This window comes from Mus caroli, unplaced genomic scaffold (genome assembly GCF_978045245.1).
Source record: "Mus caroli unplaced genomic scaffold, Mus_caroli_1 scaffold_9, whole genome shotgun sequence".
NCBI lineage: Eukaryota > Metazoa > Chordata > Mammalia > Rodentia > Muridae > Mus > Mus caroli.
Genome location: NW_028227264.1, coordinates 69,558,288 through 69,702,466, shown reverse-complemented (window position 1 = coordinate 69,702,466; position 144,179 = coordinate 69,558,288). Strand labels below are relative to the sequence as shown.

Here is a 144,179-nt window from a genome sequence, read left to right as displayed (position 1 = left end):
TCATCCATACTGAAGACTCTAGCTCCACCCCAGCATGCTGACTTGCCCTGACAGTGTGACATCAGAGTTTTCCCTGGAGAGTCGGATTAGCACACCCCCCCACCCCCCCACCCCCGCTGCCTAACAGTAAAGAATGAAAATCAATGGTACTCCATTTAAATTTAAACCAGAAAGCTGGCTGCACTCAATCTTATAAACACCCACCTCTGGACCTGTAGTATGAATGCTCCCAACCTCTGGCTCCTGAAAGCCTGGCTCACTGCCGTGGCCAGAGCAAAACCACGAAACCATCTCAGGACTACCACCAGCCTGGGCCGGGCTAGAACAGCTGCCACGTCTCTGGCAGCCTGGGCTGTACTGCCACAACTCTGTCGGTAACCAGATAGTCTGGATAGGGACCACAGTGTGCGAGAGAGCACATCCGGATGCTGGCCCCCACAGCTACACTGTAATGGGTCGAGTGATTTAGGATGAGTTTACCCCCTCCTCACCTCACGTTTGCGGTCGCTGCTTCTGCTCCGATCCCATTTCTCCCTGGACTACACCTGTCATCACCAACTGACCACCCACAGTGGCACTTCCCCTTCTTGGCTTGCAGAGACTCCGCTCTCCCTCTTCCACAGCTACTTTATTATCTGAACTGGTAACAATTTTCCTCCAGCTTTCATCCTTGTACTGTTTTGTTTTTGTTGTTGTTTAATCTCGTGGGTTCAACTGCGTTCTCCCTATAGACAGCACTTTGGTACCAGGTGTAGGCAGTGCAAAACCTCTGGGGAGACAACTCCAGGAGTCAGGCAAGTTGTTCTCAGATTAACTCTGCCAACTTCCAGTTTTAAAAGCACAGGCTTTGGGGCTGGCGAGATGGCTCAGCAGTTAAGAGCACTGACTGCTGTTCTGAAGGTCCTGAGTTCAAATCCCAGCAACCACATGGTGGCTCACAACCATCCATGATGAGATCTGACACCCTTCTGGTGTGTCTGAAGTCAGCTACAGTGTACTTATGTATAATAATAAATAAATCTGTTTGCCAGACGGAGTGAGCAGAGGTCCTAAAAATTCAATTCCCAACAACCACATAAAGGCTCACAATTATCTGTGCAGCTACAGTACATAAACTTTTAAAAAATAAAAATATGTTGCTTCTGTAGCCTACTTATTTTTTATTTTTTAAAAGTTCACTGATAAGTGGATATTGGCCCAGACTTAGAACACCCAAGATACAATTTGCAAAACACATGAAAATTGAGAAGAAGGAAGACCAAAGTGTGGATACTGAAGAAGTATAGCAAAATTCGAGGCTGTTAGGCCCAGGCTTGGGAGTGTGGTCTTTGGGGCTTAGTGCTCCAGGTGCTGGTCATAAAACAGATAGCGACATTCCTTCCTCTACCCACCCACTTCCTGGGTTCAAAAAGTGTTCATTCAAAGAAAGTCACCCTGACCCACCCTGACCATTGCTGGAACCTGCAATGCAAATGTGCTATCCTTAGGGGCTCTTAGAAACTGTCTTGAGAAATAACCCTCACAATTACCAGGTATTCCTTGTGACATTTGTGACTTTACACTTCCTTGTGACTCTTAACTGGTATTTTTGGTATTTTCCAACAACGCCCTCCCCACCTCCTTGAGTTGTGGTTTCTTCCTTTAAATACCCCCTTACTCAGCTACTGGGGCGCCACGGTCCTCTACCCCTGTGTGGTGTATGACCATGGACCCGAGAGTGCTCTTGAATAAAAATCCTCTTGCAGTTGCAGCAAGACCGTTTCTTGTGTGATTTGGGGTGTCACCTCTCCTGAGTCAGAATGTGGGGGAGTCCTCACGTTGTGGGTCTTTCATTTGGTGCATTGGCCGGGAAGCGCGACCACCCCTCACACCCGAGGACCAACTTGGAGGTATGGGGATCCCCTCTTGTGTGTGTGCCGGCCGGTGTCTCTGTTTTGAGTGTCTGTTTTCTGAAACGAACATTGGAACATGTGCTTGTTGTGTTGGGTTGTTTGTGTCTTGTCCTATGTTTCTGAAGCATGGCGAAGTCTGAGTTTGGATCCATCTGAGTTTATTGAATTTGTGTCTTGGTTTTCGGGTTGCGAGATCATGGGTTCGAGTCCCACCTCGTGCCTTGGTTTTACACCTGGCAGAGTGAGGAACAAGTGTGCTTCTCTGGTTTTGGTCGTCTAAGTAGAAGTGGATGATGGTGTTTGTAGACGATGGGGTGATGGGGTCTGAAATGCGCGCGCGGTCAGTATTTGCAGCTGTCCTTTTGGGCCGTAAGGACTGGAGGACTGTGCTCGGCAGACGTGCTAGGAGGACCACAGGCTGTGGCCCTGGGGGACGCCCTGGGAGGTAAGGAGAGCCAGGGATGCCTGGCCGTCTCCGGATCGGTCAGAGGGACTGAGTTCTGTTGAAGCGGAAGCTTCCCCCTCCAAAATCGTCTAATTCTTTTGCCTGCTTGTGGAGGACAAGAAAGGGTCGAATGTGTCTGGATCTGTTGGTTTCTGTTTTATGTGTTTTTGTGTATGTATTTAGAGCTATGTGAAAATCTAGAAAAGCAAAGGTAATTCTCATAGGTGCTTTATACCCTGACTAGAGATAGTTTACACCTGAGATGTGAGAGAATGGGTTTTGAGAAAAGCAGTACTCTCCGACTATCTGGGGATAATTTGGTAAAATAAAATAAAATAAAATAAACAGTATCAATTGGTCTTTGGAGCCCTACATCTGTAGTTAGGAATCTAGTGTGGCTGGAGAAGCCCTACTAGGAGCTGATTATAAACGCTGCTCTTATAGGGACCAATGAAAGACTCCAAAACTCCCAAAGGGAGGCACTTACTCAAGCCTCGGGACAGCCGCGCACCCAAGAAGACACTGAGACCGAACTTAAGATGTATAGAGAGTAAGATTTAATACAGCAACGACAAGAAAGCACATAAAAAAAGCACATATACCAGATATCTGGGGTCGAAACTCATGCAGCCAGCAAGGTGCAGAGGAGATTCGGCAACTAGCCCAAATTTTCACAGGCTTTTATAGGAAAAGGGTAAGGGGAAAAGTACAAGTTTTACGTCACCAAGGTGTTCTGCCAAGGGGCTTTACATAACCAAGGGGTCGTGTCCTATATTTTGGCAATGTACTCGATCTATTGGAACATTCTGGGGTAGTACCAGGAGGCCCCTATCTCAAAAATGTTCTTGGCATAGTCTTCAGTTAGGAGGGGTAGGACTAGGTTTTTTCCAGGAGACCCCTTATCTAAAAAATGTTCTTGGAGCAGTTTCCAATTGGGAGGGGGTACCTTGGGGTAAAAAGTTCAGGAGTGCTCCGGGAACAGTCTCTGGATGGGAGGGGTAAGAGAGTTCAGGAAAAGTTCAGGTGTTCAGTAATTTTCCTCTTTCATTCCCCCCTTCTTTTAGTAAATAATTCTAATCTTAGAATTTCAGAAGTCTATATTTTTATGCGGAGAATACTGCATTTACTCTATTTTAACATGGGAACAAAAACGGAACAAGAAGCATTAGTAAACAGAACTAGGCAGGGGCCCTTTTAGCGAGGCTTGAGGGTCTGGGCATGATGCAGGTGCACGTAGATCAGATCTCTGGCTGGAACTGGTGAGATGTCCTTGGGGTACCCAGCTCACTCACTGTCTCGGCTGTTGGGATCCCTGGCGCGATGTCGTCCGCGTACTCAGTCCGATCCTTTCCAGTTGTGACCAGACCACCTGCAAGCCTTTTAACTTAGCATACAGAGCATTATTAACAACATAGGTTTAAACACATCATTTGAGACTATGATGGGCATAGAAGTCTCATAAAGGATCTTAAACAGAGTAAAACTGAATCAAGAAATAGGGCATAGGGAAGGAACACCAAGTCCATGCCAGTCTCCACGATTAATTTTGTCAAGGTCTGTCTTAGAGTTTTAAACTAATTTTTATCTATCCTGAGCTCTGAGGTCTATACACACAATGTAATTTTTATTTGACCTCTAAATGCTTGGCCACACCCTGACTTACCTGGGCAACTATTGCTTTTGGCACTCTGAACCTTGGAAAAATTTTCTTTAATAATCTTCTTGATGACTATGTGAGCAGTCTCACTTATCCATATTGAGAACGTCTTTTTCTGCAGATGTCAACAGCTTTCTTTGTTTGTATTGTTAGTGGCAAAAGCATACCTGCTGTCAGTGTCATTTATAAAGCTTGTATCAAAACCACAAGTTCAGCTTTTTGGGCTGAAGTCTCTTTAGGGAGGCTGCTGGCCTAGATCACCTGCTTTTTGTCCACTGCTGCACTGCTGTCCCCGCCTTCCGCTTACCTTTAACCATGAGGCTACTGCCATCCGTGTACCAGTTTAAACTTTCAGGCCAAGGCTGATTTGATCTTTACCTGCTGAGGTAAGTAGCCCCCTCTGTTGGTAGATGGTCCCATGGATATGAGCTGCTTTCCATCTACTACTGCTGCTCCTGTGACAAAGCTGCTGCCATCTGTGTACCAGGCAGGCACACCTGGCAGGCTGATCAGTCAGATCTCTCCTTGTTCCAATTTTATCAGCACATTGATGTACAGGAGTGGAGTCATCCACCAACGGGAGGTGGCAGGATTGAGGATGGCAGGTGGAGCAAAAGTTACTCAATCATTCAGCAACAAATTCTGGTAGTGGGTATAGTCACATGCTGACCCAGAGTAAGCTTGTCAGGGCCCCAGAGTCTGAGTCAAAACTCCGCGGGCTACTCCAGCCCGCTCATCAACATATAGGGTAAAAGGCTCAGTCAAATCTGGCAAAGCCAGGGCGGGGGCTGCAAGCAGGGCTGCCTTTATGCTGTCAAAGGCTTTTTGGTGTTCCTCAGTCCAGGTGAATGGGACTTCTTCTTTTCAGAGCCTGCAAAAGCCCACCGTCCCCAGAAACTCACGTACTTGGCGCGGGGTGGTGGGGGTTGGGATCAGCATCACAGTCTTTTTCTTGGCTTCGGTGAGCCACCGCTTTCCTTCCCGGAGGGTGTACCCTAGGTAGGTCACCTCGGTACGACATAACTGAGCTTTCTTAGCCGATACCCGATACCCCAACTCACCCAGTTCATTCAGGAGCTTCTAGGAGGGCCAGAATTTTTCTTTGTCTTTGATGTCTCTGCCTTCAGCCAACCGCAGGGCTTGGGTTAGCGCCAGGAGTTCAGCCTTCTGAGCCAAAGTTCCTTCTGCCAGAATGTCAAAGCAGTGATGAGTAGGTGAAGACTCAGCAGGTTAGCAGGGGAAGCGAAGGTCACTTGTTCTGTCAACAAAAACTCTGATAATGTGTCCATCAGTCAGGGAAACAATTGAATCATGTGTCCTTGACCAAAAGCCATCATGTGCAGACAAGCAGGCCATCCCTCAGTCACCAGGTCTAATTTTTCAAGTGCCACTGGTCTTTTAGGGTCCCAATTTCTGAGTAAGAACCTCTTTGGCAATACTTTTGTTCTCGGTTACATTTAGGAGTCCCAAAGTTGGGGACAACATTAGGGCAGTCTCAATAGCATCTAAGGCCATCCAAGGTTGTTCTTTATTTCTTATACGAAGGGCTGTTTATCTTTTTAATTCAGCAAAACCTGGAATCCACAGTTTGCAAAGACCTGTAGTGTCCAGGGACCTTTTAAACTTGCTTTGCACTGGTCAGTGGAGGAATATGAAAACACAGTCTCTTTTTAGCTGCATCAACAGGTAAACCACCAGTCTCTTTTAAGGACTCAGCTTCTGTGTTAGCACCCCTTCTGCTATCTCTTTATTTTTAGCCACGAACAGGTGAAGGGTTTTGTCTTGAGGGGGGGGGCTCCTCTTCTTTTTGTTAGGACAGTCTCTCACCCAGTGCTCTTCTTTTTCAACAGCAAACACTCTGATCTTTAGCCAAAAGCTTTCTTTTTTTGTTGCCAGGTACTAAGTTTTCTAGTCTCCCTGACTTTTGTGACCAGCATTTCATTTCTCTTATCTTTTTTAGAAAATTTTCTGGCTCCTTATTTCTTACAGATCATCTCTAAGTGCTAGTATTATTAGCAAGTGTCACTTTGCTAGGTTCTAGTCTTTGTCAGTTTTCTCTCTTTACTCCTGTTTTTTTTAACCACAATGGAGATCTCATATAATGTCTCTTTTTCTATCTATATATATATCTCTTTTTTGTCTTTGCTTACTTTGAATGTTATCTAATTATTACATCTATATTCTGTCACTTAACTTTTTTCATAGTTCACCTCTTTTTACTGTTAGGTCAGATTGTCGGGGCATTAGTCCCACAGAGACGAGACCTCATCAGAGCCTGGCAGTTAGACCCGTAGGTGCTCCTTACCTTGTATATCTCCCTCACCGGAGCTTAAAACAGACTTACTGCCAGCAACTCAGGGCAGTGCCTGAGAAGAGAAAACACATGAGGCAGAGAAGGGAGTGCAGTTCTCACATCTAGCTATACCAAACCACTGATATTTCAAAATGAACACAATTTTTTCTGTTAACAGTTAGCAAGAGACAGGATACAGGGGACAGGAGAATGAGCCTTTCTCCCACCCAGGAGGCAGGCAAAGGCTGAAAACAGATCCTTTGATGTGAAGAGCCCAGCGCCGAGTCTCCGCTGCGCGCCGGAATGCGGTGTAAACTCCTGGGAGTGGCAAACAAACGCTGGCAGGCAGAGGCAGCAATTTAACTATTTAACTACCTGATAGACACCTGGTGCTCTCTGCACTGCACTGTCTTTGGGGAGGGAGCACGCAGCCGGCCGGCACAAGGGAGTGCGGGTAGACTCTGGGGGGGGGACCAAAAGAGGGACGCTGTAGTCGGCCCCTCCCCAGCTGTGGCAGGCTTCACGGCCACTCCGGGACCGGCAGGCGGCCGCACTCACCACCAGCATAACTGCGCCGCCAAAGCCGGCTCTGCATCTAGGTTCTCTTTTGAACAGCCTGGGGCTCCCCAGCCGAGTGCGGACCTTGCGCTGCCTTTGTCGGCCGGTGGCAGCTGGTCTCGCCCCACGATGGCCCCGCAGCAAGGCCGGCCGGCGCTGCCCGCCCGCTGCGAGCCGCTGGCACTGCCTCGCCGAGAGCGCGGTGGGCAGGACCGGCCTGGTGGTTCTTTTTTTCTTTTTTTTCCTTTTTAAAACCATTGCTGACAAATTCTGTCCTGACATCAGTCCAAGTCTACAGTCGACAAAAGGTTAACACACACACACACACACACACACACACACACACACACACAGTCTGTCATGTGGCCACAAACAAGCACACTCATCCACGCCTGGACTTACACAACCAGCCAAACGCTATTTTCTGACGGGGTCGGATTCTACATCGACTCCCTTTTTCTGACGGGGGTGGAACTCCGCATCCACCCCCGTCCTGGCAGAAAGAACACTCTCTCTCTCCTTACTCTGCCAGGCAACAGCCAGGTCTTTTTGACTGTTCTGTACCCTGGGCACTCTTTTCAGGGTCTCCTTTGGAACATCTTTTTGGGGTGCAGACTGTGAGGCCATAGACAGTCGTCCTCTCACAGCCACTAGGGTCCTTACGGTCCACAGTGGCAGCTGCCAGAATAAACCCACAATCTCAGAATACACAAATGCAGCAGTTCCACACCTACACACCCAGCAGATTGTCCCATTTCTAGAATAATAGCAAACACAACAAGAGCAGATACGAGACTTAGACAAAAGGAAAAACCAAAGCACGAGGTGGGACTCGAACCCACGATCTCGCAACCTGAAGCACGAGGTGGGACTCGAACCCACCCGGTCTCCAGAGGGGTCCACTAAGCGTCCTTAGTCCTCCCCTTGTCCTCCTGGGACGTCTCCCAGGGCGCACAGACGGTGGACACCTGGACACGTCTGTCTATCCACACCCTGCACTCCTACCCGGAGCGCGGTCTCACTGTGCACATTGCACACTGAGCGTCTGCAAAACCGAAACTGCGATCGCACCAGATACAGAATAGCCTACCTGGCCTCTCAGAAACTAACAGAACACAGACACCAGACCAAAGCAGAACAGTAAATCCTACTTCTGAGTGGGTCCAGGACTTCTGGGTGGACGCGCTGATTCCCGGCCAACGCACCAAATGAAAGACTCCAAAACTCCCAAAGGGAGGCACTTACTCAAGCCTCGGGACAGCCGCGCACCCAAGAAGACACTGAGACCGAACTTAAGATGTATAGAGAGTAAGATTTAATACAGCAACGACAAGAAAGCACATAAAAAAAAGCACATATACCAGATATCTGGGGTCGAAACTCATGCAGCCAGCAAGGTGCAGAGGAGATTCGGCAACTAGCCCAAATTTTCACAGGCTTTTATAGGAAAAGGGTAAGGGGAAAAGTACAAGTTTTACGTCACCAAGGTGTTCTGCCAAGGGGCTTTACATAACCAAGGGGTCGTGTCCTATATTTTGGCAATGTACTCGATCTATTGGAACATTCTGGGGTAGTACCAGGAGGCCCCTATCTCAAAAATGTTCTTGGCATAGTCTTCAGTTAGGAGGGGTAGGACTAGGTTTTTTCCAGGAGACCCCTTATCTAAAAAATGTTCTTGGAGCAGTTTCCAATTGGGAGGGGGTACCTTGGGGTAAAAAGTTCAGGAGTGCTCCGGGAACAGTCTCTGGATGGGAGGGGTAAGAGAGTTCAGGAAAAGTTCAGGTGTTCAGTAATTTTCCTCTTTCACCAGCAGCTTCTAAAGTTCTATGGTAAGGGAACAGATGGCTGTTTTTCCTACAAAAATCTCTGTGCTTGTGATTATTGGATTCATCAGGTGACAAGGTGCTCCTCTCTTGAAATTACAGCTAGAAAAATTAAGAAATTTGTTTGGTTTAAATGAGCAAATGTATGCAGCCATTTCATTTTTTTTTCTAAATAGTTTCAAAAGTATAAATATGTTTTATATGTCTTGGCTATAGATTAGTGGCTCATAAGTTATTGGTTATGATTAAAAATTTGTAACATTGGTAACAAAAAGTTGGCTTAAAACTGGTAACTCTGGGTTAGAGTAATTCAGAACATGTGGCATGAGCCAACCGATGGGAAAAGGTCTCTAAAGATACGCCTGAATTATTTTTGGAGTTCATTTTTAAAGAAAATAGATTGTTTTCACTGTTAAAATTGGGTTTGCTTCTCAAAATTGTGGTTGTATGAAGCCTCCTGAGTGGCCTAGTCCACAACCTTCCCTTTATCCACAGCCTCAACCCCAGCCGCCGAGGGAACCCCAAATCCCTCGGGGTGTCGAGAGGCGGACCGCTGCGGGTACATGGAGTGGCAGAGTACAGAGTCTGGGTGGACTCTGGTGGACCCGCCCAAACTTTAAACCCTTCAGTACTGGTCATTTTCCTCTGCTGGTATTTATAACTGGAAAACTAACCACCCCCTTTCTCAGGATCCCCAACGCCTCACAGGGTTGGTAGAGTCTCTTATGTTTTCTCATCAGCCTACTTGAGATGATTGTCAACAGCTGTTGCAAATACTCTTAACAACCAAAGAGCAAGAGAGAATTCTGTTAGAGGCTAGAAAAATAGCCTGGGAGCCAACGGGTGGTCTACACAACTACAAAATGAGATCAACATGGGATTCCTTTTGACTCGCCCCAGTTTCGACTGCAACATGGCTGAAGGTAAGGAGAGCTTGAAAATCTAATGCCAGGCTCTGGTCTCCAAGGTGCCTCTAGACGGGCCCACTAATTTGGCTAAGGTAAGATGTAATGCAGGGGCCAATCGAACCTCCCTCGATGTTCCTTGAAAGGCTTATGGAAGCCTTCAGGCGGTTCACTCCCTTTGATCTTACCTAGGAAGCCCAGAAGGCCTCAGTGGCCTGGCTGGCCTTCATAAGGCAGTTGGCCCCCGATATCAGAAAGAAACTTCAGAGATTAGAAGGTGTATTACAAGAGAGAGGGACAGTTATGTGATCTAGTGAAAGAGGCAGAGAAAGTGTGTGTGAGAGAGAGAGAGGCGGGAGGCAGAAGAAGGAGAAAACAGGAGGGATCTTAGACAAGAGAGAAATTTGACTAGAATCTTGGCCGCAGTGATAGGAGAGAAAGAAAAAGACAGGATCTAGACAGGAAACCTGGGCAACTGAAGACCGAGCCTCAGCTAAAAAGACTCAGCTGTGTCAGACTGAAGTTACTTATTTGAGATACACCCTTCGAGACGGGAAGTAGTGGCTAACTATGCCATGGCAAGTAAGAAAATTCTTGGGTACTGCTGGCTTCTACAGACTCTAGACACCTGGATTGGCGACCTTAGCTGCCCATTGTACCCCCTAACCAAGAAAGGAACAGTGTTTGTGTGGACCCCAGATCACCAGAAAGCCTTTAGAGAAATAAAAAAGGCCCTAGAGATCAGGGGTCGCCAGAGAAGCCTTACTCAGACTTGAGTAAGACCTTGAAAAAGGCCAGTGGCTTACCTATCCAAGAAGTTACACCCTGTTGCCAGTGGGTGGTTTTCTTGCCTGAAAGCTATTGCTGCCATAATCTGCTTGACAAGGATGCTGATAAGCTCACTCTGGGACAGCAACTAGCTGTAATGGCATCCCACACTCTTGAAAACATTATCCAAAAGCCCCCTGACTGGATGACTACCAACGCTCCTGTGACACATCAGAACTTTTTGTTGACTGAACGAGTGACCTTCGCTTCGTTCCACCTGTTGTCCCACTGCATGAGACTGCACCTACTCATCACTGTGCTGAGAAACTGGTACTTGAAATGATCTGAAGGATCAGATCAGCCTTGGCCTGAGGGTTCGAGCTGGTACACTGATGACAGCAGCCTCGTGGTTAAAGGTAAGCAGAAGGCGGGGACAGCAGTACGGTGGTGAACAGAAAGCAAGTGATCTAGGCCAGCAGCCTCCCTGAAGGGACGTTGGCCCAGAAAGCTGAACTTGTGACTTTGAGACAAGCTCTATAAATGGCAAAAGAAAAGTCTACACTGACAGCAGGTGTGCTTTTGCCACTGTACGGAGCAATATACAGACAGAGAGGGCTGTTGACATCTGCAGAGAAAGACCTAAGATGCTGTGGCTAAAGAAAATCAGATGGCAGATCTAACTGCCAAACAGGTGGCTCAAGGAGCAATGATCCTGGCAATCAAAGAGCCTAAAGATTATTATGACATCAGAGAGACCAGCTTTAGATACACCCCTGAGCACTATCAAGTTATGGACAGTAGTTGACTTGGCCTGGGGGCCAAAAAATTCAAAGGTGTGGTTAGGTCCTTTGACTACTATGATACAGGACTCTTTGACTTGGCAGAAGAAATAGCCAAAAGCTGCAAGGCCTGTGCTATGACGAGGTAAAATTTATAGAAATTAAGCCAGCTAGATATTGCAACAAGTATTTATTAGTGTTTATAGACACCGTTTCAAGATGGATAGAAGCTTTTTCTACCAGGACTGAAGATCCTAAAAGAAATCTTCCCAAGGTAGTGGACCTGCCTTTGTTGCCCAGGTAAATCAGGGACTGGCCAAGATATTAGAGATTGGTTAAAAGTTACATTGTGCATGCAGGCCCCAAAGCTCAGGACAGGTAGAGAGAATGAATAGAACCATTAAGAGACCCTTACCAAATTGACTGCGGAGACTGGCGCTAATGATTAGATAGCTCTCCTACCCTTTGTGCTCTTCAGGGATAGAAACACCCCTGGACAGTTTAGACTGACCCCCCCTATAAATTACTCTACAGGGGGCCCCCTCCACTGGTAAAAAATAGCCTTTATACATAGTGCTGACATGCTGCTTTCCCAGCCTTTGTTCTCTAGGCTCAAGGTGCTCCAGTGAGTGAGACAGCGAGCGAAAAAGCAGCTCCAGAAGGCCTACTCAAGAGAAGAAGACCTGCTACATTAGACGTCTCCACGCAGAAAACCTTGAGACTCGGGTGGAAAGGCCCTTATCTTGTACTCTTGACCACCCTACTTTCTACCTTTATGGGACCCCTTTTGATTTTGCTTCTGCTTTTAATTATAGGTCCATGTGTGTTAAATAGGCAAGTCACCTTTATTAGAACAAGAATTAGTGCAGTGCGGCTTTTAGTTTTGAGACAACAGTACCATGCCCTAAAGGATCAAGTATGTCAGGGAGAAGATAGTGTCTAGTTCTAAGATTAGAACTATTAACAAGTAGAAGGGGGGAATGAAGAAGTATAGCAAAATTCGAGGCTGTTAGGCCCAGGCTTGGGAGTGTGGTCTTTGGGGCTTAGTGTTCCAGGTGCTGGTCATAAAACAGATAGCGACATTCCTTCCTCTACCCACCCACTTCCTGGGTTCAAAAAGTGTTCATTCAAAGAAAGTCACCCTGACCCACCCTGACCATTGCTGGAACCTGCAATGCAAATGTGCTATCGTTAGGGGCTCTTAGAAACTGTCTTGAGAAATAACCCTCACAATTACCAGGTATTCCTTGTGACATTTGTGACTTTACACTTCCTTGTGACTCTTAACTGGTATTTTTAGTATTTTCCAACAACGCCCTCCCCACCTCCTTGAGTTGTGGTTTCTTCCTTTAAATACCCCCTTACTCAGCTACTCGGGGCGCCACGGTCCTCTACCCCTGTGTGGTGTATGACCATGGGCCCGAGAGTGCTCTTGAATAAAAATCCTCTTGCAGTTGCAGCAAGACCGTTTCTTGTGTGATTTGGGGTCACCTCTCCTGAGTCAGAATGTGGGGGAGTCCTCACGTTGTGGGTCTTTCAGATACTTTATTCCTCCTTAGAATAAGAACAAAATATCAATGAAAGGAGTTGCAGAGACAAAGTTTGGAGCTGAGACGAAAGAGACTCAGAGACTGCCCCACCTGGGGATCCATCCCATAATCAGCCACCAAACGCAGACATTATTGCATATGCCAGCAAGATTTTGCTGAAAGGACCCTGATATAGCTCTCTTGTGAGGCTATCCCAGTGCCTGGCAAATACAGAAATGGATGCTCACAGTCATCTATTGGATGGAACACAGGGCTCCTAATGAAGGAGCTAGAGAAAGTACCCAAGGAGCTGAAGGGGTCTGCAACCCTATAGAAGGAACAATATGAACTAACCAGTACCTCCAGAGCTCGTGTCTCTAGCTGCATATATAGTCGTTCATCATTGGGAAGAGAGGCCCCTTGGTCTTGTGAAGATTATGTGCCCCAGTACAGGGGAACGCCAGGGCCAGGAAGCAGGACTGAGTGGGTTGGGGAGCAGGGTGGGGTGGGGGGAGGGTATAGGGGACTTTTGGGATAGCATTTGAAATGTAAATGAAGAAAATATCTAATAAATTTTTTTTAAAAATAAAATAAAATAAAAAAAAGCACAGGCTTCGCCTTAACTCACCCCAGTCTGACTCTGGTGAGGCCCAAGAATTAGTATATATATATATATATATATATATATATATATATATATATTTACATATATGTTAAGTACACTGTAGCTGTCTTCACCACACACCAGAAGAAGGCATCAGATCCCATTACAGATGGTTGTGAGCCACAATGTGGTTGCTGGGATTTGAACTCAGGACCTCTGGCAGAGCAGTCAGTGCTCTTAACCCCTCTGGCTGCTTTTCCTTGCGGTGCTGGAGATTGATTGAACCTAGGGTCTCTTGCACGCTAGTAGAGTACTTCTCCACTGTGTTACAGCCAGAGTCTTCTAAAACTTTTATAAGACAATGTGTGTGGACTGGCAAGATGGTTCATCAGGTAAGAGCACTGACTGCATTTCCAGAGGTCCTGAGTTCAATTCCCAGCAACCACATGGTGGCTCACAACCACCCGTAATAAGATCTGACGCCCTCTTCTGGTGCGTCTGAAGACAGCTACAGTGTACTTATGTATAATAATAAGTAAATCTTTGGGTCTGAGCAAGTGGAGCTGACCAGAGCAAGCAGAGTCCTAAATTCCATTCCCAATAACCACATGAAGGTTCACAGTTGGCTAGTATTGTATGTCAACTTGACACAGGCTGGAGTTATCACAGAGAAAGGAGCTTCAGTTGAGGAAATGCCTCCATGAGATCCAACTGTAAGGCATTTTCTCAATTAGTGATCAAGGGTGGGAGGGCCTGTTGTGGGTGGTACCATCCCTGGGCTGGTAGTCCTGGCTTCTATAAGAAAGCAAGCTGAGCAAGCCAGTAAGAAACATCCCTCCATGGCCTCTGCATCAGCTCCTGCTTCCTGACCTGCTTGAGTTCCAGTCCTGACTTCCTTTGGTGATGAACAGCAACGTGGAAGTGGAAGCTGAATAAATCCTTTCCTCCCCAACTTGCTTCTTGGTCACGATGTTTGTGCAGGAATAGAAACCCTGACTAAGACAACAACCATCTGTACAGCTAAAGTGTACTCATATACATAAAATAAATAAATCTAAAAAAAGACAGTGTGTGAGTGTGTGTGTGTGTGTGTGTGTGTGTGCAAATGTACGTGTGAAGGAGTCAGTTTGCTCCCTCCACCAACTTGACTTAAGGGACTGGACTCAGGTCATTATGCTTGGAGCCAAGTGTTTTAGCCTAGGAGTCATCCCTCCAGTCTCACTGCTCCTTTGAGACAAAAACTTAATTTCTCATTAAGCTTCCCAAGCTGTACTTGAACTTTTCTGTAATATAACCCTGACAGGGCTTGAGTTTACCATCCTCCTGCCTCACCCTCCAGAGCAGCTGGATTACAAGCCTGCCACCAGGATTGTATAAACCATGGTTTTTGAAGGCCGTGAGCATTGGGCTGGATCAGGGTGCTCATGGGGCCTGCTAATTTTGCTGAGTGTCTTTTAACTTATTATTGTACAAAAGAGAAATAGTTCTTCCAAAAAGATGGCTATTTAAAAAAAAAATGCTCCAATTTCCAACCCCCAACCTGTGTTCCATATGCAAACCCCATTTCACTACAGGTAGAAATAGACAGGTAATTTTGATGTCATTTAAAGAAAACTGCCCAGCTCTTTCCATTTTAAAAGCACAGGTTCCTTTTCCACCTGTCTGAGCTATTCTCTGGGTCTTTCTCTCTTTGAAACGCCACCCTGTCGTATGTCCGAGTGTTTCCTACTGTTGTTATAGGGCAGGTGGGAGGAGGCTCTTTAAAGAGAACCTGGCCCCTGGAACCAAGCGAACAAGATTTCCCGGCATTTGCTCCCTCATTAAGTTGTCCAGGGCAATCATTTTATGAAAGCGCCCTGAACTCTAACTGTGGGTCTGATGATACCATCCAATATGCTGCAAGAACAGACTTCTGACCCTCATCCAGGTCGGAAGGGGTTGGGGCGTGCGGGAGGAGGAGGCAACCAGTTTAAACAGTGGTTCATCAACTGTGTGCTGCGCCTGCGCCATGCACAACTAACGTAGCACGTGAAAAGAGAGGAGCATGGTCTCTTAAGACTGAAAAGAGCCAATGGCTGTTTTAGGAAGACTTGGGTTTGAAAGCCAGAACTGACATCAGTCTTACAGGTTCCTGAAAGCACAACAGGAAGACACCGATTTCCTTAATTCTTGAATAAAATGAAAAGCCCTTGCCTGTCCGAGGTCTGAGGAAAAGAAAAGACACACAACCCTTATGTAACCAGACAGGGTTCCCAGAGAGAAGGAAATGTGTGTTTCGAAGCTCTGCAGCTAGGGCGGGGAATCTGGTTCAGTTTCGTCAGTGCTCGGCTAACATACATGAAGCCTGCATCCCATCACCGGCACCACATAAACCAGGGATTAGTGCCACAAAGCCATAATAACCCCAGCATTTTGTAAGTGGAGACAGGAGGATCTAAAGTGCAAAATTATCCCTGGCTGTATAGTGAGTTGGTTGAAGGACCAGTCTGAGATACATGAAACTATTTCAAGAAGGGGGTGTGGCTTCAGCCTAAATCATGGTTTTTTTGGTTTTTTGTTTTTTTTTAAGATAATCTTCAAAGAATATTAGAGGTGTAACCATGAGAGGGGAAAAAAACAAGTAAAACCAACTGAAGTGGAAATTTCTGGTTTCTTTGGAGACTCGGTTGTGTCATGTGATGTTTTTCTGGAAGTTGTCTTGTGAAAGGGCATGTGATGTTTTGTTGGAGCAGACACTTGAGAGGGTGTGTGATGTCTAAAAAGAATATGTGACAATGAGGTGACGCTCTTGCATTGATTTGCCTTACAAACACTCCCCTGATGATGCTTTTGCATTGGTATGCCAGGGCCAGGCCGTGTTTTGCTGGTTTTCACTTGTCTTGACTTGTAGAAAAGCACCAGAGAATTGGTATTCTGGCTGCTTCTTTCTTATTCATATTTGGCAGAGCCTTGTGGTTTCTTCTGGATCGAGCAGCTGCTCCTGATTCCTGTTGGCGTTTTGGACTGGACTGCTGATGTCCTGACAGCGATGACTGGGATCTCCCCAAAGAACTACTTCTAAACAGGTCCACCCCACCCCACCCCCATTTTCTATTAACCTTTCTTCTCCCCTACCTCTGGCAGGTGGGCTAGAAGAGAGATTGAAGTGTTTAAGAACCCTTAGAAAAATCTAAGCCTACAACCAACTATTATGTCAACAAATGACTTGGAAGCTGAAAGACAGAACTCACAGCCTCCTGAGCTGTAAATTCTCTTCCAGCATGCTTCACTCTGACAACCCAACCATTTACAATCCATATGGTGAATCTTTTTTTTTAATTTCATCAAAGAACAGGTATGAAGACAACCAGTGAATTAACACACCCAGGAGAGCAATCCTTTAAAAAAAAAATGTTCAAATGCTTTCTAGGGTTGTTTTGCAAGAAGCAATACTCATTTATAAAACAAACACAAGGCTGGGTACAGCCCAATGGATAGAGTGCTTGCCTAGTATGCACAGAGCCCTGGGACCAATCCCTAAGCCACGTAAACCCCACATGGCTGTGCACACTTGTAATCCAGGCAGGAAGACCGGCATTTTGAGGTCATCATTCACTATATAGAAGTTTGGGATTATCCCAGCATCCATGACACCATAACTCAAAACAGATATAATGGGGCTAGAGAGATGGCTCAGCAGATAAGAGTCCTGGCTGCCTTTCCCAGGGTCCCAGATCTGATTCCCAATATCTACATAGCAGCTCACAACCATCCACAACTCCAGTCTTAGGAATCTAGCATCCTCTTCTGGCCTTCTCAGGCACTGCTTGCATATGGTGCACAGATATACAAGCAGGCAAAAACACCCATCCAGATGAAATTAGCCCACTAAGATTTAATCCTGTCATTTTTTTTAATTCACCTTCTGTCAGATGCATTGATATCCTCACCCCCTGGGGTATTGATATTCTCAAGTAATCTGGAAAGTGGCAACTCAAAGAAGACTCAATTTAATGAAAGAGTTGGAAAACATTCAATTTCACATAAGAGCAAGGGAAAGAGAATACATTGGCAGCCAAAGAAAACGTATTTCCACCTATAAAAACATTGATTTGCCCACGCAAAAAGAAGGGTCTGATTTCCTGTGCCAGCAAGAACGTCACATTTCAGGACACTCTGATCCACTTTGTGCTGTAATTTCCGACATTTAAATGTTAAATCCCTCCAGCAAATTGCAAATGTATTCTTCTCCAATACCAGAAGCACCTTCCTCTGGGTGATATTTTTCCACTTTCACATGCATCATTTATTGCTGGGCACCTTTCTAAGACAGCAGGGAGCCTGCTCACTCCTGTGACAGCCTTAATCCAAAATGAGCTTGAATCCACGGAAAACAAATATCACATCCACAGGGAGGGGACGTTAGCTAACTTGCCATTTTCTTAGGAAGATGTTGAAGAATAAGCTGTGTTGGTTTGAGTAAGAATGTTCCTCCCCACCCCCAGGCTCAGACATTTGAACACTTGGTTTCCAGTTGTTGGCGCTGTCTAGGGACATTTATGAAGGATACCCTTGCTCAAGGAAATACCTTACTAGGGGGCAGCTTTGAGAGTGTGAAACTTTGTTTCAGTTCCAGTATTACTCTCTCTGCTTCGTGCTTGCCAGTCGAAAATATGAGTTCTCTCAGCTTCCTTCTTGTGTGGCTGCTGCCCTGCCTCCTACCATAATCGGCTGTCCAACTGTAAGCCAAATAAACACTTCCTTCTCTAATTGTCTTGCACGTGTGATCTTATCACAGCAAGAGAAAAGAAGCCAATATGTAAAACCCTGCCGAGTAACTTGTGCCCTGCGCTGTAGCAGGCTCCCAAGAGGGAAAGCTAGAAATTGACAAATAGCTGAGAAAAGTATGGCTTATCTTCAAGCTTTCTGCACAGCTGGTATAGAAGGGGAATGAGTGAAACCCCTCATTCCTTCACCAAAAGAAGACAGACAACCGCTGCTTAGAAGACAGCCACTGCTTACTTCTAAGCCACTGCTTAGGTGCCAACATCACCCAGAAGGAGTCTTTTGGAGGACATGAGTCAACACCTACGGTGCATCCGAGAAATCTTCCTTTGATTTCATGACTGAGACAGCACCATAGCATAGCATCAGTTGAGCTGTTTGAACCACAATGTATTTTAATATTCACAGAGTGTCTAACTAGCATTTGTCAAGTGGTAATTATGAACACAGAGAAGGAAACTTGTGTACCGGTTGTCGATTACGTAAGCCCCAGCTTACTTCGTTCAGCTCCCATTCTGCATTAAATGAATCCATTTTTCAGCTAGACAGTGGTAGCATATTCCTTTAATTCATACTCCCAGCACTTGGGAGGCAGAGGGAGGTGGGCCTCTGATTTTGAGGTCAGCCTCATCTACAATGTAAGTTCCAGGACAATCAGGGCTACACAGAGAGACCCTGTCTTGAGAAACAAAAACGAAATGAACAAACAAACAACAACAAAGGGGTCGATTTCTCTTTTGCAGTGAGCAATATCCCAAAAGGAAGAGATTCTCTTACTGTTTCCTGTGACTGCATGTTCAGTCATGGGCATGAGGGCACTGGGTGTTTGGCCAGGGCTGTGTGTTCTGAAGGCCCAGCCCTCCTCCTGGAAGCCTTGACTTTGTCTCACATAGTCATTTCCTGGGCATGACCTCCTGAACATAGATGCCAGCCACCGAATGCAGTTAACTGTGCACAGCTGGTCCTAAAGAGCTGCTTGCCCGGAAACTGCAGACTGTCTCTGACCCACTCAAACCAGTAAAAGTCTCTGCCACTCATTGCCTGTGACCCGTCCTTCTCCCAAAAGAGCTGATCCCAGCTGCTTCCCGACCTGTGTGTGTGAGATTTTTCTCAGCTCTATGGCACCTGTGAGGTTTGCTTATATAGTTACTCTTGGATGGCAGCATCTTAATTTTTACATCGTACATCCCCTGACCAAATGAATGTTCATGTAGTTTCCATTTCCTGATTGGGCTCAAACACCAGAGATGAAGCCATAGCCCAACCAAAGGACAAAGAGAAATTAAAAGTTTCATTTTTCCAAACACAGGGACATGAACCAAGTCACCTGAGCAATATGGCCCCTGTTTTCCTAACCCACAGGGCTCCCATTGCCCTAGACAGAGTACACAAGTTGAGCGCAAAATGAATTGTAAGCTGAGGACTTGCAAGAGAATTGGCAACCTGTGGGCTACATGAAAGGAGAGATGAAAGCAAAACAGGAGAAAAAGATAGGCATGGGTGTCTTAGTCAGGGTTACTACTGCTGTGATGAAACACCATGATCAAAAGCAAGTTGGGGAGGAAAGGGTTTATTGGGCTTACATTTCCACATCACGGTCCATCACTGAAGGAAGTCAGGACAGGAACTGAAGTAGAACTCGGAGCAGTAGGCAGGATCTGACACAGAGGCTACAGGGTGGTCCTGACTCCTGGCTTGTTTCTCATGACTTGCTCAACCTGCTTTTTATAGAACTCAGGATCACCTGCCCAGTAGTTGCACCACTAACAATGGGCTGAGCCCTCTCCCATCAACCACGAGTTAGTAAAATACCCTACAGGTTCGCCTACAGTGCATATACTTACGGAGGCATTTTCTCACTTGAGGCTCCCTCCTCTCTGGTGACTCTATCTAGCTTGGGTCAAGTTTGACCTAAAATTAACCAGCACCATCAGGCAGCTGGAAAAGTCAAGAGTAGAATTTCATATGCAGAATACATCTTTCATAGATGCTAGAATATTTGGCCTTGTTACAGGAGGAATCTGGGTACCTCCAAAAGTTGAGGGTGAGTTGAGATGATTCCAGCCTCAACGTAAACCCAGAGTACAGAAGACTCTGTCTGCAGGAGCCCAGACTGCATAATGGGAGGTTCCACTCCCTTTGCGTAGACCAGGTTGGGTGCTCCAAACGTCTTAGAAGGCAGGTAGGAAGTGCACTTGTCTAGTAAGGTGGCAGGAGAGAATTGAAAATAAAACTGAACTCTAAGATCCATGACCTCACTAGGACTCAGCTAGGTTTCTAGGGTCAGGCATGATTTCTCTCCTGTGGCGCCCGCCTTAGGTCCAACTGGAGAGCTGTTGGTTACTGCCAGCATACGAATGGCATTATTGCAGTTTTAGATGGTCGCGGTTGTGGTTCATTGTTGCGGGATTTTCCCTGTCCAATTACATTAGTGCAGAGGAGGTCTGTGATTGGACAGGGGAAAGGGGGCGGAACTAAGAGTTGCAGGGAGAGGGAGCATCCCAGAGGGTAGGAAGAAGAACCATAGCAACGTAGCAGCGGACATGAACCCGCGCGGCAATTACCAGCCACAAGTAGCTATGATTTTATAAGGTTAGAAATAGAGGGTTAAAGCTTTATCACTATCAATTGGCTCTGAAATGATTTATTGGCATCTTGTAAATTGTGAGTTTTATTGATACGTAAATCTAATTGGTTAACTATAAGCTTAAGAGTCTGATTTTACCGGGTTACTGGGTATTGTGGTATCAAACTGCGAGGATGACAGATCTATTTGGTCACTGGAGTATGGGGCCGCTGGTTACAGGGGATTATAGCAGAGAGGGAACTAGTGGCTCTCAGGACAATTGAGAGCCAGATGCTGGGGAATGGGGGCGGGGTAGTTGCAGAGCGGGCAGCCAGCAGAAGCTCAGAAGTGTGGTCTGGCATGGTGGAGAGTTGGTGGGTTTACTTTTTTTTAATATTTCCCGCAACAGTTCATAGACATCACAGCTAGGTAGGACTATTGACTGCTTCCTTCCCTTGGCAACTTGCATAGCACCTTCTGGTACGATGAAAGTTAGACTTTCAGAAACTTTAAGGTCAGATCCAGCTTGAATCCTCCAAGTCCTGTGTCGGATTGTGTCTTTAGCAATAGGAACTTATCTTAGACATCAGGGAAGCGACCAAGAGCAACAGCAAAAAAAAAAAAAAAAAAAAAACCTGTTATTTTGGGAGTCTCCTGGGTTCCCCTAACCAACAGTTGGAAAGGAGGTTTCTTATGCCTGGTCATTAGTTTTTATTAGATAGTCTCTAGCCCTTGGGGAATAGAAATCTTCACCACATGAATTTAAATAAATATGATGCAAGACAAGCCAGAAGGAAAATGGTGGGCTTGGCTTTATAGTTCCAGAACTGAAATAGAAATTTCTGGTTTCTTGGGAAAGTCGGTTCTGTCAAATGATGTTTTGCTGGGACACAGAGGTGAAAGGATGTTTTGCTAAAGCAGGTACATGAAAGAATGTTTGTGCTGAAGCAAACACAGGTGAAAGTTTCCTTTCTGAAAGCACCTTCACTCACACACATGAAGAAGAGTACATTGGTAAGGAATGTAAATATGACCCCACAGACAGTGGAAGCTGGAACATTTTTTTGCTCTTCCTCACCGCGCTAGTCTTTGCTGACATCTCGCATGTATTAGTTCACTTTACATTGTGTTGTTGAGCTGTGCTTGTGGTGGCTTCGTAGAGAGAAACTTGCCAAAGAACTTCTCATGAGGTTCCTGTGACTTCTTGCTACTTCCACGGACTCAGGCCAGGTAGAGAGCCTTGTGGTTTCTTCTGGATTGAACTGCCTTGATGGTTCATGTGTGGTGTCTGCCAAGTGGCCCGGACTGCAGTTGCTGATTCATGTGTGGTATCTGCTGAGTGGACTGGTCTAGTGATTCGTGTTAGGTGGATTGCTAGTAGACTGAACTGCTAATATCCTGACAACAAAGATTGGAATCATCCCAAAGAATTATTTCTAAACAGGTCTACTACCTCCATGTTCTAATAACTTTTCTTTTCCACTAGCTCTGGTATGTGGTAGACTAAAGGAGAGGTTGAACCCTTATTAAAGTAGGTTGTAAAGATTATAAGCCTACACAGAACACTGAGCAACTGTAATTCAAATTAGTTCTTATGATGGCAAAACCAATAGGGAATCAGGAATCCAGGAGAATAGCAAACAGTGGCCAAAGTAAAAGTGGAGCAGCCAGATGCTTCCAACATATCATCTGAGCATCCTTAAGACAATGTTAAATAATGATCAAAGTGGGAGCCAGGCAGCCAGAGATGTCAAACCCGTCACACGCATGGCTTTAGACACTCACCAGAGACATGTCTTGGAGAATAATAATGATGCTGGAAATGTATCGTTTCAGATCAGATCATGTCGCTATGGTAACTAGTAGTTTACATGACAAGGCTGAGAAGTTATTAAGCAACATGATCCCTGTGGTGTTGTTAAGGAATCAGCATCAAAGCTAAGATGACAACGTACTTACAAACTCTACCCAGTGGGCAGACTAAAAATGCAGATCTTTGTAGCTAAAACCCACAAGTACTGATCCTTTTCCAGGTCTCCTGAAACAATTTACAACCCTGTGTGGATACAGTGTGTATTTACTCTCTCTGCACAATCTCTAAGCTTCCCAGTAAAGCCTCAGGTATACATAGTGGCAAAACAACAGACTCCATCTTAAACAGGGTGAAAGTGAGGACAGACACCAAGCCTGTGCTCTCTGACCCCCACAAGTGACCAAGCCAGCTCAGTCAGCCAACAGGGTCTCAGCGGAGGGAGTGAGTGAGGGCTGGAAAGACAGAGATACTTACACAACACAATAACACGACTCCAGCCGGTGCTGAGGCTGAAGCACCTTTAGTTTTTTCCCAGTTTGCTTTTGTATCCATCTAGGTACATCCAAAAAAACATGGTCAGCTCTTAAATCAAAGACAAAGTAATCAGGCAAGGCGATAAACAAAAAGATCACTCCTGGTAGTCAAGCAAAGCGGTAAACAAAGCCCCATCGTCACTGTTTCTAATACTCTTATCTGAGCCTACTTCCTTGCCCGAGCCCAGTAACAGATGCTAAATTCCTAGAAGTGGCACCAGAAGCTCTCAACACACAAGCAAGCACCTTCACTCACACACATGAAGAAGAGTACATTGGTAAGGACATGGGAACCTAGCCCTTTAAAAGGCATGACCGGAATGATGACATCATCACCACTGCACAGACCCCACTGAGCAGAGCTCACCTTCCTGACCACCAAGCTGAGAATCTAGGAGGTGGACACCGTATAACGGGCCTCAAAGATTCATCGTGAAAGAGGGGCTTCCAGGGCTACAGAAGAGACTGAGAGTGGTCTGTGTCCTCTAGTGAAGGATAGACTGAAGTGATAAACCCCTTGCTCAGTTCTCAGAATCTGTGGAGGATTCGGTCCCTGTAAAATCCTCCAACACATCACTGGAGATAAAGAGTTTTCTACTGCTTAGAAGTCTGGACCTGAGGAATAGGTCAAAAGTAGCTTTAGATGGCTAAATAAACGCCAAAAAAGTATGATGCAAATCTTCCTTTATGAGATGCATGTTAACTATCTTTAGTCTATGTTCAATTACTCTGGGAGATATTAAGAGGCCTAGTGCTGGGGTTAAGGTTCTTGTACAAGACCAGAGAACTTACTCTATAGAAACCTCCATAATCCTGTACTGTCTCCATTGTGCTAAGGATACAAGGAGAGGCCATTTGCAATCCAGGAAGTAGGTCCTCACTAGAACCTGATCATGCTAACACCCTTGATCTCACACCTGCAGACTTCCGGACTCTGAGAAAATACCTACCTCTGGTTTCAGCCACCTCTCCTATGACTCTTCATAATGGCAGCCTGAGATGAGACATCAGTACTATACTCCATCCTCCCAGAGTGAGAGCAGCACACGACTGTCTGTCTGTCCCCGTCTTCAACAGCCTTGTTGCTTAGTCATGAGTACTAACTACTGAGTGATGTATACCACTGAGAGCTTAAAAGAACAAATATAAACTCCCTTCCCCCAATACACACATGTGTGCACACACATGCAGGCACATGCACACACACACTCATACGTGTGTACACTCAAGAATGCATGCACATGTGCACATATGCATCCACACCCTTAAGTACACACATAAACATACATGCACACACACATACACATGTGAACACATGCGTACATATACATCCACGCACTTAAGTACATGCACAAACATTCACATGCATGTGTGTGCAAACACAGAAAGCTCTGCTCCATGCCAGATGTGCATTTGAAAGCGATGTCAATGACTGTCCCAACTTCGTGCTTTCTAGCTTGTCAGGAATGGACTCACTGGCTCTCTTGTCCCTCCTTCCTTCCTCTACCTTCTCTCCTTGTGTGTGTTTGTGAGACTGCACATGCATGTGTGCATGCCTTCCGCTACTTCCAATTTCAGCAGCTAAGGTTTCCAACTGTCATTCCCTGATGGCCTCTGTGGTTTCAGAACCTTGGACAGCGCTTTATTCCGCTCTCCAGGAACCTGTCCTTTTTTGTTGTTATTTGGTCGGTTTGGGGCTTCAGATTAAAATATAATTACATAATTTTCCTCCCTCCAACACTTCCCACATACATTCTCACTCTCTCAAACTCATGGCTTGTATTTCTTTAATTGTTCTTTTTTATGTACACACACTCATATTCTGTGTGTATATATGTAAATCCCTAAACATAAATATAATGTTCTATTTCAGGGATGGCCACTTGATATTGAATAATTGTGAGGCTCTTCCCCACCCCTGCACGCTACATTACTTAGTTGCCTATAGTTCTTTGTTTAGGAAGGCCTATGAGATTCCTCCTACCATCTCAGAATATTTACTAGTGTTTTCTTTCATCCTTATGCAGCCATGTTGATGGGTCTTCATTGGTGTAGCTTCTCTGCCGTCTCCAGGAGATGCAATCTCACAGCAGACTTCCTATTAATCTGGCTCTTACACCCCCTCTTTGGTTATGACCAGTGATCTTTAGTTGTGCGGTGTGTGTGTGTGTGTGTGTGTGTGTGTGTGTGTGTGTGTTTGTATGTGTGTGTACATGTGTGTGTGTGTGTGTGTGTTTGTGTGTGTGCACTGGTTTGGATAGTCATTTGTTCTGTGCATTTTGATGAGTTGTGCTTTTCTGTAATGGTGGTCTCTGTTTATTATAAGCTTGTTTGATGAAGAGTGAGACCTAGAAGTATACATACTTAGAATTTGATGGATAACTATGTTGGCTTAGTAAGATGGTAGTTCTACGTTCTTCTCCAAGGTCCATGACATCATTAGCCCTGAATAGTTTGCTAAACTTCTGTAGCAGACATGATTTCCCTCGTGTGAAGCAGGTCTTAAGTCCACTTAGAGAGCTGTTGATTACTTCCAAGGTGTGCATGCCACCACTGCAGCCTTGGGACCATCATGCCACGCTGGTCATTATTTTAGTTCAAAGACATGGCTGGGTAGGACCATGGCTGGGTAGGACTATTGGCTGCATTCCTCACTTGGAAACTTGCATGGCATCTTCTGTTGTCAGAAAAGCTATTCTTTAGAGAGGAGACTTTCATGACAAAACCACATTGGATCCTCCAGGTCCTGTGTCTGAAGTATGTAACCAGAACCACAGAGAGCAACTGCTTGTAACTCCAGCTCTTGGAACTTCAGCGCCTCCTTCTGGCCACAGCAAGTACCGACACTCATGCACACATGCTCTCACGCAGACACATAACCGTATAAAACAAAAGGTAAAATAAACAAGTTCTTTAAAAAAAAATAGAGGCAGGACGGGGATCTAAATTGCGCTATTATGTATTATATGCGCTCCTATTTGCATGACTCCGATAAAATTGCTGTTTCTCTGAATGGTTTTTCCGCAATAAAACGCTGCTTTCTGAGAGTACTGTAAGTATAAAACTCACTCCATCCCACATGGATGAATCTTTGGTCTTGAACTCCACGAAGCCAGACAGCTTGCAGAGTCTCCTGCAGAGAGTCTCTCAAGGCTGAGGCCAGATAACCCGGTGCCCTGGACTTCGTCCTAGGCCTGCAGGAGTTACTGCCTGTGCTAAGAAGAGAACAAGAAAGGAAAACGGTTCTCATGGGAAGTCAGGGTTTTTTTCAAGCACGTTTTTACAGTATTTTGAAACTTTATGTTAACTTTTTGGTTTTTTTGTTTGTTTTTTGGTTTTTCGAGACAGGGTTTCTCTGTATAGCCCTGGCTGTCCTGGCACTCGCTTTGTAGACCAGGCTGGCCTCGAACTCAGAAATCCGCCAGTCTCTGCCTCCCGAGTGCTGGGATTAAAGGCGTGCGCCACCACACCCAGCTTTATGTTAACTTTTTAAAATTCAGTAAGTAAATGCACACACTCAAGAGAAAAGCTAACCTAAAAGGAAACCCCTCGTTGATTTTTCCAAAGATAGTCGGCGCTCTATTTTCATGTATTGCTCCGTTTTTAGTCTCTGAGTCACTAATCTGCTGTTTCCTCAACCCTTGTAAATCTGTAAATATAACTGGTGTCGTGAGTCGGGGGAGAGCTTTTCATTTCATGAAGGTAGACTAGACACCGAATTCTGGCACCAGCTAGGCGTACCTAAACATCCCGGGCTCCAAAGGAACTCTCCTGGAAAGGAAAAGCATCAAACACAGGGAGTCAGAGGCAGGAGGATCTCTGTGAGTTCCAAGCCAGCCTGGTCTACAAAGCGATTTCCGAGGCAGCAGGGGCTCTGGTACACAGAGAAACCCTGTCTCAAAAAATCAAACCAAAATTGATTGATTAAAATCTGGACATCTTATCTGAGAATATTTATATAGTAAGAACTTTATATGAGCTCGTGGTTAATATCTTAAGAGTGGCTTTTAATGATAGTCCACAAATATTAGAAGCTGGTTAGCATCCTTGTGGTAGAACTTTTCAATCTGAATGTCAGCAACACCTTATCAACTTTCAACTTGCAGTACACATAATCACCACTAGGTGTCACTAGGGTTTTTCCAGAGGAGGGAAGAGGGAGCCGCTGTTACATTCATTAAACAGGGCTTTACAAGGTTACATTAAATCGGAAATTTATGGGTGAAGGAAATCTTCTAAAACAAGACTTTGGAGCTTACATATTTAAATTTTAAAAATTTACTAAAAATATCTTGAATTAATCTTAGTAAAGCTATGGGGTTCCCACACACAGAGACACTTTCTATCCCTGGTGAGCCTTGAGAACTAACGTATGTGCGTAAGAAACGTCCTTACTTATGTGCAGGTTGACATTTTATATTTATATAATCTGGCCGCACTCCCAGCATTCCACTTTTTCTCCTCTCAGAGCTGCCTGGCAACATCAGAAAACCATCGTTGTGTCACAAATATAACTAATTAGCCAGTATAATTCGGCGCACATTTAAAACATCTGTTCCTGGGTATGCAGTACTCCCCAGTGGGAACAAGGCAACCCTCATTTTTTCACCTCTGCCATGCAGGGTACCTCCATGGGTTCCAGGAGCCAAGAAACCCGTACTTTTCATTTATGTGTTATTTTCTGCATTTAATTCTATTATAGATTTTTCCAGCCACAACAGCACGTTGGACAGTGTTTGTTTGTTTGTTTATCCATTTTAGAAATCTATCAAATATCCTAGAGAGCTGAAATGAGCAAATTTTAAATCTAGTTTAAACTCCTTTGTAGAAATGACCTGTTTGGCAGCTATATAAACTGAGATGTATAAATAATAATAATAATAATAGTAATAGTAATAAAAACAAATGCCTAACTTAGATTCTCATCCTGGCTGATTCTTTGTTTGTTTGTTTTTCAAGACAGGGTTTCTCTGTGCAACCCTGGCTATCCTGGAACTCACTTTGTAGACCAGGCTGCCCTCGAACTCAGAAATCCACCTGCCTCTGCCTCCCAAGTGCTGGGATTAAAGGCATGCGCCACCACGCCCAGCATCCTGGCTGATTCTTAACTATTAACAGGACCTTAAACAAACCATGATGGCCTTTTCCTGAAATCCTTTCTCCATTGTTGAAAGGAATTGTTCAAAACTGGGCTTGGTTTCGATTGGTGAAGCATGGTCAGCACTTGGACGGTAGAGGCAGGAGAATTAAAAGTTCAAGGTCATCCTTGCCTTGAGTACAGGGTAAGTTTGAAACCAGCCTCAAAAAGGCAAACCTACCTTAGGATAGCTGTGACGACAACTAGAAACAACACATTCGTATTGTTTTGACTCCGACCTCTGTCCCCAGCTTTGTGGTGCTAGTCTGAGGGCTGTGCAGCCTTAGGGGGCGAGGCTTAGATGAACACCAGGGGCATCATGGGAAGGGACATGCACAGTAGGGAAGGGGTTCTGTAACTTGAAAACTACCAATCAAGACAGAGAGCCATCCAAACTATATCCCCAGTAACCTAATTCTCCCTTCTCTTGAACCCCACCCACCCAAAACAAAGCCCCAAAGACGGCAAAGAGAAAGGTGCTTGCCACTAAGCCTCAGGCATACAAGTTCAACATTGGTTCTCAACCTTCCTTTTTTTGTTTTCTTCAAAGACTTATTTATTATTATACATAAGTACACTGTAGCTGACTTCAGACACACCAGAAGAGGGCGTCAGATCTCATTACAGGTGGTTGTGAGCCACCATGTGGTTGCTGGGATTTGAACTCAGGACCTTGGGAAGAGCAGTCAGTGCTCTTACCCGCTGAGCCATTTCGCCAGCCCAGGTTTTCAACCTTCCTAATGTTGTGACCCTTAACACAGTTCCTCATGTTGTGGTGATTTCCCCACCCCCACCCCCGCAAAAAAGCATTTCATTGCTACTCCATTAAAGTGATTTTGCTACTGTTTCAAATTGTAATGTGAACATCTGATATGTGGCACATCTGATGTGCAATCGCTGTGAAACCCCAAGGGGCTCACAACCCACAGGTTGAGAAACACTGCAATAGTAGCCAATTATCCTCTGAATTTTACATTCCAGCCATTACATATGTACCTACACTCGCATACACCCATCTTACACACATACACACTGGGACTTGGATCATAGTTTAATGGTGGAGTGTGTGCTTAATGTGTGTGTAAGGATTTGAGTTCAATCAAAGAAGGAAAAAAAGAGAGGAAAGGGGTTTGGAGGAAAGGAGAGGAGGGGGAGGGGAGGAGGAGGGGGAGAGGGAGAGCTAAAGCAAAACAGTAAACTAACCCATCTGCGGTCAGGCTTGCATCCCTCCAGTGCCCTGAAGTTAATGTGAGTTCTCATTTCCTGAATTTTGATGATGAAAAGACATCCTGGTTGTACTAGTCAGGGTTCTCTCTAGAGTAATAGAACTTATAGAATGAATATATCTATATCTATGTCTATACCTGTATCTGTATCTATATATGGGATGTATATGTGGCATAGATATATATGGGGTTTATTAGAATGACTTACAGCTGTGGGCCAGCTAATCCAACAATGGCTGGCTATAACCAGAAAGTTCAAGAGTCCAGTAGTTGTTCAATCCATGAGGCTGGATGCCTCAGCCCATCTTCAGCAGACATTTGTACTGGCTTGTTTTACACCAACTTGACACAAGTTAAAGTTATCTGAGAGGAGGGAATCCCGATGAAGATAATGTCCCCGTTCCGTCAGGCTGTAGGGCCAGGTGTGGTCTGTAGGCACAGGCCTTTAATTCCAGCATTCTGGAGGCAGAGGTAGGCAGATCTCTGTAAGTGTGACTCACACGGGGTCTACAGAGTGAGTTTCCAAAACAGCCAAGGGTACACAGAGAAACCCCACAAACAAACAAACAACAAAATCAAACTAGAGGTAAGCCTCTAGGGCATTTTCTTAATTAGTGATTGAGGGTGGGATAAGCCCATTGTGGGTGGAGCTGGTCCTGGGTTCCAAGCAGGCTGAGCAGGCATGAGCTGCAGTCCCTAAGCAGCATCCTCCAAGGCCTCTGCACCAGCTCCTGCCTCCAGGTTCCTGTCCTGACTTTCTTGATGGTGAGCAATGATATGGAAGCGCAAGTGCAATAAACTCTTCCTCCCCAAGCTGCTTTGGTGTCTTCCTGAGTCAGGATCGGGATGAAAGACATGTTTTCTGACCTCAAAGATCCAGAGTCGAAGTAGAACTTCCTACTTCAAATTAAGCAAACAAACAAACAAACAAAAACAAAAAACAACAACAACCCTGAAACAAACAAACAAACAAAAACCCTCACAGGTGTGTCCTCCTCTTGGGGGTTTTAGTTCCAGATGTAGTCAAGTTGACAATCAGGAATAGCTGTCAGGAACCTTTATCCTTTTTCCTCGCATTGAGCAGACACAGGAGCCAAGCCTAGTTACAGACATCATCAGGGTGGAGGAGTAACATCGTACCTCCCCCACCACCACAAAGCCCACAGCCACCAATTCTGTAACAAGGGACAGGTGAAGAGAAACACAGAAGCAAAAAGTTCTACATGACATGGGAGTCTGTATACACATATGTATATAGCTAGTCACAGCATGTCAAAAATTAACTGGTGTTAATTAACTGGATTTGCAAATCCAGAGGACTCTGGTGGGTGGCTAGGAGTGCGACCCAGGGGAAGCACAGAGCCGTTTAACTAAATTCACTGTTACACACTCTTGTAGACCAGATCACAGATGTCTTCCTGCCTCTGTCTCCTAAGATTAAATGGGATTTAAGACATATGCCATCACCACCTGGCTAGTCACAATTTTCTTCCTTCCTTTCTTCCTTTCTCCCTTTCTTTTCTTTTCCTTTCTTCCCTTCCCTCTTCTCTTCTCTTCTCTTCTCTTCTCTTCTCTTCTCTTCTCTTCTCTTCTCTTCTCTTCTCTTCTCTTCTCTTCTCTTCTCTTCTCTTCTCTTTTCTTTTTTAAATGAGTCCTAGGCATAAAACACCCTTGGCCACCACACCAGGCATCAAGCTAGGATGAACAAAGGACTGCCATCTGCTCCGCCCCTGACTGATACAAGAACACCACCATCACCGAGATGTCTCTGCCCATTGCTGGGGTGGGGGTGGGAGTGCTCACAGAATTTCGGGGACCGCCATGATACCACTTTTAGTTTTATGACTGCCTTTGGAGAAGTTCCAGTTGTTTCATAAAGAAAAGAGAAGAACCAGGGCCAAGAAGAGCAGTAGAACACAAGGGGAGTGCCTCCCCACCCCCACCCCCACCCCCACCCCAGCTTCGATTCTTCAGAACTTAGCATGAAGCAGGCCGGAACTTCGAGATACTATTTTTTGACCCTCAGTAAAGGTCTAAAGCAACCATGAACAGCAATATGGCGGCGTCCTGATTTACACCCAAGAGAAAGCTGCTTGCGGGGGAGGGGGGGTACTGCAGGGGAAACTGAGACAGCGGGAATCCAAAGCAGTTCGTCACATCCCATCCAAGAGCAGCCAAGAGTAGAGAGAACAGGATGGCGAGCACCTTTGACATTCACCTAGCACTCTCCTACACAGTCCTCCAAATGGAGGAATGGTGCCACAGAGTTTCAGGCTGAATGCCCCGCAGACATTTCCACAAGCCAACCCATTCCAAACAATTCCTCATAGGGATTCTCTTCCCAGATAATCCTAGGTTAGAGGACAATGTTGACTATTAGAGCTAGCAGTCACTTCCAGTTCCTGAGGCCATAAGTCAGAGCCATTCCCTGTATAAGGAGGCACCGGATGATTTTTGTCCAGGGAAAAACATTCCTGATTGTGACACACTTGGAGCTTACAGAACTCTGAGGGTGTGTGACAGTCAGGCGTCAGGCAGGTCCCGGTCGTGTCCCCCGCCCTCCACCCCCTCCCCAAGGCTGAGTGCAAATGACTAACAGAAGTGTGGTTGCTGTGTTTGTCAGATAGGCACCTTATCTGATAAGAGCGGCTGGAAATGATATAAGAGAACAAAGTCACAGATAAGGGAATGCAAGATTCTGGAAGAGATAGTGAACACTTCAGATCCCACCCAAGTGAGAGAAGAAATTACTGCAGGATTCTGATCCTGGTGGAACCACTTGATTTGCATTTTAGTGACTCTTCTTGCTGCTACACGGCGGCGGATGGGCTAAGCTAGGGCAATGGAGAACTCTGGAGTCCTCTGGGTTCTGCTGAGCAGCCTGGGGTAAAGCTGAGGAGGCAAGCTAGGGTGGGAGTCACGAGAGAGGAAGGCAAGAGCTGGATGTGTGTGGAAGGTCAAATGCACCCAGATCTGCTAGCAGTGGTGCACAAAAAAAGAAAAAAAAAAAAAAAAAACAGAAGTTGGCTTTCAAATTATATGCAAAACCAGATGGGAAATGGTGTTAACATGATCGAGTTAGGGATCACCAGGGATGAATCTGAATATTTTTTCTGAGTATTTTTGAAGTGCTTGGTTCTTACATTGTGAGTATACTCATCTAAAGCTTGGCACTTCTCCCGTGCTGGAGCTGAGTACAGACTCGGGAACAATCTGCTAATATTTAGCTACCGCTAGCTAATTTCTCAGTTTAACTTCTGAACCAAGTGAACTGTTTTCTAAAAGAACCAGAGCCAGCAAACTAAAAATAAGGACAGCCCTTATTTTAACAAGCAAGTTACCTTACTTGGTTTACTGACTTGTGTCTGTCTAGGAAAAGGGTGCTCAAGTGTGTGAGTAGCTCCATAGAAACTTTCCTTTGCAATAATAAATGCAGTGAGCTGCAGGCACGAAGGCTGGGGAAGGATCTTTAACCCTCATAGAGAAGAAAACACTTCCCTCTCCAGCCACTCTTATCTGTCCTGTGAACCTAGGATAGACCAGTTTGTTTCCTTGGAAACAGGATTGTGTATCTTACAAACAGATAACCCGCCTAGCACGAGCAGTCCTCTTAAGGTGAATCACTGTGCTTGTGATTTGCCAGCATGCAGGTTCCATCCTGGGAAGGGCAGTATCAATCCGGTCTGAAGTCTGATTGGAGAACTGACTGGCCGGGAGGAGCTCTGACAGGCTGCCTTCACTCACAGGGATCCTGTCCTAGTGGTTTGGTGGGAATGGAGCTGTGATGTTATGGAGATGTTTTTACACACGCACACACTTGCGGCCAGTTTCAGGTCTGGCCTCTGAATCACAGCCTAACCTTTCACTCCCAAGAAGAATGATCAACCTCTTTGGAAATCCAAACCTTGATCATCTCCAGCTTCCCACCGACTTCATAGCTATGCCTTACGGCTGAACTTGTTTGGAGGGAACACAGCAAACACGGCTGTCCAGGAGCAGCACTGGACATTCACGGCTTCAAACATCGGTGGTACCCACCCAGTACCCGGGTACTGTAAAGGAGGCCACAGGAGCCATTGTTCCTCCACAGAACCATACCACCAGGCCCCTCCTTCCTCTCTTAATTTCCCCCCACTAAGAAAATAGCAATAAGATTGGAGAGGTGGCTCAGGTGTTAAGAGCACTGATTGCCCCAATGGAGGAGCTAGAGAAAGTACCCAAGGAGCTAAAGGGACCTGCAACCCTATAGGTGGAACAACAATATGAACTAACCAGTACCCCGGAGCTCTTGTCTCTAGCTGCATATGTATCAAAAGATGGTCTAGTCGGCCATCACTGCAAAGAGAGGCCCATTGGACTTGCAAACTTTATATGCCCCAGTACAGGGGAATGCCAGGGCCAAGAAGTGGGAGTGGGTGGGTAGGGTATGGGGGACTTTTGGGATAGCATTGGAAATGTAAATGAGGAAAATACCTAAAAAAAAAAAAAAGAGCACTGATTGCTCCAGAAGTCCTGAGTTCAACTCCCGGCAACCACATAGTGACTCACAACCATCTGCCATGGGATCTGATGCCCTCTTCTGGTGTGTCTGAAGACAGAGACAGTGTACTCACATACATGAAATAAATAAATCTTAAAAGGAAGGAAGGAAGGAAATAGCAATAATCAAAAGGGATTCTCCATGGGAATATGAAGGAGAGAACGATGAACAGCTTGGCTGTATGGGGTGGGTGTGGGGTGGACGTGGCTATCCAGCTGCTGAGGTCCAGCCAGCTGTGCCTTGGGGTTTTGCCCTTTCTGCTCATCTTGCCTGTGGGTGGAAGTTCCCTATAAGGAAGACGGAGCAGGGAGTACAGCACATATAGTGGGGGAGTCAGTAGTCTTATAGCCTATAGGGTCTCCCCATCCAGATGAGAGGCTGAAGTGGGTACAAGAGCACAGAGGTTGGAGCTGAGTGCATGAGAGACTGTGTGGTTTGGGTGCTCTGAAAAGAACACTTCCGTACATGGAGCTCGCCAAGAGCACCGCTGGAAAAGGAAGTGCTCCAGGTACCAGAATGGGCACGGGGGGGGGGGGGGGAGGCCCGCAGTTAAGTACATCACTACAGCAGGGATTACCCACCTCTGCAGACACCCTGTTCTTTGAAAGAAAGGAACCCAGGAGTCAAGTGAGCCTAAGCTATTTGAGCTATTCACCTATGGAGTGAGCAGCCACGGCTTACCCTTAGCATATCCTCAGCAATGTCTTTCGGAAGGACTCATTTAAACAAGGGAAAGACACGCTGATACTTAAAATATAGCCTTTGCTTTTTAAAGATGAAGTAGAGTGTCTTAGTTAGGGTTTTAGTGCTGTGAGCAGACACCATGACCAAAGCAACTCTTATAAGGACAGCATTTAATTGGGGCTGGCTTACAGGTGCAGAGGTTCAGTCCATTCTCATCAGGGTTGGGGAGCATGGTCTACATCCTGTTCCAAGGGTAGGGAGGAGAAGACTGGCTTCCAGGCAGCTAGGGTAAGGATCTTAAAACCCACGCCCCACAGTGACACACCTACTCCAACACGGCCACACCTCCTAAAAGTGCAATTCCCTGGGCCAAGCATATACAAACCATCACATAAAGAAAGGGGCTTCCACTGTTATGGTACTTGTGGGGTTGCTTTGAAAAGATGACACTGCATTACAAAGAAGCAACCCACAGCCCTTTTGTAGAAGAAAGGTCTTTGTAAAAAAAAAAAAAAAAAAAAAAAAGAAAACAATGAAGTAGAATTTATCCCAGAGAAAGCACATGGTTCAACTGCAGGTCCTGAGCACCTTCCCTTCCTGTCCACCCATCACCCTCAGATAAGGCAGACTATGGAAGGAAGGGCTACAATCTAGAAACCAACACGAAGCCCCAGGACTGGATGAGTTAAGTCCAGAGTGCTACACATTGTCTGAATGAGAGAAAGAGAGAAAGAGAGAAAGAGAGAAAGAGAGAAAGAGAGAAAGAGAGAAAGAGAGAAAGAAAGAAAGAAAGAAAGAAAGAAAGAAAGAAAGAAAGAAAGAAAGAAAGAAAGAAAGTAGTATGACTGCTCCTAGGTTTGGTGGAGGAGAAAGTTTATTACAGATATCTGGGAGAGCAGAGCTAGAGGCAGGGACATGTGGGAGAGCCCAGAGTAGCTGTGACCCTGAGCCATGTGGGGGGAGGGGAATAGAGAGGGGAGAGGAGAACCAGTTGCAGCACCCAGGAGGTCAAAGGTAAAAAAGGGGGAGGTGACCAAAGTGTGTGGATTATATAGGGAAGGGCCTCTGGGGGAAGAGCAGCCTAGCAACTGGGCTGGAGAGTTCAGGGTGAAGGGCGGGATATGCCAGCCATACCCAGTAACAGGACTGGGGGATAATGGGAGACCCTGGAGGCCAGTCTGCTTTGATAATTTATTAAACAGGCACTCAGCCACTTGTCCTGGGTTTAAAGCTTAACATTGTCATGTGTTCTAGTTTGCTTTCTATTGTGATAAATACCATGGGCAAAGGTGTGGTGGTTTGAACATGCTTGGCCCAGGGAGTGGCACTATTAAGAGCGGTGGTCTTGTTAGAGGAAGTGTGTCACTGTTGGTGTGGTCTTTAAAACCCTCTTTCTAGCCACATGGGAGCCAATCTTCTCCTAGCAGCCTTCAGATGAAGATGTAGAACTCTCAGCTCCTCCTGCACCACGCCTGCCAGGATGCTGCCATGCTTCCTGCCTTGATGATAATGGACTGAACCTCTGAACCTGTAAGCCAGCCCCAATTAAATATTGTCCTTACAAGAGTTGCTTTGGTGCCTGACAAATACAGAAGTGGATGTTCACAGCCATCCATTGGACAGAGCACAGGGTCCCTAATGAAGGAACTAGAGAAAGTATCCAAGGAGTTGAAGGGGTTTGCAGCCCCATAGGAGGAACAACAATATGAACTAACCAGTAACCCCAGAGCTCCCTGGGACTAAACCACCAATCAAAGAAAACACATGGAGGGACTCATGGCTCTAGGTGCATATGTAGCAGAGAATGGCCTAGTTGGTCATCAATGGGAGGAGAGGCCTTTGGTCCTGTGAAGGCTCTATGCCCCAGTAGAGGGAAATGCCAGGGCGAGGAAGTAGGAGTGGGTGGGATGGTGAGCAGGGGGAAGGAAGAGGGGATAGGGGATTTTTGGAGGGGAAACTAGGAAAGGGGATAACATTTGAAATGTAAACAAAGAAAATATCTAATAAAAAGGAAAAAAGGAAAACAAAAACAAAAGTTGCTTTGGTCATGGTGTCTCTTTACAGCAATGGAAACCCTAAGACAAAAGGCAACCTGCGAAGGGGAAAGGGCTTATTTCAGCTCACATCATAGTCTATCATTGAGAGAAGTCAGGGCAGGAACTCAAGACAGGCACCTTGAGACAGGAACTGATATAGAGGGGAAAAAAAAAAAAACAAAAAACAAAAAACTGGCTTGCTCCTGCAGCTTTCTCAGTCTTTATTATACTGCCCAGGGATGGCACCCCCCCCCCCAGTGAGCTGGGCCCTCCCACATCAATCAAGAAAATGCCCCCACAGACTTGCCTGAGGACCAATCTCTTGGTGGCATTTTTCTCAACTGAGGTTCCTCCTCTCAGATGACTCTAACCTGTGTCACCTTGACAGAACACTAGCCAGCACATCATTCTTCCAAGAAGATGGATGCACGGCCATTCCTATTTCAGCAAAACTTACTCAAACACACGAGGCACATTGTGGAGGTGGTTTGGGTGCTAGAAGCCCAGCCCCCATGCAACCATAATGACAGATGGTAGGACCTTTCACAAGTGGGACCTAGAGGGAACTGCTTAGGTCATGGGAACCCCTCTCTTGGAACAGACTAATTCTGATCTCCTGGGAGTGGATTGGTTCAGGGCAGAGGGGGTTATTATAGTGACTGAGCAAGACACCTGAATTCTCTTTTGCTTCCCATGTTTGACAAGGGACCGAGGTCAAACACATTTTACATATCAAAGCAGACCAGGCCTCCAGGTTCTCCCAGCATCCCTCAGTCCCTGCCTGGCATACACTGCACCCAACCCTGAGCTTTCTAGCCCAGAGCTTGGCTGCTCTTCCCTCAGAGGCTCTCCCTATATAATCAAGACATTTTGGTCTCCCTCCTCTTCTCCTTCTCTTTTCCTTCAGAGCATCTGCCCTTTCTCCCCACCCTCCCCCCAACGCCTGTCCCTGCAGTGATTCTCCTGGCCTCAATGCTTAAGGCAAGTGAACTCACCCAAAAGCAGCTTCCCAACAAACCTTTAGTATATTCTAATCTGGCTTGAATGGGTTTATTTCACCAGTGGAGAAATAACCTATCACCAACCACAAGCCCAGGCCCCATGCCGATGGAGGCAGAACACCTCTCCCTAAAGATAAGCAATCACCTTATCTGCATCCTAACTGAAAGCTTAATGAAAAGTTTATACAGTTCCTATACAAGATGTTAGTACTTGCAATGCAAAACAGTAATTGCTTGCTTAAAAACAAACATCTCCTCTGAGGGAAAAGCATGAGAAACATGGGGTAGAATAATTGTAACTATTGGGCATCCTTCCCAATGCTTACAATTTTACCTTCTGTGGTGGTTTGAATATGCTTGGCCCACCGGGAAGTGACTCTATAAGGAGGAGGTGTCGACTTGTTGGAATAGGTGTGGCCTTGTTGGAGGAAGTGTGTCACTATGTAGGCAGGCTTTGAGGTCTCCTAGTGCTCAAGCTCAGACCAGTGTGGCTTCGAAGAGAGTCTTCTTGGCCAGCTTTGGATCAAGGTGTAGAATTCTCTGATCCTCTAGCGCCATATCTGCCTGTACCACTGCCATGCTTCCAGCCATGATGACAATGGACTGAACCTCTGAAACTTTAAGCCAGCCTCAATTAAATGTTTTCCTTTATAACAGTTGCCTTGGTCATGGTGTCTCTTCACAGCCATAAAACTCAAACTAAGATACCTTCCCTCATATAGATAGCAAAAGCAGAGAGAACATGGTAAAGGATTAACATGAAATGCTGAGTTAGAGGAAGGGAATCTAGGGAAACTAACAAGAAACATGTTGGAGCCAAATACTACATTACAGCCAAGCAGCTCTGACACTAAAACTAAACCTGGTGGATCAGAAAAGCAGCTCAACAGCCACTTTGAGAGACTCTCCAACAGTTTCTCAACATGTAGAAAACAGCATGAGCCAGAACTTGTCATCACTGAGGGATTCGTGAGTAGGATAACAAACATGCTAAGCTTAAAACTGAGGAGGATGGGAAATGAGGAGAAATCTGGGTAGAAGGCAAAAGAAAGGTTTTAAAGGTATTTATGGTAAGTAGCCAGGTTTATGATAACAGCTGCCCAATGAAACCAAGGATCTCGGGAAGGCCACGAGTCTGGCCTCGGTCAGTGTATATAAATGTAATTATTATTCACCAGATGTAATTTTTCTCTCAGAGGTTTATTGCTGAATAAACCTTTCTAGTTCTTTCTGAACTCTGGCTGGCTGGTTTAATTCAGCTGTTCTGACTCATAGTTCCCTTCAAGCTGACTGATTCAATCTGCCTTCTCTCAGCTTCTCACTGGATTGCTCTGCTTGGCCTCAAACTAACTCTGGCAATGTGTTCTAATTGGTAAGGTCAAGATAAAATGTGAAGGCCTAGGCAACGGTTACCTGGCTAGTCTGCCATTTTGTGATGGTGCTAATGTCATAAGGAAACTTTTCTCATATGTTGTTATTGCTGTTACTAAGAAACTTTCTCACACCCAAGTTGATTGCATAGTCTGTGCTCTTGGAAACCAACCACAACAGAAGTCAGAACTGCTTTGTATAGTCACAATAAATACAGATCCAGTAGCACTTCCTGCACCTATATATTTGCCTATATTAGCTGCCCCTGGGATGGACCCCAACATAAGAGAGACACCTGCACCTATTTAGAATAAGACTTCCATTTTGACTAGGGGTAGAGTAAAGTTTAAGTTCCCAAGACCTCCCTGGAAACTGACATCATACTTGGCAGAAATAGAGATGAATGTGGGTAACTGATATCCTGGTTGGCAAGTTAAGACATGAATGGTAGACAAAGCAAGATACCTGTCACAGTTGACTACCCCAACCAATGGCAACAAGATTAATGTGCAACAAAGACGTGTTCCTAAGGAAATCCCTACCCATAAATCCTGATTGGTGGAATAACTTGGCACAGATGTTTGTAGATCTCAGGTTTAAAAAGCCCCATAAGATCTTAACCCAATGTCATGGGTTCAGTTCCCGAGTCTGGAACATGGCCCTGATTGACCAGTCTTGGAGTGTAGCATTCAATAAACCATCCCTATTTGACTGAAATAAAATAAACTGCACTCCCAACGGAATGACTCTCTCCCTGAGCTGCTCTTAAATAGCTGCTCTTTTCTGTGCTCTGCTTCCGAGAATTAGGTATATACACTGTAAGCTTCAATCCATCAGATCTTTCTCTGACTCGTCACTTTGTCTGCCCCTCAACTAGACCTCACTTTCAAACATGGCTGCTTCTTTCTACAAACTAATTTTGCCTTTAAGACATGCACTAAAGGCGTGTCTGTATTCCAGTTGGATCACACAGACCTAGGTCTTTAGACGTGATCCCTTGCTGGAGAAGCCATGTTCTTGGATCAAATTTCCCCTACAAGTGTATGTGATCTGCAACATGGAGCATGGAGCTGATTGCTCTGTTGTCTCCAACATCAGATCCCCTCTCCTGTGCCATCCCACAGGGACTGACTTGACAACTCAAACAGAACCTTGCAACTTGTTTGTACGCTTCAGTTTCACTTGGGGCCTAGGCTAATCTCTCCAGAGGATGCCCTGAATTCACTGCCCTACACTCCAAAATGCAATGTTAGCTGTCCATCTCCTACTGGAGAGATTTAAGAGGGGCTCACAGGAGCAGACCCACCCACTCAGCTTGAGCCATGCTACAGAATTAAGTTTGGTGGGATGCAGTTACACTTGTGTGGGACGCAGGGTAATTGCTGCTTGAGTGGCCAGGCCTATCCAGTACCTAAACACTTCTGACTTAACCTCAATGACTTAGGAACAATTACTTAGAGAGAGTGAAATGCAAATTAAGACTGATAAGCCACAGGTTACTTTAGCAGTTTTTCTTTTTTTTTAAGATTTATTTATTTATTATATGTAAGTACACTGTAGCTGTCTTCAGGAACCCCAGAAGAGGGGATTAGATCTCATTATGAATGGTTGTGAGCCACCTTCTCATTATGGATGGCCACTGGCCACTTCTCCAATTGGGTCTGGAGTAGCAAGGGAAGGTTCAGGAGGGCCCAACCTTTGAGGTGGCCAAGGCATTTAAAAATTAATTAGCCCTGGGCAGTGGTGGCACACACCTTTAATCCCAGCACTTGGGAGGCAGAGGCAGGCAGATTTCTGAGTTCCAGGCCAGCCTGGTCTACAAAGTGAGTTCCAGGACAGCCAGGGCTACACAGAGAAGCCCTGTCTCGAAAAACAAAACAAAAAATTAATTAGGGTGTGTGTGTGTGTGTGTCTTCCTTCCATTTGATGGATGGGATTTGAGCTCATGACTTCTGGAAGAACAGTCAGTGCTCTTAACCGCTGAGCCATCTCTCCAGTCTACTGTAACAGTTTCTTTATAGACGGGAAGGTTTTTCTCTGTAAGGCATCCAAACCTGAGTTGTGCACCTGTTCTAGCTAAGTTTAAGGGCCTCGTCCCAAATGGAGAGCCTCTCAGACTTCACACCTCTCTCGTGCCTATCCTGCGAATGCACAGCAACAGCTAAAGAGAAAGCCATAGAAAGCTCCAGATCAGCCGGGTGTGGTGGTGCACGCCTTTAATCCCAGCACTCGGGAGGCAGAGGCAGGCGGATTTCTGAGTTCGAGGCCAGCCTGGTCTACAGAGTGAGTTCCAGGACAGCCAAGGCTACACAGAGAAACCCTGTCTCAAAAAAAAAAAAAAAAAAAAAGCTCCAGATCTGGATAGACAACTGAAGCCAGTAACTGCCTACCTTTAACATGGCTAACCAGGGAGAACAGACTTTCTGCCCAGCCAATTATCTGCCTCTCCAAATGGTGTGCCTGTCTGTGTGTGTAAGTCTGTATGTGTACGTTTGTGTGCACACATGTGCATGTGTGTGAGTCTCCATAGAAACTCTGGCCCACATTGTCCTATCTGACACTGTTTAGAGCTGACATGGCGCTGGGCACACACACTACAACGGTTTCCAAAATATTTTTTTTTTCAATTTTTGTTGACATCCCAGGGGCAATAGGGGTTGTTGCTGACTGGTTCTAATACTTTGATTTAATTGGGAATCTTCATGTCACAAACGCTGAAGGTCCTTGTCCCCCATTGGTTTTTGATGAATCAATAAAGATGCCAGTGGCCAAAGGCTGGGCAAATGGAGACAGGGCAGGACCTTTAGATTTGCTCAGGCTAGGAACTAAGAAAAAGGAGACAGAGAATCAGCATGACTCAGGGTAGAAGGATGGGATGCAGGAGCTGCAGAAGGGAAGCCAACCAGCCATGGGAGAATTTGGGTGGACGGCCACTGGGTACTTCTCCGATTGGGTCTGGGGTAGCAAGGGAAGGTTTAGGAGGGCCCAACCTTTGAGGCAGCCAAGGCGTTTTAAAAATTAATTAGGGGGTGTGTGTGTGTGTGTGTGTGTGTTTGTGTGTGTTCCTTCCATTCAAGAATCCAGATAGCTCTCCTGGGCAGGCGGCTGGAAGCACTCAACTGGCTGGAAGTCAAAGCAGTGTAGCTAAACTCTATAAGGGCTCGAGTGAGGAGACTCAGTTCAACTCTCAAAACTACAGGAGAAAAAAAAAAACTTTGTCAGTTTTGTTAGCATGTAATAACTAACAAAACTCTGTGTGTGTGTGTGTGTGTGTGTGGGTGTGGGTGTGTGGGTGGTGGGGCTCAGTTTGGTATGCCTGTATGCAGGTATGCTTGCTCCTTCAGGGCTAGAGCCGAGAACTGGGTGTCTCTATAGCTCTCTGACACATTGCCTTGACCTGGGGTCTCTTGGTGGCCTGAAAGTTCACTTTTTCAAGGAGGCATGCTGACGAGAGACAGGGTCTGCCCCTCTGCCCTGCAATGCAATCATTACCAGTGCCTGGATCATGGCTGACTTCTATTTTTACACTGGTGCTGGGAATTCATTGCTTTATTGCTTACATAGCGAGCACTCTTATCCACTCAGGGTTAGGAGTTCTCAAAATCCATTATCCACCCCCTCCCCACCAAGCCCTTAAGCAGTAACTATAAGGGTGTAGCTCAGTGGTAGAGCATTTGCATAAGTCTTGTTTTGATCCTTAATGCCACATACACACACGGAAAAAAAAAAAAAAAAAAAAAAAAAAACCACCACCGACGACGTTGGAACACTTTCGACATCAAATGAGCAGAATGTCAGAGCCAAACTCCAAATACCACAGTAATTTACAACGAAAACACCTGTGCCATGTTTAAATGTCAAGGTGCATTTATACAGAGCTTGCTCCTGAACTGCAACCTGCCATCAATCACCAAGCGCATAGGCCAAGGACCAGGAAACAGAAAATGAATCCTCACAGGACGCCAAACCTGGAGCAGAGCCGAGGTCTGGACATACCTAACAATCCTTCCTTTCAACTAAGAAGGGTTGGCTGCCCTTGAGCCATGTGAGAGCTGCCTCTTCTCACATCTCTTGTTAATTTTTGTTTTCGATGGGGACACGGTTGTTACCCTGTAGCCCTGGCTAGCCTCAAACCTGTTGCAATCCTACTACTTCAATGCCCCTAGTTCTCTCTCTTGCCCGTTTCCTTTCCCAACTCTGCTTATGCAGTCCACCTGGTATTGCAATTTCCATACCCAGGCGCATTTCTTAAGTTTTGTTTTTGGTTTTTGAAGACAGGGTTTCTCTGTGTATCCCTGGATGTCCTGGAACTCACTCTGTAGACCAGGCTGGCCTCGAACTCAGAAATCCACCTGCCTCTGCCTCCCAAGTGCTGGGATTAAAGGCGTGCGCCACCACTGCCCAGGGCTAATTAATTTTTAAATGCCTTGGCCACAAGGTTGGGCCCTCCTAAACCTTCCCAGCTACAGGTGCATTTCTTTTTTTTTTTTTTTTAAGATTTATTTATTATATGTAAGTACACTGTAGCTGTCTTCACACACTCCAGAAGATGGAGTCAGATCTCGTTACGGATGGTTGTGAGCCATCATGTGGTTGCTGGGATTTGAACTCCAGACCTCCGGAAGAGCAGTCGGGGGCTGCTCTTATCCACTGAGCCATCTCACCAGCTCCCAGGAGTATTTCTTAAGTTTCGATACTTACAAGCGCAATCTCGAAGCCGGTGGCACCACCAGATGCCAACAAAGGCTAGACTCAGAATTTCCTCAGCAGCTCAGTACCTCCATTCTCAGTTCACGTTGGCATTTAGTCTCCATACTTAGTTATGATGCAGGGACTACGTAGCAGTGACACTGCTATCTTCGGGACCTAGGCAGCCAGTTTTAACCAGTTAAAACAAAAATCTCACCAAGCACTGACCGGCTCTCCTTTCAGTCCTGTGGAGCAGCTTAGTCTGACCACCTGGCGCTTCCTCAGTACCAGAGAGCACCAGTCTTGAGAAAGACTTGCTGAACTGTTAGAAACTCTCACACCCGTAATCTCAGCCCTGTGGAAGTGAAGGCAGGGAGATCAAAAATGTAAGGCCAGCCTCTTCTATATACAAAGTTCGAGGCCAGCTTCATTTAAAAACCAAGTATGGGTGGTCAAGATAGCTTGACAGGCAAAAGTGTTTGCCATAAAAGCCTCCCAGATGTCATCATGGGAAAAGCTGACGCTCCCAAGTTGTCCTCTGGTGTCCAAGTATATCACAGCACGTGCAGTTCATAACGTACTGTTTGGTTTCAGACCCCAAGACAAGGGACTAAGGAGTATATTTTATATACTAAACAGACTAAACCTCCCAGGTTCTCCCAGCATCCCTCAGTCCTACCTAGCATACATACCCTGACCAACTTTCCAGCCTAGGGGCTGGGCTGCCCTTTCGCAGAGACTCTTCCCTACATAATCCAGACACTTTATTCATTCATTCATTCATTCTCTCTCTCCTTGAGTACCCCTTTCTCTTTCTCTCTCCCCAACTCCTCCCCATGGTGACTCCCCTAGCCTTGGAGCCAGGGAGCTCTCCCAAGAGCAACTTCCCAATAAACCTGCCTTTAATATACCCTGACATGGCTTGACTTGGCTTGTTCCACCACTGGAGAAGTAACCTATCAGTATGCACTGCAGAGGTTGGGCCCTAGTTTAATCCCTAGCACACAAATGGATCTGTTCACAGCGGCCTTGACTCTGCTCCAGCGGGATCTGAGATGCCTCTGGCCTCCAAGGGCACCTGCACTACTGTGCACACAGACACACACATCATTTTCCTAAGTTAAAAACTCAAGCAGATAAATATCTCTAATCCCTCTTACCTTGGCCACCCAGCAGGAGACTAATCCACAAGTATCTACAAATACACAAGCCTTTCCAAGTTAGCTTTAAAAATCACAGCACGTTAAAGTTGGGCATGGTGCCTACCTCGTTAATCCCAGGACTCTGAAGGCAGAGGCAGGGCCATCTCTATGAACTTGAGGCTAGCTTGGTTTACATAATGAGTCCATCGATCAAAACAAAAGCCACTTTTTCACAGCAGCACTGACTCCTTCACAATTTTAGTTTCTAGGATAGAAAACAAGCCCTGATACAAACTGCTTCTGCCTCCTCTCATTCGGTGTTCGAGAGCTCCCTCCACATCTTCAAATCCCTCCTGATCACGCCGCTTATGCCACAGCACCCAGAGAGTTGTTGAGTGTCTTTTTTGGTGTTAATGATTTATTTTTATCTTATGTGCCCTGGTGTTCTGGTTGCATGTCTGTGTATGTAAGGGGTGCGGGATCTCTTGGAGATGGAGTTACAAGGGACTAGTAGGGGGAATTGTCTTCTAAGGCAACTATGTAGCCTACACGAGCAACTGTGTAGGTGCTGGGAATTGAACCTGGTTCATTTGGAAGAGGAGCCGGTGTTCTTAACTTCTGAGGTATCTATCTCTCCAGTCCCGTGAGTGTCTTTTACATCATTCTTAACTTGTTCAGATGTGCTAATCAACGGAAGACACTCCAATGCAAAACATTTTAATAAGTTGTTGAATGTACAGTTATTAGAGTTATCTAAATATCACTTATAAAAATTGGTATATCACATTAGATGATTCTAGAAACACAGTGATGAACCTTGCACTCCAAGAATATCCCATCAATAGTACAAATTACAAACACTGAGAAAAAGAAAGCTAGAGACATTTCCACCAACGTAGAGTGATACATTCATCCATCAAGTAACAGGGGGCGGGGACTGGCACTGCTGCCTGGATGTTACTGAGAACACAACTGGGTGTGATTTCCCATCTTCCACCACAGATCCCATAGCCAAGTGTCTATGTGTGCCTTTCGCTACAGGGGACCAGAAACCCTACCTTCAATAACTAACCTTTTAATCTTTTAAGCGGACACCAGGCCAAAGTTTCACCACACCACATGTTTCTACTGGTTTTGGTTTTGTATTTTTTAAAAATTTGACTGTCTGGTTTACTGGCACAAATCATGGTGGTTTTTGATAGAAGCTATCGAAGCAAGTGGGAAGAGACACACTGTTGACAGCAAAGAGGCTGAATCTGTCTCAAGATATCAGTATTGGATGTTATAACAGAGCTGCTCTGAAGTCAAGAAATACCTTCACCTCTGCTGACAAGTCTGAAAGCCCAGTAATTTGAAAATTTGAGGTTTAAAAGGTTTGCACCGGCGAGGAGCAACCATAGTCACACTGTGCTATTTATTATTCCAAAGGTGAAGGCTGAATGTACCTTTACGAGCATGTCTTAAGAGCGTTCTTTTTCAGGCTGATTTAGGCTGTCTGTAACTGCCACCCAGCTGGAGAGTCAACGGTTCCCTTGATCTCAGCCCCCAAATCATCTGCCTCTGTTGTAGCTCAATGCTTAGCATTTCATCTTTACCCAAACACTATCTTTAACAGCTTGAAATACAGGTGTTGGTGTATCTCTGTTTTAAAGTCGTCCCCGTGAACCTCTCCACCTAGAAAGGGTGCCGGAGTCCTGACTGGTTTACCAATGCACATGTCAGGGAGAGGGGTTGAAAATACTTGGTGAGGTGCAGACTTGAGTCTGGGTGAACTGAGGGGCCAGGCCCCAGACACCACCCTGAGAGTAACCAAACGGACCATTCTTAAAAGGGACTTGATGTTTCTGGGTAACTGAACCATTGTAGGGGGCAAGACAAAGGGCAACGGAAGCTATGGATACACAAAAACCATGGTCGGTTGAGGGTCTGCAAGAGAAGGACAGCTGTGTAAACGGCTGGTTCAACCAAGCAAGTCTGGACATCAGACCTCAAGGGGAGTGGGATTAACAGTCAGAGCCAGTCAGTTCCCAGTTCAGCCCTTCCTCCTGCCTACACATTCCAAATCCTAACATCAATAAAAAGATTGCAACGGAGGTAATTATAGAAATTCATTTCCCCCCAAATGTTATAAATTCGACAGTTCATAGGCCTGACAGCAAAGGCAACGCTGTGGAGATCTCGGGCAACTGCATCACAGGACGCCAGCATTCAGGAATCAGTTCTCACTCGGCCCACAGTAGCTGTCTGTGTGTAGTGTGGACAGGTAGAGTGCCCAGGCCCCCTCCAAACACACAGAACAAAGCATCCCGTACTAATTTAACACCACGGCCATCAAAGCCACTTACAGACATTTTTCAAAACTCTCTTGAAAGACTATTTAAATAGTTCACAATTATAATTTATGCAACTTCCATCCATATTAAAATAATTAATGTAAATACTTTATTATAAAACTATTTTACAATTTAAACTTTTATTTGAGAAATGTATTCACACCCACAAGTCCTTTCCATGAGTGCATCCCATACGGAACAAACTCAAATCATGTTGGGGGGCGGGGCTAAGAGGGGGCAGCTAGCATCACCACCAGTTCAAACCACCTCCTCATTTGCTAATTTCTTAAATATCTGTATGTTCACATATGCGTGGTTAGTGACAGATGCCTCTTCCCCAAAGTGGCAAATCTCAGCATCATTTTTAAAGACAGGACAGACTGGGAAACACCCACCACAGGTTGCTTACATCATGAACATGTTGATCATGGCATCAAGGAGCACAAGGTAACACAAAGTGGCCAGCAGTTGGTAAACTGTAAACGAGAAGAACTGAATGCTAACCCCTTCCCTGAGAAGCAGGGGGAAGAATCACTTCCTGTTTTATTCAGACAAAACCTACTTGTCGGAAAGGCAGGATGCTGGCTTCCGAAATGTTTGAAACAGCTGTAGATCAGAGACTTTACTGAGCTGAAGTGTGCCCAAAGCTTCGAATACTCAAGTTTCCCAATTCCTCATATATAGGCTGATACCATCTCAAACTGCCTCTTAAGAGTCAAAATAGTGTTCACCAGATGGGCTTGAGAGTTCTTGAATCACACCCAGATAACAAGTCAATATTGTAAGAAAAACGGTCAAACTGAAAGTTTTCTAATAATTATCACTTAAAATTCACTCCCACAAAATGAGAAACAAAAATAGGTATAGTCAGTCCACACCTGGGCAGAGAATGTGTCGTTCTTGCCGAGAACACCTGCAGCCTCCCAGAGAAAACCCCTAAAAGGCACGGCACGTTAACCAGACCCACTCTGGTTAATGACCCATTCCTTTCCGGCTCACATTTGAGTGTGGGCATTTGCAGACTACATTTGGACTGTAAAAGTTCCTCCACGTTACAGAAAATGGTTCCTGGATTTAGCAGTTTGATTTGTAAATCTCAAGGAAAAAAGAGGTTAAAAGGAAAAAGAGGTCAGGTCATGACTCAAAGCTTGTCTAAAAAGGACAAGCTGTTCAGTTATTTTATCACATCAGTGGGTAAAAGGGCAAGCAAGCACAGCAAAAAGATTTGCAAATTTAATTTCAGTTTTGAAAACACTTTAACGACAGTTAGCTTTGAAAAAGGTGGTAGTGGTAAAATAAACATGACACTTATAAATCTATTTTTTTCAAGGAAAAGGTGCCTACCTGTTGCTCCGAGTGAAATTAACTAGGATCTCTCTGTTAGACACCATGGGAGTGAGACCTAAGCAGGATTTCTCCGGTGCACTGGGCAAGGCGTTCTGTTTATGCTTAACCGAATTCGGAGAAATGTTTATGCTAAGGCTTAAAAAGTCAATGGGGATACATTTTAAAGAATGGATTTTCTAAAATGGAAAAGACTCTCAAAAATTAAGAGATAAAACAAAGTTTCCACCATTCACCTCTTGGGAACCTCAGACTGGTAATAAAAAGAGGGTGCTTTATGACAGCTTTCACAACATAGTAAATGAAGACTTTTCCATAAATGAAATTCTTTAAAACAAAAGAAAGAAAATGGTAATATGTTCTTTACAAATAATCTCTCTTCTCTTGACCCTAGGGAGGAAAATTTGTGCCATTAGCTGCTGCCGGCCACCTGACACTCCCCTTCCCATGATGCTCAGCACAGAGCACAGACAGGACCTGGAGGGAGTCCTGCTGGTTTAAGCACCTTTCTTTCATTCGCTGCACTGCGCTGCACTCTGCCTTTAATATAGAACCCACAGAGCCTCGTTTCCATGTAAAATCTTCTCCAGTTTTAGGGACCTTTCTAGATCTTAGGATGATCTGATAAAGTTATAGTTTAGGGTCGGCTCACTGGCAAGGTTGGGTGGACAGATTTCATGGTGACTGGCTACAGAAAGCTATGTGACCTCTAAGTGACTGCGTAATGATTTGCGAGTGTTACAGCTGTTTGCTCCGTGTCCCACACATTCCCTGCTCGACATTCCTTTTTCTTTATTCTTCATAGTTTTCTAATGAACAAATTAGTATTCCTGAGTAAGAATATAAAAAAGTTAACCATCTACCAAAAGTATAAAGACAAATAAAATGCTGACTCACAATACAAATTTTTTACAGAGCAGTACAGGTGCTCGGCTAACGCCTGCAGCTCTCCATGGTGATTGGCCCGCTCCTTCACAGACTGCAGCAAGACTCAACTGTCTAAAATACTCCGAAGCACGGCAATTAGATGCTTCAGACCGTAAACATACCCCTCATCGACTTTGTTGCTAGGGAACACGTGAGCAAAGTCTATCATCCGTACTTCCGCTTCCGGGATCTCCGGACGACCCGCGGGAAGGTGGTAGAACACCTTTTCCAGTTGGGCAAGCACGTTTCCGTTTAAGTGTTCCTGGGACATGCTTCTCCACCCGTTGTCTTGCTCCAGAGTTTCGACTTTCAGAGAAGTCTGACTCTGGTGCTTTTTTGCGTACAGCTTTCTGTGCCTCGAGTACGCCTTTGATAAGCTCTTGCCCACAGACGTCCCGTTGGGCGGGGCGCCGAACAGGTGGAAGTTGTTATTGCACTCCAGGCCGTCCGCATCCGTCAGGGGTCCTTTGGAGAGAAACCTCCCCGCCAAAGTTCTATCGTTTGCTTTTGTAGTAGCTGGCTGAGATGAACCTTCATAAACAAACAGTAAAGAACTTGCGTAAAAGTTAAGCTGCTTCTGATTTTCAAACCACTGGAGAATCTTCTCTACCTTCTGAATACTGGCGGCAATTGCATCTTTTCTTAAACAGAAGCCATTGTGGAAAAACTTGGAAACGCCTGTAACGAAATACATCGGAGTCCGGGTTAATATGTGCAGCCCAGTCACTTATAGAGTGTGCTCACAGCAGGTGAAATCCTTCACTTTGGCCAGGTGATGGTGGCTCACACCATTAATCCCAGCATTCAGGAGGCAGAGGCAAGTGGACCTGAGTTTGGGGCCAGCCTGGTCTACAGAGTGAGTTCCAGGACAGAAAGGGCTACATAAAGAAACCCTGTCTTGAAAAAACCAAGCTAATAATAATAATAATAATACAACCACCACCACCTTATTATTTAACCACACTTGGGAATCTACAGCTTAGGCAAGTTACTCTTATGTAACTCAATCAACAGGGAAATGCAAGTCCAAACTGCTTTTGAGATTTCATCTTACACTGGTCAGAATGGCCAAGATCAATAAAACAAGTGACAGCTCGTGCTGGAGAGGACGTGGAGTGAGGGCAACTCTCTGCCATTGCTGGTGGGAGTGCAAACTTGTACAACCACTCTGGAAATCAGTGCGGGGTTTCCTCAGGAAGCTGGAATAGCTCTGCCTTAAGATCCAGCTAGCCCACTCTTGGGCATCCACCCAAAGGATGCTTCATCCCACTGCAGAGAAGACACTGGCTCAGCCGTGTTCAGTGCTGCTCTATTTAGAATAGCCAGAGATTGGGAGCAACCTAGAGATGTGTCGGCAGATGAATGAATAGAGGAAATGTGGTACATTTACAAAACTGAGTAGTACTCAGCTGTTGGAAGAAAAAGAAAGAAAGAAAGAAAGAGAGAGAGAGAGAGAGAGAGAGAGAGAGAGAGAGAGAGAAATTGTGAAATTCAGAGGTAAATGGATGGAGTTAGGAAGAAAAAAATATCATCTCAGTGAGATTATCCAGACCCCTCCCCCCAAAAAACCAAATACAGTATGCATTCATTTATATGTGAATGTCAATCTTCAATAGGCAGGCTACAATCCATACAACCACAGGTTAGGTCCCATAGTAAGGGACCAAAGGAAAGGGTTAATCTCCCTAGGGAGGAGAAATAGAATTGTTATTGGGGAGGTGGGGGTTGGATGAGAGTGGCCTCCATAGGCTCACAGACTTGAATGATTGGTCACCGGGGAGTGGCACTAATTGAAAGGATTAGGAGGTGTGACCTTGCTGGAGTAGGTGTGGCCTTGTTAGAGTACGTGTGTCACTGCAGGGTAGGCTGAGGCTTCAAGCACCCAAGCCAGGTACAGTGGCTCTCTCTTCATGCTGCCTTCAGGTCTGGACATCGAACTCTCAGCTACCACGTCCTGAGCCTGCACACTCCATGTTCCCCACCATGATGTTAATGAACTTAAGCCTCTGAGACTGTTAGCAAGCCCTGACTAAATGCTTTCCTTTGTAAGAGTCGTCGTGGTCATAGGGCCTCTTCACAGCAATAGCGCACTGATAAGACAGGGAGGGGCCATTTGAGAGGTGATATGGCACTTAACACAGTAGAAGCTTTCTAAAATATGTACCTATTATGAAGGTGAGCTAAAGGAAACTGCCAAATAACTGGGAGACAGAGCCCCAGCTGGACATCTCTCATCACCAAAGGAGGCCTCCAGATGAAGGAATGGCTGACATCTAATTGAGTTGTTGGGAACTCCCAAGCAACTCAGGCTGTTGCCAAGACTATTGGCTGCTACGCACAAACTGATAGGTCCTCTTGCTGAAATACCTACAGAGCTTGTTGAACATGAAGAATTCAGAGAAAGGTAAACGCCAACCGAGCTACAAACCCTTTGATAGTCAAGGGTGGACTAACCAACCAATATCTGATTTGAGGTGAGGCTCACTGTGTGAGGTGGAACCCATTCCCAATAGTGCTCGGGTGGCCAAGAACCAGAGACCAGATTAGCCAGGAACCTATGAGAAACCAACTGCTACTGATTGGAGCGGTGAAATGATCCGTAATGGCACTGTGCTATACCCATGCACAGGGGCCTTTGCGCAGCCATCATCAGAGAAGGTTTCTCCTGCAGCAGATAGGAACAGACACAGAGAGCACAGCCAGACAGGGTGCAGAGACTTGAGACACTCAGTCCTAAATGGGATGTCACTATCAAGTAGTTCCTCCCTGGTCTATCAGGGAACTCTGTGGAGAAGGACAGGGGAGGGGGAGGGGACGAAGGACAGAAGGAAGAGGAGGAGGAGGCAGTGTAAGAACAGGTGAGGATGGAAGATTCCATAGAAACATGACCTCTTTAACACAGCAGAACCACACGCGTGAAAGTGCAGAAACTGTGACAAGACACACAGGGCCAGCACGGGTCTGAGCCTGATGGGGTTCCAGCCCTGAGAGGGGAAGTGGGTACAGGATCCCATCTCTAACACAGGAGTTCTCTCCAGGTGCTAACTGCTCTCAATAGGGAAATCAATTCTCCCCAGTGGAGCTTCGCTGGATACAAAGGCTAAGACCATGCCTAGCCATAGACGGCCAACTCGAAACAAACTCAATGATGTTTCTGGAGGCTCTTTTCTCACGAGGCTTTGCCAGCACCTGTTTTTCTCTTCTTTACATTCCTTCTTTACATTTCCTGTTTCTACAAGATTTCTGTGTATGTAAATGCGATGGTTGTTTTGTCCTATTTTGGTTGTTTTTATTTTATCTTTTCTATTGTTGTTGTTGTTGGTTGGGTTTTCTTTTTCCTCTTTTAAGATTTTTTTTTAATGTATATGAGTACACTGTCGCTGTCTTCAGACACACCAGAAGAGTTCATCGAATCCCATTACAGATGATTGTGAGCTACCATGTAGCTGCTGGAAACTGAACTCAGATCATCTGGGAGAGCAGTCAGTGTTTTTAACTGCTGAGCCATCTTTCCAGCCCCCATTTCTTTGGGGTTTTTTGTTTGTTTGGTTGGTTGGTTTGGTTCAAGACAGGATTTCTCTGTGTTGCCCTGGATGTCCTGGTACTCTCTCTGTAGACCAGGGTGGCCTTTAACTCACAGAGATGTGCCTGCTAGGATTAAAGACATGTCCCACCACTATATATATGTGTGTATATATGTGTATCTATATCTAGAGAGATAGATATTTGTAGTCCAGTAAGAGAGAGAGAGAGAGAGAGAGAAACAAAGACTGTGTATGGGAAAGTGAGAAGGACCAGGGAGGAATTGGGGAGAGGAAAGTGTAATCAGAATATATTGTATTAAGCCAGGTGTGGTGGCGCATGCCTTTAATCCCAGCACTCGGGAGGCAGAGGCAGGCGGATTTCTGAGTTCGAGGCCAGCCTGGTCTACAAAGTGAGTTCCAGGACAGCCAGGGCTATACAGAGAAAACCCTGTCTCAATAAAACAAAAACAAAAAAGAATTATAAAAGCTGGGCGTGGTGGCGCACGCCTTTAATCCCAGCACTCGGGAGGCAGAGGCAGGCGGATTTCTGAGTTCGAGGCCAGCCTGGTCTACAAAGTGAGTGCCAGGACAGCCAGGGCTACACAGAGAAACCCTGTCTCGAAAAACCAAAAAAAAAAAAGAATATATTGTATTAAAAATCTATTTTCGGGGGCTGGGGAGATGGCTCAGTGGGTAAGAGCACCCGACTGCTCTTCCAAAGGTCAGGAGTTCAAATCCCAGCAACCACATGGTGGCTCACAACCATCCGTAATGAGATCTGGCGCCCTCTTCTGGAGTGTCGGAAGACAGCTACAGTGTACTTACATATAATAAATAAATAAATCTTTAAAAAAAAATCTATTTTCAATTTAAAAAAAAAGAAAGAATAAAGAAATTAAATCATTCCAGGAAACTACAGCGGGGGGTGGGGGCTCTCCATATTTTTTAATAGTCAAATTAAGTACTAGCTTGCTTTGATCAAGTATGCCAAGACAGGAACTAAGCACAAAGCTAGAAGCAGATGTGTTTTCTGTATATAACACCAGCGCCCTCCTGGGAATTCTACAGGCCAACTTCTCATAGAGCTGAAAATAACCTAGTATAAGGTTATTTTTCAAAGACAGAATGCCCTGTTATAATGTCTAGGTCACCAGACCTTTACCAAAGCGCACGTGTGAATGGGCATATTAAGCAAATTAGCACCTGCCTATTCATCAGTCACTTTAGAAGCTTGACTATCACCCAACCACACAGGAGCAGCTTTAAATACAATTTATACTTAATACATTTTATTAATTTATAATTTAACCCCACATGTGCTGGCATTTCAGGTGTGTGCCACCAGGCCAGCAGGATGTGAATTTAAAGCTTTGGTACTGAGCTGGACAGCCGTGTTCAGCATTTTATACATACAAGAGTGATGCACACTGCTCCAGAATAGCTCTGAGACAGTGCCCTGAGACCCCTGGCTGAATACGGGTTGAGGCAGTTGTAGGATTCTGAGAGGGAGGGGTCATGAAGGGCCTGGGCCTCCCTGCGTCCTGTTCACCCAGGAACAGGACATATTTACTACCCATGGCTGCTCCCTTGTTGTGTCCAAAGCAAAGGAGCTACGGGATACATCTGAATCTGAACTGAAAAAAAGCTCCTTCATGGGTGGGTTGTCTTAGGGATTTTATCACAGCAGTAGGAAGCAAGTGGGCCAGCAACTGGATTATAAGAAACTAGTGAGTATGTAAAAGGAGGAGGGGTGCTCACAACCCACACTTGGGTATATTAGGGTCCAGGGATAATGGTAAACACATTTTTTTCTCTCTCTATTCCTAATGTAAAGGTTCTGAGTTGACTCGTTATTCCAAAGGAGAATTAAGTCTGGTGAGTGCCATCTTGCTGACTACAGCAGCTAGCCCCACTCCAGGGCTCACCTTCCTTCAGAGTGTCCTTCGTTAGGCCTCTTCCATAGTGCTGGTTTTGTGTCTCGTAGCTGTCAGAGTGAAGATGATAAACCTGTCAAAATAAAAGAACAATGAACATTCAAACAGTAATATGGGGTGCCCTTGGCCACCAGGGGCGGTTTCATGGCTAGTTACAGGACCCTACAGACAGACATGAGAATCACACCGCCAGAGAAACACAGGCTGAAAGAGCATGTAGCATTCAGATGCCCTACTTCTCAAAAGCTGCTAAGAGTAACAAAGATTTTCAGTATGATAGAACTATCTATCTCGATCCATCATGATTCACCACAAATTTACAGGGCCAAGAGGAAAAAGCATTCCCTAATATTTAAGTTTAGCTGAATTTGGAGAAACACACTCCACTCAACACCTGGGGGAGTAGAAGCAGGTCAGGGGTTCAAGGTCATCCTTGGCTGCATGGCAAGTTTAAAGCAACAGATTACACAAACTCTGCCACAGAAAAGGAAGGTAAAGTGGAGAATAACACAGTGATACTTTCCTGGCATGCAACCCGCCCTTGGCTCACTCTCAGCACCAATAAAAGCAGGTGTGACTACACACACCTGTAATGAGTCAGAGGCAAGGGGATCACAAGTTCAAGGTGAGCTCACCTACACATCGAGGACAGCAGGCTGAGCTACAGACAGAGATGCTGTCTTCAAACAACAAAAACAAAGAGTGCTTTTGCTACAATATCTTTTATCTGTATTTCCATCTAAAAAATTATTCTAGAGTCCCCTGGGCAGGTAGATCTCTGAGTTCAAGGCCAGCCTGTTCTAGTGTTCCAGGATAGTTAGGGCTACACAAAGAAACCCTGTCTTGAAAACCAAAATGATAGATGATAGATAGATAGATAGATAGATAGATAGATAGATAGATAGATAGATATAGATAAACATGCAGACAGACAGATAGAATTATGTTAGTCATTAACAAGTGCAAACAAATGAGAAAAAGCAACGATGGGCTAATGATATGATTCAGCCTTTATGAGCTTGTACTGAAGCACAGCAACCTTTGACCCCAGCACTCAGGAGACAGAGGCGGGAAGATCGATGTGAGTTCAAGGCCAGTCAGATGCTGAGTTCTAGTCAGGACTATGTACACAGACACTGTCTTGAGAAAAGGGAGTGGAGCCTATCCTGCTCTTGCAATTCCCAGCGCCCATATTGTGTGGCTCACACTCACCTTTAACTTCAGCTCCAGGATAAGGCCAGGCAGCTGGGCTCATGCGCATCTAGCCTCCCTGACCGTCCCTGCCCCCCCTTCCCCCCAATCTGATTGGCTAGCAAGTGCAACAGAGCCATAGATGTCCTACAGATGGCAATTAATGTTCATAAAATACCCCAAGTCACTCCTCCAAAATAAGTCGATACCAAAATGTCAGCACCTACACTAAAGGCAACCTATAAGTGAAGCACAACCACAACACAAGCACCACCATCTTTTTTTAATCATATAAACTAATTCTAAAGTTCACAGAGTGCCAGGTACTACAGTTTGTGTCTACAGTCCCAACCAAGTAGGACACCTCGGCAACAGGTTCACTAAAGCTGGGGAATGTCCATACAGAAAAATAAGGAAGAACCGGAAGACCAGGCCTTAAAGGGGGACTGACCAAAGCACAGTCTGATACTAAGCACATTTGAGTCTACTAGGTGCAAGACTTTAGGATATAAGAAAAACTGAGTTCAGTGAGAAAATGTGGACCAAGTGGTGTCAGTCTCTGCCACAATAAATCCAAAACACAAAGATCACAATACACAAAATAAAAAATAAAATAATGATAATCAAAATACACAAAATAAAAATAAACAATGATACGTCTTCAAAGGTCACACTAGAGTCCTTGAGGAAAGACCAGTGAAGAAATCGCCATGCCATACAGCGCAGTGCTTCTGTCCTGAGGAAATCCAGTATGAATAGAGAATCTATGAACACGTGTAGAACTAATTATTATCAATTATCCTGGCACTGGGTGGCTACCCGCCCCAATAATTTATGTTCCCAAATAAAAGACATACACAGACAGTCTTATATTTTATTATGCCTTATTCAGCACAATAGCTGGGCCACTGCCTATCCTCCATGCTGTTAATCTCAAGTTATTATTTACTAAATTCTATGTTCTGTCTTGGCCACACTCTTCCGGCTCCTTCACCTGGTGGCCATGCCTCTCTGTCCTGCACTCTTCTCAGAAATGACATCTCTCCTCTCCTCCACACTCTCCTGGTAAGGCAGATCTCCCCTTCCTCTCTCCTCCCTGCCCAAGCCCAGGAATCCTAAAATCCCGCCTCCGTCTGTCCTCCCCAGCTATTGGCTGTTGGCACCCTTATTTACCAATCAGAACCAATTCAGGGCAGGTTCCCAGGAGCTCCGTTCAGACACTTTCATGTAAACAGGTTTTGGGGAACATAATTAGCATTGTAATACAAGCAACTACATCCCCCCCTTCTTATCCAATTCCAAAGTCTCTTTTGTCTCAGATATACATTGAGCATAATGAGTTCTACAAACAAGTCCATGTTCCCACAAAGTCAGTTCCCTCTTTCTGCCTCTAAGTGAGTCCCCAGGAACAACCTGCCCAGCTTTCACTGAAAGCCCCCTCACCCAGTGAGCCGCGCGTCCTGCTGCCCCTTCTGTCTTTTCTTATATGCTCCCATTTATTATTGTTTCCTAAGATGAAAACCTGCTTGAACAATCCTCCTACTTCATTGATAGAGAAATGACGTACAACATCAGATCTGCTTGGCTGATATCGCCGGCACATTAGCAATCTCCCACAAAACTTCCTGTTTCAGACTCACAAGGAAGATCGTCTGTCACTTGATCATGCCTGCACACTGTGTAATCAGCTGGCACATCTAGAAGAAACACTCCTACGGGTTTAGAGGATCTCGTGCCACGTTACTTCCCAGCTATGGTGATGTATGAGAAATAGCTTCAGTAATTCTTTCTTCCCATCTGGTATTTGTGTTGTGACATCAGGGGTGGAGAGCAATCCTGTGCTAGCCCTCCAAGATGACAGCAAGTCATCTCTGTCTCTGTTAGCTCCCGCTCTGTCCCCTCAGAAGTGGTCCCAGGGTAGAGACATTCAAGCAGCCCAGATGACACCAGCCTATGACTATCCTGAGGTGAACAGTATGTGAGCATATCAAAGCAGAAATACAAGCTTTTTATGTATCAGTTAAAAGAAAAAAGGTCTAAGTGCTAATTCATAGAACTATGTGCAAATAAAACTGGTCTAAATAAAAATATGAAATAATGTAGTATTTTTTCCTACCTATAAAACAGTTCTTGGGCGGGCGAGATGGCTCAGCAAGTAAGAGCACTGACTGCTCTTCCAAAGGTCATGAGTTCAAATCCCAGCAACCACCCATAATGAGATCTGATGTTCTCTTCTGGTGCATCTGAAGACAGCTACAGTGTACTTATTTATAATAATAAATAAATCTTTAAACAAAAACAAAAACAAAAACAGTTCTTTTCCCCAGCATGGGGAGGCAGACAGGTGAGTCTCTGAGTTCAAGACCAGCCTGGTCTACAAGCAATTTCTAGAACAGTCAGGGCCACACAGTGAGATCCTGTTTCAAAAAGCCAAAAGTTATAAATCGCTCTTCTCTTATAGGAAAAGTACAAAGAATGTGTTCACTTGTAATCTTTATCATACACCCAAACTTCAACCTTCTCGACCCTAAAACAAATGCATCTTAGGGTCTGGCCATTATGCATTAATTGCCTACTACGTGTCAGGACTAGTGTTGCTGACTACAGACCATAGAGCAACAGATAAAACGCCTGTCCTTTTAGCTCACACTACATGGAGTGTTGTGTAAGGAAAGCGTCACGGAAACCGCTCTTACCCTCATGCCGAGCACCAGGAACCCGATCTCCTCCATCAGAGGGTACTTGCTGACCTGCTGCTGAATCTTCTCTGATGACGCAAAGGGGTCATAGCTCTTCCGCCCAATCTTCACGTCCATTATACAGGGTTTGTTAAACTTATGAGTCACATCTTCCAGTTTTAGGTACACATCTGCTATTGGAGAAAAACCTTAATTAATGACAGGCAACCGTACCATTCAAACAACCCCCAGAGAAAAACAAAAAGAGGAGATGCTGGAGGAGAGAGACTTAGGTAGATCTAGAGCCAATAGACATGGTAACAGCATCAACAGACAAACGTCTGCTCCGTGTGACCAGACATCATTGGAGCGAAGGGGAGGCCCAGCATTACAAAGCTGTGGGCACCTCCCCACCAACACAACACTGTCTGGCTCAGAATGAGATTTCTTAGGATTTTAAGGATTTTGTGAAGTTTGTTTGACATCCGTAAACTGGAGACTGAATCCAAGTGACCCCACCAACTTCTCTCTTGCTACTCTCACACGCACTGTTGCTCTGTCACAGCCCATCTCAGCGCCCTGCACACATCTGCCACAGAAAACTTGCTGTCTCTCAACAAAAGCTCCTTCTTACACATTACCTTGAAAGCATGGATTTGGGTATGAGGAGAAAAGGAAGAAAAGAAATAGTTCTCCCTGTTCCTACGGAAAACAATCCTGTCCAAATTCTCAATGAAACTATGATTCATGTTTTAGTTCTTAAGGCTGGAGGAGAGGGATGAGTGGGCACAACTCGGACAAGCACCAGGAGGAAGTTAGCATCCCCAGAACCCACGTAAAGCTGGGGAAAAAAAGCGATGTGCAATCCGAGCTTCCTACAGAAACAGGAGGCAGCGGGTAAGAGCCTTCGGAACATACAGGCATGACCTGTGGCCTCCACAGCAGCCAATGGAGGAGATCCTGTCCCAAACAAGGTGGAAGTGAGAGCCAACACCCAAGACTGTCTTCTGACCGCTACATGTGTTCCATTGCTCATACATGTGCATGCATGGGAAGTGTGGGTGCACACACAAATAGTGAAGTTAGGAAAAGACCACATTCCCTCTAATCCAGCTGGGCAAGAAATGCCAGAGTGAGAGGAGCCCTGTGCACTTATGTCCCTCTTTCCCACCTCACCCAGACTGGTGCATTTTGAAATGACAACAGAGGTTTGTGTTGAACCAAATGAGAACTTTCAAGGCTCTCAGACTCGACAGGGCTAATCCTCCTGCAGGGGATGAAGGATAAAGAGGTAAACGTTATCTTTCCATCAAGATGGTTTAGCACTGTAGCCGAGTGGACAGCAGCCCAGAAGAGCAGTATAAGCAGCCTAGGAGCCTGAACCTGAAAACCAGTTGCCAGGCACCTTGACAACAGGCCTGGTCACAGCAACCCTGCAGACGTCAGCAGCAAAGGACAAGCAGACACAGCCAAGCTTCTGGGTTTGAAAAGACAGCCACAGAATGGAGAACCCGGGAAAGGACAGCTCCACCCTCCTCACTACAGTGTTGAAGAGCTTCGTTGGCCAGGTTACATCCTAAGTGTTAGTAAAGATGAATGAAGGGCCTTAACAGAGATACCCAGCATCCTGGGGACTTCACTGTTAACTTGGAGATGAGACTTGGAGTCACTGAAGTAGGGCTGGATGTGAGAGTGTGCTGTCAGCTGAGGCCCAGAACACACCTCAAGGGAAGGCTATTCTCTTTGTGTCGAATACATGTGTCTTGATAATTTAGACAGGGCCCTGCAAATCCAAACATAGATTTCTTCTCCTCCTATACAGTGAACCCCTGCTAAACATGGGTGTAGCTTTTCCTGTCCTTTCCCACTGCCCTGGGCACTGTGGACCCAGCCCACCTTGCGCTATAATAGACCGAGTCATTTCATCAACAAGTAGGGCCCAAACACAGTTTTACTTGTGTTTAGTTCCAGTGGCCACATGTGTGCTTCTTTTACACACTAGTTCTCATGTCTGTGATTGGAATTACATCACTGCTAGATCACTAGCCTTCAACATGAAAATGAGATGAGGTCTTCTGAGGATTGAGCGGATGTTTCCTTTCTATTCCCTGGCTTCTGCTATACTTGTGTGCATGCACTCTGGTGTTTGGATTCGGCATCTTATTAGGATGGCCTTGAACTCACAGTCCTCCCCACTTCAGCCCTCCGAGTGCCAGGATTACAGGGTGAAACACCACGCAGCTAAGATTCTCATTTGTAGTTTCCTTCTAAGTTGCAATCACTAACCATCAACCCTGCGTTAGGGATGTAGAGCTCCAAGGCTCTATCTTAGCGCCCAGGAGGCTGAGGCAGGGGGACTTCGGAGTAAAGACCAATCTGGCAGCATGGTTGTCAGGCCCGGCTGGGGACATACATGTCAAGAGCGTGTCCCAACACACACGAAAGGAAAGACACACACGTGCACTCAGGAGAGAACTAGGCCTGGGTGTGGAGGGCTTAACAGAAGCCTTTGGAAGAGAGAAATAAGAAAGTGGGACACAGCCTGAGCACCAGACTGTTACAGACAGACAGCTGTCATGTCTACAAGCCTGAACACTGATTCACTCTGAAGACCGTGCCTAGCAGATTCTTTCAGTGATTTCAGTAGACTAAAGCTCAAGTCAAAGTAGGTCAGTCTTGAGACTCAGTTACGTAAAGATCACAGGCATTTCGCTACAGGACAGTCTCCTGAAGTAACTCTAGACCAGTGACAAAAGATGTCTTCTCAGCCAGGCCCTCTGGGTCCAGAGTGGAGCAGTGTTTTTTCCTGTGTGTGATGCAACCATCAATGAACTGTGGACTGAATGGAAGGAGGAAGAGCCTCCTGGTATATAGGAAGTACTGATGTGGGCTGGTCTCCAGCTGAGACATCATGGTGTAATTCATTTCCAGTACTACCCACTGACCTCAGAAACGTTCCTGTTAAACAGGAACCCAACTCCCAATCAGAGCCATTGAAGTGGGCAAACATCTGACAGACAGCTGCTTGTGGCTCTTCTCTGTCTGGATCTGCACATGGCACAGCATGTGAGAAGTAAGCGATCCTCTTGGTGGGCTAGGGGCATGTGAGAAACATTCCTAAGTTCCAGTCCAGTTGCTAGTTCTGCTCCCAGCATGGCTCAGCTACAAACCCCTGACTTTTGTAAGATATCCCTATAACCTTATAATAAAATATCCTTCTTGTTTAATTAAATGTGTTTGTACAACTTATATCTACAAAATCTTAAACAAAATAATAGCACTTAAAGCAATTTTTACAAGCACAGCAAACTAAGTTCAAATGTCAGCTCCAGCATGTTAGCCTGTGCCATCCTAGCATGCCCTATACTTCAGTGGCATATATAGATTGGAGCAGTGGGCCTCAGCTTTCCTAACTCTGCAACCCTTTAATACTGTTCCTTATGTCATACTGACCCCCCAACCATAAAATTAATTTCATTGCTACTTCATATCTGTAATTTTGCTACTGTTATGAATCATAATGTAAATATCTGTATTTTATAATGGTCTTAGGCGACCCCTGTGAAAGGGTCATGTGACCCTCCCCAACCCCCAAAGGGATGGTGACCCACAGGTTGAGAACCACTGAATCCGGGGCCCACCATGAAACAGAGGCATCATGGTCCACAGTCAGGCTGCGTCAGTACAGCTCTGAGAGCACCTTACAAGACAAGGCACTGCTCTGAGGCACACGGACAACAGCATGAGAGCCTTGCCTTCCAGAGCTGCTCATGAGGATCAGAAGTGACATTTTATTCAGCACAGAGCCTGGTGTCACTGAGCATGGGGATCGGCCTGGTTGAATACATTAACTATTACATGAGCATGACAGACAGGTATTTAAACCCATGCATGCAAGCTGAACTCCAACATCCAGAACGAAAACAAATACAGGCTGAGCCCCTGGAGCAAGCCCTGCCCCTTCCCAGTAAGACGAAATACACGGCAAAACAAAAACAACCACGAAATAAAAGGGCACTATCACAACTCAGGCAGGCACTTGATAAGAGAGACTCTCCGCCCTGTAGCTAACCCTGTGCCCACAGTTAAACATTAACAAGAACATCTATTTATTACACATTGATTTTTATCTCAGCACTAAGACAGCGAAATGCAATCTGATTGCTGGGCTCAGGCAGCCTCAAACAGGCTCGACCGCGGCGCTGTGTTTCCCAAGTCTCCCCTCTTCCCACACAGACACTCCTGTTCACACTGTTGCCAGCTACACTAGTGTCTCCCTACTTTGCTCCTGCTAAAGAAAACCTTATGGATTCGTTTCTATCATAGACAGAAAAAATACTGCAAGAGATGTCGAAATGCTTTTCTGATGCTGGGATTTTTGTTGTTGTTGTTTGTTTGTTTGTTTTGTTTTTATCTGCTACATCCATAGCAAAGAGATAATGGCAAAAAAGAAAATGTCCAGGCGTGGTGGCATGTGCCTTTGAACCCAGCACTCGGGAGGCAGAGGCAGGTGGGTCTCTGTGAGTTCCAGGCCACCAAGTCTGCATGATGAGTTCTGAGTTATAGAGAGACCCTGTCTCAAAAAAAAAAAAAAAGAAAAGAAAAGAAAAGAAAAAGAAAAAGGAAAAGGAAAAGAAAAGAAAGAAAAGGAAAAGGAAAAGGAAGGCAGGCAGGAAGGCAGTGCTGGCTGCACACACACCTCCTGCAGACGCTCGTGAGTATCTATCTAAGTCTTAACTATCATCCCAAGTTCTCCAAAGAATCTTCTCAAAAAATCCTCTTTTTCAGTTTCTAATTTTTATTTTATGTACATGACTGCTTTGTCTACATGTATACATATGCACATGTGTGTGCAGATGTCTACAAAGCGAGGAGAGGGTATTGGATCCCCTGGACTTACAGGTGATTATAAGCCATCTTGTGGGTGCTGGGAACTGAACCCAAGAGCTCCGTCAGAGTAGCCAGTGCTCTTATCCCGAGCCATCTCTCCAGTCCCTTCTAGGAACCTTGTTCAGCTGAGTATTTCATCACTCAGATGGCTACTCACACACCGGCCTGGGGATTGGCTGTTCTGCATTAAGCAGCAGCAAACCGCAGAGCTCTCTGGGACCTGGGGAGAGCCAAGCTGCTTCCTCTGGTCTTCATGGCAGTCCTGACAAGCACCACTCTTGGCAAAGGAGGAAGGTAGGATGCTACAATATGAAGTGTGTCTACAAGCATGTGTTGGGCAGACTTCAGACAAGAAGGACCCACAGCCATGGTGGCAACATATGCCTTTAATGCCAGCGTCCAGGCAGCAGAGGCAGGCCCACCAGGGCTACATACTGAGACCTTAGTTTCTGAAAAATAAAAAGGACCCAAGTGTAGTTACAATGGTCTGTGGGTTAATTATGCAGAACACTATTCTCGGTCATAAATATCTGCATGTATTTGGGGCTAAGATCTTTAAGCTAGGGAGCAGGACAGACAGACAGACAGACAGACAAACAGACAAACAGGAAAAAGGGGAGTGGATGAATCCAGCATTGCTAATCCAAAAATCTACAATCCAATATGGGTCACAATCTGAAAGTTTATGAACACCCACCACCAACATGATACATCACTCTGGCCTCGTAGGTTAGATTACACTAGCTAAAGATAAAGAGGATTACACAAACTAAGCACACCACAAATACCAAAACGCTGCCTACGGTTGCCACAAAAGTGAGCCCCTAGTCTGGATCTGGGTCCTATCACCATGACACCTCTGTATCTGCAAATGTTCCCAGACTGGAAACACAGCTCTCTAGTCCTGAGCTCTTCAGGTAAGCAGTGCTCCCCTGAAGTCCACAGAGCCTCAGCTCACTTTATTTCTGAACTAGTGAAGTACAGGTGGCTCTTAACTACCCCAGCATCCCTAGCCTGACCAATATTCATCTAGGAATTCCCATAGAGAAGAGCCAAGATGGCCACAGTAGTAGCATCTGACACACTAAGTTAGGTACCAAAGGTCAGACAGTGCTACAGTGTGGTTCAAGACCCTCATCCGAGAAGCCTGCAGCCTTGATTAAGTGACCTCAGACTCCAGGACACACCCACATGCTCTCATTTCTCCACTCTTGTACTTCCCAGGGTTTCCCAAAACACTGAAATCTAAAGCTTGTTTGTTGGGAGTAAGGCAGGAGTTAGAAGCTACGCAGGGGAGGTTCTTCTGTTTGGGTTCTTAACAGTTTATTCTTTACATAAGAAATGGTCATTTGTCAATGAATATAGTACTAAGATGTGGTCGCAAAACTGTAACCGATTTATCAGTTAATGTGTGACACAAACTTAAGGGAATGGCGACAAACAGTGAAGGCGTAAGTGAGTTTCATTTAGTGAGGGTCAGAAAGGAAAGGGCCACGCTGGTGACCCGAGCCATGAGATGCACAGAAATGCATTACCGTTTGGTGCCGTGGGAGGGGACCAGACGCCATAGTACTTGGGCAGGTGTTTTCGAAGCTCCAGGAGAACAGCATCGGCACAGTCAGCAGCGTAAACCTGAACAGAGGTGCAGGGCTGGTCAGCGTTCCATAAAGCCTCAAGAAGACCAAGTGTACGTAACAGACCCATCTGCCGTGAGGCGCAGCGGGCAATGAATCCCATGTAACCACACACAGTTACTTACTGCAGCATACCGCCATGTTCCACAGGGAGCACTCTCCTGGTCTGTCCTCCCTGCCAACGTTGTCCAACTATTTTTGGCACTTTGTGAGTTGTGGGTAACTGACACCAAATTCAAAATAATTCTCTGGACACAGGCAAGTAATTCTGGCTGGTGGGCAAGGGTTGGGGTGTGTACCTTGGCTAACTTTTTGGGCTGCTTTTATCTGTATTTTTTACATTCATTCATTTAGAGTGTGTGTGTGGTGTCTGTGTGTATGAGGACAACTTAAGAATATCAATTCTTTCCTTCCACCATATAGATCCCAACCAGACTTAGGTTACCAGCCTTAGAGGCAAGCCCCCTACTGGGTGAGCCAGCTTGCTGGCCCCCTTGAACCATTTTTAACACTTACTTGGTTTTCTCACTAAATAAATATTTTACGTATTGTTTATTTTATCTCTATGAGAACAGTTCCATTTACTGTAGAATCTGAGGGGCAACTTTAATATACATCTAAAGGACACATAATTTTATGAGTAAGCACACTTCAAGAGTTAAAAGTTTATGGCAGAATTTCATTCACCAGAAGCTGAACCTCACATCTAAGAGGAAGGGAAAGAAACGAAGTTATTCTTTTTCTACCAGCAACCTCCTGAGAACTGCCGACTAAGGGAGCAAGTCAGCCGGCCGAGGTTCAGCAGTGCAGGGTGTTGATGCACCACACAGGACATGGTGGATAGTCACGCTCATGCTAAGCTGCTCAGCGGTCTGGTTACAGTCTCCAAGGCCAGGATTTTGCCATTTCTCTCAGGAAGGAAGAAAAAAAAATCTTCGATTCTCGAAATCAATCACTGTTACAGGGTGAGCTGTGAGCCACCACATAGCTTCATGACCCAAGCCCAGGGCCCAGAACGTGAGCACCTCTGAAGATGGCTTCCAAGGAGATCATCACAGTGAAAACGAGGGGTCACCATGCTGAGGGTGTTCTCAGAAAGTACAGTAGGACATAAACCCACAGAAGAAGATCTGAGGAGACAGCCCCTGAGCAGGAGAAGGGGAAGCCTTCAGAAGAAACCCCTGACTGCAGCCACACTAGGAGGCTAAGTGTGAAAAACTTGATTTCTGTCTTTCAAGTCAAACCACTAGTATGACTTTATTATGGCAGCCCTGGCCAGTGAGCACTTCTGTTAGGGGATCACCACACAGAAGGTTCTATCAGAGGCTCAGAGACAGCACGGGGCAGAAACATGGGTCCCGATAAAGGAAGCAGAATCACCTGGTGGGAAGAGGTACTTTCAAGCTCTCTTAATCAGGGCAAGGGAAATCAATTCAGGCCCAAACAAAACCAACCAGAAAGTTGGGCGTGGTGGTGCACCCCTGTACTCCCAGCACGCAGGAGACAGAGGATGACTGCTGCAGGCACCAGGCTACCCTGGGCTTCACAGTAAGTCTTCCAGGCTAGAGAAAAAGACCCTTTCTCAAAACAGCAATGGGAAAGAGCAGACATAAGCTGGGCCTCATCAAAATCCATGCCTTTGTGTCTAAAATGACACTACCAAGACAGTGAGAAGCCAACTGCAGAGGGGCAGGCACCACCTCCAAGTGGGGTTTGGTCAGGGGCTCATATTCACAGTGTACTTGTGTAATGATGGAACCACACTGTATATACACTTCAACTGTAAGATGGGGGTAAGGGTGGCAGGTCTGAACAAGCCTCATCCTGGAGAAGACACACAAAAGCCAGCATGCTCATGGAAAGAAAGCGGATCTGTGGCTGGTGGGCAGGGAAGGTAGAGCCTTGTGGTTAAAATATTTGGCAGTAAGGAAATAATTGGTGGTCACGGAACACTGAACACCACGCTAAAAAGTATCATGAGTCATAGGATGAATTCGGTATCAGGAATGAGCCCTTCTCCCACTGTGCAGGGAAACGCTGAGGACTCCAAGAGATAGGACACTGCGGCACACAGAACCGGGGAGGCTGAGGCAGGGGTGCCAGAGTCCTCTGCCAGTCTGCAACATACAGAGAGACCCTACCTAACAAAGCAAACAAGATTCTCAGAAGCTGTAATGAAAACACTAACTTAGCATTTCTGAGAGTGACAAACTCTCTCTGTTGAGTGTTTTTCAAATTGTGGGTCACGACCAGTTGATTGAAATCAATTTAGTGACTCAGAATAAGAATCTCACAGATGTGAGGCAGAAGGGAAAGTGCTAGGTTGCAGTAGGAACGCTGGAAGTCGGACCTTGTTTTCGTGAAGCTTGTTTGTCACGAGGGGACCCAGGACTCGCTGTCAAGCACATTTCTCACTCTGAGTCACACTGCAGACAACTGAGGACCACGTACAACAACAGAGCATCTCACATCACTTACCATGGTATAAAATTCCAGCTCTCTTGGGCCCCGTGGCGGTGGCTGTAGCTGTTTCAGAACTGTACCATCTGGGTGCTGGAGTATGCCTGCACAACAGAAATCAGGCGCAGTCAAGGCTTTGGTTAAGGTACCCTGTTTCCCAGGACGCGCCTGCCGCTGAAACAGCAGGGCAACCTCTTTCATAGACGGAAAGCTTTTACTGGTACCTGTTCTAGAAGTTGTAACATTCAACCAACGTTCTCAATTCTTGTTACTAAGAGAGACCAGCACACTCTCAAGTCACCCATTTTCTCATCTCAAGTTCTTCTCCCTGGGGGAGATTCTCTCATGGCCCCTGGATTTTCTAGAAACTTCTCAGTAATAAACTTTCTATGATAGGTTATGGCAAAAAAGAAAAGTAGTAATACAACCCGGGTCATTTCTATAGACAAGGAAAATTGTGTTTCCAGTAGCTATCTATGAGTTCCATAGTTGGCAATGCTCTATAATTCTCTCATCTTCCCAGCCTGGATGCCCTGTGCACAGCAGTGCTGGGTCCCAGCATGGAGCCTCAGGGATGTCTCTCTGTAGTCAGTCTATGCAATACAAAAGTCTTTCCAAGTCACCATATACACACCAACACCAGCCCAATCCCTATAAGTAGGAACAACCACTCACTGCAAATTGAAAAATTTTAATCTTTACATACTGAGGTTTCACAGACTCATGACAATGGGAACAAAATGTAGCTTATAAAAATTAGAATTTTATAAAGTACTCCACTTCTATCTATACTTCTTTTTGGCAAGTGACACGAACTTTTTAACAATGACGGAAAAATGAATAATTTAAAGAGTCAAAGCAGAAGTCTCAGGCAAGTGTGTCTAAGATCTAGACATCAGCAGGACAGAAGGGAGACAGTAAGTTAGAAGGGGAAGCTTGGCTGGTCAGAAGATATGGGGGATGCCAGGATTAGTCTACCCTGACTACAAAGGACTGACGAGAAACCTGCTTCTGAAAATGGAGTTTAGGGTGAGAATGCCCTCTCCTTCTGCAGCCAGGAAGAACCACAGTGCATGGTCACCTGGGCTGAATTTCCGAGGGAGAAATGGAGGCATCCCCAGGCAGGAGAGAAGCACCAGCCCTCTTCCCCACGCCCTCCTCCCCACGGCAGGCTCCAGGGCTTCTCAGTCAGCCTCCCAGACTATTTACCAGCAGGGGTCAGGCAACCGCAGTGGGTTGTGTGGAAAGGCTGTAGACTGGATCAGAGAAACTACAATCCCACATGAACAGACCCCTGCATCCCACAAAATAACCAAGTTTTCTGAGAAAACTGAAGGTAGTAATCCCAGACCCAAGTGAATGAAGCCAAGATCCAGCTGAACTACAGCATCTAAGACCAGAGCAGAATCCCATCCAGCAAGCTCTAAGATGCAGCCATTAACTAAGACAGGGCATGGGCCTCCTGAGGAGACAGGCCCTTCAGAGGGGAGAGCAAAGCCATCCACTCACTCTTGCTTTCCAGCATGCTGTTAGCAGGATGTCCCGTGCTCAGCAGCAAGTTTCGAGGCATACCAAAGGACAGGAAGAGTGCATTATCAACAGAGGCTGACGCAAGACGGTCACATGATTACAATTAGGAAGCAAGCATGTCAACAAAAATCCCATGTATGCTACAGAAATCAGAGAAAAGTGCAGAGGCAGAGAAAACCCAAGGAAATTCCAGAACTAAAAACAAAACAAAACAAAAAAAAAACACAACAACAACAAACAAACAAACGAAGAAGCACGTAGGATGGAAATGACTTGGGAGATAAGTCAACAAATTATCACAGAAGAAAAGAGCAACATGAACCTTAAGAGATGCCACTAGTAAAGGCTGTGGTACCAAGGAAGGCTGAGGAAGGACCATCACAAAGTCAAAGCCAGCCAGAGTAATATCAAGACCTTGCCTCAGAATAAAAGGAACGCTGGTATGGCAGCACACGCCTTTAATCCAGCACTCTGGAGGAAGGGCAGTCGGATCTGAGTTCTAGGTCAACCTGGTCAACAGAGTAGGTTCCAAGACAGCCTGGGCTACAAAGGGGTTTCTAAGAACCAAAATAACAATAATAATAATAAGGAAAGGGGCCAGGCATGCTGACAAACGCCAGCTTTAACGCCAGCTCTGAGTTCCAGGGCAGCAACACTCCAGTATACCTCCTACAGAAGGGGCATGTGACTGTCCTTCTCTGAGTCAGGAGCACTCAAGGCAAAATCAAACAGCTGTGAACAATCCTCTGGCAAGTCAGCCCACCGGAACTAACACCCAAGGCCTGTTTCAAAGCCATTAGGAGGCTGAAGCTGCTGTACCAAAATGCCTCAGATGGTGCTGGGAACAAGCCAGTACTTCTTGACTCAGCTGACAGGAAGCATCTAAAGTGCCCCAGCTCTTAGAAAGCAGGATGGCGGCTGGCAGAGGCTAGAAACAAGGACAGGCAAGTGGTCAGCGGGTATGGAGTTCTCAAAGAGGAAGACATCCCAGGGTCTCAGGCTTGGGCAGGGGAGAGCGGCTCCGCAGCACAGAGAGCCTCTTAGCAGGCTCAGTGGCTCACAGCTGTCTGCACCTCCCACTCCAGGTGACCTGACACCCTCTTCTGCCTTCCACAGACATCTGCACACACAGTGCAAAGAAACTCTACAGGTGCACACACGGACACACATAAGAACAGTACATTAACATTTGTTACAGTTTATTGTGTGAAGACTGATGCTACTGTATGTTCAGATGATTAAGTCTGATGCTGAGTCTTGTACCACAATAATCAATGCGGTGAGATCTCAACATTCCAGTAAGCAGTCAGAAGGATCACAACTAGAACCTGTTAAAATTTCTGTGAAAGGTAGCCAGGTGTGGTGGCACATGCCTTTAATCCTAGTACTTGGAGGCAAAGGCAGGCACACTTTCAAGTTCAAGGCCAGAAAGCTACAGAGTAAGACCCTTCCAGTCTCAAAAAAAATCAAAAACCAAACAATCAAAAACCCAACAACAAATTAATGAAAAGAGACTTCTACATAATTTTAAATTTCATTTTTATGCTTTTCCTTCCAGAAATTATTATGATGAACATAATATTAGGGTTTTTGCTTTCACTTGCTTTTTTTTGAGACAGGGTCTCCCGGCAGGCTCAGAAGAGACCTACCTACATCTACCTCCTAAATCCTGGGATTAAAGACTTGGGCCACCACTCTTAGCTCCTCGAAGGCTTTTACAGCTTTCTCTGATGGGCCCTCATATACAGGCTAATGCGGACTCCTTTTATTATGAGAAATAGAACTGTGTCACAAAACCAAGCATAGACTAAAAGAATTGCATATTCTATCGAAGGTAATTATTACAAATAGGATATTTAAAAATAACAGAAGTGTTGAAAAATGAGATTGTAGAAATATGACACAACTAAGATAATCTCAAATAAATTTAAGAATATTTTTAATCCACAGCCAAAGACACCTGGGATTCTAATACACAGGGCAATACCTACCCCCAGACACTTCAAATATAAAGACACAGGTTGGTTATAAGTAGAAAACAGAAAAGTGGGGTTGGAGACATACTCCACGGGTGCATGCTTGCCTAGACCGTTGTGGCCCTGGATTCAGCCTTTCAGTAGGAAGGGAGTGGTGAGAGGGAGACAGGACTTGCAAGCTCCATCATAAGGAAGATGACGACAGCACATCACATGGCAAGCTCCAGGACAAGAGGGGTTTTGTTTGGTTGGTTGCTTTTGGTTTTTTTGAGATTTCTCTGTGTTCCCTGGGGCTATCCTGGAACTTGCTGCATAGACCAGGCTGGGCTTGAAGTCACAAAGATCTGCCTGCCTCTGCTTCCCTAGTGCTAAGATTAAAGTGCAATGCCACCTTGCCTGACTAAGAGAAGGAATTTGGATTTCAATCTTCTTTGTGTGTGTGTGTGTGTGTGTGTGTGTGTGTGTGTGTGTGGTGTGTGTGTGTGTGTGTGTGTGGTGTATACCTGAAGAGATCAGAAGGGGGGGAGGGGCATCAGACTGTCAGATCCTTTGGAGGCGGAGTTACAGTGGTAGTGAGCTGACCAGCATGGGTGCTGGAAAAGCAATCCTAACCACTGAGCGATCTCTCCAGCCCCAAGGAAGGAAATCTTACCATATATTTAAGAAAGATATTTCATAATGACAAGGTCAGATGATTAGGATACAAAATTACAGATGTGTAATAGAGCTTACAATAGCATAGCTTCAAGATACAAGGAGTAAAAATGGACAAGAACCATAAACAAATTCACAAAGATTTTTCTGGTGTTTAGTGGAGAAGGCATTGTCACGATACACAAAACCCCAACAGTGGAGAAGTGGCCAGTTTACACACAGCACAGAGACCCGGTGTCCATCTTGCACCCTGTCACCACAGTCCCTGCTGAGGTAGAAAGCCCTGCACAGTTCAGGATCATCTGGAGTAGGGGACAGGAGGCAAAACTGTCCAGCAGAACACGAAAGCCCTTCAAGGGTAAGCACTGTTTACCAAGCCCCAAATCTCCGAGGATTGGAATCCTGCAGAGATGCCCTCAAACCACAGCAGTAACAGCAAGACAAGTGGAGAAATGCCGAATGATAGGAAAGTAACCAACACCGCTGTATAATTAGATGTGGATCGAAACCACAGGAGAGATGAGAAAGTGCTCCACGTGCTAAGCAAAAACAAAGTTGGCTCGGTGCAGCTTGCTGTGAAATGTGTAGCTTTCAATATGTCTAACAGCAGCTGCTGGTGGAGGGCTCAGCGGGTAAAGGTGACTACTGCTAAACCTAAGGACCTGAGTTCAAGCCCTGTAAACCGTACGGTGGGAAGGGAGAGCCTTCTACAAGTTATCTGCTGCCCTCCACGGGCACCCTGCCCACCTACCCCTCCCACCACCAAATCAATAAATGTAAGAAGAAGACATTCAATATTTCTATCATTCAGGAAAAGGAACCACACTTATGTCCGAGAAAGATGTGTTAACTTTAAATACGTGATATGAACCAAAATTCTGTTCAATAAAAACTGGATGCTGGGCATGGCAATCCCTGCACTGGCTAGGCGAGGAAGCAGGGTTCGGAGTTAAAGGGCAGCCTGAGGGATACAGTGAGAATGTGTCTCAGTAAATAATCCTGTCAAAGAGAAACAGACAAAAATCAATCAAATCAAAGTGACTGACCAAGAAAACTGGTGAGCATCTCATTAAACAGATCAAGGAAAAAGAAGAGAAAAGATCATTATTAGGAATAAATGAACATTCAAAAGAAGAGACGTGAGGTTCCCCTCAGCAAATGCCACAACAGCTATGAAACAAATTCTCTTAAACACATGGTACTAAAACTTGACACGGGAAGAAACAGATGGGGGGGGGGGGCAGGGGCTGCTGACAGGGCTCCCCTGCATGCATGCTTCCCTGGATTGAATCTTCAGGGGAAGGGTGGGGGCGGGAAGGAGAAAGCAATGCAGTTGCAGCCAAAATGGCCTCCTAGAGACTGTTCCCAACACAATGATATCAAACAAACAAAAATAGCAACAGTAATCTCATCAAATTTCTCAGGAAACAAGATAGTATCTTTCTCAACCCCTTTTTGTTTGTTTTGAAGGCAGTCTCAGAGTGTTATGGTGAGAGGTTCTTTATCCAGAATGACTTACAACTTACCATGCAGCCTAGGCAGGCCTTGATCTTCCCGCAAGAACTAGTCCTTACAGACAAGGGTCTATATATGTGTGGCTCTCAACCTGTGGGTCGTGACCCCCCATAGGGGGGGTCACATAACAGATATCTGACATATCAGATATTTACATTATAAATTCTTAACAGTAGCAAAAATTACAGTTTTAAAGTAGCAATGAAAGAATTTTATGGGTAGGGTGGGTCACCACAACATAAGGAACTGTATCAAAAGGTTGCAGCATTAGGAAGGGTGAGAACCATTGCTCTATATAAGATAGTGTAAATGTGATTTCTAAAAACCCCCAACGAAGATGGGTTTAAGTGTCAGAGGCCGGGAGTTCAATCCCCGACATTGCAAGTTAGGCATGATGGCACATACCTTTAATGCCACCTTAGGAGGTCGGGAGGGAGACAAGAAGATCAAGGTCACCTGACTACATGATGAATTCAAGCCTGGGTTGTAAGACATCCCATCTTTAATAATAATAAACTTAATTACAAATGTATAAACACACACACACACACACTCTCTCTCTCTCTCTCACGGTAACAAGAGAGATGGATCAGTGGTTAAGAGTACTTCCAAAGAACCCCAGTTCAATTCCCAGCACCGACAACATGACTTGAAATAGTCTAGTCCACAACTGCAGTTCCAGGGATCTGAAGCCCGCTTCTTGTCTCCATGAGCCCCAGAGGGCATATAAGTTGTGGACAGAAAAGGTAGAGAAAAAAAAAAAACCTCACGAAGATTAAAAAAAAAAAAAAATCCAGGAGCATGTCTTGTGCTTACAGAAACTCGAGGTGAGTCTGAACTACACAGGAATTCCAAGTCAGCCTAAGCTACAAGGTGAGACCCTGTTTCAAACAACAAATAAAAAAGGTAAGATTAATATAGCGATACATATATATTAACTTTTCCAGGAGTGAAAGTTAATTTAGGATTTCAAAGTAAGTAATCATAATAATTTCTTTGAGAAGATGGAGCCCTAGTGGAGATGGGAGACCAATCCCTCAGATGCTGAGCTCAAAATAACAGGTCTGGGCTCAGCCCCCCCCCCCCCCGCCCCGGGGGTGGGGGTAGGCTGCTCAAGGCCCGGGTTCAAGCCTGGGGGGGGGGGGGGCTGCATATGTGGCGCCCTGCCTCAAGTCTCCAGGGCATGCATTCACGCTCACACATGCACACTGCAGGGCGTGCATTCACGCTCACACATGCACACTGCAGGGCGTGCATTCACGCTCACACATGCACACTGCAGGGCGTGCATTCACGCTCACACATGCACACTGCAGGGCGTGCATTCACGCTCACACATGCACACTGGTAAACACACATAACCCCCAAGCACGAAGGCGCCTGCTCAAAGGACAAGCAGAAGCATGCACCTGGAGCGCAGACTGGAAAACGCCACTCCTCTCTCTTTAAAGGACACAAACAGTTCCTTCTAGTTCCAGGCCGGGAATGAGGAAGACACAAAACAACCCTGCATCATCGTTTAATGCCAGAAACAGAGAAGACACTTCACGAGAAAAAAAAAAAACAGGAAATGTCAAAAAGACACAGGAGCAAAAGCCTCCAGGAGCTGCCACTGTCCAAATTTAGGAGAATGGCATTTGGGGGATGATTAAAAGTGGCAGCCACAAGATGGGTAACATCCGCTGATGGAGGTTCCTGGCCCATCCTGGAGATGAACGAACGCTTGGGAAGTGTGTGCACAATGCCAACTGCTGGAGAGAGGCAGGAGCACTTCCGGGTGTAGCCTTCAGTGATACAGAGCTTGGCAATTCTCCGCGGAAGCTTACAACGTTTTGAGAAAGAAAAGGCATAAATAACACTCAAATATTCCTCCCACGTTACTTAATTACAATGGCAAAAACTGGTAACTAACTCCATGCTGGAAATAGTGGCAGCTGGCACTTAGCTAACCTGTGCCTTGTAACCCAAGAGTACCGAACTCTCAGGGAAGGAACTCGGTAAATCTGACTCTGAGCCCAACCGCAATGAGACAATCAGACAAACTGCATGAGGTGTGTGACAACCTCGTGTCTGGGATGTTGCAGACAGGTTGTGGCTATCTGCTGTAGTAGTGTGCACCTATAATCCTGAACTTGGGAAACGAGGGCAGGAGAATCAGTTCATCCTCAACTTCACAGTGAGATCCAAGCCAGGCTGTACAGCTATGGGACCAGGCTGGCCTACATAAGACTCCGCTTCAATACATACATAAACACATTTTAAAAAACAAAATAAAGAAGAGATGGCTCTGTGGTCGAAACACTTATCATGCCTGTGAGGCCCCAAGTTTTGATGCCCTGAACGCACATATAGCCAAGAAAGCACAGTGGCTGCCTCCTGGGAGGCAGAGCCAACAGATATCTATGAGAACTCCCTTGCCCAGTGAGCTCCAGGTCCACCATGAGACCCTCCGTTGGTAAATACAGTGGGGAGCAATAGAGAAAATCAATTGATAGCAACTCTGGGTGTCCAGGTGCCCGCACCACACAGATGCATGTACACGCACGCACGCCTGTATGCAACATGAACATGCAAACATTGATGCATACACACAAATAAGAGGTGGGCCAAGAAGATGACTCAGTTGGTAAAATGCTTGCTGGGCAATCATTAATCTCTGTATTCCCCCGGGGCCCACATAAAACACTGGCAAGGATACCTATAATCCCCACCCTGGGGAGCGTAAAACCAGAAGGATCCTTGCGGTTTGCTAGCCAACTAGTCTAGAGCCCACGGTCCTTGTTCAGTGAGAGACCTGGCCTCCAATAGGGTGGAGAGTACTAGACTGTAAGAGCCTGTGACTGAAGAAAACATTTGCCCTTGTTGCTGGACACAGAGAAATCAAGGTAGGAAAGGGTTAGAAGCTTCCTCTCTGCCGGCTAGCCCACAATGGTGCAGAAGGCGCCATACAGGCTGCAGCAGAGAATTGTCACCAGCACGCAAACTCAGTGGTGGGCTCTACATGCAACAATACTGACTGGTCAGACGAGACAGGCCAAGTCTGGGAGTAACCAACCACTTTTCTTAGTGGATTGAGGGGAATTAACTTCTGTGCCCTTTAAATAACTGTATTTATGCCCACAGGGGAGGGAATAAGATGTGTAATACAAAGGCACTCAATAGAAACCGCTGACTGCCACGCACATAAACGTGCACACCACCTCTCGCTCGCACATATGCACATGCTAAAAACATAAAGAGATTTCAGCATGTAACTCCTCCGCAGAGTATATGCTTAGTTCACAAGATTCTAGGTTCAATTCTTTAAAAAAAATATTTACTACTACTACTAAAAAAAAAAAAAAAAAGTCTTTAAGACTTAAACAAACAAACAAACAACAGCAAAACCCTGCTCTAAATGACAGAATACTGACACCCGTGATAACTGAATGGGTTACTTGGTGCTCGAAGAAGGAACAGTAACTCGAAGGTCTCGCAACGCGGCTGCTGCATCAGCCCCACATTTAAACCATATTTGACGTCAGGCCTCATTGCAAAGATGGTAACCAACAGGACACCAAATTCTGAATTTCATCGTTTTATCCTAAGTAAACAGGAAAAGGGGTCGTATCGTATTTTTAGGAGATGCACAATTATTAGAACAAAAGGTCACGACAGAACTTTCTCTGAAACAGTTCTGCAAACCACCATCTACACACACACACACACACACAGACCAGCTTAGCGACTAGATATAGCTGGTTCACTACCATTCTGGCTAGGTTTTATATACTTGAAAGTCTCTCCCCCGACCCCCCCAAAGATGTGTCTAAACTCGAGAACAATTTAGAGTAGCACTAAACAGTTCAGGAAGCCTAGTGGCTCCTGTCTGACTGCTCCCCTATGACCGACCGCTGGCACTCACTGGCAGACAGACACTAGGGAAGGAGAAGAAGGGCAAGCATGGCATGCAGAAGCTCTGCCGAGCAAGACTTCCTAGGGTCTCTTACAGAACATGAGTGACTGGAAATCTACAAAGGGTCACAAAGGGTCAGAAAACATCAAGACAAGCCTCAATTCAATTATCCTGATGCCAACAACCCAGCACTGAGCAGTGAGACTGGGCAGACCCAAGACACTTGTGCTCCACACACACCCTGGGCACAGAGGGCTAGGAACAAAAGCTGTGTGTGCTGACAGACAAGATGCTCTTTTTTTTTGTTTTTATTTTTTTGGTTTGTTTTCGTTTTTGTTTTTCGAGACAGGGTTTCTCTGTATAGCCATGGCTGTCCTGGCTCTCACTCTGTAGACTAGGCTGGCCTTGAACTCAGAAATCCGCCTGCCTCTGCCTCCGAAGTGCTGGGATTTAAGGCGTGCACCACCACCTGGCTGCTCTTCATTTATTTATTTATTTTTTAAAGTGATGGTGTGAGTTTAAAGCCACCTATGAAATGGTATCTACAGTGTTACCACCCTTTGTGCCAGGCAGAGGAGAAAAAAGATAGGCTATTAAGGAAGCTCAGAAAGGATGCATAAGAAAAAAACTGGAATGTGTCCCCTACAGAGACTGCTGAGAAATGGGGTAGAGTGGTTGAGCCTGGAACTTGCTATGTAGACCAGGCTGGCCTCCAACTCAGAGATCTGCCTGCTTCTGCCTCTGGGACTTAAAGACGCGTGCGTATCACTGCACCCGGCCCTTTCTACAGTCTTGACCTTAGGAACAAAATGGCAAAGAGAAAGTAAGTTTAAGCAGAAACAAATAAAACCAACTAGATTTAAATAAACGCTGCTATGAAAGGGGGGGGGGGTGAAGAGGGATAGCAAAAAAGTAATCCAAAAAAACTTCTGAATTGTTTCTAATCTCATAATCTCTCTCGGTATAGGAAGCCTAACCTAAGGTCTGGAGAGATGATGTAAAGGTTAAAGCATTTAACTGCTTCGCACAGTACTCAGGTTCAGTTCCCAGCAATCACCTGTCACTCCAATTTCAGGGGACTAATGTCCTCTGGCTTCCATAGGCACCACCCAAATGTGGCGGGTCTAAACTCACACAGGCACGCGTACATATCTGTAAATACACTAAATGAATCATAAAAATAAAAGAAGACTTGACCCTGAGTTCTTTAGTGTAGGCTTGTTTTCTATTGATATTTTAGTATAGAAATTCTAAAAATGATACATCACAGAATAAATAGAGCGAGAACACTGGGAGCCAGCATTCTCGCTGGGGAAGAGGAAAAAGGCAAAGTTCAGAACGAAGGTCTCAGGATGGGATGAAACTGTAGCTGTGCAGTTGTGACTTCTAAAATATCTACACATCATCAGCTGCACCTACAAAGGGCCCGCCAGCAATGACACCCCAATACCAACAGCCCTAACACCCTGGTCTTAGATTCCCGGGGTTATTTCTTGAGTCAGGGAAGTGACTGCGGCCCTGAGTTCAATCAAGGAACTGAAGTAAAAGGTTAAACAAAAACAGCGTTTGCTGCTAAAGGGAGCCAGGGTTCCTTGCACAAAAGGCCAATTCTCCAGCTTTTTTTTTTTTTTTTTTTTTTTTTGGGGGGGTGCCATTATTCTACAGTGTCTTGGAACAGAACGGAAGTCCCACTGACAGAGAAGAACCATTTCTATGGTCAGGTCAGACACGAGTCCCAAATGGTTTATAAATAAGGATGCACACGTGCAGAGGTAAAGAGGAGAGATTTATTAGAAACCTGATTGCTAGTGGCAGTTGACAAAGAGAATTAACGAGAGAATCATAATTTCCCAACCATCTGCTGCAGACGAGAATCATCAATGTAAGTCGAAATCTAGTGGTGAGGTCCAACGATGGCCCACATACTCACAGGACCTTCAGGTGTCTCCCACAGCTCGCTTACTCATTCTGGACAACCCTAACTGCACAGTGGAAAGTCAGACGACCCTTGAACCAGGTGCCCCAAATGAACCACTAATAAAGGTCAGACAGCTACTGTGGGTCTCCACGTGAGTACCACGCTCTAGTCAGAAAGGTACACCCTGAATCTCATTCTACGAACCTTCACGAGCTCAGCCTGGGAAGCATTTCATAAAGTGTGTAATGTGTATTCTACGCCATCGACACCCCCACCCCCGGAGAGAAAGGCTGAGGCTTCGCTACAAGCAGAGAAGACGTGAGTAACTGAAGGCTGCTGGTAAGGATGGAGGGCTGTCCTGAAGAACAAGGTGGGGGGGAACCCACATTATTCAAATAAGACTAAATGAGGCTGAGATTATCACTACACAGCTGCAGCACTTAAATCCCCACAAGACATAAATACACTCTGGCTACAGGAGTGAGTACGGATTTTCTTAGGAAATCCACACAGAAGTGTCATTATATAAATGGCAGAACACATGCAACCTACTTACAGAAAGTTCAGGGGAAAAAAGTCATGTGCAAGCAGCTGAGAACAGACGGGGTAGCCTGGCTCCGTGCTCCCATCTGCTGTCCCTGTATCTCTTCCCTGCTCTCCACTATAGAACGAGCAGACCAGTGACGAGAAAGAGCGTGAGGCTTCCTACCACTGGGGTCAGCTCAAACCTTCCTCACAGACCACCACATCTCTGCATACTGAATTTGGCCAAGGCACAAATTCCTCCTTTGAGCCACTTGTTTAAAATGTTAAGGGCTTCTCAGTGAAGCCAGTGGTATGGGATAAAATACAAGAACAGAAAAAGATTGAACACAAAACATTTGAGAACACCAGGGATTTCAACTGATTGCAGTCTTTTGCGTTTTGGTGGGGTGGTGTGCAAGAGGAGCTACGGTGTCCAGGAATGACCTAAGACATCTTCTGCTACAGCAGACACAAGCACATCTCTCTCACCAGAGAGGAACCGGTAAGCAAATTCTGATTTGAGCACTCGGTCGAAGACAACTGTTCCAAACACTGAACGGCAGGGCAAAGGAGAAGCTCCCAGAGAGGCACCAGGCCACCAGGCAGCAGTGTGTTTGATGAGGGTAACTGTCACATCGCCCGCCAAGGAACATCTATACACAAATGAACATGGTTTAACAAAATGCAGCCCAGGTCAAAAAACAAACAAACAAACAGTGTGTGCCACTGGAGTGTCCGAGTAAAGGTTCAGAATGCTGTCAGTGTGTATAGTTAAGCGCCCCAAAACAATGGTCCAGGGGCACTCAGAATGCAGGTGGCAGCTATTAACCCTAGGGCAACCAGTGAGGGGTGGCACGATTTTCTTTTTCTGTCCATGAGACAAGATCAATCCTAAAATGAAAACCCCCGTTACAGTGTGTAGCTGCAGTTAAACATGATTATAAATACAACCTCTACAACGTGTTCCCCAGCTTAGTGAGGACGAAGGCGGTGGTGGCCCCTTGGCAGTGCTGTGTAGGATCTAAACAGTGGCTCTCAACTTATGGTTGTGACCGCTTTAGGGGCAGAAAGACCCTTTCCCAGGAGTCACCTAGGAAAACGTGGACATTTACATAACGAGTCATAAGGGTAGCAAAATTACAGACAGTCATGAAGTACTGATGAAAGCAGTTTTATGGTTGGGAGGGGGTACAACAACAGGCGGAACTGTATGAAGGGTCGCAGCATTGGGAAGGCTGAGAACCACTGCTCAAAGCAATGTGACCCATCTGTGACCGTGGAAGACAATAATAAAAATGGCTGAACTTTGAACTGCTGACTACCTTGCTATCTATTTACGAGCAGGGAAGATGACTGGTGCTGTCTCCAGTGTAAACATCTGAGAATCCAGGGGAACAAACATCAGGCTGCGGGCACCACAAGAACCTGTTCTCTCAGTCTAAAGAATCTAGTGAAATTGAAAACAAACAAACCAAAAAAAACCTTAAGAGTTAAACTAGGGACTACTTTCTCTGAAATCTCAATCCTTCTTTCAACTAAGCAGCTCGGGTGAGAAATTAGCTCTTTCCAGGCTGTTTGTTTGGGACATGGTTTAAAGTCACAATCAGGGCACTCTGGAATTATTCACAAGTTGGCTCTAAACAGGGCGCTAGCATTGTAAGCTAGTCCCAGGTGCCAATCACAGATGATCTTGATTTGGGTCTGTTCTTTACATAGTCTCCAGGACCTCCAGGGAATTAATCGCTTTCTTAGGCCTTTAGGAATCCCATTGTTACAGGTCAAGCAGACTCCAGATATGATGCACAGGAGGAAATATCTTAGCCAAGAACTTCAAGTGTGCAGTTTCCTAACTCTGATGTAGTCTTTCAACATTTCCTGATCGCAGCTGAGCTCCAGTCTGTGTGCTTCCCACAAACACAGTAAAAGGTGGGTGTTGGTTTGGTTCTGGGACAGTGTGTCAGTGTGACGCTTAACCAGGCTTGTCTTAAAATGCAGGTTCATGCCTATACCCTCAGCTACTCAGGAGGATCCAAAGTCCAAGGCCTGCCTAGGCTATAGTGAGTTCCAAATGGTACTTGGGGAGCCCTGTCTTAAAAAGAGGAAGTCCTTGGGAATGTAGGTCAGTGGTAATGCTCTTACCTAAAGTCTTAGACTCAATCCTCTATACCACTGAAGAAAGAAAAGAAAGAAATGTATTGCCTTACCAATAAACCTGAATCGCTTTATCAGCAAAACACATACCCACATAAGGTCTCTAACGGTTGTTCCGGGTCAGATATCCACAAGAGTCCCAAGTTCACCCTACACTTCATATGACCACCGTGCCCAAACGCTGTGAGTATCGTTCTGAATTACAGTCTCTGCCCTGGAGTGGACCCTGCGCTGTTTCTACAAATCTTGAATTCACAAAGCACATGACAAATGCCAGGGAACAGTCTATAAAGATGAATAAGGAAAGAATGCATATTTTATATGTGTACTGTTCTCAGGAACAGCCAGTGTGTAGCCTACCCAGGAGGCAAGGATCTGCACCGCCGAACCACGCCTCCCAGCGCAATCAAAGACACTGAAGAATCCTCCTCAAGGGACAGGGAGCGATCCTGGATGAGCCAAGGCAAGTTTAAAAACATATAGCAGTTTGCTTTTGATTCCCCTCCTGCGACGGGTTAGCATCAAGCGTCTGGGTCCCTCTAACAATTACTATTCCTGGTAATAAACAGAGCTTGAGCTCCAGAGAGAATTTACTTCCCGGTCCAGAAAAGAAAACCAAGTTCCTTATTTTTACTAACAACGCCTTCTCCAATCATCACTCGCCTTCCCTGGGGCGAAGGGGCACGCCTCTCCGCGCCACTAGGAGCCTGTGGCTGCTCCTGGGGGCTCCCGGCTTCCTATCCCCGGGGACAGGGGACACTCGGGACAGCGGGAGCCGGTGACTCTAGGCTGCGGGACACCTGGGTCCGGGGACTGCCATGTAGGGACCAGAAGAGTCGTAGACAGCTGTGACCGGGATGGGAGGCCAGAGACCGCCAGGGTGGAGACAGAAGAGCTGGGGACAGCTGAGACAGTGACCCGGAGGCCTGAGAATGCCGGGTTGGGGAGAGTGGGGACCAGTGACTGTAGGGGTGGCGACGGCTAAACCCACAACACCACCGAGGCTGGGGACAGCGGAGGCCAGGGACTGCCAGAGCAGGGCACGGCGGAGGCCGGGGACTGCCGGGACAGAACACAGAGAGGACTGGGGAAGGGGACCCGAGGCCGCACTTACCCACTTTGTCCTTGCCGTACATGTGGCCAGCCACCTGATGCGACAGCGGCACGCAGCCTCCGAGCAGGCGCGGCACCGGCGGGCTGTCTCCGGTGCTTCCCGGCGGCCGCAGGCGCAGCGCTGGGGACTCGGCGGCCATCGGGGCGGCGACACTCGGCGTCAGGCGTCAGGGAGGACCGGGCGGCATCGCCCGCGCAGGCCCAGCGTGCGGACCCATGCCGAGACCGCGCTGCCCGCTCCGCGGCCCGCACTCTGAACCCCGGCCGCCCGCGCCCGGGATAAGGGCGCCGCGGCCCCGCCTCTGCCCGCCCCCTGCGCGCTCCGGCCGGGCGAGCACCACTCTGAGCATGCGCAGCAGCTACTCGCCAGGATCCCGCCCAGCGGTGCTGAGCATGCCCAGAGGCTACCCTACTGGATCGGGGCCAGCTCCACACTGATCATGCGCAGAAGCTACCCGACCAGACCTGCTCACCCCTTCCACGGAACACGTCCAGAAGGTAGACCAGCGCCAAACTGAGCGGGTCTAGAGTCCCAGACCGCTGCCGACCTGCACTGAGTATGCTCAGAGGCCGCAGGGTGGGACTCTTGTCTCAAATGCCCACTGCTTGCATCATTACCAGCGAGCACTTCAGGGTGCGAACTGGCGTCCGGAGTCCCTATGTGAAAAACTCATTAGGCCTAGGAGACCCGCAGCAGAGCAACCCAGAGAGGTGACTGGTTAGGGGCAGACCTCCCACAACGTCCTGCCCTTTCAGATCAAAGAGACAGAAGCATCCTGACTGAAGATGTCTCTTCCCACACCTTCCAGTTGGCACCCTGCCCGACCACTACCTCAAAGTAGTCATGACAAGTTTATGTGTTAGACATTGACAGTCATCTTAATTCTTTTTTTTTCTAAGATTATTAATTGTGCTCAGGGAAGCCAAACGAGTGGGGTTTCTTGGAACTGGAGTAACGGGCATTATGGGCACACCGATGAGGACGCAGGGAATCAAACTTAGGTCCTATGCAAAAGATATATGGCTTTTAATCTCCTTTTTAAAAATTTTTAATAATGCTTTTTTTTTTTTTTTTTTTTTTTTTTTGGTTTTTCGAGACAGGGTTTCTCTGTATAGCCCGGGCTGTCCTGGAACTCACTTTGTAGACCAGGCTGGCCTCGAACTCAGAAATCCGCCTGCCTCTGCCTCCCGAGTGCTGGGATTAAAGGCGTGCGCCACCACGCCCGGCTAATAATGCTTTTTTAAAAAAAGATTTATTTATTTATTGTCTGTGAGTACTCAGTACACTGCCACTGTCTTCAGACACCAGAAGAGGGCATCGGATCCCTTTACAGATAGCTGTGAGCACTATGTGGTTTGCTGGGAATTAAACTCATGACCTCTGGAAGAGCAGGCAGTGTGCTCCTAACTGCTGAGCCATCTCTTCAGCCCCAAGGCTGAATCTCTTAAGTGCCAAACTCTGGTGGGAACAGAGCAACACAGTTCCTGCTCCTGGTACAGGGCCCTGGTATGAACCTCCAGATGTTGCTGAGCCCTTCGTGGAAAGTGTCCAGTGTCTTCTGTGGGCATAAGGCTTGTTTGTGTAATAAATAATGTACATGTTTTCACATCCCTTCAGGGAATGTCCTCTCTCTTAATGTTAATGACTCCATGATAATCTGAGACAGCATGAGTATTACAGGAGGCAAAGGTGTGGCTAATGTTTCAGCAAAATGGTAAACCCAGGACCTTCAGGATGCAATATGAATTATGAGGGGCTTCAGGAATCTAAAGGAGCAAAGACAGCTGCACTAATGAGCCAGCTTCTCAGAAAGATACAAAGGCAGGCAGATTCCTGAGTTCAAGTTCAGCCTGGGGCACAGCAAATCCAAGCCCAGGTAGAAATGGTCTTTTCGGGACAGGATCCCACCCAGCTAGCTTAGCAACAGTGTGTAACACAGCAGGAAGATCTCGGAATTCTTTTGCATTGTTAAAAAGAAAACATGTGCTTGCTGTTTCCTAAGAATCAAAGGGGTGGGTCAGGGGATGCTGATTCATAGGATCAAAGAGAACCTGGAATAAATAACTGAATTGAGGTGTAAATTTAAGAAAAAGAAAAAAACAGGACTTTTGGTCTGCATGAGATAAGCTAGCAGACAGCAATAACAGTTCTTTAGAATTTCCTTTAAGGAGAGCAGAGCTGTCTGGAGATCTCTGGAGAGCGAAAACAGCTCTTCAAGAATATTTTCTTAAATTTCTGACTTGGTTCGAAGATCCAATAATTTTTTGTAGCAGTTTTTCTGATAGCTTCTAGAAGTTTTACTAGCAGAGAAAGCTATCTCAATCAGAATTTGTAAAATAGCAAGAAAATCTGTCTACATCAGAGCAGAACACAGAGAGAGAAAGAGAGAGAGAGAGAAGGAGGGAAAGAGGGCGGGCAATTTGGAAAGCCATCTTAGCAGAACCAAGGCTTGGACCCAAGTCGTTTGTTTTCGCCGCTCCCAGGCACCCCTTCTCTCTGATCCCCTCTCCATGCAGAGGCTGGTCCTAGGCATCTAAGCCACTGCAGCCTTCTAAATCGTTTTTCTAAGTGGACAATCTACTTATGTTTATTTATTCATGGCAATGCTGGGAATTGAAGGCAGAGTGTTGTGCATGTTGGGCAAACACCGTACCGTTGTGAAAGCAGAGAGCCGCTGAGCTGCTTCGCTAGCCGAAGCAAGTTGTTTTTGTTTTTGTCTTTCTGGGACTTTTGGGGTGCATGAGTGGCAGGGTCAGAGGCTGAAGGGATGGAGGCCCAATGTGGCTAGAGGAAGCTCTAGACACAGCTCCATCGATGCCCGTGTGCCTGCACTGGCATCCTAAGGCAAAATCTGTCTTTGCGGGACCCACAGTGGAGCTGGCCAGATTTGCAGGACCCACAGCTGAGCTAGCCACACCTTGTGTTACTTATTACCAAAAGTCAAAGGATCGGCAGGCCATCGGCCGACAGTCCTGCAGGTACTTGTCCTGAGTTACCTGAAACGCTCTCAACTGGACGGACCGTAAAACCCTGCCTGGATAGGCTCGCCCGGGCGGCGCAGACGCAGTCACCGCCTTGGCGCCCAAGGCTATCCCGCGGTTGTCAAATCCTCACCGGTCTGCCGGGTTGGACCAGCTGCGCATGCGCGACTCTACCGGCGCGCCGGCACACGCGCTCCCAGCTTGCCGCGGCGCCTGCGCAGTGGCAGTGAGTGGGCCGGGAGGTCGCGTCTTACCCAAGTCTCTGCGGTCCCCAGCGCTCGCTCGCGCGGTCCTGCCACGGCCTTCCTGCTGCCCGCGCCATGGGCCTCAGCTCCAACTCCGCAGTGCGAGGTGAGCAGCCGCCCACGGCCGGTCCCCGCCACCCTTTTCCGGACTTTCACCTTGACCAGCACAAGGGCAGGCGCAGGCCTGCCGGGCGCTCGCTGGATGCTGGTGCGGGCCGGCATCCCGGCCCTGGACCACTTCCCGGGCCAGCCACGCTGTGAGCAACCAAGATAGCGGGGCGCAGTCCACCCCAAAACACTCCTGCGCTTCCTGAGACCCTGACACCGGGGACTGGTCACGTCGTAGGTGTTTTGCTTTTGCTGGCTTTGTAATTCTAGGTAAAGAAACCCAATCCGAGGTCTTCAATCTCCAAGTTTCTTTCGTACTTTGCATCCGGCCGCTGGTGACAGTGGTCTGAGAAACCACTGAAATTGGCCTTTTTTCCCTAGCGTTGAAAACAGAAGTTTGTAGAAATCTGACTAGAATTGAATTTGTGAAACTTGGCTAGTCTAAAGTCCCAGGTGATCAACTGTTAAAATTACCACAACCTGTGCGATATGCGTGACTGACTGCCCCGATATAAAAACGCCACACCCCAGGGTTTGGTTACTTCTAACCTTTAGTTGAGTAAAAGTAAAAAAAAATTAAATTACAGTGAGCCCCACTGATTCATTCAGCAAATAGGGATCGTCTATACTGCTCGGTTCTGTAACCATCCCTAACGTGACCAGTCCCCAACGTCAGGGTGTCAGGGGAGATGGGGGTTTGGGGGGTGAACCGTGCCTCTCTAGCCTGATTGCCCACAGAGTGACTGACTGGGGAAGTGGGACCTTAGTTTTGTAGTAGTTAGGTTGGTTCTATAAACTGGAAAGTTCTACTTAATATCGACGAAACTGACTGGGCAGATAGGGAGAACAACTTCTTTATTTTATTTTCTTAACATTTATTTGTGTGACTGTGCCTGTACCTAGTGCCATGGCTTGTGTGGAAGTGAATAGATAACTTGTAGGAGCGGATCCTCTCCCCTGGATAACTTGTAGGAGCGGATTCTCTTCCACCCTGCGAGTCCCGGGGATCAAACTCAGGTCATCCATCTTGACAGCAGGCACCTTTTCCCACTGAGCCATCACGTTAAAGCCCATGCAGATAGTTTTAAAATACTACAGACAAAAAGAGATGATTCTCTGCAAACTTTATTTTAAAGGATAGCCATTTGAGGACTCCTTTAAATGCATCCACTTTGGTGAACTTAAATTTTCTTTGTGGTTTTTAAAATCTTGTTTTGCTTGTCGTTTTGAAACATGATCTCTATAGCCCAAGCTAGCCTTGAAATCCTCTTGTATCAACCTCTGCAGTGCTGAACCTATATAGGCCTGCCATCACACCTGGAAAAACAGTGTTCTTAGTAATAAGACGGTTGCATAAAATCAAATGCTCACATGATTTGTGGTGCAGTTGTTTTAATTTTGTAGGAACACTTGTACGTGGGTGAGGTTGGGCAAAAAGATTGCAAAATGTGTTTTTTGTTTGAAATCTGGGCTCATATTTCGTAAGCAGACACTAGGTCCTGATTTAGATAATGAGCTATTAAAGACAAAAAAGGTGAACCCCAAGAACTAGTCACACTTTGCAGGCTAGTCTTTCCTGCAGCCAAAAGGTAAGGGTTTAATTTGCCTTAATATGTGGACACAGGGAAGCTCAAAAGTGACTTTTCTTTTTTTTTTTTTTAAGATTTATTTATTTATTATATGTAAGTACACTGTAGCTGTCCTCAGATACTCCAGAAGAGGGCATCAGATTTCGTTCTGGATGGTTGTGAACCACCATGTAGTTGCTGGGATTTGAACTCAGGACCTTTGGAAGAGCAGTCGGCGCTCTTAACCACTGAGCCATCTTGCCAGCCCTAAAAGTGACTTTTCATTAGTCTTTTATTATCTAAGGAATATGAAACTTCTTGGTGAAGCCCCCCAGTTGGTGTCAACTTGAAGTACTCACCTTTGTTGTGCTGGATAACTTTTTTTTTTTTTTTTGGTTTTCGAGACAGGGTTTCTCTGTGCCATCCTGGCTGTCCTAGAACTCACTCTGTAGACCAGGCTGGCCTCGAACTCAGAAATCCACCTGCCTCTGCCTCCCAAGTGCTGGGATTATAGGCATGCATAACCACTGCCCAGCAACTTTTTTTTTAATATGAAAAACATAGAGATCATTATGAATTTCATAGGGAGAGTCCCAAAGGTTTTACAAGTCTTTTCAACCAACCTCTTCCAACTCAGAGTTGGAATATAGAATGCCTTGCAAATACACCCTCCCCCCCAGCCCCCACTTTGCTTTTACAGATTTACTTACCTTTGTGTGTGTGGATGTTCTGCCTGCTTGTATGTTGGTGTGCCCTGTGCATGAAGTGCCCACCAAGACTAGAAGGGGGTGTCAGTCAGTAATCCTGGAACTGCTGTTAGACCTGGATGTGGAAGCAACCCATGCTCTTAAGTACGGAGCCCTCTCCCCAGCCCCTGCTATGTGCATTGTAATGTTTGCCTCTTGTGTCCTGTAAAACTGTTGTGGTTTGTTTATTTAGCTTTCTTACATAGAGCTTCATGCAGCCCGGGTCACTTTTCACTTGCTGCATAGCAGATGAATTCCCGATCCTCCTGCCCCTGCCTCTTGGATGCTGGAATTATAGGCGTGCAATATCACACCCATTTTACCTGAGGATTAAACTCAGTGCTTTGTGCCAGCAAAGCAAGCAATGTGCCAATTGAAACACACCCAAGACCCCCCCCCCCTCCCCGCCATTGCATTCCTATTGGTATTTAGTTGAAAGCTAAAGTATTGACTTACAGCCAGGTGTGGTTGCAAACACCTGCTATCCCAGCCCTCTGGAGGTTGAGGCTGGGGAATCAAGAGGCCAGCTTGGCTTATGTAACATGACTGTCTCAAGGAAAAAATATATTCTCTAAAGGGAGAATGAATGCCTGTGTTTCCAGAATTCTTTATATTGGGTGGGGGGTTGGGGAGGAGAGCCTGGGGTGCAGAAGGAAGGTGGTTAATAAGTGTCAGACCAGGGACTGGAGTTAGAGGCAATGCAGAAGAGACCCTCCCCATGGTCAGCACGGGCTGGTTTGGGCACGTACCAGTGAGCTCATGGTGGTTTCTGGGAAGTGGCCTTCACTTGTGCACGTATATAGTCTCATGATTCTTGCCCAATAGATGGCCTTTCTGAACTCTTAACACCTCTGCGCCTCCCAGAGTCAGCTGTCATCTCTTACCCTCCCATTTCCATAAGGCTTACTAAAGCCTCCTCCCCTGGACAGCATTATGGTGTTCTTCCCTGGAGCTCTTGACAAGGCTTGGGTTTTTGTTTTCAAATTGGTTTTGTTCGTTTATTTCTTTGAGACAACCCCAGAACTTTCTATGTAGAGTATGCCGGCCTCAAACTCACAGAGATCTGCCTCCCAGTGCTGGGTTAAAAATGTGAGCTGCCACACCTGACTGCTTGTTTTAAAACAAGCTCCAGTCTGTGCAGCCAGAAGTTAATCATAATTCACCTTCACCTCTAAAACCAAGAAGCCAGCTAAAGCAAATAAAATGTGCACGCACACACACACACACACACACACACACGCCAACAGAGGACAGCAGTCAACCTCATATTCCATTCTTCAGATACCATTCACCTTTTTTCTGAGTGACCAGAGTAGGGCTCACCTTTGAGGTTAGACTACTTGGCCTACCCAAGCCCAGAAGATCCTTTTGTCATCACACACACCAGTGCATATTACTGCGCTCAGCATTTTTCTATGGGTGCTGGCTTAGCTACTGGTTCCTCATGTTTCCGGGGCAAGCACTTTACCAACAGATACTTTTTCAACCCTCAAAACCAGTTTTTGTTTTGTTTTGTTTTGTTTTGAGACAAGATTTCTCTGTATAGCCCTGGCTGTCTTGGAACTCACTCTGTAGACCAGTCTGGCCTCGAACTCAGAAATCCGCCTGCCTCTGCCTCCCAAGTGCAACCAGTTCTTTTGTGTGTGCTTGTTTACGTCCACATTCCTGTGTGTGTGTGTGATGCACACGCCTTCCTTTACAACTCTCCTCTTTATTTATTGAGGCAGGGTCTTCCCTCACCCTGAGCACATTGATTCCATTGAGTCTAGGTAACCAGCTTGCTCTGGGGATCGCTGACTCTCCTTCCTAAGTGCCGGGTTACAGGCAGCCACCATGCCTACCCGGTTCTGCGGGTTCTGGGAATCCAGACCCCAGGGCTAGCGTTGCACATCAAGTGCTATATTCGTATTTGCTGCCTGCCTGCCCCCAAGGTTTTTGAGTGTGCGTATGTTCACGCATGCATGTGCCTGTGATGTGGAGAGAGGGGAGGCGTGCCTGCTGCCGAGCAGAGGTCCACAACAGCCTTGTGGAGTCTACTCTTCAGTCATGAAGAATTCAGGGCATCTGGCTTTCCCAGCAAGGGTCTTCACTCACTGAGCTACCCCACCAGCCTCTTAGATAGAAATTCCTGTTTAATGAATTACTCATTTTGTATGAGTTTAGGGGATGTGGGTCACACCACCTAGGTGGAGGTCAGAGGACAACTTATGGGCGTTACTCTCTCCTCCCACGCACGCACGGTGTGGGTCAGGGATCAAACTCAGGTAGGCAAACTTGGCAGCAGGCACCTGGTATCTGCTGAGCCGTCTCTCCAGCCCTAAGCCCGAGTGTCTCAATGGCTACCTTGCCCTGCCTTCTCTTGTAGCATTTTCTTACCTGGCCTTGTCCACAGGTTGTAAGGAAGATGTGTTAGTGTGTGCTTTCTTGTCTGTCCCAAACCCTGATCATCGCAGACCTATCACCAATGCTGGCCAGCCTGTTCATACTTTTTTTTATATCCTTGTTTTCTTCAGACGCCTTTTATACTTTTCCAGTTCATTGTATCACAGTATATTCATTCAGTAAGTTTTTTTGAGTCTTGGAAAGTTCTTTAGTGGATTTTTTTTTTTTTTTTCTGAGAAAAAAATATACAGGTCCCGGCAAGAAACTAGTAAGCAGGTAATGAGGCGGGGGATTTGGGGCTGCAGCCGGAATAAGCTGTTGTCTGTGGAGGATGGTTTCTGGATGGGGAAGAGTAACCCAGTGCATCCCTGGGGGAGCCCGGGGTACCTGAGGTACCCCTTGCTGGTGCTGTTTGTTTTCTGAGTCTGAGAAAGTAAATGTTCCATAAGTCTAGAAGGAGCTGTTTGGTGTAGGAGCATCAGGGCCATAAAAAGACAGGTGAAAATGAAGGTGAACTAGTCACCCGTCCCTTCATGTCGCTCCCTCAACAGATAGTGCCCCTCCCCCTCTCCTGACCCAGGCACATTCCGGTTCTGTGGCAGTTGGTGGTAATGGGTAGGTGAAGGCCCCTTGGGCAGAAACTAACTAGTGAAGGGTGGGTGAGGTTTCTAAGTCAAAGCAAAGTAACCCTCACAATAAAGCAGACCCGAGGGATCAGTTATCAAGAGAGCTGTGGGCTCAGGAGCATGCCCAAGAGAAAGCAGAGGCGGGTGAGGCGGCATGAGGAAGCACCAGGCTCTAAGCTTCCTTTAATGGTGTTATGTAGAAGAAAACACGTTTGATGGATCTACATGAAAAGCCCGCCCTTGAGAGCTGTGTATAGCGAAGGAAAGAAGAGAGCTCTGGAGCAGGCAGGAAAGGGAGTCCCTGTTCTGACCCAGTCCGGAAGGTACCAACAGAGGAGCTAATAACTGAGCCTCGCAGGCAGGACCCTCTCTTGCCTCTGACAGTTGAATTTAAGACTAACCCTGTTCCTTGAGAGTTCAGACCTGAAGAGGCTGGACCGGACAGGGAGCTTCTGATGGTAGCTGCGGGACTCCAGGCTAACAGGGTGTTTCGAATCCCATGAAACAGACCTCTGCCACACTGAATGCTCCCAGCCTAGGCGTTTGCTCTCTGGTTCTCTCTCCTACGGACTGGCTTTTGAATCTTTTTTTATTAATCTCTTTTTCCCTTTTTTATGTTTGTCCTGGAGTAGCCAGGGGTGTTTGCCACTTTTTGTCTGAAAAAAAGCCAATTGAGGCTGTAGCAATGGAGTGATAAAATAGAAACATTTTTTTTTTCCTTCTGGAAACTAGCAATTTGTCCCTGATAAGATTAGAAAATTAGAGTTTGGGAAGAGGGAAGAATAGAACACACACACACACACACACACACACACACACCCCAAAACCTTCTGTAGCTCTGTTAGGCTAAAGCAGACACTTGGAACTGATCCAGTTCTGTTTCTTTAGCACACTGGCAGTGCTGGGACGCTGTCAGGGTGGCCGGTGCCCTGGCCAGATGTTTGGTTACAGAGCCTGTGTGTGTATCCAGGGTGTGTGTCTGCTGTGTCTCCCGTGGTATGACTGCTTTTCTGTGTCATTTCCTCTGTTGTTTCTTCCCTGGTCAAAAAAATCTGGAGAAGGTAAAAGTTGATTTGGGATTTGTTTTATGATGTCATCCTGTATATTAAATATGGTAATATGAGAAGAGAAAATGGATTTAATACCTTAAAGCAAATTAATGCCAGCCACTTGTTCTATGAATCTCAGGACATTTGAAGTTTGTAGGGATCATTAAAATAAATAGAGCTTTTTTCAGGAGGCGGAGGCTGGGCTCCATTCCAGAAAATGGGCACCAGGGGTGGGGTAATTAATAATTTACCTGCAAAAATAAGTTCCTGCAAAAAAAAAAAATTCAAGGAACCGTATTATCTTAATTTAGAAGAGGAGTTGTTGCTACTCTTTGAGCTTGCATTACGCTGTCAGCAGACGCTGTGAAATTGAGGGTCCATTCTAAATTGCCAGTGACTTCCCATTGGACCTAGCTGCTTCCTGCATTACTTCTAAAAGGAAGGCTAGAAGTCAGATCACAGTAAATTACAGCTGATCGTGAACATTGACTTCAAGATTAATTTACACAAAATGCATAGGTACAAACTATTCCAATGGGCTGGGGATACTGTATACAGGCAAAGCGTTTGTCTAACATACTCGAGTCCTTGGGTCAGTTCCCAGGACTATAAAAAGAGAGATATTCCTGTTGAGGTGAAAGGTTTGAAGCTGTCAGGTGACTCCCGGTCACATGGCACGGAGAACAACAAAACACTAGTTAGTGTTCAGTCTAGGTGTCATAGCTCGAAGAAATGGAAATGACCTAGGATGGGAAACAATCTAAATTTCTTTGGGGAGAAAGATACTCCTGTGGTTGCAAATAGAGTCTGTGGTCCTTAGAGTGTGCACTGGCTAGGAGCCATAAGATGAAAGGGGTTAGCATGGGCTCGGAGCTATTAGGACTGAGCTCGCTCCAGTTTGGGTTTGTGTAGGCACCATTAGATCCATCCCACCTGTGAGGAGTTTGACTCGTGAACCTATGGACGCATCCTGGGGTCCTCTAAAGCCTTGGGAATTAGGTTTGGCCATAAAACGTGGTTTTGTACCTATCTCCCCAGGGGTTTTATTTGATAGTCTGGGAACTTATTTCAGACACTGAAGAGGTGACTGAGGAAGTGCTAGAAAGCAGGCCAGTGTGTTTATCCAGACAAGTCTCCAAGGCTGAGGCCAGCCAGATAACAGACCTTGGCTTCTGCCTGGAACCAGGGTGGTCGCTAAGCACCTGGCTTTCTCAGGAGTCTTTGGATGCAGAAGGAGTAAATGTATGGCCTGTTAGTCCAACCATTTCTTATTCTCATCAGACAATTGAATAGTAATGTTCTGCTTAAAAAGAAGTCTTAGGAAACCTAGAAAGAGATAGAAATATGGAATTTATTGAATATTTCATGTGCGGCTATTGTTGCCAACTTTAAATTGTAGAGAAAAGGCAATTTGCAAATTCATCATGGACTTCAGACCTAAGACCAGCCCTGCCAGGCACATCGGGGATGCTCGGGGATGGGGAGGTTACAGATCTTCTTTGTCTTGTCTAGATCTGGTCCTCTTTGTGCATTTCAAAGCCACTGAAGGATTTTGCTCTTTAAATAAACACACTTTGCTCATGGTATCACTTCTTTTGTTTTGTTTTATGGCATCACTTCTTGATCTTTCTGTTTTCTTTATAACCTCAGTCTTATTTTTCACATTTTGTTTCCTTCTTTAAGCAATCGGCCCTTGCAGGTGCACATGCTGCTGAAAACATTGATGAACACATGAGATTCATCAAAGATTACCAAGCTTTGCTGTCCCTTTTCTGTCTTAGGGAAGGGAAAATAATCTTTGGGTTTTCCCTTTTTTATATTAACTTAGGTGTCTACTCAGTAGTTTAAAAAAAAAATTGGTAAGAGTTGTGGAAACCCACTGTGTTGGGTTTATTAACACTGAAAATCTTAATCAAGATGGCTTAACAGGCAAAGGTGCTTGCCCCAAGGTTGAAAACCTGAGTTAGATTTCCAGGACCCATGTGAGGCAGGAGAGAACCAACTCCCTGAAGCTGCCTTCTGCCCTCTGCATGTGCGTTGTGAGCACACACAAGCTACACATAAGTAAGACTAGTGATGTAAGCATTGCAGGCTTGTCAGGTTTCACGAGCTGTCCTGTCTCCCTTGCCTCTTGCAGTTGAGTGGATCGCGGCCGTTACCTTTGCTGCTGGCACAGCCGCTCTCGGTTACCTGGCTTACAAGAAGTTCTACGCTAAAGAGAATCGCACCAAAGCTATGGTGAATCTTCAGATCCAGAAAGACAACCCGAAGGTGGTGCATGCCTTCGACATGGAGGATCTGGGGGATAAGGCCGTGTACTGCCGATGCTGGAGGTCTAAAAAGGTAAGCGCTGCCGTGCCAGTGTGACACTAGGAATGGCTGGTGGAAAAACCCTCTCCCTTCTTGTGGAGTCTGTTCCTCCCCGGGTCTCACATCCCGCTTTCTATTTGTTTGAGACAAGGCCTTGCCAGATAGCTCAGGCTGGCCTTAGACTTGCCATCTTGCTGCCTCTGCTGGGATTGCCAGCTCTACCAGCACACACAGCTCTTCATACTCGTGTGGATTATGTTTTCTAAAATGTACAGCAGCCATGAAGTGAAATCGCATCATACCCTCACCGAATTAAGCTGAGTAACCATCTTCTTATTCTTTGACTGAGTCTTGGGATTTCTTTCCCGAGGGGATCTCAGGAGGAAAGGCTGCCGCCTGGGCACAGTGAGAAACAGACTAAGCAGAGTGTGGGTGAGAGACAGGATCTTGCCCTGCAGCCTGGGAGCCTACAGAGGGTCACTCTTTAGCCAGGCTGGCCTTGCACTGGTGCCAACCTTCCTGCTTCGGCTCCCGAGTGTGGATTGTAGGTGTGCAGCACCTCACCTGACTCACACTTCTACCGCTAAGTATCTTGGTATTCTTGTAACTGCAGTTCCTGTAACTAAATACCTGGCAGAATTGAAGAGTCACCTGTGACACCTGCAGGCTCTAGATGGGGACACCGGGACCCTCTTTCTAACCATGTTAACAGGGTGATGCTCTGGGTGATCTCAGAATGTCAGGTGTCCTGAGAGACCCAGTGCTGACACGGAGTGTGCTGCTGTTCACACTTTTTTTTTTTCGAGACAGGGTTTCTCTGTGTAGCCCTGGCTGTCCTGGAACTCACTCTGTAGACCAGGCTGGCCTCGAACTCAGAAATCCGCCTGCCTCTGCCTCCCAAGTGCTGGGATTAAAGGTGTGTGCCACCATCGCCTGGCTGCTGTTCACACTTATGGAGAACAGATTTCCAAAGCTTAAGGGGCCAGGGCATGGGAGCTGGGAATACAAGCAGTGGCTTACCAGAAGCCATGAGTCTGGGCTTTTGGTCTAAAGAGAGAAAGAAAGATTTTCATTAAGTCCCATTTTCTGAAATCACAGTATGATGGAGACGCGGAATGCTGTCATGGATCATGGGTCATAAACATGGAAAAGGCTCTCGCATACCTAGTAGGAGATGTATTTAGAACAGTATTTAATTATTTTTTAATTTTAAACATATTAATAATTGTGTGTGTATGTCTGTGTGTCTGTATGGGTATTCATGTGAGTGCAGGTGCCCATGGAGACCAGAAGTGTGTGCGTGTGTGTGTGCGTGCGTGTGTGTGTGCGTGTGTGTGTGTGTGTGTGTGTGTGGTTCACCTGAGCACAAGTGCCTGCAGAGGCCAGAGGCATCACATTCCCTGGAGCTTGAGTTTTAGAAGATGCCTAACATGTGCTGGGAGTTGGATTCCAACTCAGCTCTTCTACAGGAGCAGTGCACACACACTCCCCGGCTGAGCCCTCTCTGCAGCCCTGTGGGCAAGGAGGGAAGGTCCACAGTTTAGGTTTTAGTTAGCATGCTGAGAAATGGGCTTCTGTGCATGCCATGAGTCTGTGTCGTCATACTCTGTTGTTTGCTGCCCCTCACTGTCCTCCGTAACCTCTTCCTGGTCCCCTTCCTAAGCCCTAGGAGTTCCCCTTTCAGCTTTATCATCGTGTGGATTCTAGCATCCTCTCCTGCTCGACTCCTCCCTCCCTTCATTCCCATCCTAGTTCCTAGGCAGTCTATTTCAGGAAGCATGTCTAGTAGCTTCGTGCTGTGTGGTCCAGTCAAACAGCTTAGCAGATGTCACTGTCCCACAGCGGCCTGAGGAAGATGTGGAATGTGAACCCTAGGTTCCTGAAGGCACTAGGACATAATCTCTCAGTGTTCTGTAGACTTGACTTGCTGTAAACGGTAAAAGCTTTAAAAGCCTACGGTAGGCACCATTCTTGCTGCTCGCTAAAGCATAGGAAGTAAAGATGCTGAGTCTCCCGCAGTCACAGGCTCTGTAGCTAGGGACAGTAAGTGTAAATTCCATAAGTGCTCGTTGCGTGAGTGCTCGCATGCTAATGTGCAAGCATCAGTGTCCCTGGAGCCCAGTGTGCAGTTCTGGTATATGGCTTTGGTATATGGGAGTGCTTATGCCATGGGCTAAAGTTTCCGAGAGGTAGACTGCGTCTGGGAAAATGGGAGACACATGCACAAGCGTCTGCAAGTCCTAGGAACGCTTTCTCCAAGTGTGCAAGCAAGCAGTCGTGAGGAAGCAGGTGGGTGAGGACGCAGGCCCGCCAGGGATGAGTCCGTGAGGAGAATCAGGATGAGAGCTTTGTCTTACTTATTTGGGCTGCAGGTCTTTCAGACGTTATGACGCATTAGAATGCTGGCTGTGGAAGTGGAGAGAAATGAACAGGACCAGTGGAAAACAGTGACTTCTTTAAAGACTTATTTTTATTCATTTTAATTTTATGTATGTATGAGTATTGGTGCCCCGGGAGCTAGAGTCCCACGCAGTTGCGAGCTGCCTGATGTGGATACCGAGAACCAAACTCAGGTGGTCAGGGAGAGCAGCACACACTTACTTAAGGCTGACATCTCCCCAGCCCTGACAGTGACGAATCGGGGAGACTAGGGCGGAAACCACAGGATCTAAGCGTGTGGTCTAAAGGGAGCCACGCCTTCAACAGAAACAAGCAACTCTGGTTGGAAAGCTGATGTTTCTGCAGCGTTGCTGGGGAGTTGCGTTGTAAGTGGGATTGAGGTGACAGTTGAGTGGAGGAGATGTGCAGCAGCAGTGGCCCTGGCGTAGGGACACAATGGCACCAGAAGACAGCAGAACTGGTGAGTCAAGGCGGACGGACCTGATAAGAATCAGAGATGTAATCTCAAAGAATGTTCTGCACTTGGACAGCGCAGAGTCAGGAGAGAGGACAGGCCTGGGGGAGAAGGAGAGAGAGAGGGAAGGGGAGGGACTGGGCTTTGGTGCCGAGCCGTTCTAGCCAGGTGAGTGGGTGGTGATGGAGAGACACCCTTGGGTTAAGTAATTAGCAGCTGACCTTTTGCTGCCATTTCAACAGAATAATTAAAACTCTGCATCCAAGTCGGTGAAAGCCTGTGTTACCGAAAAACAAATGCCACAAGTCTGAGCTTCTGTCAGTGAGAGGAGGCAGGGAAATGGGTCGCAGAGATGGGAGGGAGGAAACAGCCTTGCATTGGCTTGTCCCATAAGGTAAATGTGGTTGGAGTTGAGATCTCAGCATCTGAGGAGGAATCAAGAATAGGCACAAGACAGTGCTCTAAATGCCCATTAAACTGTGTGAGTGGTCCAACAGCCTGCCCCAGGCATACTCCTCAGCTTCACACTTAAGACCAGGAATGCCACGCCATTTCCAGTGTCATGTGGGCTGCTTACTGTGTGTAGCTCCAGTTCTAGGATCTGACGCCCTCTTCTGGCCTTCATCGACACTGCACATACATGGTGCACTGACATGCACGGAGACAAAGTAGGCATGCACATAAAATAAAACTTTTTTTAAAGCACTAGTTATTTATTTTATGTATGTTAGTACACTGTAGCTGTCTTCAGACACATCAGAAGAGGGCATCAGATGCCCATTGCAGATGGTTATGAACCACCATGTGGTTGCTGGGAACTGAACTCCTGGGAATTGGACCTCTGGAAGAGCAGTCAATGCTTTTAACCGCTGAGCCATCTCTCCAGCCCTAAAACTATTTTCTTTTTTCCTTTTTTTCTTTTTCTTTTTCTAGACAGGGTTTCTCTGTGTAACTGGCTGTCCTGGAACTCACTCTGTAGACCAGGCTGGCCTCAAACTCAGAAATCCGCCTGCCTCTGCCTCCCAAGTGCTAGGATTAAAGGTGTGCACCACCACTGCCCAGCCTAAAACTATTTTTAAAGAAAGCCTGCCCCGACTCAGGGGCTCCCTGATTCGTTTTACTAGCACAGCAAAAGCAAGCCTGTGTCCTGCAGAAGTTGCTCTGGAAAACACTGGCATAAATTAGCTTGTCCCTCTTTCCCACCAATGTCTTGTGCCTATGATGTGGGATTTGTAAAAGTGAATGAACATTAGAAATCATATTTCCAAAGGGAAATGTCTCTGTGAACCACGTTAAAGGGGAATACCAGGTGTGGGGGCAAGCAAGGTGATTTTTCTTTTTCTTTTTTGAAACAGGATTTTTTCATTCAGCCTAGGCTGGCCTTTAACTTTTTTCGTTTTTCTTCTTTTCTTTCTGGGTTTTTTTTTTTTTTTTTACTTATTCACTTTATATCCTCATATGTAACAGATGTGCAGCTTGACCTTCATGTGAGTTCTGAACAACTGGAATGGAGGCTATCCCAAACACTGGGGCATTTAATGCTTGAGTCTCCTGCCTCTGCCTCTCAGGTGTACCTGACTACAAATTGATTTTAATATGATAAACTTGAACTCTTGCAACTAGAGCCATGGGCATAATTGTAGGTAGAGTGCCTGCCCAGGATGCACATAACCTGGGATTCAATCCTCAGCATACTTCTATTTGTTACTATTATTGTTACTGTTGTTACCATTATCAATAGGCAGAGATCACTAGAACTATAGCCAGTTAGGGGTCACACCAAAGCCTTAGCCTGCATCACCAGACATCAAAGGGAAGTTGTTTTTTTTTTTTTTTTTTTGGTTTTTTTGAGACAGGGTTTCTCTGTGTAGCTCTGGCTGTCCTGGAACTCACTCTGTAGACCAGGCTGGCCTCGAACTCAGAAATCCGCCTGCCTCTGCCTCCCGAGTGCTGGGATTAAAGGCATGCGCCACCACGCCCGGCCAGAGGGAAGTTTGAATAGCAGTGGGTATTTTCCTCCTGACTGTTTCTTCCTCCTGCTCAGTGAAGTACGTGTGCTAGCCAAGAGAAATACAGGCTCTGATGTGTGGGAATCAGGTGTCACTACCCATCTGCCAAGCACAGATCGATGTGGGGATCAGACATTTCATGGTCTCTCTCTCTCTCTCTTCCTAGTTCCCCTTCTGCGATGGGGCTCACATAAAGCACAACGAAGAGACTGGAGACAACGTGGGACCTCTGATCATCAAGAAAAAGGAAACCTAATGGACAGTTGCGAGGCTGCACCCAGCGTGTTGTGATGTCACCTGCTGATTTACGTAGAATGGCACCCAACCCACCGTCTGATTGGCCTCCCCGGTTCTAGATGTGGTTGGTCCCTGCAAATCACAGCTCTCATATCCATGGCATCGGCCTTGCTACTGAAACATTGTGGTGCACATTTGTTGAAAGAAGAAGAAAGGCTAAACCAACCTCGTGCTATGTGGGTTATTTTGGTCTTGTAAGGATCCGTTCCTTTAAAATAATGGTCTTAGAATATAGTTGTATCTTGAGGTTAAAGTATTAAATTATTCCAAAATCATGTACATGTACATTGTACTTGTCAGTTTAAGGGAAAATCTTTTCTTATTGGTTCGTTAACTTGGAAAGTAATGGGGTGTGATGAAATTGAGTTGATTTACACCATGGAAGAACCCCGCTGTGACCCTGACTCCTCCTGGTTGAGCTGGTGGCATGGATACAGTTTGTGTGCTTTAATGTTGTTCTCCTTAAACTTGCCCAGGTCACCAATAAAGGGGCAGCAACTTCCTTGTGTTCATCTCTGTGGATATGTAATGGATCCACTATAGAAACCGCTAGCAGAAATCTAAGCCACAGGGATGTGGGTTAGGTAGTCAGGAAGAATGTTGGGGCAATGGCTCTGGATTGAGTGCCCACATAAAAGCCAGGCAGTCATGGTAACTTGCCTGTAATCCGAGCACTTGGGAGGCAGAGGGGGAAGGATCACCAGAGCAAGATGACCACACCAGCCATAATTAGTGAAGTCTCTTCAACAAGAGACTCCGCCTCAATAAATAAAGTGAAGAGCTATACAGGAAGACACTGTCCCCAACCTTGGGCCTCCACTTGTGCACACACATGCACCGAGCACTTGTGAGTGTGATTTTGCACACGAAGTGTTCTAGAGCACCAGCCCAAGAGCAGAGGGCATCAGACTGATGCCATCGATGAGGCTTAGACACCCACGGTCAAGTATACTGATCTCAGAGTCCCACAGCCTCGCTGAGAGTGACAAGTTTCCATCAGAAGCCTAGGGAGCTTTTATTTCCCACTGAGTGCATGGCTTAAGCTAGCAAAGACACTGTCTTTGACGATAAATCAGGCCCCATCTTTTTTCCCACTGTACAGTCTTTGTCTTACTAAGGCTTGAAGGCATGTGTTAACTAATAAGCAATGGCTGCCCTTCTGCCTGAGCACTGGAGGCTCCAAGTATCTTCCTCATTTGACCACCTGAGCTTCGGGTGAGCAGTGTGCTGTCTTCTCTATTCCATTCACTGACCTCAAGCAAAGCCACTTGGCTTCTCAGCCTTTTCTTTTAAGCATGTGAATGTCGTGTGTTATATGGGACGTGTGGTCACACGTGGGTGCCAGTGGTCTCATCGATTTGGCTGTGGCCACGCTTTAGATGCGGTAATTCCTGATGCATCTAGCTTTTACAGGGGTTTGGAGGGCCCAGTCCTCATGCAAACACAGCAGGTATTTAACCACTAAGCCATGTTCCCAGCCCGTTTTTCAGTCTTTAAATCAACAAATTGAACCAACTGGCCCTGCCAGGGTTTGTCTCCAAATTTCAGACCAACATAAATTCGGTGGCTGCCCAGGAAGGGGAAACTGGCAAGTTGGACTTTTTCTGCATCAAGATCTTGAGTTCACCTAGAGTTTCCAGTGTGAGGAGCCATGTTTCGAGACAGTGACATCTATCCAACAGATGGCCATGTCTACACCCCATAACTGAATATCACAATTTGTGATACAACTTATGAGATAGGCTTTTAACTATGACACTGTACCATAAGGGTGATTTCATAAATGATAGCTGCTACCAACTAGGTGGGAGTTTTTAATTTTACCCATTACGGTGGCACTTGGCTTTAAGGGAAACACTGACTAATGTCCCCAGTTAGTTGCATAAGTGGTGTATGCTCTCTTTGTATTGGTTAGTTGCCAAGATTAGAGTCCGTCTTACTGTGTAGCTCAAGCTGGCTTTGAAACACAGACTCTTCCTCAGCCTCTCTCATGCGAGAGACGCAGGCCTAAGCTACCACAGTGCACCTCTCCCTGACAGGCACAACTGCTTCACTCCACAGCTTTTTAAATGACGTGATTGTGCTAAGTGAGACATTTGTCCCCAGATTATGGCCAAGGACAAATTTTTAGCTATCCAGGAATGAAAAATAATTTTAAAAGTTACCAGCCTGAATTTACTCTTTATTGTAAGACTATAGCAACATCTACAGTACTGAAGTATCCTTCAATGAAATGGTAGTAGTAGTAGGATCTACTCCTTTAAATATTTTTCTTGACAAAATAAGAAGGTGGTAGCCATATATTGTCCATATAAAGTCACAAAATCTAAGATGCACCAAGCCAACGTCCTGTCTAAAGTTCTAAACTGTGTTTGTTACTAAGATGTCGACACATCTTGACTTGAATGCTTGACTAAACTTTCGAATCTGATCGTGAGCTCAGCACTTCGGGTTCCTGGAAAATTAGTAATAGCTTTGAATGCTTTAGAGACTTTAGGTGACAACCATCCTGTTTTTGAAGAAAGATTTCCAAAAGATGAATATCCGATAAGCATCTGCCTTTCCCAAGCAAAGGGGCCTAAGAAGCCCCAGCTGGGAGTCAGCTCAGGGGCATCCCATGTGCAAGGGCCAGGGCTCAATCACGAGTACCACAGTTTGTCTCAAACTTCCGTGGTGGGATTGCACTCAGGGATAGGTTAGCTGAAATCGCCAGGATTGCTGTAGAGAGCAAAGATGAGCAAGGTTTTCCATCAGCCAGTAGGACTGCCAACTAGAGGTGCTACTTATAGTGTGGCCTCCTACGTGTCTTGAGTTAGTGGCCTTTCTCCTTGCTATGACAAAATATCCAACAAAAGTAACCTAAGGAAGGATATTGTTGCCTGACAGTTTGGGGTACAAGTCCACCAGGAGAGAGATTATGAGACAGCTGGTCACATCGCATCCACGGTCGGGAAGCAGCAAATGGATGCAAGTGCCTCAGCCCACTTTGACTCACCCCATGCCATGGAATGGTCCCACCCAGTGGGAGGACCTTGCCATCTCAGCCGTGTCTAGAACCCCCCCTCCCAGACAGATCCCGAGGCGTCCCTTCTGCAGTTCTCCATCTTGTCAGGCTGACGGTTATTATTAGCCACCATATCCCTGCACAACAAAAGCCATTCCACATCAGACATGCTGGGGGAATGTCAGGCGGGCCTTGTGTCAGTCAGGAAGACACTCCTTCCGGTCGGTACCTCTGTGTCTCTGGTGACAGACAAAATAGATCTCGTGTTTCCAACCCATCCCAACAGAAAGACAAGCAGAACTTTACCAAGGCCTCGGGCAAATCTACAGAGTCGAGTACATTTCCCAGATTATCATTTATTATTCCTGTGTGTGAATGATACGTGTGTGGCACATGGAGGTCGGAACCTTCGCATGGGCCTGGGGATCTGACACAAGGTCAGCACTTGGCGTCCAGCAGGCACGTTACCTGCTGTGCCAACTCACTGGCTCCCAGTTCTTTCATTGAGAATTTTTTTATCATCGTCTGCCTGCTTATGACTTGAGGACAAATTGTTATCAACTTAATCACAACCTTCACAAGCCCATATTGTCTCTATTGGGCCGGAAGGTAAAATACAATCACTTAACGCTATCTGTCTCTTCGAACAATCCTTTTTTCTTGGGTTTATTTAGGTTTGTTTTCTTTCTTATTATTTTGTTTGTTTTTCTTTTGTGTTTGTTGAGCCAGGATCTCCCTATGTAGCCCTGGCCTTGAACTCCCAATCCTCCTGCCTCAACACACACACACACACCACCCCTACCAGAAAGTTCTTCCATCTTTATTGACACAATCTGGCTACATGTTCAGCTCAGTATTGTGACTTTAAATTCCTCCGCCGTCATGTTTCCAACACACCAGTCCGATTGTGAACTCTTCCGAGAATTTCATTTTTATCCCTCAGAACCCTGCGAGTCCGATGCTTTCACGAGTCCCTCTTGGCTTCAGTCTTGGCTCTGAGCGCCACCTAGTGTACAGACTCTGTTACAACACCAAACCCTAACTTAACCAGCTCATCTGGTTGGGTCTCTGAACTTGCGTCCCACCCCCACCCCCAAGGCGGGGTCACTTACAGCAACTGGCATATGTGACTTCCCTGTGGTTTGGACATCTGATTTTGGAAAATCATCTATAGTGTTTTTAATCCCTGAGGGGAAAGTTTTTAAATTTTGGTTAGTGTTAGAGCCTAAAGCAGCAACTTTCAGTGAATGCTGTTTCAAGTTAATACCTGAGATGGAATGCAGCTTTGGCTACGTAGATAATTGCTGGAAGCCGACATCCCTGCCGTCTCTTCTCCAAACCTGAAAATCCATTGTGCTTGTTTTGTTTGTGTGTGTGTGTGTTGTATTGTTTGGTCTGTTATGCTAAATTTGGGGTGTGTGTGTTGGGGGGATTGTTTTTGTTGTTTTGGGTTTTTTGGGGGGAAGGGGATTTTTTTTTTGTCCCCAGCCTTGAAAACATGTGGAATAACCTGCTCTGACAGGTTTGGCTGTAACGCATCCAATTAGCACTAAAGCTGTGGCTCAGAAAGCAAAGCCCAGCGGAGGGAACAGCTCGGTGGAGTGCTCACACAGTGTGGCTGGCTCCAGCACCGCAAAGGTAAAAGCCATACACCTCTGTCCAGGCCGTTCTGAGCCAGCATGCTCAGGCTGCAGCAGGGACAGATGTGGCACCCTCTGACACAGCAGTGTTCCTGACACAGCCCATCACCCCAACACAAGGTCACCGGCTTCATTTGTCCCCACCCCCTCATTTCAGGGCTGAAGACATGGATTAGAGATTAGGAGTATATTGGAACTTTTAAGTTTTTCAAACCTTGTCTTTAGTGGTGCTTCTTAAACTCTTCAACCTTGCTTTTAGCCCACCACCTACCAGAGGTAGTGGCAAAGAATGGGTGGATGGGGTGGGGTGCAGTGGACCTGTTTAGAAAGGTTCTTTAGAGCAGCTCCTGTCTGTGTTGTCTGGAAATCAGCAGTTCAGTTCGTAGGTTAGCAGCGGCAGCTTGATCCACTCTCCACACTTCACAGATACACCAGTAGCCCAGGTCGGTAGAGTCGGGAGAGCAAACAGGAATCAGCAGCCGTGGCCCTACCTAGCAGAGCCAGCTTTGGCTCAAGTCAGCAGGAAGGGCCTGGAGGAACGTTCTCAGCCGTGCCTCTCTCAGCAAAGTGAAGCTCGGTGAAGACTCCGAGACCCGAAAGCATGACACAGCTAGCTGTACCGGCAAGCCAAGCCCTCTCTCTGTCACTCCTCACTCTGTCGAGTCCTATTTGTATCCTCCAAACATCGCATGTCCTCTACGTGCCTTGTCTCAGCACCGGTCTTGCCGCGGCACGTGCATCCAATCAGCCTGAGTCATTGGAGTCCCGACAGATGCAGCTCAAAACTCCGTGTAAGGCGGACCAACATGTGTGTTGTTAGCAAAGAGCCTTCATCACGTGTCCTTTCGCTGGTTTGCTTTAGCAGAGCATCCTCTCTCCTGTGTCTGCTTCAGTGAGACGTTCCTTCACAAGGCTACCTTAGTGTTTCCTGTGTCCGCTTCAGGAAAACACTCCTTCATGTGTTTGCCCCAGCAACACACCATCCAACACAGCCGGCCCTCCAAAGAACCCCTAAAGTTTCTACCTCTGTATATAGTCAGCACTCCTGCAGAGGACCCAGTTTGGGTTCACAGCATCCACACTGGGCAGCTTCCAACCACCTGTAACTCCATCTCCAGGGGATTTGACACCTCTTACGTTTCCAAGGACACCTGCACACTGTTCGTGTACCCACTACAGACACAAATACATATGCATAATAAATTTTTATTTTTATGTGTATATGTGTTTGTCTGTATGCGTAACACGTGAGCACCGGTGCCCAGCCAGAGAAATCAGAAGAAGGCGTCAGATCCCCCTAAAGTTGGTGGCAGTTGTGAGTTGTCTGGTGTGGGTACTGGGACCTAGGTCCTCTACAAGAACACCAGTGCTCATAATGGCTGAGCCATTTCTCCTGGCAGTCCCTTACCCAGTGTTTAGGAGAGCCTCCTAGTAGCTTAGCTGACCAGGGTCTGCAGTGGTGCTGAGACAAGTACTCCTGCTATAAGGTGCTAGCCAGCTTTGACAGCCTGCTGGTCTCCCGTTCCACTGACCTCTCTCTTTTTCTTTTTCCTTTTTTATTTATTTATTTTTTTTTTTTTTTTGGTTTTTCGAGACAGGGTTTTTCTGTATAGCCCTGGCTGTCCTGGAACTCACTCTGTAGACCAGGCTGGCCTCGAACTCAGAAATCTGCCTGCCTCTGCCTCCCAAGTGCTGGGATTAAAGGCGTGCGCCACCACTCCCGGCCCACTGGCCTCTCTTAACCCTAGCACAGCTTCCATAGCTGATTCAAGTAACCTGACACCAGCAGCTGCTGTGTAATTGGGGTACAAGGCTCTGGAGCTGGGACAGGCTGGCTTATTGGGGTCCTAGGAACCCTTTGAAGCAACACACCTTCTCCACCAGTCTGGGCTTTGTCCCTTTGGAAGCCTGAGCTCCTTGTCTATTTGGCCTTTCTCACCCTCTTGGACATGTGAAAGAGGATCTCTACCTCCAATCACTCTGTCTCCCTTTTGTCCGGTATGCCTGGTTACCTCTGTGTCCCTGACAAGCCTGGGCAAAGTGGTTGGCTCAGGGTTAGACAGAAGGAAAGACAAATACTTTATTAACTGCAAGCAAAAATGAACTTCCTCTGAGCATGCTGGAGGTTGCTGGCATTGGTCCGAAAAGCGTGCTAAGCACCTCCCTGGGACAGCATGGATCTGTGTAGAGACTGCAGACTTCCACCTCAGACTGAGGTCCTTCAGATTATTCTCTTTAATGGTGAGTTTTATGTGTCAACCGGGTAGAAGGCGGGGCACCCAGAGAATTGGCCAGTCGATAATTGGTGGTGGTGGTGGTGGTTTCTGTGTCCTAGGGTAACTTAAAACTAGATCGATAGATCAGATAAGGCAAATTTCTGCCAGCCAAGCGCCACAAAGGATCAGGAAAGCTGGAGGACAGATGGTCCAGTTCCAAGGCCGCTGGCCCTGAGTTCACACCTCAGCTTGGGTGAAAACACACCCACGGGCTCCTCTCCTAGTGGCTGTGGGTGAACACTGCAATCAAGAAGGTGAAGCAAGTTTGCAAATTTGCGACCAGCCTAGGCTGTACTTTAAAGGAGTTCCATCCTCATCCCTGATCTCCCAGGCACAAAAGAGCAGAGTTAACCTACCAGAACCTCACCAGAGAGCACAGAAGATCCATGGCTGCTGCTTATAACCATTGCATATCATCTGGCTCAAGCCAGATGTTTCCTGACCTCTGTACAATGTTGGCTTTTTAAATAGTTCATTAGCTGATGTAAGATTCTAACAACAGTAAAGCCAGTATGCATTGGTGAGGGTATAGCTCAGTGGGCGAGTGCTTGTCTTGTATATAGACAGCCTTGGGTTCAACAGACTATCACGTGGTATTGGGGTACATTTATTCATTGTCTAGTGTTTAAATCAGTGCAGATATCAAAATCTTCAAACACATGTCATTTCTCTGTGATGAAAACATTCAAAACCTTTTTTGATTATTTGTTTGTTTGCTTGTTTGTTTAGACACACACTATGACTGTTCCCCTTGACACCCTCCTGTGAAAAAGCACACACAGCTTCTTGGCTCTTCTGCTGTAACTAAGCGCCCATCCCTCCACCCCTTACTGTCCCCAGCCTCCAGTGACCATGGGTTCAGCCTCTCTGAACAAAGCCTTTTCATAATCCGTCATGAGTGAAACTAGAAGATGCCTGTTTTTCTTCACCCCGGTTTATTTCACTTAATGCGTGGTTGACTTCCATCGATGATGTGGGATCCGCTGCGTAGCTACAGGTAATGCACCTTTTTTTGTTCATCATTGACACACACTGCAATTGATCCTGTGACTGGCCAATGCTGCAGTAGACATAAGAGTACAGATGTCTGTTGTAAATTAAGCTATGCCATATGTAATTTCAAAGTGGGGTTCATGTGTTAATTTATTATAAGAATGGAACTAGATCACCCACTAACCCTCCTGAACCTTTATTTGTTTTGCTTTGTTTGTTTTGTTGTTGTTGTTTTCCCGAGACAGGTTTTCTCTGTGTAGTCCTGGCTGTCCTGGAACTCACTTTGTAGACCAGGCTGACCTCGAACTCAGAAATCCGCCTGCCTCTGCCTCCCAAGTGCTGGGATTAAAGGCATGTACCACCACTGCCTGGCCCTCCTGAACTCTTTTTTTTTTTTTTTTTTTTTTTTTTTGGTTTTTCAAGACAGGGTTTCTCTGTATAGCTCTGGCTGTCCTGGAACTCACTTTGTAGACCAGGCTGGCCTCGAACTCAGAAATCCGCCTGCCTCTGCCTCCCAAGTGCTGGGACTAAAGGCATGTACCACCACTGCCTGGCCCTCCTGAACTCTTTTTTTTTTTTTTTTTTTTTTTTTTTTTTGGTTTTTCAAGACAGGGTTTCTCTGTATAGCTCTGGCTGTCCTGGAACTCACTTTGTAGACCAGGCTGGCCTCGAACTCAGAAATCCGCCTGCCTCTGCCTCCCAAGTGCTGGGACTAAAGGCGTACGCCACCATGCCCGGCCCCTCCTGAACTCTTATAATATAGGAATAATAAGACTGTCTCAGAGCAGTAGTGAAAACAAAACACAGGTCATATATTTGTCAAAAAGAAAACTTACTACTGAATGGGTTATGGTTCTAACGGCCTTTGTTAGAGATAAATAAAATTGAAGCATCCTCCATTTTACAAAATAGGACAAGGGCTCCCACTGGGCAGGAGTAAAACATGGGATCATTGCATGAACAGTACAAGACTATGAGAAGTAAGATAAAGCAGATCTGTACAGCTCTGGGGACCAAACACGAGACCTCGATTGTGCTAGGCAAGCACTGTCCCACGACACCATACCCCAGCCTGGCATCTCTTTCCTGTAACAACTGAAGCAAAAGCCAGCTCAGCTCCTAGTTCAGGTCACTCAGCCTGGACTCTGGGTTTTCGGAAATGCTGATCCATCTGGTGCCAAGTGCTTAGGAGGCATGTAATCTCCACTCTGACGTTGGACTCTTGGAGCATGCAATCAGGAGCTTGCTCTGAACAATGACATCCCATAATTTTCACCTAGCATCTGCTAAGTGTTCGGTTAGTCACTGTCACTTCACACTGAATGCCACCATGCCATAGGGACTCTTGACCGCTTCCTATCTTAGAGGCTGTTCTCTGGACTACAGTCTACAGCTTAATTGTAATCACAACGGACCAACTACCTCTTCCTACAGGGCTTGATTGCTTGGTTTGTACAGCCCTTGCTCCCCATCAGACTCCCTAGGAGGAGACTGGAGAAGGATAAGAAGAGTAAACTCCCACCCACAGAATGAATGAGAAGCAGCAGGAACAGCCCCGCTATTCCACTGCCACCCTTCCCCCTCCCCAACCTTTCTCGGTTCACTCCTGCCTGGTGCCGTGGGAGAATGCCCAGTCTCCCGGCTTCCTGCCTAGCAGGTGGTCATTAGACCAACCATACTGCACTGCCCTTATGGAACTAAACTTCCAAATCCCTCCCTGGTAACTTCATCAAAACTGGAAAGACTGTAGCACTGCTGACTATGAGAATACATGTTCTGACTTCACAGAGGTGGCTCCAACCCGCTAAGCTCATGTTGGCCTCTAAGAAAATGAGAGGAAGATAGAAACCTGTCGCGTCTGCTCTCGACCAGCAAGAACGACACAACCTCCAGTTCTTCTAACAGCAGTTTATTCAGCAAACTTCAGTCTTCATCTCTCTCGCTTCATCTTTTTCCTCCTCATCTTTCTCCCCCAACCCCGGGCCTCTCACTCTTATATACTCTCAGTCCCATCCACTCACAGCAGGCCACGTCACCTCACCAGGCACGCAGCTTCAGCCAATCAGGGCGGCAGGGGCATGTCTCTACCAAATATGGACTTGTTTACACTGCCAGCATCATGGTGCACCTGCACAGCTCTCACAATGGTCGTGGCTTATTTTCAGGTGTATGAGGAAGTCAGGTGCAAGTCATAAGACTTAGCTGCAGTCCCGGGCGCCATCTTGGGACTGCTGCCACACCTGCTCCTCAAAGAAACCCTCAGGGTGGGATCAAACAGCGGACAGTCAGTAACTGATCAAAGCAACTCCATCAAGAGAAAAAGGTACAGAAGAGCATACGTTCAGGGTTAGAGAGGAGACTGTGCTCGCAGCTAAGAACTTTAAGAAACTCCGAATGTGTAATTCTCCCTCTCTCCCCCACTGCCTCTCTCAGCCATTCCTTCAAGCCCACCCATCTCCACTCCTTTGTAACACAGAGTCAGTTTCTACCAAGGACTCACAGCCACCACACTAGGCTGGGATCCAGACCAGAGCACTGCTTAGCCTTCACCGTCATAGAAGCTTCTCACCAGGGAATGGGAACTGATTCAGAGGCCCACAACTAGACAACGTGCAGACAGTGAGAGACTTCGGAACAAAAAAGGCTGACTCCATGACAGCCTTCAAAAATTGGCAGTTCAGGTCTAAATATCTGTTTCCAAGAACTGGGCAAGTTCAGGCCTCAGAAGCTGCCCACCACCTGGCCTGAAACAAGGACAATGGGTCAGCAGCAGTTTCCAGACTTCCCTAACAACAGTTTCTAGACCCCCAGTCTCCCATAATAGAATGTCCCTAGAAATGGAGTAAGATAAAGATCACCTATTCCCAGGATCCCCTAAAGTGCTTTAAATCAAGCCTGCGAGTTCACTTGGTTGTCTCTCTAGCTTGGTAATGGGAGACCCCAGCATGCAGGACTTCTGCAAAATAAAACACTCTTTGCATTTACGTCATGGGTATCATTCTTTGGGGAATCATGGACCCTTACAGGAACACGCAGTCTTATCTGAGGGTGTGAGTGTTCTCTAATTCGCCCGCGAATAAGGACACCACACACAATAGGGTTCTTCTGCAGCAAGCTTTATGCGTCTTGAGAGGGAGAGCATAAGCTTCACAACCGGAGACCCCAGGCAATCCGAGCCCCTCCCTTTTATAAGAAATTCTCCCTGCCTCGGACGTGGCAAGCCATGATTGGCTCAACACTGATTGCCCCATCCCTGAGGCGGAGCTGCCCGGGGCGGGGATTTCCAGCACAGGATGTTTACGAGTTGTTATTGAGGAAATGACTCAGCACAGGATGTTTACGAGATAGTACTGAGGAAATGACTCAGCACAGGATGTTTACGAGATAGTACTGAGGAAATGACTCAGCACAGGATGTTTACGAGATAGCGGCGCTCCACATCTCCCCCTTTTTTGTCTAATAAAACCAACTGGACACCCAGTATGAGAGGACGGGAACATTGGCCGAATCCTCTTACTCAGAGATGTAAGAACTATGTCCGCAAGCAACAACTAGGCTTGAGTGGGACCCGAAGTTGCTCCGACCTGTCCCTCTGCCATTTTTTCGAGGAGGGGAAGACTAGGGCAGGAAACCCCCACTAGACGGCATATTCCCCAGGTGGGACGGGGGGACCACCTGTGCGATGCATTGCTCTACAATCCTCTAGGGCTGCTGAAGCTCACCCGCTAAAGCGCGGGCAGCCAGCGACCAGTGGTGCAAATCGATTTTGTTTAAGCGCCGCCAACCATACCTGTGCAGATTGCCCCTGCTCCAAGGCAGCAAGCGCCTGGGATATCATGATTTTGTCTCTATTATTTTTCTTATATAATTTGCAAATTAACCATAAGCTAGATACCGATCCGAAGCAAAGGAGAATTCCAAACAAACCCACCCCCACCCATTCCTTAAAATAAGAAACAGCAGAAGAAATCCATGACGAAAAGCCTTCGGTCAAGGAGAGGTCAAGTCTGGTGGAATTGATTTAGACGATGGCCAATCTAAGTTTCTGGAGGGTTTGATCAAAATCAGACGTCCAATTATATAGCAGCTGTTGGGACAAACTCTTAGAAAGATTAGCGGCATATGTGAAATTATAGCATCATGTTTTTTGCCTTGTTCAACCCTTCCTCCGACACGATTTTTTCATTGGACAGGGTTAGGCCCAAATGTTGCATAATGTCTCTCCCCCAAAGGTTTACTGGGAGCGGGAGCACATAAGGTTCGAATTTACCCTTTTGTCCCTCAGGAGCCTTCCAGGTCAAACTCATTGAGCTTATGGCAGGGCATGAATGATATCCCAGACCTTGTAGAGAGCGGGACGATTTTGTAGTGGGCCAAGCTTTTGGCCACCAGTGCGTGGATATAATGCTTTTGTCTGCCCCGGTATCAAGAATACCTTCAAACCTTTTTCCATTTACTTCGAGGCAGAGTTTGGGCCTTTCATTCAGGGATACAACAAGGTAGGCTGAATCAGTTCCTGACGACCCCATCGTTTTGGGACTGGGGCCTGGGGAGTCCTCCCAGAGGGTGTCGGGGAGGAGCAGCAATTGAGCTATCCTATCTCCTGCACTGATGGAAAACACGCCCCTGGGGCTGGAACATAAGACCTGTATTTCGGGGGAGTGTAGATGGTCAACAACCCCAGGATGGACCACTAGGCCCCGTAAGGTGAGTGATCCTCGTCCGAGGATAAGGCCCATGGTCCCAGGGGGCAAAGGTGACATTGGCTCTATAGGTACTGGTTGGATACTCATTTGGGGCATTAGTAGGAGGTCGGAGGCGGCACGCAGGTCCACCCTTGTGGGTCTTCCTGGGTCGCTTCTTCCGCCCTCCCGGATGTTCTGACAAACCGGTTCCCATATCTTTGAGGGCCCTGGGACCGTGGGCCCAGTGACCCGTTTTTTGACACATTGGGAGCAGGAACATTTAATGGAGGCAAAAGCCTTCCCTGTATATCTCGCACTGAGCGACATTGATCTGCTCTGTGGTACCCTTTACCACACCTCGTGCAGAGGGTCAAGACCCCCCCTTTCTTGTCTGGGGCTTTGCAATCTCTTTTGAAATGTCCAGGCTTACCACAATTAAAACAGGTCCGTTCACCGGTCTTCTTTTGTGGAGGATGCTTTTGTGCTAACATGATGGCGGCCGCGAGGCCAGTATTGCTAAGTGGACCTCCAAGCTCTCTACACACTCTTAGCCATTCTTGCAACCCTTTTGATTTTCTAGGAGCAATGGCATTCCTGCATTCCTGGGTGGCTTGTTCAAAAATCAGTTGCTCAATAAAGGGTCCTATCCCCTCTGGGTCCCCAAAGATTTTTCCTGCCGCCTCCACCATGCGTGCGACGAAGTCGGCAAAGGGCTCCTGGGGCCCTTGAACAATTTTTGTAAGCTGATTGGTGGTTTCTCCCTTGTGATTAAGTGACTTCCAGGCCCGTATGGCTGTGCTGGAAATCTGGGCGTACGCCCCCCAATGGTAATTAATTTGATCTGCGGCCCACGGGCCTTGGCCTGTTAAAAGGTCAAATGTCCAATCCCGCTGCTCTTGCGTAAGGGCTATTGCGTTGGCCCTGGCCTGGGACTGGGCTGCCTCATGCCACAAGGCTTTCCATTCTATGTATTGTCCCATGGTAGGCAAGGCGGCCTTAACCACCATTTGCCAATCACTAGGTGTCATGGCAGTTTGTGCCATTCTTTCAAGAATCATAATAGTAAAATTAGCATTGGGACCATATTTTCTTACTGATTCTGCAAGATCTTTTATCTGACTATAGTCTACAGGAGCGTAGATTCTCCCCCCCTTCCTGTTCATAAACAGGAAACGCTAAGTGTAGCTTGCGGAGGATCCATTGGGGAAAAAAGGAAGTTGTGGATGACCGGGCCTCATAAGGTGGGGGAGCGGAGGGAATGGCGGCAGCCAACAATCTCCTATCCTTAGAGAAGACACCGGACGCAGGCTTACTTGACTCAGGTCGCCCGCCTTCATCTGGGTGATACCTTTCTCCTTTATATCTAACTGCTTCTTCTTCTAACTCGCCCTCTTCCTCCGAGGTCAGCTTACTATCCTCGGTTTCAGAAGAATCCGAGGTATCTCTTAGGTGGAGGGCAGCCAGTTCTCGGGTTGGATATAACCCGGGCCTGCTGCTCCCCTTCTCTCCCTTTCTATTTCTCCCGGGAGGTCCTTTTTCACTTCCCTTTTTTGCCTTTTTTACGGTTTTTGTGCGCACACCCATCCTCTCACTACGCTCGGATTCTGACATACCTTCCTGCATAGCTTCTAAAACCTTTTGCCCTTTCTTTCGGGCTAGGAACCATACAACCAAAGCCACGAAGACGATAATTAAAGCCTCGGGCAATCCCTCCCACGGCCCAGTTAGTTGAAGGGAGTGCGAAAGGGTCAGGTAAAATTCAGGCATACCTTTCCGAGACGTAGTTCCTGCAGTTCTGGACCCTCCCCGTCACCGAGGGATCTCCGACGGTGCTCACGATGTTCTTTGTTTTCCCGGGTTTTTGGCACCAGATGTGAGTGTTCTCTAATTCGCCCGCAAATAAGGACACCACACACAATAGGGTTCTTCTGCAGCAAGCTTTATGCGTCTTGAGAGGGAGAGCATAAGCTTCACAACCGGAGACCCCAGGCAATCCGAGCCCCTCCCTTTTATAAGAAATTCTCCCTGCCTCGGACGTGGCAAGCCATGATTGGCTCAACACTGATTGCCCCATCCCTGAGGCGGAGCTGCCCGGGGCGGGGATTTCCAGCACAGGATGTTTACGAGTTGTTATTGAGGAAATGACTCAGCACAGGATGTTTACGAGATAGTACTGAGGAAATGACTCAGCACAGGATGTTTACGAGATAGTACTGAGGAAATGACTCAGCACAGGATGTTTACGAGATAGCGGCGCTCCACATGAGGGCACTTGGATGTCTTTATTAAGCCTTCCTCTCAGGCTTAGGGAGCCGTGTGGAGGAAGAGGCAGAAAGAACGCAAGAGCCAGAAGGGATGAAAGACACCAAGAAGTGACAGTGACTTCCAGACACAACAGGACTGATACACATACGCACTCAGTAACTGTGACAACACATGTAAAACTTTCTCAGACTTAAATCCCAGCACAGACAGAGAAGTAGGCATGCAGTCCCATACCTAACCAAAAACCACTTGCTGGGAAAGGTAAAATCAGTTTTCTCCAACGGAGTGTCACTGAGGATATCAGCTACCCTCCAGGGCAAGCCTTGTACCCAAGAGTATTTGACAAACACAAAATAGACTGTTTCTTTGTGTGCTTTTTTTGCTTTGGGATTTGTTGTTGTTGTTGTCGTCATTATTGTTGTCTTATTGGAATTTTGTTTGTTTTAGTTGTTTTGTGCTTTGTTTTTAAGACAGGGAGCAGGAAGTTGGGTAGGTAGAGAGGATCTTGGAGGATTTGGGAGAAGATAAATATGGTCAAATGTATGAAAAACATTTTTTTTTTGTTAATGGACAATGGCTTGTTTTATTTTAATGACTAATCCACATGAGGCCACAGCCAGGCCACTATGTACAGACATGAGGGAAGCTTTATTTCTTGGTCTCTTCCTCCTTGGACAGAGTCTTGATGATCTCTTCCTTCTTGGCCTGGAGGCACTCCTCCCGGCGCTTTCGTGCTTCCTTGGTCTTAGATAGACCTGCGAGCCTCAGCCTGGTCAGCCAGGAGCTTCTTGCGGCCCTTGTCTGCCTTCAGCTTGTGGATGTGCTCATGAGGATGCGCTTGTTTTTGAACACGTTCCCTTTGACCTTCAGGTACAGGCTGTGGTACATATGGCGGTCAGTATTCTTGGATTCCTGGTATCTCCTGAGAAGCCGGCGCAGGATCCTCACCCTTCTCACCCAGGTCACCTTCTCAGCATCCGAGTATTGGCAGTACCCCTCCTCTTCCCTATGCCCATATGCCTGCCCTTCCATCTGGCCAAGGTGTTTTTCCAGCAACGAGCCCGGGAATGGACAGGCTTCCGGATGATCAGCCCATCTTTGATCAACTTCCTGATCTGCTGACGGGAGTTGGCATTGGCGATTTCATTGGTCTTATTTGGGGTCTAACCAGATCTTCCTTTTCCTACAGCGGAGGGTACTGGAGGCAAGCCTCTTCTGTAGCCTGCGCGTACTCATGGCTTTGGACATAGCAGCAAAAGAAAAGAGCCTATGAAAAACATTTTAAGAAAAATGATAGTAAAGAAACTCCACATGCAGGATCAAATGAAAGTACCCAAGCTTGCATTACCTTCACACGCATCCTACACTATGAGAAGCGTTCCCAGGAGCGTCCTTCTGGGCAGAACATGCCCTCTGCTCTTCTGATGTTCCGAAGGATAATGAATTTGACTTTTCGCCCCTCTTGGTAAGAAGCATTAGACTAACACTTTAGTTGAATGTTTCTTCCTCTTACGGCATGTGTTCATTAGTGTGGTAAGTAGGCAGTGTGTGCTACATGAGCAACACGCCCACTTCATGGCCTGTGGAAGGTTGTGTGTGCTAAGCAAGACTCTGCCAGCTGAGCTACATCCCAGTGCCATCTTTTATCTCTCTCCTATTTGAGGGGACTGTCGGCAGACAATGCAGAGATATAGGCTCCTACTCATCCTACATTATCTGTGGCCAATCTTTCTTCTTCTTCTCCTTTCCCCTTCCCCTCCCCCTTCCCCTTCTTAAGATTTATTTATCTTATATATATGAGTACACTGTATTTGTCTTCAGACACACCAGAAGAGGACATTGAATCCCATTACAGATGGTTGTGAGCCACCATGTGATTGCTGGGAATTGAACTCAGGACCTCTGGAAGAGCAGACAATGCCCTTAACTGCTGAGCCATCTCTCCAGCCCAAGGCCCTTCTTAATATGAATAGAGCTTATCATTTCCTCTCTCATCCGTACCTCCTCACCTGCCTGGTATTTAACCCTCTACTTACTGCTTAGTGTTCCCCACTTGTCTCCGTATCCCAGCCCCCATACCTGCTTACCTGATTCCTCTATGTGATATGTTCTTCCTCACTCTTGTTTTGGGATGCCAGATAGTGAACTTGGGGCCTTGTGAGTGCTAGGAAAGCTGAGCTAGACCTCCAGTCCAGAATGACTTTCCTTTTATATGTATTTTCTCAGTAAGTCTTTCTGCTCACGTTTCCTGAGTAATTTTAATTGGCTGTGCGCTGTGTATGAAGTATATCATATAAATATAACTTGTGGCAGGACGTGGTTAGTTCCAGTACCCCAGAAGCAGAGATATCACTGAGTTCCAGGCCAGTCTGGTCTATGTAGCAAGTTCCAGGCTAGCCTGAGCTATACAGTGAGACCTGATCTCAGATAGATAGATAGATAGATAGATAGATAGATAGATAGATAGATAGATAGATAGATAATGTTATTTGCTTATAATCCAACTATTCTTCCTTTTAATATATCTTACTGTGTTTGGACTAGCACCAGACCAGTCTCTGTCCCATAATTTTAAATTATTTCTTATTTTTAGTTTCTTTTTAAAAATGATGCTTCACTCTGTGTGTCATGTTCTGGTTCGTTTGGGAGTTTCTTTTGTTGAATTTAAAAGCTTGTAACTTTAGATGTGTGTGTGTGTTTTTTAATGACAAAGTATATTTAACCCTGTATGTGTTTGGTAGCATCTGCAGATTAACACACAGCAGGAGATGACTGAATGTAGAGAGGGGGAGAAAGAGAGCAGATTGTTGCCACAGGCTTTCAAAGGGAGTGCACCCTGGGATGCTGCAGAAAGAGCAGAGCTATGATTACCCTCAAACCCTCAAACCATGGAGAGTCGCACCTATGGTTAGACTTCAGTGACAAACGAGATGTGAGAAATGGAGTGGAGAATTAAAAAACAAGCAAACAAAACAATGGGGGAAACCTAGAAAGTACCTTAACTCAAAGAGAGTTTAGCATAAAAGTCAGTTCAACCTGTCAAAGAAAAAGCTTGAAGTAGAAATTTCTGGCTGTGTCACATGATCCAGACTCACGGGATGTTTTGCTGAAGGGAGACCGCAGAGAGAACACGTGGCGTTTGGAGAGAGTATAAATAGGACTCAGTATACAGCGATGGGGCGCTTGCATAGCTAGCCGCGCAGTGCTTCTTTGGTGTTGAGTCTTCACTTCTTTAAGATGCACAGCAGAGAACTTCTGTCAACCCTCGCTGGTCCTGGTTCCTCCTGCTGACTCGTGGCTACTCGGTGGAGGCCTGGCTGTTTCTGCTGGATCATGCCACCGCTGCTAATTCAAGTTTGGTGACATTTTTTAACTGAACTGCTGGTATCCTGACAAAAGGAAATTAGAATTGCCCCCAAAGAACTGTTTCTAGGGGCTGGATAGATGGCTCAGTTGTTGAGAGCGGGGGCTGCTCTTCCGAAGGTCCCAACCACGTAGTGGCTCACAACCATCCGTAACGAAATCTGATGCCCTCTTCTGGGGTGTCTGGAGACAGCTACAGTGTACTTACATATAATAAATAAATAAATCTTAAAAGAAAAAAAAAAGAAGAACTGTTTTTAAACAGGTCCGCATCCTCTTGTCCTATTTACCATCTTTTCTTCCCTATCTTTGCATGGTGGGCTAGAAGGGGCAGAGGCCAAACGGTTTGAGAACCCCTATTAAAATAGGTTTTGAAAAATCTAAGCCTACAAAAGATAAATCATTCAAAGGATGTTGCTGAAGAGACTGGGTAGCTACCAGAAGAAAAATCTTAGACCCTCTCCTACACAACACTGAAGATTAAATATATCCAAAAAAACCCCCAAATTGTTCAGTAATGAAGACTTTTCTTTTTCTTTTTTTTTTTTCTTTTTCCAAGACAGGGTTTCTTTATGTAGCCTTGGCTGTCCTGGAACTCACTCTGTAGACCAAGCTGGCCTCGAACTCAGAAATTCGCCTGCCTCTGCCTCCCAAGTGCTGGAATTAAAGGCATGCACCACCACGCCCAGCGAAGACTTTTTGGGTTTTTTTTTTTTAAAGATTATTTACTTATTTTATGTATATGAGTACACCATTGCTCTCTTCAGGCATACTAGAAGAGGGCATCAGATCCCATTACAGATGGTTGTGAGCCACCATGTAGTTGCTGTGAATTGAATTCAGGACCTCTGCAAGAGCAGTCAGTGTTCTTAACCACTGAGCCATCTCTCCAGCCCACTAATGAAGAATTTTAAAGCAAGTTCCAGATTCATCCGCCTCCCAAGAGACTCTATAGTTTTGGAAGATAAGATGATATTTTTAGATTTTTAGGTAAAGAGTTTATAACAATATTTCTACATTAATAACATTCTTGTCGCTGGGCGGTGGTGGTGCACGCCTTTAATCCCAGCACTTGGGAGGCAGAGGCAGGCGGATTTCTGAGTTCGAGGCCAGCCTGGTCTACAAAGTGAGTTCCAGGACAGCCAGGGCTATACAGAGAAACCCTGTCTCGAAGAAAAAAAACAAAAAACAAAAAAACAAAACAAAACAAAAAAAAATAACATTCTTGTCTTTGTGGAGGATGATTTTATCTGTTTATCATTATTTCCAGTTGTACCCATTTTCCTGCCAAGACATTCTTCTTTTCTTTTTCAAATGTAATATTTTCACCAACTGTTTAGGAATTTCACATCATGTACCTTGATCACGCTCATTTCCCAATCCTCTCAGGTCTGTCCCCCAAACCTTATGACACACTCCCCCCAAAAAAGAAGAAACAGTAAGTCCTATTCACATTCCCCATATACTCTCTGGAGAATGGTCAGACTCCCTGGTGGCCAGTCCCTTAAAGAAAACTGAGTCCTTCCCGACCTGCACCCCTGCCAGAAGCCATCCATCCTGGAGACTACGCTTCAGCATCCTTATCTCAGTTTTTATGAGTTCTCTTTGATGACTTTCTGTCTAGACTGTTAACTTTTTTTTTTTTTTAAGAAGGGATCAGGGTTGTCACAGAAGTTTCTATGTCCCCCTTTCTCAACTGAGTCTACAGCCATCTGAACCACTGCAAAGGTAGCTCCCTTGCCCTTTAGAGTCATCAGGAGCGTGATCAAGGGCTTCTACATGGTCTCCATCCCCAGCACGTGCCACAGACCTCAGTGTGGTCTCCAGTGGCTGTATAGTCCACAGACATCAACACGGCCCTTTGTCATGCTATCATAGCCCTTGACAGCAGCACGGACCAAGGACATCTGACTGGCCCTATGAATAACATTTTTATTTCATTCATTCATTCACTTTTGAGACAGAGTTTCTCTGGAACTGGTTTCTCCTGGCTGTCCTGGAACTCACTCTCTACACCAGACTGGCTTCAAATTCAGAGATCCATCTTCTTCTGCCTCCCGATTGCCAGGATTAAAGGTATGCACCACTACCTCCAGGTCAGCGTTTTTATTTTAAAGATTTATTTATTATTATATGTAAGTACACTGTAGCTGTCTTCAAATGCACCAGAAGAGGGCATCAGATCTCATTACAGATGGTTGTGAGACACCATGTGGTTGCTGGGAATTGAACTCAGGACCTCTGGAAAAGCAGTCAGTGCTCTTAACCACTGAGCCATCTCTCCAGCCCTTTATTTTAAAATGCTACACTGCTTAGAAAAGTAGAAGTCTGCAGAAAAATCACAGACATATTCCTTTCAATACTTTATATTGATGAAATTTTTTATTTAATAAAAAACTCATAACATTTAGACGAACAGAACTCTGTAGAAATTCAAGGACTGGGTATAATTCTATTTCTTTCTTGTCTCATCTCCAGAGTATCGGGATTATAGATGTCCAAAAGGCGCCTGTCACCTGATATATGGTGGTATGAGGCAGGCAGATCACTGGAAACAGGAGAGTTGAATCTCTGCCTAGATCACGGTGGAGCCCTCTCCACAAATCTCCCATCAGGCTCACTGTGAGGTGACCATCCCCTTCCCTACACTCAGAAGCACCAGCGAGGGTTCATTGTGAGCAGTTGTCACTATGGAGGAGGACTCAGACCCAGAGTTTCATATGGCAACAGGCTGGACAAGAACACCTCTAGCAGGACTAGAGGAAATTCTGCATATTAAACAAGGAGACCTGCACTCTTTCCTTCTGTTTTCTCTCCTTACCAATTCCCTCCTCACCCTGTCCCAACGTAAAAATGAAAGAAAATGTTGACATACACAGAGATCCCTAAAATATACCCACCCATGACTTCAAACTGAGACCAAAGAGCCAAAGACTACAGACTTCTGAGGCAAACATCTGGTATGGAAATGAGAAGCGAATGAACAACAGAGAGAAGAAATTTGAAGATTTTTAGCTTCAGTCCAAGCATTATGTCAGAGAGTCTGGGGACTGTAGCCCAGTGAGATACCATTACTTCTTGCTACAGTCCTGAGTTCTATTCCCAGCACTGGACAAACAAGCAAAGAGTAGCCTTCTGTGGTGAAATCACTCACCTCATCATAGTCATTAAATTATTAACCTTACGGCTGGAGAGAACCAGAGGTCCCAAGTTCAATTCTCTACAACCACAGCCATCTGTACTTACATACATAAAGTAGATAATTAAAATTGATAACCTTGATTTTTACAAATACTGGAGATCGGGGAAAGGTCGGCCCCCTTTTGTGCTTACAAACATGTAATATTACCTGCCAATTATAACTAGACACAGACAAAAACTAGAGCTCCTAGTCAGTGTGTGTGTACATGCACACACACATACACTTATGAAGAAGGGTACAGCTCCATGGTCCCCCAGCTCTGTTGCTTCAGGCCTGTGGCGGCAGCATGGTACATATATCTTGCTTGGAGAAGTCGGCTCACATCAGGCCAGTTGGGGAGCAGAAAGAAAGAAGAGAGGACCTGGATCCCAGCACCTTCAATAGCACACCTATGACGTAATGCTCTCCAGCTAAGGACCTTTCTGAAGGATTCTACCATCTCCCCATAGCTCCACTGGCTGGGCATCCAGCACATGAGTCTTGGGAGGACGACATTCAAGATCTGAACTGTAACAGCTATAAAATCAGGTAAAGTCTATTTCTATCTATCTGTCTATCTGTCTATCTGTCTATCTGTCTGTCTATCTATCTATCTATCTATCTATCTATCTATCTATCTATCTATCTATCTATCATTTAGTTAGTTGGTTGGTTGGTTAGTTTTTTCAAGACTGGGTTTCTTTGTATAGCCCTGGCTGTCCTGGATCTTGCTCCATAGATCAGGCTGACTTTGAACTCACAGGGATCTGCCTGCCTCTGCTTCCCAAGCTCTAGGACCAAAGATGTGCACCTCCACTGCTGGCTAGTAAAATTCTGGAACCATGGGTGTAGACATTGGCAGCAGCAATCTAGATAACAATTGAATCCAAGAGACTAAATTAAAACAGCAGGACATAAATATAACAGAAGAGACACAGAATTTTATGGAGAACAGTCTAAGCTTTCAGTTAAGAACAAGCCAACAGGGGAGTTAGGCAGATGAGATGAGCCAGCCATTACACGTTTGACGTGCAAACATGAGGACCTGGCTTTGGAGTCCCAACACCTACGTTTAAAGCCGGAACAGGTGGTGTGCATCTCGAGCTTTCTAGAAGGTGGGGACAGGTGGATCCTCATTCCTGCTCAGTCAACACAGCCAAATAGATGAGCTCTGGGTTCAGAGAGAAAACCTCAAAAATTAAGGTGGCAAGAGATTGGGAATGGTATCAACAACCTCTGGCAGCCATATGAACATATACATACAATATATACACACATACAGACACACATAGACACACACACACATACATACACATACACACACACATACAAGGATGTGTATAGATGGAGTATCCAGCATACAAACCAGTCAGGATTGCTATGTTAATAAAGTCAGTTTCCTCCAGAGCACAATCTGCATTTAACACAATTACAACCAAATCCCCATGGTTTCTCTGGACTTTGACAGGGTGATCTTAAAATTAATATAAAACAATAAAGAATTCTTTCATTCTGGTTGTCCACAGATGAAATCTCAGCCCCAGACAGTTGAGACTGAAGATGGAATTTGAGGCTATCCTGCTCTATCTATATATTGAGTTCTGAGCTAGCTTAGACTACACTGTGAGACCCTGTCTCGAAGAAATAAGCCAAATACAACTCGTTATAAAGCCAAAACTATTGAAATAGCATGATTCAATGTGGTATAATAGTACCAGAGGCACTGTAAAGATTTACAGGGCTTAAACAGTGACAAGACACACTGTCACTGTGTGACAAACTAGCTTCATGGAATAGTCCACATACATTCCCAGTTAAAATTCAAGAATAAAATGCAAACCCTAAAGGGCTTAGGAAAGCTAGGTTTAGTGACATATATCTATAATTACACTGTAACCCAGCATTCAGGGGTTGAAGGCAGGAGCAGCCAGTTTCTAGGCCAACTGAGACTCAAACAAAAAACAAGATTTTAGAGGAAAAACAAAAACAAAATAAAAAAAAAAACTGAAGCGAGCAAGCAAACAAACAAACAAAAATACAAACAAACCCAGAATACCTTAATGACCTTGAGATAAGGAGAGAATTCTTAAATAAGCCTCCGGAAAAAAAACACAAACTCAAAAGGGAGAGAGCTGATTGCGTAGATCCCTTGGGGATCTGATTACATAAATATTTAAAACTTGCATCTAATATGCAGAATGTATAAAGAAGAATAAGGTTTAAAAAAAGAAGGGCCAGCGAGATGGCTCAGCGGGTGAAGGGGCTTGCCACCAAGCCTGACATATTGAGTTTAATCCCCCAGATCCACCAGGTGGAAGGAGAAAATCTGCTCTGTTCCGGGGATCCCCACTTTGAGCCTGGCATTTTAAACAACAAAAGATGTACAAAGGCATTATGCACGCAGGAACACTTTGGCTTCCTGAGTGACCAGGAAATTGCGGATTTAAGAAAAACAATAAGATGTCAGTGAATTGTGCATATGATTATCAGGACAATCTAATCACATTGAATTTTGTTTTCTTAAATTATAGGTTTGTAGCTGGGAGGTGGTGTGGCACACCTTTAATCCCTGCACCTGAAAGAACCTAGTGGGGAAACCCCCCACTCAACTCCCGATTCGGCGTGCACCCAATAGAATAGAACACAACACCTTGATGTAACAACACGAGGTTTTTTTTTTTTGTTTTTTTTTTTTTGTTTTTCGAGACAGGGTTTCTCTGTATAGCCCTGGCTGTCCTGGAACTCACTTTGTAGACCAGGTTGGCCTTGAACTCAGAAATCCGCCTGCCTCTGCCTCCCGAGTGCTGGGATTAAAGGTGTGCGCCACCACGCCCGGCGACACGAAGTATTTTAATGGCGGAGCTCCGGGTCAAAACGTATCTCACGCAGGAGACAGTGGATTCCACCACGAGGCTTGGAAGCTAGGGGTTTTTATAGAAAAGGAGTGGGGCTGGGGGAGGAATTGGCGCAGTTTCACATGATTGGTCCATTTAAACATCAGCAGCCTGTTAACATTTAACTTAGGTCAGAGGGGTGGTTGATAGGGAGGCGATGGGCCTGCCTGGGCATGTCCTGGTCTGTTCTGCTATGTTCTCAGCCCCAGGTTTCAAAGCTCACAAATAACTCTTTGGGCTATTTGACATACATTACATGAATCACAGGTCTCAAGTTTTTATTTCCTTTCACACCCAGGAGACAGAGGCAGGTGGATGTCTCTAAGTTTGAGGCCAGCCTGGTCTTATCCCAGGTTAGCCAGGGATACACAGAGAACCCCTGTCTCTCAAAAGACAAAACAAAATTATTGATTTGTGTTTTTTAAATAAAATTTTTATACAGTATATTCTGATCACGATTTCCTCTCCCTCATCGCCCAGGCCCTCCCTCCCCATCTCCCCTCCCATCAAACTGCATGACTTCATTTTCTCTCTCTTTAGAAAGCAGACACATGGGGCTGGAGAGATGGCTCAGTGGGTAAGAGCACTGACTGCTCTTCCAGAGGTCCTGAGTTCAAATCCCAGCAACCACGTGGTGGCTCACAACCATCCATGATGAGATCTGATGCCCTCTTCTGGTGCGTCTGAAGACAGCTACACTGTACTTACATATAATACATACATACATACATACATACATACATACATACATACATAAATCTAAAAAAAAAAGACACATAAAAACCCCAAATAGACCAGAATAAAACAAACAAAACAAACAAATAAACAAAAAAGAAAAAATGCACGAGGAATTCACACACACACCATAAACGCATAAAATTGGAAACTATAATTTACAACCAAAATACTAGTAAGGTAAAAGGTTTCCAAACAAAACCGTATGAGACAGTCAACTAAATTTTGAACACGCCAGGAGCAACTGTAAATTGGAACCATGGCGTGAACAATTTAGCAGCATCCTGAGACGAGGAAGATGCGTGAATTGTAAAATCCAGAAACTTTAGGTCTAGAGTTTTATCCAAAATCCCCTTTGCTCAGTGATGTGTTTATAAAAAGATAAAGAGATGAAGAATATGTTCTATGGAGGTGTGGTGAGGTGTGGGAGAAGGCAGTGTCTCAGCGGGCCCATGCCAAGGCATCCCTCCCCCCTGAGGGACCAGCCACACGACGGTATAGCATAGAATAGAGTTTATTCAGGGCATGGGGTGGGGAGTTAAGAGGGTAGTAGAGGCAGAGAAAGGCAGAGAGAGAGGAGAGGAGAGGAGAGGAGAGGAGAGGAGAGGAGAGGAGAGGAGAGGAGAGGAGAGGAGAGGAGAGGAGAGGAGAGGAGAGGAGAGGAGAGGAGAGGAGAGGAGAGGAGAGGAGAGGAGAGGAGAGGAGAGGAGAGGAGAGGTTCTGTGTATATATTTTTTTATAATTCTGTAGTACATTCATGAACATGTAGCTGTGTAGCTATTATCACTGATTATACAATTACTGAGCCTTAATTTGTACTTTAAAATACCACGTTTACCAACTTGCCAGTTTCTTCCCTTGATGACAAGTGTCTGGGGGACTTATTTGATACATAGGCACCTATTAAACAATTTAAAATGATTGTTGTTTTTATGTGAATAATTTATCCACTAGTTCAGTGGTTTTCAATCTTCCTAATGCCGTGACACTTTAATAAAAGTTCCTCATGCTGTGATGGCCCTCAACCACAAAATTGTTTCATTGCAACTTCATAGCTGTAATTCTTTGTTTGTTTTTGTTTTTCGAGACAGCCCCAGCTGTCCTGGAACTCATTTTGTAGACCAGGCTGGCCTAGAACTCAGAAATCTGCCTGCCTCTGCCTCCCAAGTGCTGGGATTACAGGTGTGTGCTACCACCGCCTGGCACGGCAACTCTTAAAATTAAAGCATTTAACTGGGGCTGGCTTACAGTTCAGAGGTTTATTCCATTATTGTTTAAGTGGGAAGCATGGTAACATGCAGGTAGACATGGTGCTGGAGAAGGAGTGCAGAATTCTACATCTGGACCCTCACTGCAGCAGCAGGAGGAGAGAGTGACACTGGGCCTGGCTTGAGCATTTGAAACCTCAAAGCTCATCCCCCCGTAAAAAGCTTCCTCCACCAAGGCCACACCCACTCCACCAAGACCACACCCACCCCAAGAAAGCCACACTCACTCTATCAAGGCCCCACCTACTCCACCAAGACCACACCCACTCAAACAAAGCCACACCCACTCCATCAAGGCCATATCTAATCTATCAAGGCCACATCTACTCCTACAAGACTGCACTTCCTAATAAATGTCACTGTGGGCCTGTGGGGACCATTTTCATTCAAACCACCACAGATACTTAAGAGTGCTTGCGGCTCTTACCGAGGACCAGAGTTCAGTTCCCAGAACCCTGCCCCATGACACACAACTCCCTAAAACTCCAGCTCCAAAGTGTCTGACATCCTCTTCTGGCCTCCAAGGGCACCTGTAGTTACACACACAAACCCGTGCACATTTATGTGTACGGATGTGATTCATACACATAATAAATATATACATTTACTATAAATTTATATATTTACTCACTTTACACCCTGATCGCAGCCCCCCCTCCCCTCTCCCTCCTCTCCTCCCAGTCCCACCCTCACAAATCCCTCTCCCCACTACCCCCCTTCCCTTGGAGCAGGGGAAGGCCCCCTTGGGTACCACTTCCTCTTGGGACATCAAGTCACAGCAGGACTAAATAATAAATTTTAAGTAATAAATCTTTTTAAAAAGGGGCATACAAAACTGTGGCGTTGTGGATTTGGTTTACTGCTTACAGTTATGTGAATTGGGTTCCCAAATTACACAGGAACCTGCACTCTGCCTGTGAGACGCTGAGGATCCCTGCTCCAGTTGGCTTTGATTGATGAATAAAGTTGCAAGTGGCTAGGCAGGGAGACAGAGGTAGGACTTTCGATTTCCTGGGCAAGGCAACCCAGAGAAGAAGAAAGATTGAGAATCGTCATGCCTGGGAAGCAGAAAGATTAGGTCTGAGATCTGGAGTAACAAGAGTGTACAGCCATGTAAGAGTCTGGGAAGAAGGCCCCGTGGGTCCCTCCCCAGACTGGGGCTGGGGTAGCAAAGATGGAATATAGACTTTAGTAAGGCATAGTTCAGGAGTATCGGAGGGGAGGCGTTAGCAACGTGGAAGTTTGAGAGTGGCCTAGCTATTGCGTTGCTTAGGACATATTAAAAATAAGTCAGCACGTCTGTTTCTTTCGATAATCCAGAGCATTGGTGGGCGGGGATGTTTTGAGTAGCATTCATAATTAATACAACACCATAGCATAGGAACCATCTCTTTAGAAAAAAGTATAATGAGCATAGCTTTATCTGCACATTAAATACCACATACACATATAAAATATATCATATATAAGATATATAAAATATAACACACATACACACACATTAAATATAGGTGGTGTGCATACAATTGGGGCACATAATTTCTACATTTTCCAAATGTCTAAATAGGTCATAATTTAAGGAGAGAGAGAAAGAAAAGCAGGTGACCTTAATCTCATACCCAGGCCTTAGGCATCACTGAAGGAATTTTATGAAACACATGTTTTTTAAATTCTTTTTTTTTTATTTTTGCAACGCCCCTCCCAGCAGTGTTTCCTCTTTTAAATGAACTGTAACATATACGAAATATAGTACACAGTAACGGTGTAGCAAGTGTTGCTTGGTTACATGTGTACATCTTGTGATTTTATGTAAATTTTTAATCAGCTTAAACATCCTCCCCAACAGTATTTTTCATGGTAAAAAAAAAAATTCATACTTCTTTTTTTTTTTTTTTTTTTTTTTTTGGATTTTTCGAGACAGGGTTTCTCTGTATAGCTCTGGCTGTCCTGGAACTCACTTTGTAGACCAGGCTGGCCTCGAACTCAGAAATCCGCCTGCCTCTGCCTCCCGAGTGCTGGGATTCAAGGCGTGCGCTACCACACCCGGCAAAATTCATACTTCTTTGTTCTGGCTTTTTGAGGTACTCCGCCTATAGCTTCCATCTGAAGTAGCTCTACCTCAAACAGCACACCAGGATGTCTCCCTCCTGTCTGTCTTAACTCTGGGATTTTGTTTGTTGGTTTTGTTTTGAATATGATAGGGTTTCCCTGGACGCGCTTTATCTTGCTGTGACTTGCCGTCCCAGGGCGGGATGGTACCCATCGAGGACTTCCCCTTCTCCAAGGGGGGCGGGGGTCATGGGAAGAGAGATCTGAGGGTGTGACACGGAGAAGAGGGAGCGGGGACTGCTATCGGGATGCAAAGTGAGTATAAGTAAATAGGGAGGCAGGCAGGAAGACAGACTGACAGAGAAACAAAAAGGAACGGTCTCCCAAGTGGCTCAGACTGGCTCTGGACTCGGGATTGTCCTGCCCCCTAGTGCTGGGTTGTAGGAATGCATCGTTGTAAAGTGCAATCCTCTGACCTGCCCTTCTTTCTGCTTAGCTCCAGGTACCTCCACCTTGCCTTCCACTTCCAGTTCCTATGAGAACTGTTTTTGATTCCACATCCGAATGTCTTTCTGTGCTTGGATGTGCTGAAGGAATTGCTGGTCCGTGCAGTATTTTTGTTTTTAATCTTTTGAGGAACATACTTCTGTTATGCATAATGTCTACTAATTTACATTTTCACCATTGATGAGCAAGAATCCATTTTCTTCTCCTCCTCATCGTTGTCATCGTCATCCTCTTCCTCCTCCTTCTTTTTTTTCCTTCTCCTCCTCCTTCTTTCTGTGTGTATGCATGTATGTGTCCATGTGTCCGTGTTTGTTTGTGTGTGTGTATGTGTGTGCGTGTGACTAGTTATTGAACCTAGAACCCCACACATACTAGAGAAGAGCTCCATTGGGTGAATAGAAGAAACTGTGATGCCCACCCACCCACCAGGGAGGTAAAGAAGAATGAGGTTCTGCCAGCTGCAAGAAAGTGATGGGGCTGGGCAACTTCGTGTTAAATACAGAAAAGAGTGTTTTCTCTCATATGCAGAATCTAGATTCAAGCACACACACACACACATGCACACATACAGTGCAAGTAGAGGGGGTACTATGAAGGGGAGGAAGAAGACTAAACGGAAAGGATAGGGTTACTAGAGAGGGTCATGGGAGCTTAAAAGGAGATAATCCAGCATTTCTGTATGCAGTATCTAGGTTTACCTCTATATAACTATATGACAAGACAGAGGAGGGGGCTGTTGGTGGGGAGGAAAGGGTCCAGCCAGAGGAGGAGGGGTAGAGGGGAAGACAGTGTGGCTAACCAGTAAGAATTATGCTATAGTAAAACCTATTACTGGGGAGAGATTCCCAAGCCTCCTGGAGGCTCTGGAGGCAGTTAGTGTTGCTGGGAGAGGGAGATGGACCTGACCCATGTCCCAAAAACAATGAAGCTCGCCAAATCATAAAAAGGAGAAGAAAGATGTCATGAGAGTAGAGGGGAGACTAGTTAGGAACAGGAAGATATGGTTGGAGGGAGGGAGAGGGAGTCAGTAATGGATGACGATGATCAAAATACACTTCATATATATGAGTGTGTGTGTGTGTGTATATATATATATATATATTCACCATATATATATTCGCCATATATATACCATATATATATATTCACCATATATATATCACCATGTGAAACCCGTTATTGCGAATAATTATTAAATGTTAACCAAACATACTTACACAATAAAGTCATTGTTGTAAAATAAATAATTTAAAGGCAGGAAGGAGCGATGCGAACCGTCGTCCTTCATCCAAGGAAAACAGAAATCAGACAGAACCATTTATGCAACACAGTAAGGGAAATGAATTATAAACCCAGAGGACATAATGAATATTCATAAATCTAAACGAAGAAAGTTGTCCTTTCTCCAGCATGTGTCCCTCAGCACTTTTGCCAAAAATCAGTTGACTCTTGAGTACGGTGACACACACAACCCTGGAGAGATGGAGGCAGGAGGATGAGGTGTTCAAGGCTAGCCTCAGCAACAGAGTGAGTTCAAGGTCAGCCTGAGCCACATGAGAAAGCCTGTCTCAAAAAAAGAAAAACATTAAAAGCCTCCAGATGAGTGTGGAGGAGAGCATGTCCTAGTCTTCTCTTCTGTCTGTCCGTCTAGTCTGTCTTTCTTCTTGTGAGACTACCCTGTTGTGATTGCTATGACTTTGTAACATGTTCTCGAGACAGGGAATTCTAACACCGTCCATTATGTTGTGAACCATGTGACCGGTTTTTATCCCTGTAAAGATTATAACTGTTATTCCTGTAGAAAATAGTTCTGTGAAAAATTTATCTCATCTAATCTGCAGCTTGGTGAATGTTTTAATATCATTGATGCTTCCATTCTATAAACAGGTGTCTTTCAATTTGTGTGTATGTGTATGGATATGTGTGTGTGTGTGCTTGCATTTGTCTATGTGTATGTGTGCATGTATGTGAGCATGTATGTGTATAGGTGTGTATATGTATATACATGTTTGCATATATGTGTGTATGTATATGTGTGAGTGTGTATATGTATATGTGTAAGTATGTATATCTCTTGTGTATGTGTATATATGTCTGTATGTGTGACTATCCCTGTAGGTGTATGTTGTGGGAAATATTTAAAAAAGAACCTACCAACTCTCCATGTTCCTGCTTCTCTCAACCCGCCACCTCTCCAGCCCTGCCAAGCCATGTTTCTACTCTAGTACCGGCACCAGTGGGACACAACACTATATCCCACCAGCTCTGTCCTACATTCTAATAACCAAATAGATCCTCCATCCTCGAGGTTTGATGACACAATATCCAGCAACCCGGTGAAAACAAGACTCAGTGCTTATAGTTAACCAATCAGACTTATATATCCATAAATCCTCAATTCACAAAATGCCAGTACAATAATTTCAGAACCAATTGATAATGATAAAAACTGTTCACCTAGATTAGACAAATGATACCAATATTCTAACCTTTATGATATGATAACAACGTGTGGCTGGTCATAGCCATGCTGAGTCACTTCAGCTGCCATTTTCCTTTCTCTCACTACCCTGAGACACTCCCTATCTCTGCAACTCTTAGCTCTGCCTCCCTTTTCCCTGTCCAACCACAGGCCTCCTGCTGCCCTAATGTAATTAGACAGAGAAAATCCTGTGACAGGTGTGTACTCTGTGTATGTAGGCGTGAAATCTCATGCCTCTTTGGTTAAATATATTCCTAGGCATGTGGTTTCCTTGTGCTTATGGTAAGCAATTTGCATTCTTGGTTGTTTTGGGGGGGGGGCGCAGTTTTCGAGACAGGGTTACTCTGCATAGCCCTGGCTGTCCTGGAACTTACTCTGAGGCCAGGCTGGCCTGGAACTCAGAAATCCACCTCCCAAGTACTGAATGCCTCCCAAGTACTAGGATTAAAAGCATGTGCCACTACTGCCCGGCACAATTTGCATTCTTTTTTTTTTAAATATTTTATTTATTATGTATTTATTATACATAAGTACACTGTAGTTGTTTTCAGATCTCATTATGGGTGGTTGTGAGCCACCACGTGGTTGCTGGGATTTGAACTCAGGACCTCCGGAAGAGTAGTCAGTGCTCTTAACCACTGAGCCATCTCACCAGCCCCCACGATTTGCATTCTTGATTCATTACTGCACAGGAATACCGGCAAAACCACTGCTGTGGCTGGGTTTGAGTTTATACCTGGCTACTTTGTCTACTCATTTGTCAATTCTAATGGCTTTTAAGTGGCATCTGGCATTTCTATATATAAGATTATGACACATGATGCTTCCACTCAGATTCTCTCTAAGCCTAGCCTCAACCCTCACGATGAGCTAATGCCCAGAGTTCACTGTGGAGATCTGGCGGCTAAGAGAAGGAAATCCTGTGAACTGCAGACAAAGTCTCTTTGAGCTCTAGAAGGCAGAGCCATGCAAGGCATGGTGGGACACATCTTTCAAGCTTGTGCCTTTTCTTTGATCCGTAAGGCTGTGAAATTGAAGGAGCCGTAAACAAGAAGACAAGCAGGCACCTTCCAGTAGATGGAGCTGTGGAGACTGGAAGCTAAATTTCACAGTGAAAGGTTAGCTTTCTTTGAGGTACTCCCAGCAGGAGTTTGCAGTTGCCCCGCATTGCCAAAGAGGCTGTGAGCTCTGACCCAGCTCAATCCAGCATGTGGTCCTTTCTATACCTACCAAACAAGTGAACAAGAAGCTAAGTAAGTAAAGCAGCCAGTTTCACACAGCGGCTTCGGAGTTGGATTGGGAGTCAAACTCGATTCTCTCTTACTCCAAACCTTGAACTTCTTAGAGTTTCTTTTCTCACTCAGTGCTACACAAAAACAAATGCCCGAGGAAGGAAAGCATCTTCAAATGAGGCGAGCTGGTGGGGAGAGCTAAGAGCAAACACAGTGAAGGAAAGAAGATGGCGGCAAGGGGGGGGGGTGGAAACCGGAGTGTTGGAAGGAGAACTCGTTTTAGGTTTGGTTTAGGCTAGGTTTGTTCTTGTGAATATATAAAGGTACATGAATGTGTGCAGATGCACAAGCATTGCTGTGAAATCAAAGGTTGACACCAAGTGTCTTCCTTTATTGCTTCCTAGTTATTTTTATTAATATGTGGATGAGTTTTTGTTTGGTTGGTTTTGGTTTTTTGGTGGTTTTTTTGTTGTTGGATTTTTGGGTTTTTGTTTGTTATTTACATGTGTATGGGTGTTTGCCTGCATGTATGTCTGTGAACCATGTGTGTGCCTGGTATCTGAAGAGACCAGGGCAGTGTGTGCAATCCCTTGGGACTAACTGGAATTACAGATATTTGTGAGCCACCATGTGGGTACAGGGTGTTATATCTGGGTTCTCTGGAAGAGCCAGGTCTTAACCATTGACCCATCCCTCCAGCACCAGTCTGCCTACCTTAGTTTTGCTTGGTTGTTTAGAGGTATCAAACCCAGAGCTCACCAGCTGGCTAATCTGATTGGTCAACATACTCCATGGATGAACCCATCTCTACCTCCTCAATGCTAAGGGGGTCAGCCACCCTCTACCACACCCATATTTTTATATGCAGTACAGAGATCTGAGCTCAGGTTTTCTTGATTTTACTGCAGACAGTTAGCCAACGGACGAGTTCCCTTAACCTTGTTGGGGGGGGGGGGAGTTGAACCCAGGCCCCTGTGCATGCTGGGAAAACATCCTGCCAGTGAGCGGCACTCCTAGCTTTTATTTTTCTGACACAGGCTTCAAGATGCCCTTGAACTCACTGAGTAGTCCACAGCACCCTTTTGTCTTCACCCCCTGAGCACTGGGGTGGACAGGCTCGGGCCACCACGCTACTTATTTGTTGTTGTACATCAGTATTGCCTGAATCAGAGTAGCGTCAAACATCCTTAATCATTAGCTCATAATTTCCATCAGTCAGGAATCCAGCGCTGCATATTCCGGGATCTCTCTGGAATCAAGATGTGGGTCAGACTGCGGTTTCCCATCAAGACTGTTTGTGGGAAGATCCATTTCAGTCCCCGTGACCTGTGGCTTGTTGTTTTTCTCTCTTCCTGGTCAGTTTTGTAGCTCAAGGTCTCCCTTGGCTCCTTACAACATGGACCTCACCCAGGAGACCCTTCAAGAAGGGCTGGAAGGATGGCTCCGCAGTTAAGACCACTGACTGCTCTTCCAGAGGTCCTGAGTTCAATTACTAGCAACCACATAATGGCTCACGACCATCTGTAATGGGATCAGATGCCTCCTTCTGGTGTCTGAAGACAGCTACAGTGTACTCAAATACATAAAATAAATAAATAATTCCTTAAAAAAAGACTGCAAAAAAAGGGGGGGGAAGTTATATTGTTCTTATACAACCCTTGATAAGAATCCCAGACTGAAGCCGGGCGTGGTGGCGCACGCCTGTAATCCTAGCACTCGGGAGGCAGAGGCAGGCGGATTTCTGAGTTCGAGGCCAGCCTGGTCTACAAAGTGAGCTCCAGGACAGCCAGGGCTATACAGAGAAACCCTGTCTTCAAAAACCAAAAAAAAAAAAAAAAAGAATCCCAGACTGAAGGGTGAACAGGCTCATTCTAAGGAGGAGAGTAAGAATCTTGCCCCTCTTCCCTCCAGATGGTCTTCCCTGTGTTAGTCCATCCTTCTGTCGTCTGGGGAGTCTCATGTCAGTTACAGTCGGAGACCATGTGATCTGTGACATACTTTCCTACTTTTGATCTATGGCTTCAGGAAGCTTCCAGGCTTCTGCCTTTGTCGGGCATCTCTCCTGACTGTTTTAGGAGATTTTTTTTTTCTTTTAAGCTCAGAAGACATGATGTAATAGAAAGATCTGGGTGCTTCATTGTAGCAAAGCAAATCTCTTGCATCCAAGGGGCACCGCACCCTCTTGTGTCTTCTCCGGATAGAAAATGGGTAAAGGGACAGGATGCTAGCTCATGAATGAGGTAACCTTGGTCCAAGTTGGCACCAGCAATTCGGCACAGTGAAAGGAATGGGTATGAAGAGGATTGGCGAGACCCCAGATGCCTTGGCATGTGCCACCTGGAGAAGAACACGCAGAAGCTTTTTAGCGAGCAAAGAATGTGGAGACAGCGTCAGTCCAGGTATGATGAACTCGCTGAGAGAGAACGACAGGAAAGAGGTGGAGATGAACCCCTTCAACAGTGTCCTTCCTCTAAGCCGCCCCTCTCGCCACAAGCTTCCAGCCCTTCTACCACGAGGTCCACACTCTTTCTGCTCCGCCAGAGCTCTGTCCCTTCCTACAGACAGCGCAGCAGCAGTGCTGTCTCAAATGTTACCAGAAGTTTGACCACTGCTGCTGGGTTCACAGCCCAGTTTAAGAATAAACAAGATTGCACTCCCTCCCAGGGGCTGAAGGGATGGCTCCACGGTTAAGAGCACTCACTGTCTTCTGGAAGTCCTGAGTTCAATTCCCAGCAACATCTACATGGTGGCTCACAACCATCTGCAATGAAATCCGATGCCCTCTTCTGGTGTGTCTGAAGGCAGCTACAGGGTACTCATATACATAAGGCAAATAAATCTTTAAAAAACAACTTCCCCCACTCCACTTCTCAAGGCTTTCAAGGAGAGAAGCCATCATCCTCTGAGATGTCTCTGCATTGGGCTCTCATCTCTGTCCATGGTCCTATGTGGAAAGGGACACCCACCCCCAACCCCCAACCTCCAACCACCAACCCCCAACCCTCACTCACCCAGGCCTTGAAGTACCTTCCTTTGTATATAGTACAGGTTCCATCAGTTTGCGCTGAAAGCCATATGCCTTCATGAAATGCTGCCTTGGGAGAGCCTGCAGAGGCAGTTCAAAGCACTAACAGTTCCACCTCTCACTTTTACAAGAAAATAATGACATTTCAGATGAGATTTCAAAAGGAAAAATGCATCAATCTTTATGAAGGATTTCATGACACTACCTCTAAAAAAAAAATCTAAAACTTGTATACCATTTGGCCTAGAAATTCCACATCTGAGAATCCGTTCTAAGAATTTATTCATGCTGGACCATGGTGACTCATGTCTTTTATTCCAGCGCTCCAGGGGGTTGGGGGGGGGAAGCAGGCAGATCTTTGTGAGTTCAAGGCCAGCCTGGTCTACAGAGCAAGTTCCAGGACAGCCAGGGCTACATGAAGAAATTGTCTCAAAACAAACAAACAAAAGCAAACAAACAAAAAAGAATTATTCACTTGTGTGTAAGGGATGTAAGCTTAAAATTATTACATGGCATTTTTATAATAATTGCAAGTGAAAAGAGATGGGCTAAAAGTAAACGAATGGAGGCCAGATAAAACCAATCACAGCTCAGAGCTATATGCAAGAAGCAGCCATTCAAAGAAAGGAGGCAGCTCCGTTTATACTGATAGCAAACTCTCCACACTTGGACAAAATAAGATACAGAAATAATGCATTCCCTCTGTCCATGGTCCCCAGCCCTGGGAGGGACTTACCTGTATGTAGGTGCATACTTATAATAATATAAGTGTCGGCCGGGCGTGGTGGCGCACGCCTTTAATCCCAGCACTTGGGAGGCAGAGGCAGGCGGATTTCTGAGTTCAAGGCCAGCCTGGTCTACAAAGTGAGTTCCAGGACAGCCAGGGCTACTCAGAGAAACCCTGTCTCAAAACAGCAACAACAACCATGAACAATAATAACAATAATAATATAAGTGTCACACGGTTTCAGGAAAAGTCCATACCAAGTTTTATCCCCAGACTCCATGCTATAAATATCTGTTGCTTTGACTGCAGGCATGTTACACCTGCAAAGACAGCCCTAAACCTGAAGGTGCCTGGGAATGGTGCCTCCACTGACGGAGTCCATCATGAAAATGACTGGTAAGCACAAGAAGAGCAGGATTCACCTAACTTGTAAAGAAGATTTCTGTTTAGAATCAGTCATAGAGGATTTCGGATGTCTCAAATGTTGTGGATTGGTTCTAATGCTATTTGTATGAGCCCCTCCCCCCCCTCCCAAGTTGACTTTGATTGGTGAATAAAAGTTGCTGTGGCCAATGACTGAGCAGAGAGACAGAGGTGGGACTGTAGATTTCCCTGGCAAGGGAACCACGAGGAGAACTTTTTAGAATCGTCATGCTGGAGAAGCAGAAAAAATTGGTCTTGAGAGCTGGAGAAGCAAGAGCATACAGCTATGTAAGAGCCCGGGAAGAGTGGCCCCAGGGGCCCCTCCCATGATTGGGTCTAGGGTAGAAAAGATGAAATACAGATTTTAGTAAGTAATAATTTAGGAATATCCAAGGGGAGGAGTTAGCAACATAGAAGCTTGGGAATGGCCCAGCCATTGAGATGCTTAGGGCATATTAAAATAATGTGTGTGTGTGTGTGTGTGTGTGTGTGTGTGTATGTCTTTCATTCGAGAATCCAGAGCAGGAGTTAAGAGCGGATTAACTAGATACTGCAGCACTCAAAGAAGAAGAGCTGAGGCATGACTTTCTGATGAGAATGCTTGCTTAGGCTAGGTGAGGCTGGAGTTTGATCCCAGCACTGAGAGAGAGGGAGAGATAGATAGATAGATCGATAGATGCATGCATGCATACATACAAAGGTTATAGGTACATAGATGATGAATACATACATAGATAGATGATAGATAGATAGATAGATGATAGAAAGATAAACAGATAGATCTCACATCTTATCCTGTTCAGTTTGGATCTGTTCTTAAAGACATTAATACATGGCGGGAAGTGAAGGCTAAGCCTGCCCAGAGACTCAGCTCACAGCATCCTGATCTCAACTGTCAAAACCATTGTGTCTTGCCATGGTCACACAACTAGAAAGCGTCAGGGGTAAGATCCAGCACAAAGCTGGTTGAGGATTAGCAGGAAAATGTGCTAAATAGAAGCTTCCTCCTCTTTGGCTTCCTTTCTTTCTTTTGTTTTTTATCTTTTATTTTCATTCTTGAGACTAGGTCTTAGTGTGTCCCAGGCTATACTTGAGGTTTTGACTCTCCTGCCCTAGCTTCCTGAGTTCTGGATTCCAGTGTGTATCACCAGAATTGGTAGCATGTGTGTTCTTAACCTAACTCAGCTCCCACACACTGTCAGAATCATGGAATATAAGTTGAGGAAAACTTGAAAGGTTAAAAATCACTAAGTATAAACATACATAGCACTCTTACTTTATATATTAATATAGTGTTCTATTTTTTTTACCCTAAACCATAGAACTCTATTCAAAAGGTGCTTTCCCTTAATAAATCACAAAAAAAAACTTTGTGTAAATCTATTATTCTCAAGACTTTAAACATTTCTAAACCTAAAAAAAGAATGTTTAAAACAGAAATTCTGAGAATTATTTATTGTTAGATTTCCAAACTTCTATAATAGACACAATTTCTCTATGCAATTTTATGCTTTTTATATCTTATCAGGACACAATTTTTAATAATGACTCCAATGAAAATTTTTTAAAAAATAGAAAATGGAAAACATCTATCAAGCCTTGGAAAGGGTTAAAAATCAACTGTCCCAGTTTCTTAATTAGAATCCCTTAGGTTCTTCTAATACACTTTTTGAATGAAGAAGAAGAAGAAGGAGGAGGAGGAGGAGGAGGAGGAAGAAGAAGAAGGACAAGGAGAAGGAGAAGGAGAAGGAGAAGGAGAAGGAGAAGGAGAAGGAGAGGAGGAGGAGGAGGAAGAAGGAGGAGGAGAGAAAGAGGAAGAAGAGGAAGCAGCAGCTTCCATGTGTATTACTAAGATGCAGTCAGTGAAAGCGTTCTAGGTTCACACCTCTATAAATATAAATGCTAGAGAAACAAATTTAAAAAACCCACCACCAACCAACACACGAATAAAAACAGTGAATACACTTTTAAAATAAAACTTGGAAGGCCAAAAACACATACATAGCTCTTTTACTTTTGGATGGATTTTACATTGAGAAATTATATTCACATAAAGATATAAAACCCACAGAGAGCCACAGGGGACACTGTGGACTGTTTTTTAATTTCTGACATATTTTGAAAAGATTGGAGTGTCTGCCATTTTTTTCTTTCTTTCTTTTTTCTTTTCTTTTCTGTTTTTTTTTTTTTTTTTTTTTTTTTTTTTTTGGTTTTTCAAGACAGGGTTTCTCTGTGTAGCCCTGGCTGTCCTGGAACTCACTCTGTAAACCAGGCTGGCCTTGAACTCAGAAATTTGCCTGCCTCTGCCTCCCAAGTGCAGGGACTAAAGGCGTGTGCTACCACGCCCGGCTTCTGCCATTTTTTTTTTTTTTAGAAAAAGACTTATTTATTTATTTTATGTATATGAGTACTCCTGCCCTGTCTTCAGACACACCAGAAGAGGGCATCGGATACCATGTTGCAAGTCACCATGTGGTTGCTGGGAATTGAATCTGGACCTCTGGAAGAGCAGTCAGTATTCTTAACTGCTGAGCCATCTCTCCAGGCATAGCCATAATTTTGTTTTGTTTTGTTTTGTTTTTGTTTTTTCGAGACAGGGTTTCTCTGTGTAGCCCTGGCTGTCCTGGTACTCACTTTGTAGACCAGGTTGGCCTCGAACTCAGAAATCCGCCTGCCTCTGCCTCCCGAGTGCTGGGATTAAAGGCGTGCGCCACCACGCCCGGCTTCCATAATTTTTAAAATATTGTCTGTTATTCAGCTCTCTGTAGTGAGCCCTCCCCAGTTGGCATCTATTTGCCCACCTTGGCTTATCTGCAGTCACATTTCACAGTGTGTGATTATGGTTGTAGCTGCGTTCTACTTGAGGCCCTAAACCCAGGAATCTAGACTCTTTCCTCCCCCCACCCCCATGTTACACCTACCTAGATACAAAACCACAGGATGCAGCGGCTTGGGAGCTGCTGAGAGATGATGCAGCTGTTGTCTTGAGGGTTGAGACGGTGACTGCAAGCTTGGTTTTTGAGGATGGTCAGGAAGGAAGAAGGGAAGAAGGAAGAGCAAGGGTATGGGGAGTGAAGATCCAGACAGCAGAAACATAGTAAGCTACTGGGGTGGGGGGAGGGAGCAGTAAGATGATCCAGGGTGGGGGCAGGGGAGCACAACAGGTAAAATCATCTCCTGGGACTGGAGAGATGGCTCAGCAGTAAAGAGCACTGACTGCTCTTCCAAAGGTCCTGAGTTCAATTCCCAGCAACAATACAGTGGCTCACAACCATCTGTCATGGGATCCGATGCCCTCTTCTGGTGTGTCTGAAGACAGTGACAGTGTACTCACATACATAAGTAAAATAAAATAATAAAATAAATACCCCCCCCAAAAAAACGTGTCTCCTGCTATGCCTGAAGACCTGAATTCAGTCCCCAGAAGCCACATGATAGAGGGAGGGAACCCACTCCCAGAGCTTATCCTCTGAGATCCACTCATGAGTCATAGAACCGTGTCATGGCACACAAATGCACATACACTCATGCGCACAACATAAACAAATGAATGAAATACTTTAAAGAATGACACCAGGGTATATATTTTGGAGTATATTTTCCCTGGCTAAGTCTAACTAGTTACCTGTGTCCCTTTGGCACAGAGAAGCACACACACACCATGCCTTTTTGTGAAGGTCCTGGTAGGTAGGTAGTTCCTAGAATCCTTCTCTTTCTTAATTGATGACAAAGTCAGTTCTGTGTCTATCACCTATAATTAGATCCTGCTCAGCTTTGCTACAAACACGGCCAGCTATGTCTCAGGGCTCTTGGAAGTGGGTTTGTTTGTTAGTGGGTTGTGTGGTGTAGACTTGTTCAACAACTCTCACAAAAATAACACGTTTAATTGCAGCTTATAGTGGGGGTTGAGATTACTAATATCCGTCTCTCTGTAAATTGCAATATATTGTCCCGTATGACTCTGAGAATGAGCAAGGCAGTGAAATAATTTATGGAATCAAAGATGTTGTTGATTTGGCTTAAAGCTTGTATTATGTTACTTGGGTTCCCAAAATTGTATGAGAAACTCACAGTAAGATGCTGAGGGTCCCTGTGCCCCAGTTGGTTCTGATTGGTAAATAAAGTTGCTAATAGCTGGGCTAGGAGACAGAGGCCGGGACTTTAGGATTCACAGGTAAGGGGACCAGGAGAAGGAGGAGGATTTAGAACTGCCATGCTGGGAAAGCAGAAATATCAGGCCTGAGAATGTTCAGGACAGACAGACATCTGACATGTAAGAGTCGGTGATGGCCAGCAAGCCCCAGAGATCTGCTCCCCAGCGCTGAGATTACAAGCATGCACCACCCACCACACCCAGCCTTTTTATGTGACTTTTGCTGGGTTAAAATCAGGGCTTCATGCTTGTGAGGCAAGACATTATAGGCCGCTGTCCTCTCTCACCAGCCCTGCTACAAATCCAAGCTTTGTAACAATGTCTTTTGATAAAGTGTTACACCTTGCTCACTTCTGGGTGAAATAAGTTACCGCCTCTCACTATCAGACAACTGGGTGCTAATCACCCAGGGACTCCAACCGTTCTGGTGGCAGTAGAGAGCAAGAGAGCTGGACCTCAAGCTTTCTCCACCCTTACCACCCAGTCGGTAGTCTCCTTGCTTCAGAGGGGACAGGCAGGAACCTATCCACTGGACGCTGTGCCTAACATGGGTGAGACCCTGGCCCAGTTTGAGAAGGGCTACTTTTCCCTCTCCCTTCTCCTTCCCCTTCTTTCCTCTCTTTGTTCATTTTTGAGATGGGACTCTTCTAGTCTAGCTCAATATACAGTGGGAGGGTGGCCTTGAACTCCTGGTTCTCTTGCTTTTACCTCTGTCATGTTCAGCTCACAGGCATGCACCACCACACCTGGCTTATGACAACTTTCTTATAATAAATTACAGTTAAAGCCACAGATAGATTGTTCCCTTTTAGACTTTGTCAATTTAAATATATATATAAACAAAAAGGAAAGAAAAGACAACAAAAATATTTAAGCATGAGTTTGCTGGCTAGTCAGTGCTCAATACTGTTTATTTGGGGTGTTTTGTGGTTTTTTGTTTTTTGTTTTTTCTGATTTCAACATTAGAAGGGAAAGAAGTGGCCACAAACAGGAGCAGCCTTGGGAGACTGTAAGGTCTGTAAGCAGAAGCACTCCAGGAGGAAGCTCATTGCTCCTGAGAAGGTTCCAGAAGGTTCCAGTTCTTTCCGCCTCCGCTGACAATTTCTGCTGTTCTGTACCAATTTCAAACAGGGCCTCAGTCAACACTGGACCCATAAAAAAGACACCAGAAGGTCCCTACCCAAAGATGTAACCCCAAAGTCTTCTGACCTGCAGCTGACAGTGTGGGATTCAAGAGCCAACACCCCAGACAGCTGTTGGGAGCGAATGAACGATGAGTGATGCTTGTAATGTGTGTGAGCCAAACACCTGTTGCCAGCCATTTCCAGCCCTCCCGCTAAAGCCCCACCTCCTGGGGATTCTGGTTTTACTGCTCTGGGACCTCTAAACCACAAGCAGGAAAAGGCTCTGTTGTCTATGAAGGCCTGGGTGGCCTAGAAGCTAAGAGCTGTCTCTTAGGACAATGGAGAGCTCCTGACAGCCCATGGGGCGGGGCCGGGGTGGGGGTGGGGGGATGGGAGAGAGACAACCTTGGGTAGCTTGCTACAGGGAAGGATAACTGCTGGGTAGCACAGTGAACACACAAAGCGATTCAGGCATTTGCAAAGAAAGAGTTATTTCTCCAGAGAGACCAGATGGAGGAGATGCAAAATCAGAAAGCACTCAGAAAGCAGGTGACTTCCGTTTCAGAGAGCTGTGGAAGTCCCGACAGCTCAGCCTCCCTCTGCTGGCCTCCCCTAGCCCTGGCTGTACAGCCTTGATTCCAGGCTGACATCCTCCTGTTCTCTACAGTCTCTTGGATGTCTGATTCAGTCACCATGCCATTTCCTCTAAGGTCCTTGAAAACTGCCCACACGCCACTGGTTTCATGAAATAGGTGTATCGTGGTGGGCACTCCCTGCCTGGTTTCAGGGTCCTCTTTGGTCATCTCTTCCCCACGGTCAGAAATCCTCTTCGAAGATTTCTCTACATATTTCAGCCTCCTCCATTCAATTTCTGAACTATGATGTTTCTCCATCAAGATCCTGCGTCCAGGGATGGGGTGATGGTTCAATCTAACAATCGTTAGAACCTGAGTGTGAGGTGGAGACCCCAGCATTAGCGGGACAGAGACAGGCTGTTCCTTGGAGGAGCACATTGGCTGTCTAGCCTAGCCAAAAAGACCAGTTCAAGTCAAAAGTAGCAAACCCTGTTTCAAACAACAAGTTACAGGAGAGCTGGAGAGGACACCCAAGTTTAACCTTTGGCCTCCACACACACATGAAAACACACACACACACACACACACACACACACACACACACAGGGAGAGAGAAAAAAAAACACCCACATAAATCTGTTCTGGGGCTGCCTGAGTCAGGCCCCAGGGAACTGAGGCCTTTGGACCGCATAGCTGAGCTGCTTCGGGCTCCCTGTGCCTCCAGCCCTGCAATTGCAGGTGCCCCTCCCCCATCCCTCATACTCTCAGCTTCAACTGTGGTTTCTCAAATATGACCACACAGTTCCCAGTCAGGGATCTTCTTGCTTCATAGATGCTGGTTGAGGTAGGGGATTGTGGGCTCTTAGTCCTTTTCTTGCTTAGATGAAAAATAGAAAACCACACTCTTTGAGGTAGGGCTGGCCCTGGGAAGAATCTAGGAGACGAAATGATCGTAATGACATATAAAGATGCAAGTCTGAGCATGGTGACTAGAACATCCTTCCTTGTATCAGTTCTGTTGGGACACAATTACGCACCCTGAAGCTCACGCATGTGGTTCCATGATTTTAAGCATATTTAGAGTTCTGTAACAATAGCCATATTCTAATTTTAGAATGATTTCATTATCTCCAGACAAGTCCCATACCCAATCCCTTCTAAGCGAGTCCAGCCCTCTCCCCAGAACCTTGACAAGCTCTAATCTTCTTTGCAACCCATTTGGACACTTCACATAAACAGGATCACACAGCGTGTAAATTTTTCTGCAACTGGACTCCTCGACAGTACATTGGGACATGTATTCCATGTTATTGCAGGATAATATTCACCACTGCAGTGGGCCACATAGCTTGTTTTTATGTGGCAGTGGATGGATATTTTTGTTTGTTTACATTTTCACTATGAAAAATGTCAGACTGAATACTCATGGGTGAGTTCTTGTGTGGTTGGCCATCT

General features: G+C 45.9%; 2 protein-coding genes, 1 non-coding gene and 1 pseudogene across 4 annotated transcripts; 1 reads left to right on the top strand and 3 right to left on the bottom strand.

Annotated features, from left to right (window-relative positions):
- Nucleotides 1–30,937: 30,937 nt before the first annotated feature.
- Nucleotides 30,938–31,078, bottom strand: LOC115032212 (small nucleolar RNA SNORA48). The gene has a single exon (XR_003837868.1). It is a non-coding gene; the product is annotated as a small nucleolar RNA SNORA48 (small nucleolar RNA).
- A 14,378-nt stretch (nt 31,079–45,456) lies between these two features.
- Ipmk (inositol polyphosphate multikinase) lies at nt 45,457–83,295 on the bottom strand. Of its 2 annotated transcripts, none has more exons than XM_021174952.3 (6): nt 82,949–83,295; nt 67,689–67,774; nt 65,112–65,208; nt 58,705–58,880; nt 54,809–54,890; nt 45,457–50,037 (listed from the first exon to the last, which is right to left on the bottom strand). In XM_021174952.3, the coding sequence occupies exons 1-6, from the start codon at nt 83,085–83,087 to the stop codon at nt 49,424–49,426; spliced, it is 1,194 nt and encodes a 397-aa protein (XP_021030611.1). In that variant the 5' UTR covers nt 83,088–83,295; the 3' UTR covers nt 45,457–49,423. The 2 variants fall into 2 exon arrangements, with proteins under 2 accessions (XP_021030611.1, XP_021030612.1); XM_021174953.3 differs by having other exon boundaries at nt 58,705–58,877; nt 82,949–83,288.
- A 2,655-nt stretch (nt 83,296–85,950) lies between these two features.
- Nucleotides 85,951–100,625, top strand: Cisd1 (CDGSH iron sulfur domain 1). Its single transcript, XM_021174374.3, has 3 exons — nt 85,951–86,280; nt 94,791–94,996; nt 99,993–100,625. Exons 1-3 carry the CDS (start codon nt 86,250–86,252, stop codon nt 100,080–100,082), a joined length of 327 nt encoding a protein of 108 aa, XP_021030033.1. The 5' UTR covers nt 85,951–86,249; the 3' UTR covers nt 100,083–100,625.
- Nucleotides 100,626–115,634: 15,009 nt separating this feature from the next.
- Nucleotides 115,635–116,222, bottom strand: LOC147002671 (large ribosomal subunit protein eL19 pseudogene; annotated as a pseudogene).
- Between the last annotated feature and the right edge of the window lie 27,957 nt (nt 116,223–144,179).

Excerpts from the sequence above, each read along its gene's own strand:
- Ipmk (XM_021174952.3), bottom strand. The coding sequence starts at position 83,087 with ATGGCCGCCGAGTCCCCAGCGCTGCGCCTGCGGCCGCCGGGAAGCACC. Across the intron at positions 67,775-82,948 it reads GTACGGCAAGGACAAAGTGG|GCATACTCCAGCACCCAGAT; the intron begins GTAAGTGCGGCC and ends TCTGTTGTGCAG. Across the intron at positions 54,891-58,704 it reads TCCTGGTGCTCGGCATGAGG|GTTTATCATCTTCACTCTGA; the intron begins GTAAGAGCGGTT and ends TTATTTTGACAG.
- Cisd1 (XM_021174374.3), top strand. The coding sequence starts at position 86,250 with ATGGGCCTCAGCTCCAACTCCGCAGTGCGAG. Across the intron at positions 86,281-94,790 it reads CTCCAACTCCGCAGTGCGAG|TTGAGTGGATCGCGGCCGTT; the intron begins GTGAGCAGCCGC and ends TGCCTCTTGCAG. Across the intron at positions 94,997-99,992 it reads GATGCTGGAGGTCTAAAAAG|TTCCCCTTCTGCGATGGGGC; the intron begins GTAAGCGCTGCC and ends CTCTCTTCCTAG.